Source organism: Protopterus annectens, chromosome 12.part0, assembly GCF_019279795.1.
Source record: "Protopterus annectens isolate FY-2018-M chromosome 12.part0, PAN1.0, whole genome shotgun sequence".
In the NCBI taxonomy this organism is placed as follows: domain Eukaryota; kingdom Metazoa; phylum Chordata; order Ceratodontiformes; family Protopteridae; genus Protopterus; species Protopterus annectens.
In genome coordinates this window covers 700,330,318-700,474,496 of record NC_056746.1, presented here as the reverse complement: position 1 = coordinate 700,474,496, position 144,179 = coordinate 700,330,318, and positions in this window count along the sequence as shown.

Below are 144,179 nucleotides of genomic sequence, written 5' to 3'. Positions count from 1 at the left end.
CTGGAGCTCAGACGTGGCTGGCACAGCTCAACTATTTGCTGTATGATGTCCCTGTCCACCATGTAATGCTCTACTATCTCCAGATCATGTAGCCCCTGGTAGGTTACCCTTGGTCTGAACACTCTTCTCCTCTTCTGGGGCCTGAGGTGGTTGTCAGTGTCATCCTCCACAACAACTTCAGTCTCCAACACATGCTGATGATGCACAGCTATGGCAGCTCCCAACAAGTACATTGTAAAAGTTCACTGTCTGTTTACACCAATGGTGCAGTGTTTGGGAATACACAAGTGTGTGTGAGGTGCCTTCACACTTTATACTATTGTGCTTTGAACACTGATGATGTCATACGGTGTGTATGTACATTCGGAGCTGCAGGGTATCTTGTGTTTTACCACAGATACTGTTATTGTGCTGCCTTTGGCATTGAATTACATTTAGCTGCCGTGGATTACCTCTTGCCCTTGCCTCACCTTTTCTTAATGATTCCCCTCCCATTGTCTGGCATGCATCCAACAGCCTGCTTTCTTGTTTTGTACTTTCCCGAAACAGGAGTGTTTTGCGAAATGTGTTCTATTGCCGATCTACTGCAGGTTTGCTTTGCTCAGCGGTTACAGTTCTCTTTTCTATGCAATCCGACACCTCCCCTATTCTGTTCTGCAGGTTGCTGCTAGCAGCCTTGTTTGCTGGCGTCAATTGCCCACTGTGAGTTAATAGGTGTTAATTGCTCAGTTGTACTCCAATGACCCTACTGCGGCATTTCCTTATTGTCTTCCCCTAAACTTCCTTTTTGGGCTGTGGTGCACGGTACGTGAGTCCGCTTACCGGGTTTCGGGCACATTTTCATCCACGTACAAATGTGCTTTCAGGCACCATGTTTGCTCTCAGCTGAGCAATGCCATACCTACATCCACGCCCCTGTCCTCCAGCTGTGATTAGCATAGGGCAGCCCGGATTTGCATTGCTCCAATGTGCTTACAGCTGCAGTGACACACCCCACTGCTGATGTCATGTATTCCTCCAGACCACTCCTCAGTGTTGTAGCGCTGCACCGTATTGTACATCCTTAGGCTGCTGGGACGTTTGAGATTCACTATTACTTGCCTCATTTGCATGGCATTGACTACTAATTCATAGTTAACATGCCGAACACTGTCACAGGCCCTTAGCAATGCTTACAGCTTGGTTGTGGTGTAGCATGCATACCATTGACTATTATGGTGAAATCATGATTTGTGTTACATTGCTATTTTATGACATTTGTATATATTTTCCTTGTGTTCCCGTTTGCACACACATGCCCTACGGTTGTACTTTGCGTTACTGTGGCCATGACATTAAATGTTATTTTTTATATGTTGTGCATCTTTTCTTATGCCATTGGCTGTATATTTAGCCATTGGCATATGTTAACTTTGTAATACATGAGTCTGGTCCACTTCCAAGGCTCTGATGTTCTGTTTGTCAACATGTAAACCGTTTTTTTTTGGTTTACATTTCTGTAGGCTTACGCTACGCCTACGCCACTTCATGAATCGCTATGTACCTTCATTTACATGCTGCAGTACTGCACATGGGGTGATTTGCATACCTACGCCGGGAGCTGTGCAGATCTGGCATACGCTGGTAGTGCACATGGAATTGGATCGTACCTGAATCGGTCGGCGGCCATATTTGGCATAATATTGCCTACGCTACGCCTGCGCCTGGCACAAGCTTCATGAATCCCGGGGTTAGAATGTAATAACACACAAAAACAAATACTCTCTAGCGCCTTGGCAAACACAGCCATCTTGGAGTTAATACAAAATGAAGAAAGAACACTGCCATTAAATATAAAACTATTTTAAGCCATTTAAATAATTAACAAATCAAAACTTTTCAATTACAAAAGGGCTTTCCAATTACACTCCTTGTTTAAATCCTTAGGAGCCAATGTATCAAATTTATGAATAAAAGTTGTTTCTTTATAAAGTAATTTATTCTTTAATACGACAGCATCCCTTGCAAAAACCTTTTCTAAAATACATGCTTTCAAATCTGTAAACACCCCCTCATGAGCCAAATTAAAGTGCATAGCCACTGGATTATCCTAATTTTTATTTGTTATATCTGTAATATGCTCCTGCAGTCTCACCTTAAAGTTTTTTTTAGTTTCCCCTATATAAAAGAGATTGCAGGGGCAAGAGACCACATATATTATCCCTTTTGTTATGCAAGTATAAGATGCTAAAGGGCAATATTTCATCCCATTAATTTTTTCAAAAGATCTTACCATATATTTACATACTGAGCATTTTCCACAGGGACTTGTCCCCAACTAGCCCGTAACCTACCCAGACTGTCACTATGGGTGACAAATAAATTATGTACTACCATATCACTAACATTTCTACCTCTTTTATATGATATTAGGGGAAATTTATACAAGTTTTTAATGCCATGTTTGCTTTTAAATAGAAAAACCCAATAATATTTAATAATATTAACTATGTCTTGGCTAAAAACATTAAAAGCAGTGACAAAATACATTTTTCTGTCTCCCCCACATATTAACTTATTTTACTCAAAATCTCCTTTACCTAAAAAATTATTTCTACTAACAATATTACATTTACCCGTCTGTGGTTGGAATAACTTCTTTAAGGGTTGTATAATTAACTTTTCACTATAGCCTCTTTGTTTAAAGACAATGCACATTTGTATTATCCCACCCTGTAGCACTTTAGGGCTACTACATAACCTACCAACCATTATATGGTAAAACATTCAATATATGAGAGCGGTGACAGCTTTTGCTATCCAAAAAGTGCACTCCATCATCCAGCTTCCTATGTATTTTAGTATTAATGCTATGACCAACAACGTCCAACTCTAAATCCAGGAAAGTTACAACTTTCCCTGTTTGTAAACCATCAAACTGCAAGCCAGAGCAATTACTTTGAAGGTCCTCCACAAAGGACTCAACTAAATTTTCTCCCCCCTCACATAAAAAAAATGTAATTATCAATAAATCTATAATATAAAACTACAAATTTTCTAAAAAAAACTCAACTTATACAAAAAAACTCAACTTTGAATAAATCTATAACTAAATTAGCATATGTAGGTGCAAAGGATGCACCCATGGCCATCTCCTGCACCTGTTGATAAATTATTTATTTATTTATTTATTTATTTATTTATTTATATTTGTTGACCGGGAGTGTCCGACTGGACGTAGGTCCATTTTCAGCGGAGGCCCGGGGAGAAAAGCTCCACAGTTAAAATAAACAGACAGTAGTTACATTGGATTACATAGCGATTAACAGTTTACATAGCAATTACTTACAGCATATTTACAGATGAAGAACATAGTACATCAGCAGACAACTAGAATCTTTATCTGTGAAGTACATAACAGACATTAACAAATGTTAAAATAACAAGTCCCTGCTGTATAATAAGTACTAGGCTTATGAGCATCTGAGCTTGCTATAATCAAGGTAGTTAGTGGAGTGGAAAGAAAGGTAGTGGTTGGATGGGGTGGGTGATATTAGAGTGGAAGTTGCAAGGGCATAGCCAGCATGTTTTTAGGTGCGCTTTTAGTAAAGTTTTGAAGTGGGTGCATGATGGTACAGAGGTAATTGCGGGTGGGAGGGAGTTCCATAATTTGGCTATGGTGCAAGAGAATAGTGCTTCACCAGCAGAGTTATTGGCTTTAGTGATCTGCAAGTGATTTTTGTTGCTGGATCTTAGTGCTCTGGTGTTGCGATAGGGTTGGAGTAGATTCTGGAGGGATGGGACATTTAGTGGATGGTTTACTAGTTTGTGGGTGAGTGAGAGTTGATACCATTGAAAGAGGTGAGGGAGTTCAAGCCAGCCGAGCTCAGCAAGTGAGAGACAGTGGTGACTATGGTAAGATGCCCCTGTGGTGAATTTGGCAATTTTGTTGTAGCAGGTCTCTAGCTTGTTTAGATCGCATTGCCTTAGGTTGGTATATTTTGGAGAGGCATAAAGTAAGGTGGAGATAAGGTGGGAATTTTCTATTGAAATCTTTGCTGCTTTGGTGAGAAGATGCTTATTTCTGTATAACGATCCTAGTTTTTTGTGGACTTTTTTTATGGTCATGGATATGTGAATGTCAAATTTTAGTTTATTGTCTATTTCCACTCCTAGCAATTTGGTGTGTTTAGTTGAGTATATAGTGGTGTTGTCTTTTGCTGTGATGTTAAAGTGAGAGTTGTTTTGAGTATGTTTGGTGGGTTGGAAGATGAGTAGTTTAGTTTTGTTTGGGTTGAGTATTAATTGGGCATCAGATAACCAAGTTTCAACAGAGGAAAAGGCTTCCTGTGTGACTTTTTGCAGTTTGGGTAGGGACTGGGCTGAGCAGATGATGATCGAGTCATCTGCGTATTGTATGAGTGTGCCATGTGTGGTGGCAGAGGCTAGACTATTTGTGAAAACAGAGAAGAGTAGGGGTCCAAGGATGGGTCCTTGGGGAACCCCTATGGAGACAGGTAGTTGGGGAGATATGTCATTTTGCCATACAATGGATTGTTGGTGGTCAGACAGGTAACTCTGAAACCAGTTGGTGACTGATTGTGAGAAGGATAGGTTATTGAGGACAGAGATACGTTGTTTGTGTGGGACCATGTCAAATGCTTTAGATAGGTCTAGGAAAGTAGCAGAGGAGAGATAGCCATTGTTTTTATGCTGAAGGATAGTGTTAGTAAAGGAGAGTAAGGCAGTGGTGGTGCTGTAGTTTGGTCGGAAACCATGCTGGGTATTGGAAAGGATTTTGTTAGTAAGGAGGTAGTCTGAGACCTGAGAGTGTATGCATCTCTCTAGTATTTTGGAGAGTGGAGAGAGAATAGCTATGGGACGGTAATCGGTTAGTTCTGTGGAGGGTCCGCCTTTGTAGAGGGGAATTATATGTGATACTTTCCACAGAGTGGGAACGTAACTTTTTGACAGATCGGTTAATCAAGATGGGTACTGGGTAGGCCAGAGCATCAGCTGCAATTTGTAGGTATTCACTTGGGAGGTTGTCTGCTGCTAATTTTGTGGGTTTAAGTTTAGTTAAGAGTTTTTTTTATGTTGGAGGTAGGTACAGGAGCAAAAGATAAGGCAGTGGGGAGATTAGTAGTTGAAGGTGTGGGTTGGAGGAGAGGGGGGTTGTGTTGTTTAGCTAGTGATAGTATGGTTTGTGTGAAGTGTGTGTTGAATGAGGTAGCAATATTTTCTGAGGAGTGAGGGATGTTAGGAGGAGGGGTACTGACTTTATCTGGGTGGAGGATGAAGTTTATGGAGGACCATAAATACACTGATTAAACTCAAAAAAAGTGTTAGTTAAATTAAAATGTAATAACTCAATAATATAATCACTCACTGGACTTAAACCAAGAAAAAAATCTTAAAGCTTCTAAACCTATAGTATGTGCAATGCTGGTATAAAGGCTTTTTTTCATACAAATCATTCTATCCTGGAAAAAAAAAACAAGGTACCCCCTCAGCAGGCACTTACATGCCATCCTAGCAAAGAAGGAGCTAGAGTGTCATGTACTCCTAGAAGCATGTGGTGGCCAAGGCCGTAACAGCTCAGTTTCCATCAAAAGTGTACTTAAACTTGGCTCTACCAGGAGCTGCACTTGTACCTCTTTGCCCAAAGTCAGATGCAGGGCTACTACCTGCAGGTGAGTGATGTCTGCTAGATGTGCTCTCTTCATGGGAACACCCAGGACTATGACTCCATGGCCTGCCATATTTGGGTGTAGACACCACATTCCCTGATGGAGCAGTGGAAGTACTGCCACTATGGGAGCATGATTGGACATGGCCACGTTAGCTCACAGAGATGTAGTTGCTGACCTATGCCCACAAGGCCGATGTTCCCCTCTCAGCAGATGTTCCATCACAGACAATGTGCTTCCATGACAGATACTCCACACTCCATCACAGACACACCTCACTCCAGTGTGTTATTTATCCAATTCATTGAATCAACAACACAGTGAAGGCAGTCATGAATGTCAGACTGTACCACATCTAGAACCCTGAGCATTTGTTAGGAGTGCCTTTTTGAATGTGCCTGCTCTTCCATGATGGCCTTAAACATACATTACATTACACATGAAGAGACACCTGCACCAGGTGTAGGAAGGACAGCAGACCTCCTCTGAGCACCCGTATTGAGCCTCCTGTCTGGCACCTTGCCAACAGTTTGGCTGTAGCCTAACTCAACAAGCTCTGAAGCAGTAGCAGCTACACTTCCCTGGTCAATGTCTTCACCCTCCACCTGTCCAATATCTGTGGCTTCAGTTGACTGGGGATGCATAGGCATACTGGCTGCGTACGGGTAAAATGAGGTGAGTTGCTGAGTGTCAACCTCTGTGTCAGATTCAGCCTCTGCAACTCCCAGCTGTACCTCACTTTGGCCAGCATCATTATCAGAGTCTGATGAGACACTGACATCAGGAGGCACAGAGGACACAGAACTACTTCCATGATCACCTGTGATAAAAGGAAGAAGCACAGGAATACATTAATACCTGCATTACTGTTACAATGAATTCTAAACAATTTATACTGTTGTCACTATTGTAGACCATCATGCCTCTCAACCTCTTAAAGCAAGAAATCTGGACAAAGCCATGAATAATGGGTGCACAAAGGCCTAAGAATAAGGAGAATTCACAGCACATATTCTTTAAAGGAAAGAAATGGGGGAGACAGGACAGTGGTGAAATAGGGAACAAGCAGGGAGAAAAGCAATGTGAAAGGAAGGCAGGAATGTGCAGGAAGGGTGTAAGAAAGAATCATAGCTATCCATTTCTTCAGCAGTAACAAGTGATCACATGTACAGAATCTTAGCTGAATTTGGACTGTTACCTCTATAGAGAGGGATTACAACAACATAATTGTGTTGTGAAGCCAATTGTACCAAATTTAGTGTGTCAAGTAGATGTGTGTGAAATGGAGAGTTATGTACGAGACAAAATTTTTATTTTTTTTGACAGGTGTTTTTTTTTTTAGAGGGGAATATTGCGGCAGGGACCCAGGTATGTCTGGGACAGGCAAGCTGAGAAGGTAAGGAAGCATTACAGACCAGACATGCGAGACAATAGACAGGGTTGGAGAAGGGCACAAGAGGGGGTGAACACAATGGTTGGGGTGAGGGTGGGGAGATCGAGGTCCCACTGACATCAGGCATGGTAACAGTGTGACTCCAGTGACTATCATAGGTTCATAGGTTCATAGGTTCATACTAGGCTATCTGCCCGAGGGCATTTACAAGCCTAGCCCATCGTTTTGTGGCTTACGCCACCCCTTTAGTATGGGGAACTATACCCATTATTTTGCTGTGCCTCTGTCGAGCAGTGACACTGAGGTAATCCCTGGGGTATATCTGCGATCTCCCATCCATTGGTCAAGATTTCTCTTGAACAAGGCCAGCGAGGTGCTCTGCCTCACATGTACCGGGATTTTGTTCCACAGCATAGGGAGTCTTTGGGTGATGAATCTATCCCTCCAGCACGTCCTATTAATAGCCGTGTCGAGGTTTAAGTCTCCGCCCTTGTGGCTCTGATGGATCTAGATTTTTGAGGTGAAGCATATTCATCAAATCTGGGTTTGACATGGCCTTGTATGTTAGGCAAAGGTTACCTCTGAGCAAGCGGTGGCGACTGAATAGAGCTGGAGTTCTTTCAGTCGGGCAGCATAGGACAGATTTTGAGACCCTTTATCCTTTTGGTGAGGAACTTTTGTGGCCTCTCCAGCTGCTGCAAGTGTCGGGTCAGATACATTCGAATGGGGCATTGTACTCAATCATTGGTCTGATGAGTGATGAGTAAAGGGAGACTATGACCTCCCTTGATCTAGATGAGAATCCCTTCATGATAAGGTGGGCAATGTAGAAGGTCTTCCTAACTACTTTAGCTACATGGGTGTCGAATGACAGACTACTATCAACCTGGGTCCCCAGGTCCCTGATAACTTCTTCTGTGCTCAGTGGATTGCCACCTATTTGGTAGCTAGGGGTAACCTTGTTTTTCCCGAAGGGTATGACTATGCATTTTTTGGCATTTAACTTTAGGCCGTGGCTCTGGCACCAGTTATCCATTTCTGTGAGACCCTTCTGAAGGATATCTGTGTTAGATGTGTTTTCTACTATGGCGCCCAGTTTGCAGTCATCTGCAAACTTTGTCAGCCATAACCCTCCTGTGTTTGCTTGTACTTCGGAAAAGTAGATGCCAAACAAGAGTGGGCCCAGGACTGAGCCCTGTGAGACACCACTTGTGACAGGCTTTGAGTCTGACATGGCACTAGCAACTCTGACCCTGTGGGTTCTGTCACTCAGCCAGTTTGCAACCCATCTTGTGATGTATGGGTTAACATTTAAGCTGATGAGTTTTTCAATGATACCCGAGTGAGGTATTGTATCGAAGGCCTTAGCCAGATCGAGGTAGGCTGTATGGACTGCCTTTCCCTCATCAATGGCTTTGGTGACTGTTTCAAAAGTCAACCAAGTTTAAAAGGCATGATCTGCCTTTGACAAAGCCAAACTGGGTTGGATCCAAAGTCTGCAAATTCCCTATGTCTTTATTTATGAGGTCCATTATGATCCTCTCCATGGCTTTGCAGATAAGGCTTGTCAAGCTAATGGGCGATAATTTCCAGGGTCGGTGGAGGCACCGCCTTTGTGAAGTGGGACCACAGTTGCAGTGCGCCACTCCCTGGGTACGTATCCAGAGGTAAGACTTTGATTAAACAGCTGTCCTAGCTGTGGGTTTAATTCCTCGTTGAGTTCGTGGAGCACACAGCCGGGGACTCCATCAGGTCCCATGGATACTGTGTTTTTTGCTTTGGAGAGAGCAGTTCTCACTTGGGCGCTGGAGATGTTTGGGGGCTGCAATCGTTTGGTATAGATATCTCTCCTTTTGGGGGGGAGAAGTTTGCACTGAACCTGTCAGCCAGTATGTTGGCAATGTCTGTAGGATCAGTAATCTTCACATCATTTTGAACTAGTTCTGAGCATATCTGGGAGTTTCCTCCTAGGTTTCTAACATAGCTAAAGAAGGCCTTATGATTGTCTTTTGAGTCTTTAGCTATTTTTCTCTCGAAATTTGCTTTGGATGATTTTATGAGAGCTCTTAGTTTTTTACTTATAGTGATCAAGGGTGTCTTACCTTTTAAGGATTTTGCTCTATCTTGTAGTAGCTTCCTCCTTTTGTTGTAGAGTTTGTTTATGGCTGGGGTCCACCAGACTGGACGCTTGCCTTTGGTACAAAGAGTCTTTGTTTTGCTTGGGATTGCCTTATCCATGCAGTCCTGCAGGTGCTGGTAGAAGGCATTTGTAAGTGATTCAGCGGCTTGAGTACTGTTTTCCGCCGGCTCGGGGGTCTTAAAGGAGACCACACTAGTCTTTAGAAGTGTGAAGTCGGCTTTTGAGAAGTTCTTTACTGTGGTCATCACTGTTCCATCACTGCACCACTGGCTGCCGTGGCTGACATCTTCGTCTATGATGAGTATTCTGTACCAGGATGGAAAGATGGAAAGCAGCCTCTCCATCTGGCATAGGCATGTGACCACCATCTGGTGCAGAAGCCTATGTATCATACCAACTTTGAACCTGATCCAACAACATAAAAAAGAGAAGGACCTGAAGAAGAGCAAACCAGTCCACACTTTAATGGTAAAAACAATGAGTCCAACTGAATTGTTAACCTAGGTTTCGTCCACACTATCAGGACTTCATCAGAACAATAAAATATTCACAAAAACTAATTTTTAAATACCCACCCAGTTCAACAATTAATTCAACAATACACTATTTAAAGGGGCATGACCAAATTATACCCATACATAGTAAAACACAATCTAAACATACTATTTATCTTTACAAAATTTTATAAAAGTTTTGGAAGTTTATATCATCTATTTAATTCATAAATATACACATAAAATAAAAATAAAATAAAACACAATTAATATATTAAACTAAACTAATTCAATATTAACTTAAACTACCTACCTTCCCAGAACTTTAATATAGGGGCAATACTGATACTGTCATTTATACCAGGGTAGTTCTGGGTATCCAACCTAAGTTGCCATTTTAATTTGCATATATCTAGATGGACATCTAACACCTTGCCCTGAATGTCATTCTTGATTTGTTGAATGACACAAAATTTAAAGCTATGCTCTAAATGTCCAGCAATATGCCTAGCAAGGGCATTGGTGGACTTAAGATGCCTAATGTCCAAAGCATGTTCATTTACTCTTTCCCTAAAGTGCCTGGAAGTTTTTCCCACATAAAATGCAGGACATGCTTCACATTTAGCTAAATACACCACATTAGGCATCTTAAGTCCACCAATGCCCTTGCTATGCATATTGCTGGACATTTAGAGCATAGCTTTAAATTTTGTGTCAAGAATGACATTCAGGGCAAGGTGTTAGATGTCCATCTACATATATGTGAATTAAAATGGCAACTTAGGTTGGATGCCCAGAACTACCCTGGTATAAATGACAGTATCAGTATTGCCCCTATATTAAAGTTAAAAAAAACATTCTGGGAAGGTAGGTAGTTTAAGTTAATATTGAATCAGTTTAGTTTAATATATTAATTGTGTTTTATTTTATTTTTATTTTTATTTTATGTTAATGTATAGCCTTGAACTACTATAGTTTTTAAGCCCTGATAGGTGTACTGAATGCTCCCTGCCAGTTAAGCCAGCAGCCTAAACCCCTCTTATCTTTATATCTCAGCTATTCTCCCTCATCTAGCCCCCTGATTTACTCTTGCTCGCCACTCCCTTCAGTCCAACCCAGTACAGAAATTGCCCTGGTGGGCCAAGGTGCACTTCAGCATCTGTCCACTAGATGGCATCTTCTCCCCTCTTATAGTGACTTATTTTCACTTCTTCTTATATTTTCTTATTTCTCTAACTTTTCTTTTCTCTCTCTCTCCCTTAAAACCATTACAGCCCACTGTAACCTACTATTTCCAGGTCCCCTCTACTTACCCTTCTGATATTCTACACTCCACTGATAGGTTCTCGATCCTCTGCTGCCCTCCTTGCTTCTGGTTTCTACCCGCTCCATTCACCCTGCGGGCTCATTCCGCTCCCCTACCCTGCCCCCAAATACCACCCGCCCCCAGCACCTCCACCTTTATTACCCCATAACCACACCCACTAACATTTCCAGTCCAATCAGTCTGCAGAATTGCAGACACACCCATCCCCTACTCCACCCTAATTAACCTCATTCACCTCTCCTAGTATTCCTCACCTAGCCAATTAGACTACATTACTATCCCAACACCCACTCCAATACTAAATCCCCAGCAAATCCTTACACAACTATCTATTCCTCAACACTATTTAAGTACTTACCAGATCCCCTACATATAAACCTCTCTCATTTCTACACTTTCTTCAACATCAGCTTAGCACCTCTAATTACCCATAACTCAAAATGCTCTCAAAACCCTCATTCATCTCCTTTTTACTATTTCTACTTCTTAACTTAACATACTTTCATTACCTCACCCAGCCCAGTAATTCCTACCACTCACAATCCTTCCATGTAACTAACTACCTTACCTCCTCTCTCATACTCTAACGCCCCAATATCTCCCCATCTATTTCCTATAAAAAACCTTCTACTTTATCCATATAAACTAGTCACCACTCACAAACAATCTACCCCCATAGTAACTGGCAAATCCTTCATAATCACAATAAAACCTAATCTTTGCTCTAAACTGTCCAATTACCTCTCTAACCCAATCCTACACCTGATTACCAGTCTAATATCAGGTGATATCCATCCTAACCCAGGCCCCCTCACCTCAACCATTACAGACAAGAGCATATTACTAACTTCTATAAACTCCCAAAGTATAGTTAACAAAATCCCAAACCTCCATGCCTGGCTCATACATAATAAACCTGACATCTTATCCATCTCAGAAACATGGTTAAAACCCCATATAAAAGACTCTGAAATAACTCCACCAAACTATTCTATCATTAGAAAAGACAGGTCCCACAAAAAAGGGGGAGGAGTAGCTCTCCTCTACTCATCCTCCCTGTCAGTTACCCCCTATAACAAACCTACTCCTCAATTTAATAATGCTGAACTTCTCTTAACACTACTTCAAGTTAACAAACACAAACACATATGTATAGCTTCCCTATAAATCCCCCCAGGGGATAATATTTCCACACTCAAAGACATCCTTTCCTGCCTCTCCAATAACATTACAAATGAAACTATAATCTTAGGAGACATGAATATTAACTGGGCCTCCATTCAGTCTCCTACTAACCCACTTAACATTAACCTCTATAATTTCTCACAGCTAATCAACTCTATTACACGCCCCTCAAAAAAACCCTCTAGCAGCAGTATTCTGAATTGGATTTTAGTCTCTCATCCCCATTATTTCTCCAACAGTGGTACTCTTCCCGACTCTCTTAGTGACCACATACCCACCTTCACTCATCGTCTCCCCTTACTCCTACACCGCACTCATAATTATATTACTGTCCGTAGCCAAAATAACTTTAACCCAACAACCTTTTCTAACTCTCTAAAAGCAATAAACTGGAATTGCCTAAAAACATTACCTCTAGATAACGCAGTTGCCCACTTCAACTCAGCATTCTTAAAAATGCTAGACTTCCATGCTCCCTTAAGGACAAAGAGAATAAAAATCAATACTGCCCCTTGGCTTACCAAACACACACTAGCAACCATGCATCACAGAGATAAAGTCTGGGCACACTACCTGAAAAATAAGACACCTATCTTACACAATGAATACAAAACACTTAGAAATAAAGTAAAAAAGCTCATCATCTCTGATCGACAAAACTACTTCTCCATCCTCCAAAACAGTAACAAAACAAATCCTCAAAAATTCTGGAAAGGTATCTCTACTCTACTTAACCCCAGCAAACCAGGCACCCCCACCCCAGACCCTAATGCCCCTGATACTGACTTAGCTACCCAATTTAACTCATTCTTTATTGAATCTATTTCCAGATTAACCTCTTCATTCTCTAACAATGCCACATTCTCCAATCTACCCCCATCCTCCCATACCAACACTCCACCCTGCGCTGCTACCACTCCCTCACTCTCATCCACTAACTTTCCACCCTCCACCTCTCCTCCTACTCTCACTTCCTCACCATCTTCTCTCCCCCCCAACACCCCCACTCCTCACTCCCCACTATTCTCATTAAAACCCATACCCACTTCTACTATAAAAAAACTCCTTCAGAAACTAAAGCCATGCACTAATGCTCCTGATAACATCCCTTCTTACTTTCTTAGCATAGCTGCTGATGCAACTGCCTACCCCATTATCATTCTAATCAACCGCTCTATCCAGGAAAGTACAGTTCCACAAATCTGGAAAAAGGCCTTTATCATACCTTTACATAAAGGTGGCAACAATAACAGTGTGACTAATTTCCGCCCCATCGCTATTCTGTCTCCAATCTCTAAACTCCTAGAAAAGTGTATCCAAATTCAACTCCTACCACATCTCTTAGATAATCACTTACTAACCCCCACACAACATGGTTTCAGACCTGGTCACAGCACTATGACAGCCCTCCTCTTTTTCCTTGAAACTGTAAACAAAGCCCGGGGCTCTGGACTTATTGTCTCTACCCTACTACTTGACCTCTCTAAGGCCTTTGACACTATATCACACAGCCTGCTTTTAACAAAACTCTCAAAACTTAACCTATCTCCTTCATCCTTGAACTGGTTCTCCAGGTACCTATCAAATAGATATCAAGCAGTAAAATGGAAAAAGGCAACCTCCTCATTTCTAAATACCCCAACCGGAGTTCCCCACGGCTCCATATTAGGTCCCCTCCTCTTTAACATATTCATAAATAATTTCCGTAACTCTATCCCATTCTCAAACATTATCCAATATGCAGATGACTCAACTATTATCTGCTCGGCCTCATCTATCCCTACACTCCTCAAGCTTACTCAAGATGCTTTTTTAACCACAGAGCAATGGAGAAAAGAAACTACCTAGCACTAAATGCCTCTAAAACCAAATTAATGGTGTTCACCCCCTCTAAAGTCACCTATTTCGATAGTAACACATTCTCTATTACTAGTCAAAACAACACACCTCTGGAACTGGTCTCAGAGACCAAATTACTTGGTGTCCAAATTGATAACCAGCTCAAATTCAACTCCCATATACAACTGAATATCAAAAAAATCCATCAAAAACTTGGTATGCTCTATCGGCAAAAGCACTACCTTACACCTGCTACTAAAATCACTCTTTCTACTTCCTTTCTTATCCTCTCACTTCTCTATGGAGCACCACTTCTAACTAACATACAGTCCTCTCTGAAAACACAACTCTCCTCCTGCTACAACAAAATTGCCAAGTTCGCTACCAGCCACAAGTCCTCCACCCACCACTGTTCCTCTCTCCAACAACTACATTGGCTAGAACTACCCAAGCATCTCACCTATACTCAACTAACTCTTGCACACAAGCTAATTTTCAACCCCTCCCTCTGTCCCTCCCTGTCTTCTACCTTTAAAATGCATCTACCAAATAGAGTATTAAGGTCTAACAACCAAAATCTATTAGAAGTCTACAAACCAACTCATCCCCCAGGCAAAAATCTTCTATCACATGGTTAGCACGCCTCTGGAACTCCCTACCTCCATCAATTCGTATCACCTCCAACCATTTTACATTCAAAAAATCTCTTCATTCATATCTAGTATCCCAGTGGGAATGCTCTTGCTTTCACCCCACATAACTAACACTGGTAATTTCCATCTTCCTTTCCTTCCCCTATTTACACCTGCAATATTCCCTTAGAATTCCTCCTATCTCATACACTCTTAGTGTTACTGTATCCACTAGAATACACCACACTGTACCCCTTACATGTAGGATTGCTGATATGTAACCGTACTTCTCATTAATTACTTTGAAACATTCCTTCTTTGTTTGTACCACCTGTAAGCTACATCACTAGTTTGTATTATTTGTAAAAGTTTCATCTCTAGTTTGTATTAGCTGTAATGTTTCCTCTACTACTTTGTAATTGTTTGTTTGAATCTTTTACTCTTGTATAATTATCATGTTTAACCTATTGTAACTTTGATTGTTTGGAGCTTTTCTCCCCAGGACTCCACTGAAAACGGGTTCTTCTTGGCCCAATGGACTATCCTGGTAAACCAACTGCAAATAAATAAAAAAATAAATAAAAATGATATAAACTTTCAAAACTTTTATAAAATTTTGTAAAGATAAATAGTATGTTTAGATTGTGTTTTACTATTTGTGGGTGTAATTTAGTCATGTCCCTTTAAATAGTGTATTGTTGAATTAATTGTTGAACTGGGTGGGTATTTAAACAGGAGTTTTTGTGAAGATTTTATTGTTCTGATCAAGTCCAGCCTATGTACCATACCGGGCAACTCAGCTCAGGTGATGAATGCACCCCCTCTACCTCTGCTTCCAGGGGGGACCACAGGCATAGCCTCTGGTGCAGAACTACCTGGTGATCCAGGTACAGCAGGGTCAGCGGGGGGGGGGGGGGGGGTGCCGTGATGGGCCTTGGCGTTGTAGCCGGTGGAGCAAATGTTGGCAGATCATGGGGGATCTGGCCTACCCTGCTGTGCTGTAGTAATAACATAAAAAATTTAAATAAAATAATGAAATAAAACATAACCCAAATCAAATTGAAATAATAAAATTAAAAAAGAAAAAATAATATTATAAAATATTATAAAAAGAATAAATAATATAATCACATACAGAGTGATAAATAATAAATGAAAAAATATGTAACAACAAAGCAACAAAAATTATGCATAATAAAAAATAAGAAAATTAACTATAAAAAAATGAAAAGAAGGGTGGGGTAAGATAAAAAAGGAGAACACTAGTAACTACACAGCTAATATACAAAACTTCTACAATTAATTTTAGACTATTCTCTTACATTTTACTTTTAACACTACCGACTGCTAAGAAATTCCTTAATTACTTTGAATACTACCCTGTTCCTAACACATAAGCACTATAGTACAGATCAGATTGCATCCGGCAATCATTCATGGGTACATATATTGCACATATGCATGTTCCATGTACAGTGATTACACCAGACAGCAGGCCATTCAAGCCACAGGTGCAGAGGTCTGAACTTCAAATGCTATAATGATGAAAAAGTAACAGCATTGTATATTTAATGATGAAAACCTAAAACAGCATTGTAAACAAGTAAGTTTTGTATTTGGAAAGTGTGGTATTTAAACCTACAACCAGTGAATACTGTAATACTGTACTTTATTTTGGACTACAGCATAATGCATGCACATTTTCCCTTTACACTGTATAGATTCATGCTCACTGTTATCTGAGACTGTGCAACTGTTGCTTTGTGCTACAGATCATACCTGTCAACCTCTTAGAGCAAGATATCAGGACAAATCAGAAAATAATGGGTGTACAATGACCGCAAAAATATGGACAGATTTTAAATATTGCTCTTACAAACATGGAAAGTTGCATATGATTTGTGTTAACATACATTTCAACACTTATTATTTGCCAGAAAACCATAAATGTTATGAGGAACAGACCAAAACAGTGAGTCAGAACTCTGCATATTCAGCAAAAATATGGGCATTTTTGAGCTATGCTACAGATTAATGCATGCATACTTACTTTTACAATTGAGATACGCATGCTCAATTTTATACAAGTGTATGATATAGCAACTAATCTGTCTTTAACTGTTAAGGCTACAATATCAGTACTTTATTAATTCTGCTTACATACCACATGCTTCTCTCATCCTTGTCAGTCACAATGCATTGGACAGAACATTCAAGACCCTCTCTTCTCTAGCTGTGGAAAAAGAAAAAAAGAAAAGAATGCCATTATGAATACCAGTCTTGGCTATATTCAGCTTTAATATTTACAATTAGTCAGTGCAGTTTATACATACACAACTGTGAGCTGTTCCCTGCCTGCCATTCCCTGATCCAGTGATCAGGGGTGTCCCGTTTCCTCCTTCAGATATTGTCATAGTGATAATGGCATTGTTCTCCAGTGCATGGGATACCTGTCGCACTGGACAAAGCCCTAGCCACAGTAGTCCAAGCTTTGGACTTGCACTGAGAGCCTGTATAGTTACCCTGCAATGCTCCTTAACTATGAGCCAATGAACACCTTGGACTCCTGAACACCCCAGCATTGTGCTCAAAAGTGGACACCCTCTCCAACGACATCAGCTATGACCAATCGGCACAAGGGAAATACTGCCAGCCCAGCTAGCTGGAATTTTGTAAATAATTATATGTCATTTCAGAATATTAATACGATTTATATAGAAATGTAACAAAAAGAGACACTGCTAGCCCAACTATCTAAAATTTTGTAAATAGTTATATATGTCATTTGTGAATACCAGCATGATGCTGATGATCTCAAGATGCAGGCTCTCAAAGCACTCCTCAGTATGGAGAGCATCGATGTCTGTGAAGTAACTGAAACCTGGTTCAAGGCTCCTGAGAGCACCCCAGCCCTACCAGGTTATACCTCGTATCATACATTTCGGCCCCAGCACCTGGGCTGAACCACAAAAGGAGGGGGAGTGTCCATATTCATTAAAGACACCCACACCTCCAGGTTAGTGGCAACGCACGAAGCATCGGAGACCATCCATGTGCAACTAACCATAGGCAAAACTGCTATACAACTTGTAGCATGCTACAGACCACCCTTGCAATCTCAGGAACTCCATTCAGCCTTCCTGAAGACACTGGAGGATATGAATGTCTCACCAAATACCATCATATTGGGAGACTTCAACTACCCAAACATAGACTGGGTGCATTACTCAAGCCCCAACACCCTAGCCCAAAGGTTCCTGGAATTCATCAACTCAAATGCGATGGAACAACTAGTCACCTCCCCCACAAGGGAAATAATATACTTGACCTGATCATCACAAACATGGGGACAAAATGCTCAACACCGGAAGTATACCCCTCACTAGTGAGATCAGACCATAAACTAATAACCCTAGATATTCATATCCCACCTCCACCCCCAGCACAAAAGACCACAGTGAGAAACTTCTCAAAAGCCAACTTTAAACTCCTTAGGACTAAAATGGTATCCTTCAAGCCCCCTGGGCCAGTGGAAACCACATCCCACACTGCTGAATCCTTCACAAATGCTTTCTATGGGCATCTCCAAGAATGCATGGATCATGCAATCCCAAATAAAACCAAGACCCTTTCCACCAAAGGCAGGCATCCTATCTGGTGGACCCCAGCCATAAACAAACTCTATAACAAGAGAAGGAAGCTACTGCAAGACAGAGCAAAATCCCATAAAGGGAAGGCATCCCTGATCAGCAGTAGCAAAAAACTACGTTCGCTAATAAAATCATCAAAGGCCAACTTCGAGAGAAAAATCGCTAAGGACACTAAAGATAATCACAAGGCCTTCTTCAGTTATGTTAGAAACCTGGGCAGAAACCCTCAGATATGCGCAGAGTTAGTTCATAACGGCAAAAAATACACTGAACCCACAGATATTGCCAACATACTGGCAGACAGGTTCAGTGCAAATTTCTCCCCTCCCTCTCCCCCAAAAGATGAAATAAATATCTCAGCTGAATGCAACCTCCCTGAAATCTCAGATGTCCAGGTGAGAGCTGCACTCAGCAAAGCTAAAAATACAGCATCCATGGGACCTGACGGTGTCCCGGGTTGCGTGTTACGTGAACTCCTAGAGGAGCTAAACCCGCACATAAGAACGCTGTTTAATCTTAGCCTTGCTACAGGATACGTCCCTGAACACTGGCATACAGCTACAGTGGTCCCACTCCACAAAGGTGGCACCTCTACAGACCCTGGAAACTACCGCCCTATAAGCTTGACCAGCCTGGTCTGCAAAGCTATGGAAAGGATCATCATGGAACTCATAAACAAAGACATCAGGGTCCTACAGACAATTGACCCTACCCAGTTTGGCTTTGTAAAAGGCAGATCCTGTCTTTTAAACCTGGTGGACTTTTTTGAAACAGTCACTAGAGCCATCGATGAAGGCAAAGCAGTTCATACAGCCTACCTGCATCTGGCAAAAGCCTTCGACACAATACCCCACTCAGGCATCATAGACAAGCTCAACAGCTTAAATGTAAACCCGTTTGTCACAAGATAGGTTGCAAACCGGCTAAAGGACAGAACCCACCAAGTCAGAATAGCTGGAGCTATGTCAGACTCTAAGCCAGTCACAAGTGGAGTCCCACAGGGCTCTGTCTTGGGACCCCTCTTGTTCGGCATTTATTTCTCAGATGTGCAGGCAAACATAGGGGGGTTGTGGCTGACAAAGTTTGCAGACGACTGCAAACTAGGCACCATAGTCGACACACCAGCTGACACATGCATCCTCCAGAAGGGCCTCACAGAAACAGACGACTGATGCCAGAGTCATGGCCTTAAACTAAATGCCAAAAAATGTATAGTCATCCCCTTTGGAAAAAAACAAAGTACCCACAAATTACCACATAGGTGGTAATCCATTAAGTACGGAAAAAGTAATCAGAGACCTGGGGACCCAAGTTGACAGTGACCTCTCATTTAACACCCACATCGCCAAAATGGTTAGAAAGACCTTCTACCTTGCCCACCTTATCATGAAGGGATTCACATCCAGATCAAAGGATGTCATTGTACCCTTATATTCCTCCATTATCAGGCCTATGATTGAGTACAATACCCCATTTGGTATGTACCTCACCCGGCACCTGCAGCAGCTGGAGAGACCCCAAAAGTACCTTACCAAGAGGATCAAGGGTCTCCAGCATATGTCATATGCAGCCAGACTGAAAAAACTCCAGCTCTATTCAGTAGCATACCACCTGCTCAGAGGTGATCTGTGCCTTATGTACAAGGCCATGTCCAATTCAGAATTAATGGACATGCTCCACCTCAAAAAATCCAAATCCATCAGAGCCACGAGAGCTAAAGATCTAAACGTCAGCACAAATATGAATAGGACATGCTGGAGGGACAGATTCATAACTCAGAGGCTTCCCGCACTCTGGAACAGGATACCTGTCCATGTTAGGCAGAGCTCCTCACTGACTCTCTTCAAGAGAAATCTGGACGAATGGATGGGTGATCGTAGATTTACCCCGGGTATCATCTCTGTGTCATTGCTAAATAGAGGCATAGTAAACTAATTTTAATTTAAATTGTACACTTTTGTATCATTACATGGGGTGGTGAAAGCCACATACACTTTGGCTAGGCTTATAAATGCCCTAGGGCAGATAGCCTAGTACTATACTATGAAACTATGAAACTATGATGCAATTGCTTGTGTTACCAATTGTATATGAACTATATGTTATGTGTATATTAAACTACTGGTACAGAAGTGTGTGTTGAACAGGGTTTGTACAGTACTGAGCTTCAAGGATGTGTCCACAGTGTACTCTACTGGAAAAGAACATACATGTTTATAAACTATATACCTGTGCAAATGTATATGCTTTAATAGTAGAAACTGGAACATACCGAGTTAACTTGCAGAACTTCAAGTAAATAAGTTGAAATTAAACTGTTTTACGGTTGTGCTATAAAATTTAGTTTCAATGCAGCAAGGAGACATGATGTCTAGAACTATGGTGCCTTCTGCATTGTTTTATGAGTGTTTTATTGTTGTATGTCTTCTAGCAACTGCAAACATCTGAAGGCTACGTATTTTTCACAAGGGGATGTCAAATGCTACAATGGAGGGTTTAGCTTGGGATCTTAAATCAGGTGACAAAAAGTGATGTCATCCAAGCTAACCCAGCAGTAATATTTAATATGTTACTTTACACAATACTTTGAAAATGAAGACAAATAGTTCTTTCTCTCTTTCAGTGGTTTTTATTATCTACAGTACACATGTGCAGAAGCCTCATGGAAAGTACCAGGGAGACTCCCAGAACAAAGGAATAAGCAAGCTTATATACTGGTGATATTGCTAACAGTACAAAATATAAAAATGAACCAATTAGGTCATTATACAGGGCAATTAATCAGTCAAAGGTTTACCCGTAAACATAAGACAATTCACATCATCATATCTCTGGGCAAAGAAAGAAAATCGGATGCACTTCCATAAAAGGCACATTTCCTGCTTTCAGGCAGACTCTTGTTTTTCAGTATTTTCTCGTTGCTCAGAATTCATTCAAAGTTCACAGTACACAGTACATTTTAATACTTACAAACTGTCACATACTCAATTCCCCCAAACATATGCTTTGGCTGTTCATATTCTACAATCCCCCATTTGATGCTGTTTAAGCATCACCATTTAACCTATCATACATTTGTCCCAATTCTAGCATAACCATGCTACTGGTCTTTTCATTATTAGAAGACATTGCCATTTTATCATCTATATTCATAGCTGCAAGCATATAAAACTTAGGCACTTTCTTCACAGTTTTTAAAGACATTAATTTCAAGATCAGTGCTTTGGGGCAGCCACGGTGGTGCAGCAGTTAGCATTGCCACCTCACAGCAAGAGGTTCTCCGGTTCAATTCTCGGCTGGGGTGCCTTCTGTGTAGAGTCTGCATGTCCTCCCTGTGGTCGAGTGGGTTTCCTCCGGGTGCTCCAGTTTCCTCCCACATCCCAAAGACATGCAGTAGGTGGATTGGACACTCTAACCTGGCCCTAGGTGTGAGTGTGTGCGTGTATGTGCCTTCTGTGGAAGATTGGGCGCCAGGCTGGCAACTCAACACTGTAAAACTCCACTGCCAATCATGAGTGGACAGATGATCCGCTGTAGTGACATCTAACTGGGAAAAGCCAAAAGAAGAAGAAGAAGAATTTCAAGATCAGTGCTTTGATTAGGAATAAGACAAGAAAAGCAACAATTGCTAATACTGCAATTAATAAGATCAACTTCAACAGTCCACCTCCCCAGCCTGAGAACAGGTTGATTAACCATGCCCATGTTGAACTATCGGCCTCTTTGGCCTTCGAGAGTTCGGAAATTCTTTGAATCAGTTCAAGATGACTTTCAATTTCATGCTGATTATAAGGAATAAATGTACAGCACTCCTCCTGGATTAAAGCACAAGTTCCTCCTTTTGCCGCTAGGGTGAAATCGAGGGCCAAACGGTTTTGGAGTACTACAGCTCTCATAGCAATCAATCTATCAGTCACTAGTTCTAAGGCAGAAAATGTAGCATTGCTTAATATTTCAAGCAATTTAGATAGCTTTCTCAGTTCCCAAATTGATTTCACTGCTCAGTATGACAGAACTATACCAGCCCATGATATGACGTCATCACCCAAGTCCATGTGAGACAGTCCTTTGGTGCTAGCGGGAGCTAAATCATGGTGATAGATCCATGATGCATCAACTTGATTTACAGGATTGGTAGGCTTCTTGGCCTCTCGAACGTTCCGAATTTTCCCTTTAGGTAATGCAGATACATGTCGAATAGCTGGAACTAGGTAGCCCAGGAAGCAGCTGCCAGACCAGTTTCCTGGTAGCCATTTATATGCTTTTCTTCTGGACACAAAATAACAATTTTCTACTTTAATGGTGATGTTGATAAGCTTGAAATGATCCCCGGCATCCTGCAGTCCTTGGAATATTTTTGAATAAACAGTTTCTATTTTCTGGGAAAAGTTAGTTATAGAGTTTTTAACAAGTCTTTTTACAGGTGAGAAATCTGTTACACAACCCAAATTGTCTGCAGTGAAGTTATGTACCACTGTTTTGTTACAATGGCTCCACCCGACTCTAGTTTTACCAAGTTTTTGAAAACACACAGTTCCGTTTTGGTGGAGGGAGAACTGCAATGCTATCTTGTCCTTTGAAATAACATCTGATGTATGGTAGATCAAATTCATCCAGGTTTCATTAACCCCTAAAGGGGCTATATTTAGCATCAATCCCCCATGAACAGTAGGAATAGCACTGCAAATCCAGCAGTCCGAGATATTGAGGGATGACGCATAAGCGTATTTAATGGCTTGGTAGGTGTTGAAAGGTGGATGCCATGCAGCACATTTGGCATGAGGTATAGTTGAAGTAGGAAATAGAAATGGCCACTGTAAAGATATCAAAACGACAAGAATAACCACCAAAATAGTTGTGTAGTACCTTTGTGGAAATGGTGGTTGCACCTGTATTGTGTCGGGAGGATGAGGTTGTCCAAATGGATAAACGTCAGGCATTGTCAGGTGCTGGTACAGTATGACTTCAAGTACAAGTAGCAATAGGTGGAGAATCAGGAGTAGCAAAAGGTAGAGGTTGTTGACCTTCCGATGGGACGACCTTCTTAACATGCGATATGTGAATCCAGGTGGGTGAGCCTTGTAACCGAACTGCTGACGATATCATCAGTAGAACCTGGAAGGGCCCCTTCCAGCGTGGTTGAAGTGCTGTTTTTCAAGAGAATGACTTGACGTACACCCGATCTCCTGGTTGTAGCACCAAGGACAGGAAAGGATCAGGGATATGTTGAGCCACTGCTACCTGGCGATGATGAAACTGTAAAAAAGAAACAAGTGAAGTGCAATACCTAAGAATATCATGATCAAATGCATCATACTCAGAAAAGGGTGGTGGTGGAGTCATGGGCATACGCATAGGGTGACCCATGAGGATTTCATGAGGAGAAAGACCTTTAGTAGGATGTACTTGCACTCTCATAGAGAGTAGGGCTAACGGTAGGGTCTTTGCCCAAGTGAAGCCCATTTCAGTAGTAATTTTAGCTAGTCTGATTTTCAAAGTCTGATTCATGCGTTCAATAATACCTGATGCCTGTGGTCTATATGGACAATGAAATTTTAGAGTGATGCCTAACATTTTACACAGTGAATCAATTAACTGAGCAGTAAAATGTGTTCTACGATCTGAATATATTTGACAGGGAACACCAAAATGAGGTATCAATTCATAACAAAGTTTCTTAGCAACTGAAATAGCATCATTCTTAGTGCATGGGTAGGCTTCTAACCACCCAGAAAAAACATCAACAACAGTTAAAACATATTTGAAATGAGCACAAGGCGGAAGTTCAGTAAAATCCCATTGCAAAGTGCAAAATGGTCCCAATGGTTTTGGCAGTGGTTGTGTGGGAGCCATAGTGCCTTTTGAAATGTTATACTGTAAACAAGTGGAGCACATGCTCAAAAAATGCTGTACAGAAGCAGAAAGTCCTGGGGTAAACCAATCCTTTTGTATTTGTTTTATTAGCGCTTGTACCCCAACATGAGCTGGCAAGTGATATGCTTTAATAAGAGAATTTAACATGGACATTGGGCAGACCAGTCTGCCATCTGGATGTTGCCAAATGAGAGCAGGGCTTTTAAAACAACCTTGAGCCAGCCATGGTCTCCTTTCTGATTCTGGAGCTTCATCCTGTAAAGCTTTCAACACTGTGGTATCAAAAGTGACTATTGGTTGCAAAGGCTGCAAAAATTGTCCCTGAACAGTTTGTGAGAGAGCAGCCTGTTAAGCAGCCCAGTCAGCTAAATTACTGCCTTTAGTTTCAAAAGAGTCATTAGACTGATGGGCTGCACATTTAACAACAGCAAGTTCAGATGGTAACAATAAGTCCTGTAACAAGTTATTAATATAAAAATGTTTTTTTAACAGGTGACCCGGAAGAAGTTAAAAACCCTCGTTCCTTCCATAGTATACCAAAATCATGAACAACACCATGGGCATAATGGGAGTCAGTATATATAGTAACAGACTTGTCCTTAGCTATTTTGCATGCATTCGATAATGCCACGAGTTCCGCAGCCTGCACGGAAATGCCTGGGGGTAATCGTGCTGACCTTAAAACTTCAGTCATAATACAGACTGACCAAGATGCTTGGAATTCTCTGGAGTTTGTAAGCAGGATCCATCAACAAAGAGAACCAAATCAGGATTTTGCAAAGGAGTGTCATACAAGTGTTATCTAGGAGAAAGAACAGAGTTAACTACAAGCACACAATCATGTGGTTCGCCCTCATCCGATGTTGGTATTAAAGATACAGGGTTCAGTGGTGGGCAGCATATGACTTGCAGGGTGGGGTTATTTATTAAACTTAATTCATATTTAGTAAGAATTGCATTTGAAAGATACTGTGTTTTTGTTTTCAAAAGTAACGCTTGAACTGCATGTGGGACGGCTAGTATAGTATCATGTCCCAGGGTTAGTGGAGCCGCCATGTCAACCAAGACAGCAGCGGCTGCCACAGCCTGCAAGCAAGCTGGGTAACCAGAGGCAACCGGATCTAGTTGAGTGCTGTAGTAAGCAATAGGCCAGTAGCCTCCAGTGCGTTGCTGGGCTAAGAGACATAAGGCAGTTTTGTTTCGCTTACAGCAAAAGAAAACAAATGGTTTGGAATAACCTGGTAACCCTAAGGCAGGAGGATTTACCAAGGCTGTCTTGGTAGGCTGAAAAGCCTCATCGTGTTGTGATGTCCAGGGTAAAGGTTCCATGATATCCTTTTTTAGGAGTTGTAACAGGGTGGCCAAAATTTCAAAAAAATTAGGTACCCACTGTCTGCAGTATCCTGCTAGGCCAAGGAATCCTCAAAGCTGCCTCTGAGTTACAGGGCGTGGGGCCTTTTGAATAGAAGTTATACGATTTGGGAGTATTTGACGAGAACCCATTGTAATAATATGTCCCAAATACTGCACCTTTTCCTGACAGAATTGTAATTTTGATCTATTTACTTTAAACCCTCATGTAGCCAAAAAGTTTAACACTAGAAGGGAATCTTCCCTACATGAGTTACTGTCTGGCGAAGCTATAAGAATATCATCCACATATTGGACTAGAACTGATCATGATGGTAGTTGCAGATCCTGTAGCTGTCTATGCATCTCTCTAGAAAATAAGGTTGGGGATTCTAAATATCCTTGGGTCAATCGAGTCCAAGTATACTGCTGTCCTTTGTAGGTAAATGCAAACAAATACTGACTATCAGGATGTACTGCAATGGAGAAAAAGGCTTATGAAATATCTATTACTGTAAAACATTTTGCAGTAGGTGGAATACAGCTCAAAATAGTAGCTGGTTTTGGTACAATCAGGAAAACAGGCAAAACAGCTTTATTAACTTCCTGCAAGTCTTGCACAAATCTGTAAGCTTGTTTGCCAGGTTTTTTCACCGGTAATATTGGGGTGTTACATGGGCTGGTGGTGGGTACTATGATCCCTTGCTGTTCTAATGCAGAAATAACAGGGGCAATACCAGATATAGCCTCAGCTGTCAAAGAGTACTGTGGTTCTCGTGGTAACTTTGCATCTGGTTTTAGGGTTATTTTTACAGGAGTAGCTGAGGTCAGAAACCCTACATCATTGTCATGAGTATTCCACAGGTGAGAGGGTAAGGAATGTAAATATTCGTTTCTGTCAGAATTTGGCTGGATACACATCGTCTGTAAAATGACGGAGTCATCTAAAGCTGCCAGGGTACTATCCTGTTGGTCTGAAGGTACTTGGTGATAAACTCTATCAGCTGTGCAAAAAATGGTGGCCCCCATTTTGCATAGCAAGTCTCTTCCTAATAGATTTAAAGGTGCTGATGGTCCTACTAAGAATGCATGGTTATCCTGCAGAGGTCCCAAAGTTACTGGGACTGGAATAGTTTTGGAATACTCAATAGGTATACCAGAGACACCCACCTCTCTAGTTATTTTGTCGGAGAGGGGAACATTCATGGCTGCTTTGCCAGCTGGCATGGATTTAGTTGCTCCGGTATCAATTAAAAATGGATAGGGTTTATTCTTAACCAGTAACATAACATGTGGTCCATCCTGATCCACAGGAATAAAAGGACACAATTGCTGTTGTTTCTGTTCAGGGAACCTTCATTGTGGTTGCTGTCGATTTGACGGTGTCCAGCTAGAATTCCACTGTTGTGACATATCGGTGTATGGTGCAGGTTGCTCAGCCAAATATGGACACTCATTCTTCCAATGGCCTGGTTGGCCACAATTGAAATACTCTGTCTGATTAGTAGAATTCTGGGGTGGAGCCAACTGTGTTCCATGCCAGTTTTGTCTATTTTGATTTACTGCTCCTTGGCGTCCACCCCTCCCTCTCCCTCGCCCTCATCCTCTACCCCACTGACCAAAAGCGCTACACATTTGGATTTGTACTTTGACTAATTTTTCCTGTAAATCCTTCTTTTCTTTAGCTAGATGGTCAGATAGGTATTGTACCTGCTGGACTAACTCATGTAGGCCCAAACTAGGCCAGTTTAAACACACTTCCTTTAACTTGTCCCTCACCTGAGGGTGTAACCCATCTACAAAGGCAGCTGACAGCCCGCTTTGTGCTGGTCCCTCGGTGGGCTCTGGGTATCTGGAATATGCCTCAAAGGTGTCAGTGAGTCGATTTAAGTATTCGTCTATAGGTTCATCCTCTTTCTGTATGACTGATTTAATTTTCGACCAAATGGGGGTAGGTGGCACTATTACAGTGATAGCATCAACTATACATTGCCTAACCACTCCAAATCCATTCTCCCCTTGTGTGTTGTGCTTCTGTATTGGGGTAGGAACATTAGCATGATCCAAGATATGTTTCATGAGATCAGCTAGGACAGTGTATTGGAGGACAGCTCTAACCTCTTCTATGGTAGGATTTGGCAAACAGATATGTCCTGCCAATACGCGTTGAAACTTCGCTGGGTTATTACGAATAGGTGGAAGTGATTTAGTGATTGCTTGAAAATTAACTGCTGACCACGCCCTAGGTACCACTACAGTAGCCGGTTGTCTCGCATCTCTAGCATGTGCTGGGTTTGGGACTTCTCTCAATGGGAATACTCCCTCTTCATCTGATGGGCTAATGCCCGATTCAGAGTCAGAATCTGGATTAGATTTGTCTGGACCACTGTAGTCATCTTTGTCTTCAATTACAATTGGACATTGTTTGTAATATTTACCCTTGTGTAAATATACGGCTTTTTTATTATAATATTTTTTCGACTGGCTGGACCTAGGGTCAAAAAAGCATTTGTGCTTTTCTTTTCTGCTGTTTTTTTGTCTTTGAATGGGTTAGTCTAGGTGATGGTTTACCTGTATCTGTTTGGTCAGGTGGTCAGGTTACTCTATAAGCAGTCTGCTAGGCTGACCTCCCATTGCCTGAGTTCCGCTTCCAGAGTCGAGTGTGGTCTGGTCTTCTCCCTGCCGGCCTTTGCCCTCTGTTGTGGAGCTCACTGCTCTGTCTTGAACCTGTGAAGGCTGATACTGTGGTGGAGGGGCGGTAGGGGGTTGGGTGAACCAGGAGTTATCATCTTCAGATGATTCAGTTATTTGTAATTTACTTAATTCTTGTACAGGATATAATCCCTTAAAGGGTGGTTCCTTTAAGCGTTTACATTTGCTACATCTAGATTACTCACAGTATGTCGCAGTTCCTTTATCTGCTCTTTTAGTTTCTTTTGATTGTCCTTAAGACTACTAATGACCGGGTCCTTTTCCTTTTCTTTAGCTTCACACATCCAATCATTAAAAGCTGCCCAGCACAACCCTGGTATTCTTCCTTTCTTTTTTAATTTCTTTTGCAAATTAGTCAATATGTCTTTATTAAAACTACAATTTTTGGGAAAAGCAAGATCACCATCATTTTAGTAAGGGCGATCCACTGATTTAAAAACATGCAACTGTCCCAGGACACACAATAAAACATATAACCAGCTGGTATACCTCTTTCTGGCTCAGTTATTTTTCCCACACTCACTCCCATTTTCACTCAATAAGCTATACTTGTTTAACACAGGTTTAGCTAAGGCGTTATATAAACATCTTGTTACCCCACTATCATTCCTCCTTTCATACGTATGTCACCAGTATTTCCGTATTAACCCACACTCATACTGCACATTTAATAGCAGACGAGAAATGCATGCCACTTACCTCAAAACAACTGAATGAGAGAAATCATATCTTTTTCTGCATAAAAAAAAAATTGCAAATCTTTAAGGCAGGCAAATACAGAGTGATGAAAGAAACACTGGAGAAACCGAAAAGTCTGTTATGGGCCCTTTCATTAGCAGTATTTCATCCACTTCCTGACTGCTGCAGCTTGTTCTCAATTCAGATCCAAGTAAATGGCACCAATTGTTATGTTACGCAATACTTTGAAAATGAAGGCAAATAGTTCTTTCTCTCTTTCAGTGGTTTTTATTATCTACAGTACACACGTGCAGGACCCTCATGGAAAGTACCAGGGAGACTTCCAGAACAAAGGAATAAACAAGCTTATATACAGGTGATATTGCTGACAGTACAAAAATATAAAAATGAACCAATTAGGTCATTATACAGGGCAATTAACCAATCAAAGGTTTACCCGTAAACATAAAACAATTCACATCATCATATCTCTGAGCAAAGAAAGAAAATTGGATGCACTTCCATAAAAGGCACATTTCCTGCTTTCAGGCAGACTCTTGTTTTTCAGTATTTTCTCGTTGCTCAGAGCTCATTCAAAGTTCACAGTACACAGTACATTTTAATACATACAAACTGTCACATACTCAATTCCCCCAAATGCATGCTTTGGCTGTTCATATTCTACAAATATTAATTTAAGAACTCTGTCAGAGGGAGACTGGGCATTTTGTATTTTGTCTTTGACCTAACAAGAACATCCATTCATCATCACATCTGCACTTGCCTTGCTGTAAGTAAGCCTAGGGTACAGTAATTTCTCTTAGATACAGTTAGGAATATAGTGAAGTATAGCTTAGATGTTTTCTTTATTTATTTGAAACTGTCCTGCAATGTTGTTTTATAAATTTCCTGTGATTTTGAACTCTGAAATAACTATGTTTGTTTTCTGAGTATTGTCTTGTTCCTTTATTATTTATTATTAAATATATCTAAACCTATCTTTGTGGCTGATATTTATGAGACATATTTAAGCTCTGAGATTACTTGCATATGTATTTGGTGACACTGTATAGGTCATTCCTAAATAGCCTTGCTCTTGGTCAGAGTACCGCTTGGATTAATAGTAACATTACACAGTAGAATTGGACACCTTTTGTTAAGGGCCTTAAGTAGGCAATACATAGTGACTGCTGGCAGCTGGAACCATCTTATAGGCTGGTCAGAAGGGGGCATAGCTAGTAAACCTGTGCCAGCCTTTCTCAGGTGTGTATTGGTATATAAATCAGATCTCAAAGTGTGTGTGTCAGCTACTTGGGCAGGGACAGGAAGCAGTGGATGGACAGAGAGGGTGCTGGAGGTCCTAGCTTGGCCACTCAGCTGAGATCTCAACTCTATAGCTGTGCCAGTGGGGCGTCTTATTGGGCATCTGGAGAAAGAAGGAGAAACCAGCCTCAGACTGACTGTGATCTCTGTGTGCTCTTAAGGGAAATTGCACTTTACTGTGTCTGTACTTGTCATCCTTCCAGTGTGTACATTCCCCACTGATGCCAGTGATTGAGGCTCCTTGATTTCTGGGCCAGTGCTGGGGCATCACAGACTACAAAAGATCAAGCTTATTGTCTAATGTGCATTACCCATCAGTTCCACTTTAAATATCATGTTTTCCTATCAATTACATGTATTGTGCTTACTGAGAGTGTGCACTGTCTGCATTTTGATACATTTGAAAAAGCTGCACTTCGCTTACCATCATGCAAATACAGTAAGCCAAGTGCGTTTGTTTGCACGATGGTAAGCAGAGTGCAGCTTTTTTCCAATGTATCATAAACTAGACAGTGCACACTTTTAAGCAATGCAATTCCAAGGTAATTTCATATACAGTGCAACTCTGTTATTCAGTTGGGAGAGCTGAGCTATACTTTCATGAACATTGTCATATCAGCAAAACTATGTCAGGTATTATAAGTGTGATTAAATATAATGTGAAGTGGAATAAAGTAAAGTAAATAAAATGAAGGAAAGTGTGTATGGAATACACGGTATTGAAATGCAGGACCATGTGTACAGTAATCCTAAACTTAAAGCTCTTGTCACAAGAAGGTTGAGACAACAATTGTCTTTGTAACACTTTATTTGTATAATCTGCAATGTCACAACAGTATAAGAAAAGTTTGCATACCCTGTACCAGAAGCCATGACCATCTGCACTCCAGTCCTAGGCTTAACACCTGTCACCATAGGATTAGTTACTTGAAGTCCCCTATATTAGTATTCATTGTTAACCTCATGGTATTAGCGCAGCATAGCCTCACTTACCAGGTTTGCACGATGCCCAACATTATTAACTGAATGCATCCAGTTTCTTTGAATGTCTGGCCCATGTCTGACACATGGGTGCACCAGCTGTACAAACCAGGTAAGCATAGCTGAAGGAGTTTGTGGCAAGTGGCACATCGAGCAAACTTCAGAAGAAAAAAATAAAAAGAATAAAAAGAGAGAGAAGATTAAACAATTGCACAAAGCCATAAATAATGGGGGCATAAAGACCCAAAAATAGGGACAATTTTGCAATATTGCCCTTATAGACTTAGAAAGTTGATAGAATAACAGGTTTTGCATTAGCATGAATTTCCTGAAGCGTATGAAGTCTAAATCTCAAATGTCTGTTATTATTTTCTGATTTCAGTCCTTAAAGATTTTTTGCCAGTAAACTACAATTTTATGAGTAACCGGCCAAAAATATGATGTGAACATCTGTACATTTTGTGAAAATCTGTACAGTTGAGAGGTATGCAGAAGTGCTATCCACATTCACAAAGAGGTTTGTGGCCAGATGCACTGGTGCATGTTGCAAAACCTTGTTTAAGTGCACAGAACTTCATTAATATTGATTGAGAGCCATCAACACAGGCACTACTTCCTGTACACAGTAACACTCAATGTAGGCCCTACACTAACCCTACATTAGGGTTGCCAGGTGTCCGGTTTTTGACCGGACTGTCCGGTTATCTGACAAATTGTCCGGTTAGAAATTTCAATCAAAACCGGACTTTTGGTTTTAAATTTTGCGGCGCTGACGTCATCACATGCGTGGCTATCAGCCTATCGGAATTGAGCTCACTTCCGGTAGTGCGAGCGGGAAGCAGAAGGAAGCCAGCACAAAGGTAGTGTATGTTTCAATCTTTATTTCAGCGCGTGGCTGTCGGTGTTTGGGACAGGGCACCTGCACTTTTGGGGACAGGATGGCATTTGTCAGAAGGATGTTCAGGCTCTCCAATTTTGAGAAGAGATGCTCTAAAGAATACGAGTATGTGTATGTACGCCAGGATCAGAATCCCAGTGAGATATGGCAATTGGCAGATCATCGGGAACTGGGTGATGGTGCTTTCGGTAAAGTGTACAAGGTAAGGCACCCCCCTCTCAGGCTTGGGCACCGGATCATGCTGTGAATTATGTCTGGAAAATCGTGTTAAAGTAAGGGTTTCCTAAAGTCCAGACGTGAAGGACAGTATTGACTGGGGAGCTGAACATTTGGGTTGTGGATGTGGGGATTTAAACAGCGTGGTCAGTGCTTGTGTTTGATGCCTAGTGTTTTTTATGCTGTGGGTGGGGTACATTGCTGTTTGTAAAATACCGGTAGTTTCTTGGGTAGGGTGTCTCTGTCCAGTGTTTGAACTTAGAGAATGCACTTGATGCTGTATCTGGTGGATTTGTAGTTGGGGAACGAACATTGGAGGATGATAGTATTTAAATGAGATGGATGGTTAGTTGAGGATAAATTACACTAGTCGTGAGTATGTTGCAGCAGATTCATGCGGAGAGAAGGCTTATTTATTATCAGTATACATGCTGTTACCAGTCAAGAACATGTCTGGCACTTGTTACAGCATTACAGTCTTCTCTTACACAGAGTGTGTGTGATTACTGTTCTGGAAAAAAATATATATTTGTGATGGAATTAATAATCCAAAGTATTTTCATGATCTTTAAGCCAGGTTATTGTTTGATGACGTTAAACATTTCAGAACCAAAACAGAAACATGCCTGTTATTTACAACTTGCAATTTTTGCAAACTCTGAAAATAGTCAAATAAAAAGGCATTTGAGTTTCAGTTTCTGACAGAATGACACATTCTGATATTTGTATTTACTTGGTTTTGAATTTAAGTACTTATAGAATTTAAAAATAATGCTACACATAAGCAGTGCTCGTAGGATCTCTGGGCCAGGTTATATCACGATCTTCAAGTGAGACAGCCAACAAACCTTACCAATAAGATGGGTCATATCTCAGTCTCAGATGGTGTATTTTGAAGTTTAACAGCCTGTAAGTTCTGCTATAGTTTTGGCCCATTAGGAATTGTAAAGGAGGTAGATAACTTCCTGTGCAAGACAGTTCATTTTTCAGACTTTTAAAAGTAAAAGTTTTAGCTGTTCTTCTGCCTGTAATGTGATGTGAATACTATGAAAAGAGAACCAGAATTGTGTATTTGTATGTGCACGTGCTTGTGCGTGTGTGCAATGATAGAGTGAATGTCACAGCTGAGATTTCTTGATGAAATTATTGTATACAAGTGTGAAGCCATTTATAATTTAGCTTAGGTTTTACTGTAATTTTTGTCATAAGGACTTTGATTTGATGTAGCCTGTAGTTGAAGAGGTCAGAAAAAATAGAACAGCATAGGTAAGGTGATAAAGTTTTGAGGCCTGCAGTGAGTTATGGTGTGGTAAATGTGGGTTATTAGCGGTAATACTGAGTCAAGCACATAATGTCTTAAGTGTTGTCACAAGGAGTTGATGGCTGACCATGTTAGAAGCATCAGCCAGATCAACAGTTAGTTACTATTCTTGTCTGGTGTCATTTGTCAGTGTTTGGAGTTCATCATTTGTTAATGGCCATACATATGTCATTGTATTTCTGCCTACATGAGACACATGCTGGTGCCTAGATAGTGTTTTGTATTTTTGGAGATATTCACATGTCTGAAAGTAGACTAATTTTTTCAAAATATTGACATGAATTGGAAGCAGGTCTGTAGTCTGTGTAGGCTGCTGTTGTGCTTGGATAGATCCTTTTTTGGGAAGGGATGGATTATTTTTATTTTATTTTAATTTGTATTTTACATTTGTTTACCGGGAAAGTCTGACTGACCCAAAAATATCTCATTTTCAGTGGCGGCCCTGGGAGAAAAGCTCTGTTGACAAAAATAATTTTTTATCAAGAGTAATACATTATATACACTAAGTAACATGTATTACTGTCTTGCAATTCTGCCTTGCATGTCGCCAACCCCTAACTAATATAATCTTTTTCTGGGTTTTCATCTTTTATGGGAAGGGGATCCATGTTAGGCATGCCATAATCATGATGCTTCAAACAATGTGACTAGTAAATATGTTACTTGCACAGTATCTCGTTGTTCACGTTGCTTTGTTTAGCAAATGTGTATCGGTGGTTTGTGGTATAAAATTTGAATTAAATGTTTTAAATTAAATCCAAATATCTGTAATCACTGTAGAAATAAAGCAGAAGACCGTATGCACACTGGGAGTTTTGAACAGTGTTTATGGCAACTGGGGAGAAATCGGCTGAAAGCAGGCATCTGGAACAAAAAAAGAGGGTGTTCCCATCAGCTGATGTCACAAAATGGGTGGAGCATGTATGAGAGGGGGTGGGAATGGGTGGAGTTATTGGCGATGCGAGGGGCGTGGCCTTAGTCCGGTTTTAGCTACAAAGAAAGCTGGCAACCCTACCCTACATGGAGTTTACTGAATCCTGGGATTGTTTAACCCTATCATCTATCTGTATTCTTAAGTTATTTTCTGTGTATTTTTACACACTAACATTGTCAAGATACAGAATGATTCATTAAACATGTCTAAATAATAAAACTGAAAAAAAGATATATTGTGAGGTTCAGAAATGTGTTATGAGACTATAAAGGCTAATTGGTGTGACACAAATATCTCAGTATGGCAAAGCTCATGAACAATGCAATTAGGGTCAATTAGCATGAAGGAAATTAACTTATTAAGGAAAAACACACAGACCATGCAAAAAGGATCCACTCCACAATGTCAAATGACCTAAGGAATGTAGAAGTCCACATATGGCATGCCAATATACATTCAATTTGAAAGGTGGTATCTCTATGAGAATCACTGATATCTATAATAAGGGATTCTAAGCAATGACCCTATGAATTTTGTTTACATTAATGGGAATGAAATTTCCTCTAGGGATACAGACACACAGTTAATACTCCCCTGTTGCAGTAGGAGTCAGTAACCTCCCTACACATGTGTAATGCTTTTTGCAGCTTCAGGTCCAAGCCTCACAGAGTCATCTTTATCCAGTGTGCAGTGCATAAATTGTGTGATTCAGAAACAGTTAACTTTAACTTATTCATTAGCATAATTGCCATTTTAGGAACCTTGAAATTGCAATATAAATACTGCAGTGGCCATAGCAGTGCTCTTGGCACTACAAAACTTTGCTATGTCGAAAACAGCAAACTTGAAGAGCAGAAATTAAACACAGAGAATGCAAAAATCTAGTGCTGCTGTAGTAGTTGTCCAGGGGACATTGATGGCACATGTAGGGGGACAGAGGGGGACACAGGTGGGTAAACGCACTGCTGGTATACTCTTTTAGTTTTTGTGAAGATGTGCTACTCAACATCTGACTGATAAGTGGAAACATAGGTTCATAGATTAGTACCAAGCTAACTGCCCTTGTGAGCCATTTTAAGCCTAGCCAATTATCCCTTGCGAGACTCAAACCCTGCACCTTGTGTTTGTAAGGCAAACATCTTAACCATGGTACATGGGCCACAGGAGTTTGCTACACTGAGTTGTAGTGTACTGATATAATGCTTTACTGATAACTACATGATACATGCATGGTGGAAGTAGTGGATACAGGTTATAAAAGGAAGGGAGCAAGAGTACAGCTTACAATATGCCTCCTTGGATTTGAGCTGGAGAATTCATTTCTAACATTTGTTTCTCTTTTATTGGCTAGTGAGGAGAAGTTCTTCTCAACATGCTTCTGTTGTTGATTCAGATAAAGAATTAGTTTGAAATTGGGGGAAGGTATGTATTCATATTGTTCTTTGCTGTTGTCGAGGGGGTGAAGTAATTGCTTTTCAATTATGCTCTCTGGGGTTTGTGGGCTCCAATGGCAACTACTTGGATTGATGTGCATAAAATGTGCAGAAGCTGGTGCAGGGCTGGCAGGTATTTTTACTTACATGCACATTTCTAACCGAGTGTCAGTACCTAGACGGCAAGTGGCATACACAGTCAAAGCTTGCAATAAGCCTCATGTTCACACTGAGCTGAACACTTACAAATACCAGGGAGCATACAACAGTGGGCAGTTGTCATGCTGCTACCATTATTGCTGTTTGTTTGAACCAATTAGAATTGGAGAAGATGGGAGATCATGGCCAGTTGGTACAGATAGGGTACAGTCGGATATAGCTGTAGCCATGTATGGATGTCAAGGGGGCTATACATGTGATTATGGGGTACAACGTTACATCGGCCCATATGTACAGATACAGTCACACTGTCATTGCATGTTTCATAGGTACATACTACACAATGTATAAGAGATCAAAACAAAAAAAGCCAGCACCGGTGTTGTTGCAGAATCCATTTATTTACAAAGTAGCATCATACCGGTTTCGGCACACTAGCCTTCCTCAGTGAATAGTAATGCTAACAAAACCATGTGTTTATATATTAATACAGCCAAAAACAGAAAAAATCCACGTCCAACCTGGAAAACGAACTTTATTTGAAACGCTTTTCGGCGCACAATAGTTAGCCTTCTTCAGAATACAATAAGGGAATGGATTTTACATATTTTTAAACACAAAAAGGCACCAAGTTTAATCAGTACTGCTTAATTAAGCAATTAAAAAATTTAACTTTTTTAAAGACACAGATTTTAGGTACTAAAGAATGATGCACTGTGGAAACTATTTAAAAAGGTATACAAATACAAAGAGGTAAACTCTAAGGCATTTACGTAATCAACTTCATAATTTACAAGAAAGTTGACTATATACTCCAGTCAATTATTGTGATTATATAAAAATACAACTAAAAACACAATTCAAAAAGGAACAAAAAGAAAATAAAAAAAGTATGAAAAATATTACTAAAATTGAAAACTGTGAAATACTTATGTAATACTAAGGTTGTCTCACACAAAAAGTAGAGATAACTTCTATCCACTTTTAAAGGCACATTGAACATTAAACAGCATCTTGTTTATAGACTTCTATTTATTATATTACTATAGTTGTCAAAAAATAAAAGCAAATTTATTAATTTCAGTTGATTATTTACCTCGCCAAACTTCTCAATTTCAACAAACCCCCTATTGACAGAGCTTCATTCAGACCTGGGAAATTACTAGCATTTAATTTTATTTGCCACTTCAATTCTAGTTCCAAAAGTTTCAGGGAGTAGGGACCACCTCTAGAATTATTTCCTAATTTATCAATAATCAAAAACTTAAACGTGTGGTCAGGAAAAGTTATAATGTGCTTGGCCAATGCATTGTCTGCTTTCCTGTGGGTAATGGCATAGATATGTTCATAAATTCTATCCCTAAGCCTATGCTCAGTCTTACCCACATAGAAAGCAGGACAATGAGAGCATTTGGCAACATATATAACTCCTTTTGAGTTACAATTATATTTTCTCGTAATTTGTATGTTACATTCTCCACCATGAAAGAGTTATTAACAAGTACATGTTTATACATGTTGCAAGATTCACATTTAAACATCCCTGTCGACTTTCTCAACAAGTCAGGTTTGAATCTTAAAGAATCCTTCAAATTTAGACTACGTCTAAAAGTCACTTTAGGTCTATGTCCTATTTTATTCATTAAAGATTAATTATTTTTAAACAAATTCCAATTTTTGTTCAGTATGTTGATACATGCTGAACTTAATTTGACATAAGTAGTAGAAAAAGAAGTAGTTCTACTTAAGTCACCATTATGAATATTAGGTGTTTCCTTAGAATTAAGATTAGTGTTACAAATAAATCCAGATTCACTTCCTTCTATAACTTCACTACTCAAGTTGTTATTAGGGGAATTCAAACTAGAAGTTTGTATAGCCAATAAAGGACTAAAGTGGTTGTTATCTCTCTTTAGCTTAACCTCGGCTATCATTTCATCAATGAGCTCAACCGGGTACTCTCTTTTAAGAAACGCTGTTTTTAAGAATAAACATTCTTCATTAAACTCATCATTGAGAGTAACAATCTGGGCCACTCTAACTAGTTGCCCTTTAATAACAGCCTTCTTTTGATAAGAAGGATGACAGCTTGAGTAGTGAAGAAATGCATTATAGTATGTAATTTTACGGTAAACCCTCGATGTAAAACTATCCAATTCTAAATATATTATTATCTTTATATATTAATACAGCCATACTTCCTATTGTGTCATTTTCTGCAATTCAATTAACAAATTCATGAACATATAACAATATATAAAATAAAACTACATTATAAGTGGTCATTTAAACCTGGTAAAAATAAACCTACTAGTTTGACAATCCAATATTTCTCCTTATTATTCAAGAAAGAATGCCAGCCTAGTTTATTAGACTGATCTCACTGTATCCTGTCAATCACTGTAAAGTAAAAATGGGCAGTGGAATGGATAATTTGGTGTTTGTATAAGGCATTGGTCAACCATTTGTTACAGATGTCACTGTAATGTTCTAACATGGGAATCTGTAGAGGATGTGATATTTGTCCAATGTTTATTTATTTATTTCCAGTTTGATGACCGGGGAGGTCCACTGGGCTCAAAGAGCCCATTTTCAGTGGAAGCCCGGGGAAAAAAGCTCCAGTAATACATAGTATAATCTCTATAATATAATGTACAGTGCATAGTGGAAACAGAAAGAAGTTCAGCAAATTTAATATACAAAATAGCAAAAAAAAAAAAACGAAACAAATGTTAAACAGTAGCTTAGAGAAGGATGTGAGCATATTTACATATTTAGTGGTTGAGAACAGTGGTGCAAGGTTAAATTAATACAGTGATATAGAAGTAACATTAGCATGGATGAGTTCTTTATGCATGAATAATAGCATAAGTTAGATTAATACAAAGGTTTAATCCACTGAAGTGGTATAGAGGAAACATTTACATGAAGGCAGTACAGAGGGTTAAACAATAGTGCGTAAGGAAGAACAAACTTTGTGTGTAATAAAGTATTTATGTGTTGAGCAGCTTAGTTAGATGGAGTGCAATTGCATTTCCATTTTTGGGAGAGGTAAGAATGCAGCAGGGTTTTGAAGGGTTCAGAGTTCTCAGAAGTTCTTAAGGATGGAGGGAGAGAATTCCATTTTTTGGCGATGGATAAGGATAGCAGGAGCTGACCAGTGGGATGGTTTGGTTTATAAACAGAGATTAGATTTTGGTGGGTAGATCTTAGAGTTCTGTTAGGGGTGTATAATGTTAGGATGTTTGATAGTGCGGGACATATAGTTGGTTTGAAAATGAGCTTGTGAGTGGTGATGAGTTGGAGGTAGTTAAGGTAGTTTGGGAGTTCTAGCCATTGCCGCTGGTGGAGAGGTTTACAGTAATGAGTGGAGTAACTGGAGGTAGTGGTGAACTTTGAGATTTTATTGTAACAGGATTCTAGTTTAGAACAGATGGAGGAAGATAGGCTGGTTAGTAGGAGAGCGCCATACATTAGTGAAGGTAGTAAGAAGGTAATGCTGAGGGTCTGTCTTGTTGATGGGGAGAAGAAGTGGGAGTTTCTATACAGCATGCCAAGTTTCTGATGGGTTTTCTTTATATTTAGCTGAATATGGGTATCGAATTGTAGGTGTTCATCAATAGTAACTCCGAGATGTTTAGCAAAAGGAACAACCTCTATAGTGGAGTTGGCAAGGCTTGTAATCTTGAAAGAGGTTTTGTCTAGGTGGATAGATTTTGAGGGAGAGAACAGAAGGATCTTTGATTTGGTGGCATTCAAAGAGAGGTGATTTTGGAGCATCCAGTTCTCTCTAGTTGAGAAGGCAGTCTGAGTTTTTGTTTGTAGCTCTGGGAGGTTTGATGCAGAGCAAACTAATGCTGAGTCGTCTGCATATTGTACTATCTTGGTGTTAGGAATGGCTGCATAGAAATCATTAATGAAGATATTGAAGAGCATAGGGCCAAGAATGGATCCCTGGGATACTCCGGTTGGGTTGGGAAGGAAGGCTGAGGTGCCAGTCTTCCATTTTATTGCCTGAGATCTGTTAGAGAGATAGCTGTTGAACCAGGTAATGGTGTTTTGTAAGAGGTAAGATTGGAAAGGTGGTGAAGAAGGTGGGTATGGGAGACTGTGTCGAAGGTGTTGGAGAGGTCAAGGAGGACTGTGGATATGAGTTCTCTGGAGTCTCAGGCATGGTTAATGATGTCTAGAAAGGAGAGAAGAGCTGTTATTGTGCTATGGCCAGGATGGAACCCATGTTGTGTTGGGGTGAGGAAATGGTTATGTGTAATGAATGGCAAGAGCTGGAGGTGGATGCATTTCTCAAGAATTTTTGAAATAGGGGAGATGATTGCTATGGGTAGGAAATTGGAGATGTTATTATTTTTGCCTCCTTTATGGAGTGGAAGGATAAAGGCTGCACCCCACAGTTTGGGGACATAAGATTCTTGAATGGATCTGTTGATGAGTATGCTAATAGGGATGGTGAGGCTGTCTGTTGCTATTTTTAAAAAGAGTGAGGGGATATTGCCAGAAGCATTGGAGCAGGGTTTAAGCTTAAAGAGAAGTTTTTTTTTTATATAAGAGGTGGGGATAGGTTTGAGCTGGAATATGGGAGGCGTATTTGGGGTGGAAGGTTGAGCAGAGGGTCTGATTTGGGGGGAGCTCCTGTTGTTTGGGAATATTTTAGTGTGTTCAGCTAATAGAGTTAGTAAAGAAGGAGTTGAACAGAGTGGCTATTTCTTGGTCAGATTTACTAATGTCAGGTCCGGGGTTGTTTTTGGTGCCAGAGTTGAGAAGTGAGCTGATGGATTTCCAGAATTGTTTGGGGTTAGATGAGTGGTTAGACTGGAGTTTGATATAGTATGCTTTTTTGTCTTGTATGATACGTGTTTTGCTAAGTTACAGAGTTGTTTGTATTTAAGAAGGGTGTTAGGGTGCCTATCACAATGATAGAGTTTCCAGGTCTTGTCCCTTTGTTGCTTGAGTGTTTTGGTATCTTTACTAAGCCAAGGGGTGGAATTGGTTTTTATACATTTTATTCTTGGTGGGGCTTGGGAGGTAAGAGTATCTACGAAGGTAGAGTTGAACAATTCGATAGCACTATCCAGAGGTAAAGTTTTTAGGGTGTCCAAGTTTATTAGTCTAAGAGAATTGGAAAAAGTTGTGGCACTAAAGTTGTGGCGATTCTGAGTATGGATATATTGGTGAGGATGTGAAGGGGAGGGTGTTGATCTATGGATAAAGGCTGGTAAGTGATCACTGATGGAGTCTGGTAATGTGCCAGAGAGGAAGATTTTGTTAGGGTGGGAGACAAGGATCCAATCCAGTATGGATCCTGTTTTTTTTTTTATTAGGTTTGGTTATAGCATTTGTGAGTTGAGTAAAATTACATAGATTGATTGAAATGGTGGAGTTACTGGCAGTAATTTTATTCCAGTCGATGTTCACATCTCCTAGGATATATGTCTCAAGCTTGATATTGTATGTGGCCCATAGAAGGATTTCCTCAAGTGTATTAATGTTGTTTCCAGGGGGGGGGATATAGAGCGCTACAAAGCAAATGCTTTTCTGGTCATTTAGTTTGAGATTTCTTATGACTAATTCAGCATTGTTAAACTGTGGAATAGGGTTTTGGTAGGGAGTGATAGTGAGTAGGCTAGAGTACATTAAGGCTACTCCTACACCCTTCTTTTTTAGGTGGTCCTGTCTAAGTACTTGGAACCCTGGGGGTAATATCTCAGAGTCTGAAATATGGGGTTTTAGCCATGCCTCAGAGACTGCTGCTATGTCAGGTTTGGTTTTGGATAGCCAAGCATGGAACTGGGATCATTTGTTTCTTAAGCTCTGGGTATTAATGGTCAAGATCTTCAGGTATTTGGGGTTGTAGTATGGGTGGTAATGGGGGGGAGATGGATTACTCCTGGTACTAGGTCCTGGGTTGAGGTGTATGTCTCCTACTAGGCATAGGAAATTAAATGGAAAAGAGAGCAGGGGTTTGGATTTGCTCCTTGTGTTTGGTGGGAGGTACGATAGTACTTTGGGAAGAAGATGCTTCATTGAGCTAGGTAGGAGTTTAAGTTTAAAGCAGAAAAGTGGGTTTGGAAGCATTAGGGAGGAGGATATAGGGTGGAAATGAGATGTGTCAGTGTGGTGATTTGTGTCAGGGGTGATGGTGAGGTGAGGAGGGGATAAGAAAAAAGGAGGTAGTTTGTAAGAGGAATAGGAAGTGGCATGGTAAAAAGGTATTAGGAGTAGTAGGCTAAGGGAAGGGATGAGAATGGTTTGAAGAGACATGGTGTGGTGTAGGTATGATGACATAGCTGTGTGTTAGGTGTTGAGGATGTAAAGGATACTTGTTGAAAGTGTAGGAGGGTGCATTATGGAAGTGTTTCTAGAGCTTTAAGGATCAGAGATGGGTGGAGTGAGAGAATATTGGAGGATGGGAGGGGAGGGGTTAGTGATGAGATGAGAGTGGATTGGGCGATACAGGGGGTGGGGACTAATGGGTAGGATAAGGGTAGGAGCACTGGGGGTGGGTGGAATATGGGTGTAAGGTAGGGGAGCGGAGTGAGCCCGCAGGGCAAATGGAGTGAGTAGACCCAAGAAGACGGAAGAAGGCAAGACTGTGAATAACAATCACTGGTTATGTAGGTGAGCTCAGAGGTAAGGAAAGTATGGAGGATTTAACACTTGTTTACTGTAGTTGTTAGTTAGGTAAGAACAGAGAGGGTCACAAAGATTGTAGGCTAGAGGCAGGGAATTAATGGATCCTTTGGAGAGGATTCAGTATATATGTAACCTGGGGGATAAAGTGAATACTTATGCAATAGGTATGTGTTGCCACCTAGTGGACAAGCAGTAGATGACAAGAGCACTTAGAGCAGAGTAGGGAAAGTTAAAAAGTAATGTAAGGACCAAATAGTGGGGTAAAAGAAGTCTGCGGTAGGCTGCTAGCAATGGAGTGCAGGGCTAAATACAACAGTGACTGGTTACAATGACATGCCCTTTAGGATACATACACTTTAGGCCGATGTCATAGGACAAGCAAAGGAAGTTGAGAGAACAGTGGAGGATCCCTGCCTGGAGGTTCTTTTTCTGTCTGGAAGACAGGAATATCTGGAATGGTGGGAGGCTTTAAGTTAGGTTATGCACTGTAGACAAACTGTAAGAAAAAGGGGATATATAAAGTATTAGCAGGATAATAGTATGGGGGTAGCAAGTTAAATGATTCAGTATAGCACACTGAACAGGTAGTGGACTAGCCTAGAGGATAGTATGAGTTGAGGGTATGTGGGAATTACTAGGATATGGAAGATGAGATGAGGGTGAGTGAGAGTACTAACATAAGGAATGCAAGGGAGGCTTAGGATACTAGATTATTCATGCAACAGAACACAGGATTGGAGCAATCAACAACTAAATTCACAGAGCAGTAAAATTAGTCAGCAGCAGACACTTTCACAGAGCAGTTAAAATCATCCTAACCATTATACTGTAAGAGCTGTAGGCAGAATGAACATTAAAAAAGTATTACATGGACAGTATATGAATTATACACACTAGTATAAAAACATAGGCAGTAATCCGCACCAGTACAATTAATACAGCTCTTGGTAGTTGGGCTCAGACTAGACAGTATTTAGTTTTAGCAGGAGATACTGTGCATATGTGTAATATTAAAAGAACAATTGCAGGTAGCCAAATATATAACCTAATCTGAGCCACAATTTCTAAAACAATTTATATCAAATACTCTGCCTGAGTTTTTACTTGTGAATTGTTTAGATTTGAGTTTATATTTACAGAAAGAGCAGTGTCCACATGAAAATGACCCCAAAAGTTTGTCCCCTGTAATAGTCAATTGATAACGCATAGACAAACCACTATTACACTTCTTATAATGTGCAAAATAAGAACCCAATGTTTTGCCCCTGCGGTATGAAATTAAGCATTGATCCCCTAAAATGTTATTTAAGTCTTCATTTGCCATAAGAATGGTCCAATGTTTTGTTACAATATCCCTGATTAGATGGATGTTCCTACCATAGGTGGCTATAAATCTGACCGGCTGTGATTCCACTGTGTGAGTCCTATCCTTATATACAAGTAGCTGTGATCTATCCTGAGCAGATGCAAACTGACTAGCAGCTTGCATATCCCATTGTCGGTAATCCTGGGTCTGGAACCTGTATGTCATATCCTGTTGGAAAGTGGCAAAATCTTCCTTTTTGGAACAAATCCTCCTAATACACAAAAACTGTGATTTGGGTATATTCCGTATGGTATGGTGTGGGTGCAGACTAGTGGCATATAGCAAGTTGTTATATTGGGGGTATTTCCTATACACACTGGTGGCAAGAGACCTATCTTGTTGTTTAGACACTGTAACATCCAAAAAGTTAATACAGTGCATATCAAAGTTCATTGTGAATTCAATACCCCATTTATTTTTATTTAAATATTGGACAAACTCACCCAAATATTGTTGGTCAGCAGACCACACCATCCAAAAGTCATCAAGGTACCTCCTCCAGATGTTTATGTCCTTGATGAATAAATTATGAGAGATGTTTTAAATAAGGTGTTCCTCAAGATACCCCATGAATATATCAGCGTAAACAGGGGCAAATGAAGCCCCCATGGCAGTACCTCTGGTTTGCCAGTAGCATTTCCCATTGAAATAAAAAATGTTCATCAAGATGTGTTCAGCCATACAAACTAATAGAGTGTTAAATCCAGCTGAATAAAGATCCGCCCTCTCTAACCAATGTTGGAGTGCTGCTAGTCCTGCCCAATGGGGAATGTTAGTACAGAGTGTTTTTACATCTAGTGTACACAGTAGCCATGTTGGTTCTAATTGTGTCTCTGATATAATCCTGAGAAACTCAGTGGTATCTTGGATACGTGCTTGTACATGTTTGAGCATTGGTTTGAGGTAATATGTTAAGAAATCATTAAGCGGTTCCATCAGGGATCCGATACCTGATACAACTGGTCTTCCCAGGAGTTTATCCAGACTCTTATGTATCTTTGGTAAAAGATATAAAATTTGTTTTTGTGGATCCTGTACCATAAGTTGGTGCAACATATGCTCCTGTATGATACCTTCCTCTACTGCTAATGAGTCTATCTCCTTCTCAAAGTTAGGTGTAGGGTCTAAAGGCATATGCATATAGTGCTGAGGGTTGGACAGTTGGCCATTTCCCTTTGCCAGATAATAATCTGTGTCCAATATATCCACCGCCCCACCCTTATCCGCAGTAGACCTAGCTCTATTCGGAAGAAAATGGCCTCACAGCCTACTTCGGGGGATTCATTTTTTTTAGGGATAAGCATGAATTATGAGCTACAAAGCCATGTTTCAGTGGCTGTTAATGCTTTCCAAGTAATTATTTGAGGTGTGCCATGTTGTCAAATGCATGTGCAGTCATCTACATACTGTATTAGTGAAGCCTGTTGTGTGGATGTATGGAGGATGTTGGTGAAATGTTAAAAAGGAAGGATGAAGGATAGAGCTGTGTGGTACACTGGTGATATATTGACATATACTCATAGAAAGATAGATGTAAATATAGGTATATATAGGTTCATAGGGTCATAGGCAGGTACTAGGCTATTGGCCCTGGGGCCTATATAAGCCTAGCCAAAAAGGTTCCCTGGCTTGCGCCTCCCAAGAAAATCATTTTCCTGTGCCCCTGTCAAGCAGTGCCGCAGAAGTGATCCCTGGGGTGAATTTTCTATGTCCTATCCAGTCGTCAAGGTTTTTCTTAAAGAGGGCCAATGAGGAGCTTTGCTTGACATGAATGGGTAGTTTGTTCCAGAGTATGGGAAGTCTCTGGGACATGAATCTATCCCTCCAGCATTTTCTGTTTATTGTGGTGACAAGGTTTAGGTTCCTGGAGCATGTGGTTTGGAGATATTGGGATTTCTTTAAGTGCAGCATGTCCAGCAGCTCTGGGTTTGCCATAGATTTGTATGTTAGGCAGAGATTGCCTCTGAGTAGGTGATATGCAATGGAGTAGAGCTGGAGATTTTTGATACAGTCTGCGTATGGCATCTGTTTGAGGCCGGTAATCCTCTTAGTGAGGTAGTTCTGTGGCCTTTCCAATTGTTGTAGGTGTCTTGTGAGATGCATGATAAACGGGGCATTGTACTCTATAATGGGTCTGCTGAGGGATGAGTAGAGAGGAACAATGACCTCTTTTTTTCTAGAGGAGAACCCTTTTGTGATGATATATATATATATATATATATATATATATATATATATATATATATAATATGTATATATATATATATATATATATATATATATATATATATATATACGAATAGATGCCCTTATGTATAATATACCATGTACTATAACATGCCAAAGTCTGAAACAGTCACATACTGACTATGCTTATATCTGTCCTTACAGATATATTATGGATTCATCTGCCATATGAGTCACCACAAGATTTGTGGGTTTATTTATTTAGTTAGTTGTGTAGAACAGAGTGCATATGCTGTATCTTTAAGAAGCATATTAAGAACTGAACATGCATAAATAGAGGGCACGTGCTATTCCCAGTACTATTTTGAGAGTGCAGTCAGAGAGTGAGCATGTATGATTACAATAGTTAGTTTGTATGCAAGTTACCAAAGTTGAAATCAGTAAACTTCTTTCGTGATGTGTTTGTATATAATAAAGCTACTTGAACAGAACCCACGAAGACTCTTCTATTGTATCCAGAGTAGGAGAGCGACATGGTCTCAGAACTGGTATTCCAGAGATTGATATTTGGAGCCATGAGGTGCAGAGATGACAGTGAAGGTAAAGTAAGAGAAACAAGTCTGAAAAAGAGCCAGAAAAGAACCAAATGTAATGAAAATTTGCATGAACAGCTTATTTTATAAAAAAAGATAAAACGGAGCATTACAAGGGCACAAACTGCATTATTAGACAAGCAGAAGGCACAAAAGCTTTATTAACTAAGGAAGATGTTTAAAATTAAGAGATTTGATGAAACAATTATCAGAAAAGCAAAACGAGTATATTTAAAGCAGAGTGTGTTTGAGGCAAAATGAGCATGTTTAGATTAAAATGAGCACAAGAAATGTATAATGGGCATGAAAAGAAATTAAATGAGCAAAACTAATATAATGAGGGCAAAAAGGGCAGACTACATGTAAATAAAGCAAGGTGACTGCATGTTCTTTTGGTAAAGTGCTGTGTTTTGGCATAACTACAACTTAATATTGTATCAAGGGCACAACTAGAGTTATTCAAAGTATCTGAAAGTGTGCAAAAATGCTTACAGTGTGTACTTATTACTGTGCATGTATTCTGAAGAGTTTATATGTGTGAAAAGTGCAACTATTTTGTGAAGTACAGTCAAGGTATAGCCATTTCGAAAAGTTTCTTGTACTGGGTGTGTGTATTCACAAAGTGCTACCATTACAGAGTGTTTCTGTAGTGTAAAGAATTATCTAGCAAGCTACCACCATTTTGGGGAGATTTCAGTGTGCTGTGTACTGTTTATTCGCAAAATGCAATAACTGTGAAATGTATCAGACCCTCAGTTTCTATTGCCCAGTTCATTCACATTGTGCAATCATTTGAAATGTTTCTTATACTGATAAGAGGTGATTTCTTGCAGTGCAGCAATTTCAAGAGTAACAGTGCCTAAGAAACTATTTCATAAAGTTCAGTTATTCAGAGGCTTGTTGTGCTATTGGGCAAAGTTACAAATACTGGCATAAATGTCTGGCATATGTGTATGTGTGTGCATTCATGCCTATTTGCAAAATCCTTCACTGGTCTGTGTTAATATGGCAGATGGATTTTGAAATCCCTCACCACTTGTATTTGATCAGAATATTGCAGAGAATTGGAGAATATTTGAGTAAGAGTACAATATTTTATACAAGCAGCTTATTCAGACAAAGATGCATGCACCAGGGCATTCATTTTTCTAAACCTAGCTGGAGTCAGAGGCCATTGAACGAGACCATTCATTTGTGTATGCACAAGCTGTATATGAGGGAGAAGGTGAAAATCGTCATATTGTTGTACAGGCTGAATCAAGGGAAGACCCCAATTGTTTGAAGTGCAAATTCAGGGAGATGTGTAACCTCCAGACAAATATTATATTAGAGAGGCATTTGTTTTACACAAGAGATCAGAAACTAGGGGAAACTTTTGCAGCTTATATTACTGACCTGAGAAACAAAGCTAAAGTGTGTCAGTTTGGTGACTTAAAAGATGAGTTAATAAAAGACAGGGTCATGTGTGGCATTAATAGTTCTGCTGTGAGAAAGATTTTGCTTTGTGATAGGGATTTAACGCTGAGTAAAGCCATAGAGATTTGTCAAATCCATTAATTTACAGAAAAACACACAAGTATGCTTGCAAGTGACAAGAGCATGGTTTCAGCAGGCTCCAGAGCAAATGCGGCAAACAGAAGTAGGCCTAAGTACATGGCAGCCACAGTCCCTACTGGGTGACCAAGGAAACTACAGAGTTTTCCAGTAAGTTCTAAGAAGGGAGCATGCTCGGTGCAGTACAAAAGTGAATCAGCAAAACCCAAGTCCAGCTTTATTGTTAACTGTCACAATTGTGGTGCCAGTTTTGAGTCTACAAGAGAGAAATGCTTAACATTTGGTCAGTAATGTCACAAGTATAAAAAATTTAACCATTTTCAAAAGTTTTGCAAATCAAGTAAACCCCATACAGTTGTAAAGAAGGGTCACTCAAAAAAGCAAATTAATCAAGTAGGGGTGCAGCAGTCTATTTTCTGTGTAGATGGTGTATCAGTAATTGTTGAAAGAGATGATGCAGTGAATTTGTTGGCAAAGAGTGAAGTGTTTTGTACTGTCCAGATCAATGGTAAATCTACAGAATTTAAAGCAGACACTGGTTCAAAGTGTAATGTTATATCAGACGACACATTTGTTAAAGTGAGAACTAATGAGCAACTCAATGTGGCTGATAGTGTGAAACATGTTGCTTATGGAGGTGAAGAAATTCAAAACAAAGGCTCAGTAATGCTTTCATGTTATTTGGCTAGGAACTGTTACAACATGTTATTTTATCTAGTTCGAAGACCTGTGCAGTCATTATTGGGTCTCAGAGACAGCTTGAGAATAAATCTGCTTTCCTTTACCAAAGAAGTTCATCATATAAGCACATATCCTAGTTCCAAGTTTTCTGAAGCTATTTTCTAAGAGTATGCTGATGTTTTTGATGACAAGTTGAGCAAACTTACAGTTGTGCATTTCATGAAGTTAGACCCAGAGGTCACTCCAATAGTCAGACCAACAAGAAAAGTTCCAATAGCTATGCAGGATAAAGTCAAACCTCAGCTGGATAAAATGGACAGCAAGGTGTAATTTGTTCAGTTATAAAACTAACTGAATGGGTGGGTAGCAGTCCACAAAAAAGGCTCTGACAATATGTATTGACCAAGAGATTTGAACAAAGCATTAAAGAGACCGCATCATCCAATTCGTACAGTCGAAGAGGTCACTGCTCTGATACCGAATGCTACTGTTTTTTTCTGTCTTGGATGCAAAAAGTTAATTTTGGCAAGTGATGCTTGATCAAAAATCCTCATTGCTATCTACTTTCAGTACCCCATTTGGCAGATACAGATTCCTAAGGATGCCTTTTGAAATAAATCCTGGAAGTGAAGTCTTCCAGCATGCAATGGAGCAAATTGTTTCAGGTTACCCTTGTGCCATAATACTAGAAGATTTATTGGTTGGAGGCAAAGGTGAAACAGAGCATGACAGAAACTTAAAGAGAGTTCTAGATAGAGCATGTGAAGTAAATGTAAAGCTCAATCTTCTGAAGTGTAACTTCAGACTACCAGAAGTTACATATGTAGGTCATTTATTTACCAGCAATGGCTTGAGACCAGACCTGACCAAGCAAGCAGCTAGTCTTGAGATGCCATCACCAGATAATATTCACGCTCTACAGCATTCCCTAGCCATGGTCAACTATTTAAGCAAGTTTCTACCAGATTTCAGTGAATTGACAACACCTTTAAGAGACTGACATGCAATAATGTTACATGGTCTTGGTTAGAACAACACCAGAAGGCATTTGAAGTCCTTAAACAGAAAACCGCCACCCCATCTACATTAAGATACTATGATGTCAATAAACCAGTCACTCTTTCCTGTGATGGTAAACAATGCAGTCATTCTTCAAGAAGGCAGACCAGTAGCCTATGCATCTAGATCACTTACCCAAACTGAAATGCAATAGGATAAACTTGAGAAAGAACTTTTGGCAATAGTATTTGCATGTTCAAAGTTTCATGATTATATATATGGTCGAGCTATTCAGATTGAAACTGATCACCAACCTTTAGTTACCTTTTAAAAAAAGACTATGCATTCAGCTCCAGCAAGATTACAAAGAATGATGCTCAAATTGCAAATGTGCATCTTCAAAATGGTTTATACAAAAGGAAAACTACTTTATCTGGCTGATACCTTATCCAGATCCCCCAGAAATACAAGGGAACAGCTTGACACAGATAATTTTGACTTTGACGTAATGGAAGTGCATAATTTTTCTACCACTAGACTTGATGAGCTGAGAAATCACAGAAAGACTGATCCAATTTTGCAAAAGCTCAACCACTACAGTAAGACTTGATGGCTATCAAAGCAATCAAGTGTACCACCTGAAGTGCAAACCTATTTTCCTTACAGAGATGAGATGTTGATGAAAGATGGCATTATTTTCAAAGGCCCTAAAATTGTTGTTCCTACTTCTTTACAACATGAATATATTCAGATTTTGCATCGTGATCACCCAGGCTCCGCATCTGCTAAGAAACGGGTGAGAGAACTAGTATTCTGGCCTTCATTACTGAAAGACATTGATAAAGTACTTTCTTCTTGTTCAGTATGCAATAGTACTAAACCGCATCTGCAAAAAGAACCACTTCAGCTAAGTCAAGTTCCTGAACAACCTTGGTCAACAGTAGCCACTGATATCTTCGAGTGGGACAATCAGCATTACTTGGTTTTGGTAGACTCTTATTTGAAATGGTTTCAGATTGATTTATTACCAAATCTCACATCCACTACTGTTATTACTAAGATGGAACATCATTTCTCAGTCCATGGTATTCCACACAGTTATTTCTGACAATGGTGCTCAATTTACTAGTCAGTTATTTTAGAAATTTGCAAGAGAATAGGACTTTGTACATATTACTAGCAGTCCTGAATATCCACAGTCAAATGGACTATCTTAATGTGCAGTGCAGCGTTCAAAGGAATTACTTGAAAGGTCAAAGTGTGACAACACTGATGCAGTTTTGAATTTACTTAATCTCCAAAACATACCACATGATATACTTGGCTAGCCTGCTCAGAAACTTCTATACAGGCAAACCAGAACAATGCTACCTATTAGTTCTAGTTTATTGAGACCTAAAGTTAAGAACAGCAGAACCATCAAAGCCCAATTTTTTCAAGAATCGTTCTATCCAGAAGTCCAGTTATGATAAATTGAGCAGATTTATTTGTCCATTGAATGAGAGACAGTGAGGATACAATCAGTGAAAGGTTTTGACCAGATTGATCAAGTTACAGGTATGTGTACCGAGCTGAGATCCTACTTTGTAGAATCTGAGGGTGTGGAGTACAGGGAAATTGCAGATATCTTCTTCCTGTATCAGAATTGTTATCACAGCATCATTCCTGTAATACAGACTCTAGATCTCAGAGCAAGTCAGACATTGTTCCCATCCCAGAACATGTTTCAGCCTCTACTTCCATTCCTGAGGATGTTCCAGATATTCCCAAGGTTGCACATTCAGCAGAGACAGTTCCAGTTGCTAAATCTAATTCTCAATTTTATGTCACATGAGTTGGTCGCATTTCCAATCCCAGTGTATAATACACAGCAACATGAACATAACTGTGTATATGTACCTAGTTCTGTACTAGATGGCAGCATTACTTCTAAATCAATCACCAGCTGCTTTTAGGTCTCACTGAGCATTTTTAAAATAAATCAAACACACAGGTTGTGACTGTTACTCCTTATTGGAAGCAACTTAAAAAGTTTATTTGAGTGGGGAAACCAAGTGGAGCAAAATCTACACATTTGCTAATAACATCCAAACCCAGGGACACAAAAGTTATTTGCAAATAGTAAATGTGCTGCAAACTACCATACCTGAAGTAACCTGGCTGATTGGTTTTCCTGGGATAGTTCGATCTGGTTTTGTGTGGCCCGCTCCGTTCGCCCTCGCTATTGCTCAGGCGCACGTTTCTCCCCTACCCTGCCCCTATTCCCACCCACCCCTGATTCAATTTCCTTTATAGTTAGCTGCACCTCCTCCACCCACTTCACTAGCCAATCATACAACACACCCACACCTCTTTTAAACCCCACCCCCTTAGTACTCACATTTTTACACCATTCCTATAGTCTTTCATCACCCTCTTAACTAACAATCTCATCTATCTCACACTACTCTAATTACTAACATGCCTACTATTCTTAATATACTATTTCTCCTTCTCCTTTCAACTACATTGCTCTTACTCTCAGTTCTCACATGCTATCAAAGCACTACTGTTAGACACACCAAATCACCCACACTCAGTTTGTCTCCAAACCACAACACATCTACCTTTACTCACATTTCTCCCTCCCTATCTAACTTCACCATTATTGCCACACATAGATTCAAATACTTCCTTACACTTAAACAGCATGCTGACCACAAAAACAAATATCCGCACATGCACCCAATCTCTCCAATAATCAATTTCATATTATCCAACCTGTTACTATCAGGAGACGTCCACCCCAACCCAGGTCCTAGCAATTCTCCTTAAAATAATTTCAATACCACTACCACCTCTGTGCTGTCTTTTACCTCTCCATCATCCATTACTAATACTATTCCCCAAAAAAGACTCACCCTCTCATCTATAAATATTCAAAGTATAGTTAAAAAAACAACACACTTCATGCTTGGATCACTCAACATAACCCAAACATACTTGCCTTGCGTGAAACCTGGTTAAAACCAAGTATTTCTAATTCTGAAATTCTTCCCCCTAGCTACAATATCCTCAGGCATGACAGACTTTCAAAAAGAGGAGGGGGGAATCACAATCATGTATTCTAACTGCCTGTCTCCCCTATCTCTTTTCCCATATCTGACTTTCTCCCAGCTGAGATAATTTTAGCTAACTTTAAACTTAGCCACCATAAAAAAAAAACTTGCCATTGCATCAGTTTATATCCCTCCTGGAAATAATGTCCATATTTTAGAATACTTTCTATCCTGGGTATCTAAAACTATCCCTTATGAAACCATCATACTAGGAGATGTCAATATTGACTGGCTGCAGATCAATGAAGAATCACCTTCTACCTCTCACAACCTGTATGGATTCACACAGCTCATCTCTTCCCCTACCCACCTTCATAAATTTTCCTCTACTGGTTCACTTATTGACTGGATACTAATATCTAACCCCCAACATTACCATAATCCAACCACTCTACCAGACACATTAGGTGACCACCTACCTTTACTAGTTCACAGAAACTCTGAAAACCTTCATAAAGCACAAGAATATAAGGTGACCCGTGATCTATCTAGCTATTCTCCTGACTCACTAAATCACCTCCTCTCTACTATAAACTGGTCCTTTCTGTCTAATCTCACTCTCAATGAAGCAGTCCTGTACTTCAACAACATCTTTCTATCCATCCTCAACTCCCTTGCCTCCACTAGGAAAACTCGCATCAAATTCAGATATGCCCCATGGCTAAATAAAACTACCCTTACACTCATGAAGACCAGAGATAAAGCTTGGAAAACTTGGAAAGGCAATAATACCTCTTCCAACCATATCTCTTACAGAACTTAGGAACAAAGCTAAGAAACATATCAATCTTGATTAAAAGACCTATTACCAATCCTCACTTAACAATCCCAACTGTAATCCTAAACAATTCTGGAACTCTATCAATTAACTTCTCTCACCTGGTACTCCTACCCCACCCACACCTTATTATGACAAGACTGGAAATAGCAACCCTCCTTAATAAGTTCTTCATTGAAACCATTGAAAACTTAACTGTAACTAACTTCTCCACCCGCACCTCTTTCAATCCGTCTACATCTTCATCCACCTCTAATTCACCTCTCTCACCCTCACTCTCATTCTCACTATCACCTGTTCCCACCTCTTATATCAAGTTGCTCTTAACTAAACTAAAACCTGGTTCACCCTCAGCTGATAACCTTCCTTCATTATTCTTTAAACATGCAGCTACATCTCTAGCCTACCCCATATCTATCCTGATTACTAGATCCATAAAAGAAGGCAAAGTCCCTGAAATTTGGAAGACATTTTTTGTAGTACCTCTTCATAAAGGAGGAAACTCCATTGAGCCAACCAATTTCAGACCAATTGCCATACTGTATCCATAATCAAGTACTTAATCATCTGCTACAAGAAAACCTACTCACACCAACTCAACATGGCTTCCGCCCCACACATAGCACAGCTACCACTCTTGTATCCTTTACTAATAACATTGATCAAGTCAGGAACAATAGCAAAATAGCATCAGCCCTCTTTCTGGACCTGTCGAAAGCATTCAACACCGTATCTCATACCATACTTCACCATAAACTCTCCAACCTAGGCTTCTCAAACTCCACCACCTCCTGGTTCTGTGATTACCTCACTAATAGACACCAGGCTGTTAGATGGAACTTTTTTCTACTCCCTCTTTCTAACAGTTAAGACAGGGGTCCCACAAGGATCAATATTGGGCCCTCTTCTCTTCATTGTATTTACCAATGACCTTTTCTCATCCTGCCCCCAATCCAATCTTATTCAGTATGCTGATGACTTGACCATCATCAACTCTGCTGACAACATAGTAAACCTTCAATCCCTTTCAAAGCTCACTCCACTCAGTTGAAAACTGACTACAATCCAACCAACTCCTGCTAAATGCGAGCAAAACTAAGCTACTACTTTTCCTACCTAAAAATCTGGAACGTGCAAAACAGAACTTTTCCATAACATCCCTTAATGGAACTAAAATTTCTGTTGACACTCAAATAAAACTCCTTGGAGCAATAATTGATGATGAACTTAAATTCAACCATCACATTCATAGCTAAAAAAAAAAAAAAAAAAAAACGCCAAAAACTAGGTCTGCTTTACCATCACAAAAACTTTCTTCCCTGTGCATCCAGGCCATCCCTTGCTCAATTCCTGCTTCTAAGATCCCTACTCTATGCTTCATCTATTGTTACCCATCTACAGAGTAACCTAATATCCAAACTAGAAACCACATATAAAAAAGTAGCCAGATTTGCTGCAAATCAGCCTTGCAAATCTCATCACTGCCTCTCATTAAATGCTTTACACTGGCCTGAATTATCCAACTTACTGCCTCAATCCCAACTCCTTATAGCCCACAATATACTAAACAATCCTAAATCGTGCTCATCCCTTGCAAATTCTCTGACACTTTATACTCCTCAATGCCCACTAAGTACTAATCAATACTTTCTTGAAGTTCATAAGCCAAACAAAACCTTTGGGAAAATATTCTATTGTCACTCAGTTGCAAAAAATTGGAACACACTTCCTTTAGCCCTTAGACTACTTAAAGACAAAAATGCCTTCAAGAAACAGCTTAAATCTTTTTTCCTATCAAATTGGATATGTTCATGCTCTAAAATAATACCCAAGAAACATTCAGGGATAACCTAACATAACTGTATCACTTCTAGCTCTCTCTCTTACTACTACCTACACATTTCTTTTCCTTCATATTCCATGCTAGTTAGCTCATGTTACACTCAATTCCCATAATCCCTTATTACTTTTCTTTTATTTATTAACTTAGAAAAAGTTCACACTCTATCTTATATTTACTTACTTCATGCCTAGTACCTTGGTTCAGTAATGTATTGATCTTAGTCTTACCATATTTCTGCTAAGTTTCTTACCATACTACGTAACAATTTCCATATATGTATTGTATTGTATTTCTATCCATTCTATATATTCCTTTATTGCATGTTATGTAATTACTTCAGAAGTATGTATACTTAAAATGTGATCTGTCTTTATCTTTGTTGTTACTATTTGTTTACTTAAACTTTTTTTTGGGGAGCTTTTCTCCTCGGGTCTCTGCTGAAAAAGGGCTTCTAAGAACCCAGACAGACTAACCTGGTTAACAAATGTAAAATAAATAAATAATAAATAATAAAATAAGTGCATGACAAAGAACTATTTGTATTATCTACATGCCAAGTGAGATTCACAGCATTGCATGATCTGTTTCTCAAAGAGGGCGGATGTAGAACAGAGTGTATGTGCTGTATCTTTAAGAAGCATATTAAGGATTGAACATGCACATATAAATAGTGTGCACGTGCTATTCCCAGTGCCATTTTGAGAATGCAGCCAGAGAGTGAGCATGCATGATTGCAATAGCTAGTTTGTATATAAGTTACCTAAGCTGAAGTCGGTAAACTTCTATTGTGATGTGTTTGTATATAATAAAGCTGCTTGAACAGAACCCACAAAGACTCATCCATTGTATCTAGAGTTGGAGAGCTACAGTTAGTGCATGCCATAGTCATAGGTGCCAGAACCATAGAGCGAGGGGGAGGGAGCACCCCACCCCCCACATTTACAGCTGTAAGACCTATAATCAGACCAATATGTGCAACTGTAAATGGCTGAGCTGATGAGTTACTGGAAGTAAGCCCCATTAATGGCTGAGGTAAGGAGAGAGATTTTACAGGCTGAGCTGAGGTCCATTATTATTTCTTAATTACAGGCTGAGCTGAGGTCCATTGTTATTATTTCTTATTTACAGGCTGAGCTGAGGTCCGTTGTTATTATTTCTTATTTATAGGCTGAGCTGTTCCGTTTATGCTAATGGCAGGAGAGATATGTTTATAGGGTTGTTTTTAAGGAGAGAGAGATTGTGGGTTGCTGTTCATGGCAGGAGAGAGATGTTTACAGGATTGTTAGTATTTCTTGAGGTGTGTGTGTGTCTGTGTGTAATGCCCCAGTTAGTCATTGTGTGTGTGTTTAAAATGCCCCAGTTAGTTATGGCTGATGGTTAGAATTAATTGGGCTCAAACCCTGTACCTTATGCATACAAGGCTGCATTCTCTACCCACAGCACCATGTGTGATCCAGGGACTTTAGTGTGTTCCTCTTAAAATGTGTGGTTTTCTGGCAAATCAGTGAGAATGGAATTCACTAAATAATGATAGCCCTGACTTTTTTGGAAACACATGGTAAAACAAAACACTATTTTAGCAACGTTCTAAGATTATACAAGCACTATTTAAAATGTGTCCCTGGTTTTGGGCCCCCCCCCCCCCCAAATAAATATTGCCTTTTTCCAGATTTCTTCTGCTGTGAAATTGAGAGATTTTGTTCTGTCAAGTGGATGGTGCAGTGGTAGTGTTGTTGCCTCCCTGCGTGAGGTTTTTGGTTTGATTCTTGGCTGGGGTGCCTTCTGAGTGGAGTCTGCATGTCCTCCCTGTGTTTGTGTGGGTTTTCTCTGGGTGCTCTGGTTTCCTCCCATGTTACAAAGACATGCGTCTGGAGCATTTCTCTCTGGGCCTCTGCTGAAAATTGGCTTTGTTCCATGTTGGACTTTTCTGGTAAATAAATGTTAAATTTTACTGAGAGCTTCAGGGGAAGAGAAGTTTAGTGCTGCTTATTCAGAGTCTGTTTGCCTTGTTAGTAGTACAATGGATAATAGCCTCACTTTTGATGCAGAAGGCTGTGGATTCTACTCCTACATTATGCAGATGGATCATTGATACTGTACTGTGTTGTACTTTAAAGAGACTGGATGCTGCAGTCCTGTGAATGTCCTCCTTTGGAAGAATTACCTAGTAACTATGAACCTGTTATCAGTTTGTCATCCATTCCCTATTGCAGTATTACTAGCTTCAAGGGCAACAGCCACTTTATTTGCAGATGAAACAATGAAATATAAAGTAGTTAGTTAAACATCCCTTTAATGTGGAATTACTTAGATTACTTACTTCTACGCAGATTTTGCATATTTACTGATATTGGTGGATTGTAATGACAGAAGTTTGAGTGGCCTTTTATGGTTGAAATTTTCTGAAATTGGTAGTTTTGTCATTTGGTCATACATTTTGTTTCATTGCATACTAGAAGACTGTTCAAAACTACAAATTTAAAACACAATCTAACAACTGGTGCTGTATTATACAAGGAATATAATTTAATACGATCAGGAAGGTGAATCAAAGAATGCATACATGCATGCATGACCCTAAAAATGTGTTTGAAAACAGCCCAGAGGAAAGTGTGAAAGGCTCAAAATCATGGGCAAATTTTAAGCTTTACTCTTCTTACCAAAGCAATGGATGAAGGTACAACAGTTTACACCGCATTACCTTGACCTGGCCAAGCCTTTTGACACAATCCCCTACTCAGGTGTAGTACAAAAGATGAATAATGTAGGAAGAGCAAAGACTTGCTTCACTAGCTGGATTGCCAACACTTGCTCACAGGATGCAGGAGATCAAAATAGGGGAAGAGACCAGAACCAATGGAGTCCCCCAGGGTTCGGTGCTGCTCAAAAGTAAAAGGAAATACCGAAGGGCTTTGGCCGGCAAAGTTTGAGATGACTGCAAGCTAGGAGCAGTTATTGAATCCCCCATTGACTTAATCATCATGCAGGAAGGTTTGTCCCAAACAATAACTGGTGTCAAAATCATGGCAATGCCCTCTGAAAACTGACCCAATTGTTTGGGATTTGGGAACTTGTGTGTACAGTGACCTACCTTGCGCCCAGAGTCATAAGAAAGCCTTTCTATGTTGCACAGCTTATAAACAAATTGAATCTGAGTAGATCTAGAGATGTTGTTGTCCCCCTTTACAAAGCTCTCATTAGGTCAATCATTTTGTATAATGCCTACTTTGGCATGTATCTGTCCAGCCCCATGGAACAATTTGAATACCTTCAGAGATACCTCACTTAAAAGGATACAACTCCTAAACAATAGGTCTTGCATGGACCACACCAAAGATTTATTACTATACTCAGTATCCTACAGAGTGCTTAGAGGTGACATGTCTGGCATACAAGGCATTCTCCAACCTAATACAGATGGACCTATTAAACATCAGGAAGTCAAATGGCATCAGAAATACTCAGTCCAGGTATCTAAACTGAATGTTGTGGAAAGGTGGATATATACCACAGAGGCTACCACTGTTCCAGAACAGACTATCCATAAAAATAAAACAAAGCTCATCCGTCCATATTCAAATGCAACTTGGATCTAAGGATGGGTAATAGAAAATGTACTCCAGGATTGCCCCTCATGCCACTAATGGATAGAGGCAGTTCCTAAATGCTGCATCCCTTATATGGGTCCTCTCAAATTATTTATGGAATGATCACAGTTATTCTCACTAGGGCTAATATACAATTATCTGCCATGGGATAGGTAAGACCAATCAGAAAATGTTAATTCAAGAATCAAGCACCAAAAGGGAATTGGCTAAGCTTAAAAAGTCCTCCAAGTGAATCTATGTTGTGGTAGTAAATAGTTATAAAAAATTGCCCTTTTTAGATCACTAAGTGCCCCTCTCACTCTCTGCCCTCCCCCCAGTCTTCAACAGCTTCCGGCGCCTATGGCCATAATGTCTTACAGCTGTAGTATTATAGGAATCTGTTATTTTCACTGAGTAGCACTGATATACTAGGGTATTTATTTCTGTTCTTCCAGGTGCTTCAGTGCATGGGTCCTCCACCATGGATGTCGGCATGCATGATGCTAGAGAAACATCTGAGCCTTACCATAATGACAGCAACAGCATGGCATAGTTTGCATCCAGAATACAAAGGTTAGATACAGGTATTGTGGCAGGCATAATGGCCTCCCATTCCAAAGACACAGCTCTGGGGCCTGTGCAGCCCACCCCCTCGTCCACAGTTAAGCAATGCAGGACAAGAGCTGGTCAACATTGCAGCCCAGGTTGCATCCTCATCCCCTGCACACCAGGCAATATTGGGTGATGCTGGCTGTCACAAGCATGTTGACAGAATTAGGGTCAGAATGCTGGTCACAGACAATGCCTTGGGTCCTTACCCACACCTGATCTGAGTATCTCCATGACAATTGCAAAGTACATTTGCAGGTCATTCATCCCTGTATAAGAGGATGTCACCACAACCATTGCAGAGTTGATCAATTTGGTACATGGGCTGTGTCCATGAGGCCTTTACCTACTTAGGTAATATTCTTGGCAGGTGATATGGGAGTCCATATTCTCCAGATGTCTGTGTGCAGTCACACACCATGGGCATCATCATTCTCATGGCCAATCCACATCTACATCTGGTGGGGAAGCCCACCATTGGATGGTCAAGATATGGTCTAGGTCTTGTGCCATATCTTCCATGCCTATTACCAGTATCAGGGGTACTGAGGCCCAACATGAATGCACACATGGATGGAGTGTACACAGCCTGCTGTTCCAACTCATGGAGTATACTTTCATCTGTGCTAGCTTTGGATCATGCCAGTGACAATGTAAGGCTGTGATGCACCAACAGCTGAGCTGTGCATGGTCAGCACCTATACCTCTTGAAGGTTTAAAGAGAACCGTGTACAGTGTAGCAACTTTTGCAAGCGGTGTGCCCACACACAGGCCATCTGACCAAATTATACCCACCTTATGCACAATTATACCCAAATGAAAACATCAATCCTAGTCTGTCAAGCTTATAACACTCATCAGGCAATACATGCAGACCCACATCATTAGCTACCCCTCCTGCCCATTGTCATCTTTTGTCATTGTGGTATTCTCCAATTGTACGTATGACTCCAACTGTGCCCTGCCCTTATTGCTGTCTTACTTGCATGAGTATGGGGCAGAGAGTGGTCAGTCTCTGCACAGTATAACATGATCTGGTTGTAGTAGATCATGCATAGTGGTGAACCAGATGTTGCCTCATTCCCTGCAATTGATTCCTATACAAACTCCTCAGCATCCACCTTCTAAGTTGTTTTTTTTCTAGCACATCCCTTTCACAGTGTCTATACACTGCTGTTCTTGTTTGCATAACAATATTATGTGTAGCATTCCATACTGCAGGGCAACATCAGATGAGTCTTAACAGTGGAAACAGTCTTTCTTCAGTCTGAATACACATTCTACTGTGCTTCAGGTCTGTATGTTGTGTGTTGAATGCATTCTCTGCCATGGTTTGTGGGTTTCATATGGGTTTCATTAGCTATTGCTTCAGGATGTATACAACGTTATCAGTATGATGTCTTTGAATGAAATCACCCCAACATAAATTGCTGATATAACTCAAACATGTATCAAGTATGTGACTCATGGTCATTGCCACAGTGACGCACAAGCACATTGTGTATTATACCTTGCTCATTACAGAATTCCTGACAGCTGATGGAGCGGATTCACTTACACCTGATAGACATGTGTCCCTATGCCTACACATTATGGCACCATGTACCTCAGGGAAATGGGCTATTTCATAAAACACCTGTTACAAACCTTTGTGGTATTTGAAAACTGCATATGCTGTTTCACATGATGTGGCATGACATTGATGACCTGGTATGATATTTGTGATGCAAAGGCCTGGAACACACCCACAGTTTTCCTAGCTGGTCACTAGAAGTTGCTTGTAGCAAAAATTGTCAGTGCTACTTATACCTTGATGTCAACAAGAATGGCTATTCCACACATTTCATGAGCCTGCATGTGAAGGTGAAACATGTTTACCAGCTACCATATGGTGTCTTTGTCCACGTGGCAGTAGTCCAATATATCTGACCACAGACAATATTAAATGATTGGCAGGGTTCGATCCTTCTGTGACACAAAGAGTGATAGCATAAGTCTTTACTTCTAGTGGCTGAGATGATGAACTCAAAACATACATTTTTGCTAATGCAACCTGCTTTTCCTAACAGATTAACATGGCCTTTGTCTGTGGTCACTCCCATTATATGGAATATAGCTATGCTGGTAGATTGGCTCATCAAGCAATTTTTATACAACTTTGATTGGCAGCACCATTTTGCAATAATTATGGCTCTGAATCTCCTCAAACTGTGCACCACCACTCATTGTGCAATTTTGCCTTATTGTGGTATGTTTCTGAATGGAGCAGCCACGGTGGTGCAGTGGTTAGCATTGCCGCCTCACAGCAAGAGGTTCTGCAGCTTGATTCTCAGCTGGGGTGCCTTCTGTGCGGAGTCTGCATGCTCTCCCTGTGGTCACGTGGCTTTCCTCCGGGTGCTCTGGTTTCCTCCCACATCCCAAAGACATGCTGTAGGTGGATTGGACACTCTAAATTGGCCATAAGTGTGTGCGTGCCTTCTGTGGAAGGTTGGGCGCTGGGCTGGCAACTCAACACCGTAAAACTCCACTGCCAATCAGGAGCAGACAGGTGATCCACTGTGGTGACCCCTAACTGGGAAAAAGCCAGAAGAAGAAGAAGTGGTATGTTTCTGAATCCTAGCCATGAAAACATTCAATATTTTAGTTATTTTATTTATTTTGCTTTGTTTTCCGGGTTTGACCAACTGGGTTTAGTCAAAAACACCTTTCCAGCTGAGGCCCAGGGAGTAAACATTGTGCAAACATTTTTAAACAGACATTCAGTAATATACATAAACATACATTAACAAGGGACCTTTATAGCTGCTCAAGCCCCAGATGGTAGAAACTCAGGATCACAAAGCCATGGGCTCAAGTGGCTATTTTCCTGTCCAGACATCTGGCTAAGCAGCTGCTTAAACTGAAACGTGACTTCAGGGACACAGCTGCTGCAGCAGCCAGATGCCATCAAAGTTTCATCACAGAACTAGTAACTGGGGAAAAGAAATGGGGAGGGGACTATAGGTTTATGGAGGGAGGGAGATTTTAGATTTAGAGAGCAATCGGGAACTGGCTCAATATTAGGGTTAGGGAGCAATTGGGAGTTGTCTCAGACATAGGTTTAGGGAGTGAAGTAGAGATGGCTAGATTTAGTGTTAGGGAGTGAAGAATAATTGTGTTTAGGCCTAGGGTCAGAGTTCTGGGAGGGATAGTTAGCTTAGTAGTACTGCACAGGAATTGGTGTAGTGGGAGTTAAGTCACTTCCCAGCACAAGCAAGTGGCAGTAAGGAAGTGTGTCATGAGATAATGGTGTGCAAGTATTTGTAGTAGACCCCATTAACAATTACAGACACATTTGCTATACAGATTACATTCCTATGAAAACAGAGGCAACTATTACAGTATAAAATATACTTATGCATTACTAGATAGATTCATTGATGAATAAGTAACTACTAGGCTAGCTGCTTTTGAAAGCTATTTCAAGCCAGTTTCCCTTTTTGTTCTCAAATTAACCTATCTCATTTGGTTAAAGATTGGCTTTACCCATTCCATGGCTGATAGTTACATATTACACTTAATGAAAATAGCTGGGATCATACCACAGGTAATCTGATGAGAACCATGCATGGGATAAAGCATTTAGGGGCTGTCTGTGTCCATTAGTAGCACAGAGGGGAGTCCTGGGTTAAATTTTCTGATTCCATCCATAGATCCTAGTTGCGCTTGAATATGGACAGGGATGAACTTTGTTTTATGTGGATGAGGAGTCTGTTCCATGGCAACAGTATCCTCTGTGAAATACATCTGTCCCTCCAAACCATTCTGTTGATGCTGCAGAAGGGGTTTAGATCCCTAGGGTAAGTATTTCCGATGCCATTTGACTAGCTGATTTGAGTAAATCCATCAGTATTGGGTCTGTGGATCCCTTGTATGCCAGTCCCAGGTCACCTATTAGTAGTCTGTAGGATACCGAGTATAGTGGCAGGGCTTTGAGTTGGCCCATATTAGGGCATGCTGTTTAAGCCTTGTATCTTTTTTATTAAGGTATTTCTGTGGGCCTGTAAATAATCTTCAGTAATACAGTCTCTATCATATTAATTTTCACATTCCCAAATTCTTTGTAAATATTATCATATATTTTACTTAAATCATGTAACACTTTATTTTTATCTTTTATTGTGATATGATTTTTATCAGATATGGTTTGTGGTAATGATTCAGTTTTTTGCATTTGCAGGATGACAGTTTGTCTGGATTCTACGAAATTTAAGCTACATACTTTTACCATAAAATGAACAAGGCCTAACAATAAGATTCTAATAGCTATATGCATAAAAAACTTTAAAATTCCTCTTTCACAACTGGAGAGAAGGTTGGGAACTATCAGCTTCATTGGCAAGTGACTTTTGAATTTTATTCTTGGTGGCTATGGGTAGCACCAGTACAATCAGGAATAAAATAGCAGCACTCCATTTGGATGTGTGTGGATGTATCCCATTTAGACGCAACAGTGAAGCAAATTGCCATACAGTTTTGTAGCATTACACTGGGCATGGCTGAGTTCTTGGGTAATCAAATTAATGGATTCAAAGGTAGAATTACTCAAAATCTCCAAGAGTTTAGACAGCTTCCTAAGCTCCCAGATGCATTTCACTGTCCCATGAGCAGGTACAATACTTGTTCCAGAAATGACCTCATCACCAAGATCCACATGAGTAAGGCATTTAAAAGCAGTTTTTTTTGTACAGCATGATAATAAATCCAAGGGACATCTATATTTTCAACTGGGTTTGGAATGTCCTTTGTGTATTTCTTGTAATGAGCATTACAGATTTTTCCTTTAGGTAAAATGGCTGTATGGCATGTGGCTGAAATAACACAACCAGGCCAGTCTGCCGGTAACCAGAGATGAGATTGATTTCCACAAATATAGTGATATTCATGTAATTCTGCCATGTCCTGCCCTTCTGACCCACCATATATTTTCCAGGTGAAATTGCATGCACTAATTCCAACATAGAGTGTTCTGGGTTTGCAATAGCAAATGTGCTCTTTAACAGTCATTGATAGTTAAAGCAGAATTACTGTAAATAGAGTGGAAACAAATTTATTATCTTAAATTTTTAACAAGAAAAATAAGACAAAATGCATTGTGAAGCCCTGAATCAGTCATTGGAATAAGGATCAACAGAATACCCCCATTATGTGCAGTATGAATAGGTGAACAAACTCAGCAGTTACTAACGCTGAGGGTCTGTGGAGCATAATGCAAGGGAACAGAAAAAAATCTTAAACCTAGGATATGATTCAGGTGCTCTCAGTTTGATTTTAACCAAATGCCTGTCTCTATTTTTGCAAAGTATGTATGTCTATTAAGAAATCATTCATTACTTACAGTGTCCATAGTCGCATATGATGATGATGATGATGAGTACGCACTTATGGTTCCTGATGGTAAAAGTAAGTGAAATTAAATGAAGATGAAAATTGCTGTCACTGTCTCAGTGATAGGTCCATGGGAAAAACAAGTATGCCGGGGCTTGAGAGGGTTTTGAAAATATTATAAACAGAGATGTTAAGTTGGTCGTCAGTAGTCCATGTAAACTTGATCTTCAAATAATCTCCAATCAAGGGCTTTAGTTGCAGATGAATTTGAAAAGGAATGTCATCTAAATAAATGTCTATATCTGTGCTCAAAAAGTATGATGAATCTGTGATGTTGGATTCACAAGCTAGAAAAATGGTGCTAATGTTGAAGAAGAATCACTGGAGTTTGTCAGACCTGGATGAGGTCGCAGAATCACATGATGTAACTTTGTGATCTGGTAAAAGGGCAACCAAACTGCTTTTAGTTAGAGATGCAATAGGGATGGCAGATATGAAATCAAGATGGATGCCAATAAATATACAGTTCATTCATGGTTTGTTTTTGATGGTAAAACATCACTATCTGTCACTTCCAGATGTAAAAGATCCCATGGCACCTATGGAAAGAGTAGGGGTATTTCCTAGATGGCCTGGTCAAATTTCCCCTAGTAGTATAAATACCATATCATGTCTCACCTAGAAAGAGGCTACTAGTCTACTGGGACTAACCTGGTCAACAAAGGCTGAATTAAATAAAAATAAAACACTTATCTGCATGGCATTTATTTGGTTTGCTAAAAGAGATACAAGTCCCTGTTCTTTCATTAGTAAGTTGCAATGAATGAAAGTAATGGCTTAGTTACCAATGGCAGTATGTTGTTGATGGTACCAACCTAAACAGCTTCTTTCCACGCTAAGCTGTACAAACCCTCATCATAATCTTAAATTTCTGCTTTAGGTAATGTATGGTTGAGACTCCCAATTTCAAGTTATATGAGTACTCAATGTTTTTATATCAATGGGTTATTCCTTGGCAAGTTCAACCAATTAAAAAATGGTCATTTGAAAAGCATCATAAAATACACATAGACACTGTGCCAGGTTCATGAATGTCTACATGTCGCATTAAGCACTTTTGTGTATTACGCAGTGGTGCGCATGTTGCTTGGTATTCATTAAACAGCTTTACACACTGCACACAGCCACAAAATAAGGATAAGCATCATAATATGATAATGATGGCATAAGTAATCAGAGATTTAATTTGGACTGTCATCCGATGTGCAATTAAGAATAGTGTTTGCGTGCTTCTGTTTGCTCTCTGGATAGTACTGAGGAAAAATGCACCTGGCAGCTACCTATTTCTATGGCCCAAGGTCTTATTGCAGTGAGATTGTAGAAAGAGCAGGGTTAACTGGGGGTTTGAATCCAGACCTCAGATACTTTTTTTACTGATGGTTTCAGAATAAGTAGTGTCACAGAATTTGTGTTATGAATTGAACCCCAACTCTGTCTAATGAATTCCTAATACATTATTTATAGCCTTTGTGAATTCTTGTTAAGCATAACACTAATCGTATTTAATTGAAATAACACTCTCATATTTATACTGCTAAAAATACTTAGTAGTCATTCTCAAATAGCCATTATGTAATTTTCTCTTTGACTCAAAGCGCTAATGCAGCAGCATATGTGTGACAGCAGCAGTAATGCAGTGTTTGATGCTAGTTTTTGATAAATTCAAGGTACTATTGAGAGTGATACAAATGCTATATTGTTGGAAACTGAACTATTCTTAGTAGTAATACCAAATTTTGATATCCATGATGTACCAAATGACATTTGCTAAAGTATGAGAAAGTAAAATCAGTAATTTGATGAATGTGGAAATATCTGTAATATATTCTCACAAGTACTAATCATGACAGTAGTACATTTCCTTTAAAAATATATCATTAATATTTATATTTGGTGTGCTGGAAATGAGACTTATGTAATCTTCTTGTGACACCCGTGCACTGGTCCATCAACCAAGGAGTCTCAATCCTCACCACTAACACCAGCGAGGGACATCCATATAGGGAAGGAATAATAAATACACACACAGTAAAGTACAATTTCCCTTAAGAGCACACAGCAATCACAGTCAGTCTGGGGCTGGTTTCTCACCTTCTCTCCAGGTCCCCAATAAGACTCCCCACTGGCACAGCTATAGGGTCCAGATCTCAGCCTAGTGGGCAAGTTAAAACCTCCAGCACCTTCTCTGTCCAACCAGTGCTTCGTGTCCCTGCCCAAGCAGCTGACACGCACCCACTTTGAGATAAGAGTTATATACAACCCAACAGATACTCCTGGGGAAGGCTAGCACAGGTTCTCCAGCTGTGCCCCTTTTCTGCCTAGTCTAAAAGGTAGTACCAGCTGCAATCACCCACTAATATCAGCTACTCAAAGACCATTCTGAAAGGGTGTCCAATTATTACTCTGCAATATTATTATCCAAATGGTAAGTGTGACTGCACAGTCAAAGCTTATTAGAGTGACTTGGTACAGTATCACTGTATACATGCAATGTACTCTAGAGCTTAAATTAACTTTACATAAAACAGCCACAGTTGAAAGGTTTAAAAATATTTAATAATAAATAATAAAAACACAAGACAATACTTCTTACTACACAGTGCTAGTCAAGAGTTTAGAGATCCCAGGGAAATACTTAAAATAATACCTTAGAAAAGTTCTGACATCACAGAAAAACAAACTAGTCTAATCTTCCTATAGCTATATCTAAGAGAAAACACAGTTCTAAATATCTTTGGAACAAAACAGTGTGGGAGATGTTGGATGTTCTCAAGACAAAATGTCCTGAGTTCTCTGATTCCCTCTCTTTAAATTGATAACACAGAGCTGCTACACATTACATCATTCTTCACACTTCTCTGGTGTCCCCAGGCTAACAGAAACTACATATACATTCTTTACACCTGGTCAGAAACCAGAGCAATAAAGGACATTTAAACATGCAAATTCTAGCCATTAACTCTGATCTTAAAACAATAGGCAGGATGCCTCCCCCTACACATAATGTTCTGAATTTTGACATAAAAGAATTGACTTATCAGCTTTGTTACAGCAGAGTTCAGTGTTGTTACATTTTTGCAGTTCAATTCCCAATGCAGTCTTTTCACATTTAAGAGAACAAGCCTGCGGCTTACATTAATATTTGCAAATGACAGAATTAGCTACAAAAATTCTATCTGGCTAGGTTGGCAGCCTTCACCTGTCTTGACACTCGTGTGTGACCCCCTTCTCAAAACGTGTCTTTACCTAAAAGCCTGATGTTGTATAATAGAAATCCACCTTATTATTTGGCTAACACAGTGAACAGGATGAATCCTTCATGTTAACGCCGTAAGTGCTGAGTTCATTGTTAGATATACCTTTACCTAGATTATTTTGTTCCTGGATTGTATTTCATTTTGATTTTGCTTTTTTTCTTTTTGGCTTTTACATTTGTGCACCTCTTGGTGGTGCACAACAATGGTTCACATATGAAGGACATAACTCAGAATTTAAATCTGGTATGCCATCAGTAATGCAACTGTAATTGGTGACTAGTGCTTCCATCAGCACTCTGGGTAGTACTGAGTGAAGAATACACACCTACAGGTTACATTTCTGTATGGGTCAAGCTATTAATGCATTGAGTTAAAACAATATAGGTAATGCAGAGTCTGAATCCAGATTACCAGTAGTTTTACTGAGGGGGATGAGGGTCAGAATAAGTAGTGTTACAGAATTTGTATTAGGAATTGAACATGAAGCAAAAATGTCTATTGAAAATGTTAAGTTTGCAAGAAAAATATGTGTAATGATTGCTACATAAGTCATTACAGTGAATATAGTTAATTTAAACTACACCTACATACATATAATGATATTCTTGTAATTAGAGATTCAATTATTAGAGGAGCTGAAACTTAACATTTACAGAGCAGATAATGAACATTGAATATTGTTATGCTTGCCAGGAGCAAAAATAAAAGATGTGAGATAAGCCTTGGAATGCCTTAATGGAAGGAAGTACAGGTCTGTTTTTATTCATGTCGATACAAATGATCTCATCTGTAAGAGCTCCCTGAGCGTTAGTAGGGAACTTACTCTTAGAATGTATAGCTTGTACTGGTGTTAGGACATATTTTTCACAAATCACATATAGAAAGGAGAGTCAAGTCACTGTGAATGACCTGAGACGTACCTCCCTCGACTACATGAAAAGAGACATAGAGGAGCTCTCTGATCATGTAGTCCAGGCCGGTATGACCCTGACCTTGAGCAGCATCTTACCCTCACCTAGAATGATGCCACAGTATAAAGACAAAATGATTGATTTTAACAATTGGCTAAAATTTTGGTGTCATTCAAAGGGGATCCAGTGTCTGTCAGCCTGGGATGACATGCTCGACAAGCCACGTTGCTTCGCTAGGGATGGCTTGCACCTGTCACCCCTGGGCTTTCGGATATTGGCAAAAGCTCTTGCCACCCCCATAGTGCCTTTTTTAGGCAAGGCTCAAAAGTCAAACCCACCTCCATAGACAGCACAAGGAGCAAGAAACTAAGGGTAATGCTGCTAAACGCCAGAAGTCTTAACCTCAAGATGCATGCACTCGAAGCTCTCCTCAGTATGGAGAACATTGATATCTGTGCAGTGACAGAAACCTGGTTCAAGTCTCCAGAGAGCACCTCAGCACTACCAGGTTATACCTCATATCATGCTTTTCGGCCCCAAAACCCGGACCAAACCACAAAAGGAGGGGGAGTTTCCATATTTATCAAGGATATCCACACCTCCAGGTTAGTGGCATTGCACGAAGTATCGGAGACCATCCATGTGCAACTGACAGTGGGCAAGACTGCTTTTCAGTTTATAGCATCCTACAGACCACCCTCTCAAAGTCAGGAATCCCACTCGGCTTTCCTGAAAACATTGGAGAACATGAAGATCTCTCCGAACACCATTATATTGGGCAACTTCAACTGCCCAAACATAGACTGGGAGCATTACTCAAGCCTCAGCACCTTAGCCCAAAGGTTCCTGGAATTTATAAACTCAAATGCTATGGAACAACTAGTCACCACTCCCACAAGAGGGGAAAACATACTAGACCTGATCATTACCAACATGGGGACTCTATGCTCCATACCAGAAGTATATTCCTCATTGGTAAGATCAGACCATAAATTAATTTCACTGGATATCCACATCCCGACCCCACCCCCATCCCAGAAAACCACCATGAAAAACTTCTCAAAAGCGAACTTCACACTTCTCAAAACCAAAGTGGAATCCTTCAAGGCCCCAGGGCCAGTGGAAACTACGGCCCAAACTGCCAGAATCCTATATAAACGCATTCTACGGACATCTCCAGGAATGCATGGATCATGCTATCCCAAACAAAATCAAGACCCAATCATCCAAAGGCAGGCGTCCAGTCTGGTGGACCCCAGCCATAAATAAACTGTACAACAGAAGGAGGAAGCTACTACATAATAGAGCAAAATCCCTAAAAGGGAAAGCATCTCTGATCAGTACTAGCAAAAAATTACGATCCCTCATAAAATTCTCCAAGGCCAGCTTTGAGAGAAAAATTGCACAGGACACTAAAGACAATCATAAGGCTTTTTTCAGTTATGTTAGGAACCTGGGATGCAACTCCCAGACTTGTTCTGAGTTGTTTCTAAATGACAAAAAATACACTGAACCCACAGACATCGCCAATATCCTGGCAGACAGGTGCAGTGCAAACTTCTCCACCCCCTCCACCCCAAAAGAGCTAGTATCTATCCCGGCAAACTGCAGCCTCCCAAACATCTCTGATGCTCTAGTGAAGGCCGCCCTCTCCAAAGCAAAAAACACTGCTTCCATGGGACCAGATGGCATCCCAGGTTGCGTCCTACATGGACTCCAAGAAGAACTAATCCCTCAAGTAAAACTGCTGTACAATCTCAGCCTCACTACAGGATATGTGCCCAAAGAATGGCATACAGCAACAGTGGTCCCACTCCACAAAGGTGGCGCCTCTGCAGACCCTAGAAACTATCGCCCCATAAGCCTGACTAGCCTAGTCTGCAAGGCTATGGAGAGGATCATCATGGAACTCATAAACAAAGACATTGGGGACCTACAGACACTAGATCCTACCCAATTTGGCTTCATCAAGGGCAGATCCTGCCTTTTGAACCTGGTCGACTTCTTCAAAACAGTCACCAAGGCCATAGATGAAGGGAAGGTAGTCCACACAGCCTATCTGGACCTCACAAAGGCATTTGACACAATACCCCACTCAGGCATCATAGATAAGCTATCCAGCCTAAATATACACCCCTATATCACAAGATGGGTCGCAAACTGGCTCAAAGACAGAACCCAAAGAGTCAGAGTTGCTGGAGCCATGTCAGACTTGAAACCGGTCACAAGTGGCATCCCACAAGGTTCTGTCCTGGGACCTCTCTTGTTCAGTATTTACTTTTCTGAGGTACAGGCCAACGTGGGATGACTAAGGCTCACCAAGTTCGCAGATGACTGCAAACTGGGCGCCATAATCGGCTCTCCAGCTGACACAAACATCCTTCAAAAAGGTCTTGCAGAGATGGATAACTGGTGCCAGAGCCATGGTCTAAAGCTAAATGCCAAAAAGTGTATAGTCATACCCTTTGGCAAAAACAATGTGCCCACAAATTACCACATAGGTGGTAACCCATTAAGTACAGAGAAAGTAATTAGGGATCTGGGGACCCAAGTTGATAGCAATCTCTCCTTTGACAACCACATTGCCAAAGTGGTTAGAAAGACCTTCTACATAGCCCACCTCATCATGAAAGGATTCACATCTAGATCAAGAGAGGTAATCGTGCCCCTTTATTCATCCCTCATCAGGCCCATCATAGAATACAATGCCCCCTTTGGGATGTACCTTACCCGACACCTGCAGCAATCAGAAAGACCCCAAAAGTACCTTACCAGGAGGATCAAGGGACTCAAACAGATGCAATATGCTGCTCATTTAAAAAAACTCCAGCTCTACTGAGTTGCATATCGCCTACTTCGAGGCGATCTATGCCTGACATGTAAAGCTATGTCCAACCCAGAATTAATGGACATGATCCACCTCAGTAAATCTAAATCCCTTAGAGCCACACACTCGAGGGACTTGAACCTCAGCATAGCAATAAATAGAACATGCTGGAGGGACAGATTCATAACCCAGAGGCTCCCTTCGCTCTGGAATAGAATTCCAATTCATGTTAGGCAGAGCACCTCACTGACTCTCTTCAAGAAGAATATTGATGAGTGGATGGGGGATTGTAGGTTTGTCCTGGGGATTACTTCCATGTCACTATTAGACAGAGGCACAGTAAACTAAACTTTAAAAAGGGCACAGTATACTCAAATCAAGGGGTGGTGTAAGCCAAACACAATTGGGCTAGGCTTATAAATGCCCCAGGGCAGATATCCTAGTATGAACCTATGAACCTATGAACCTATGAACCTATGAACCTATGAACCTATGAATGAAGATTTTTTTCGGTTAATACTTAAATGGAAAAAGTGTCCCATCTTAAAATTGGAAATGTGTAGAGTATCAAAGCCTGGTTTTGGGCACACACATGCAGATATTTTGCAATATTTGACATACAATAGGTAGGATTTTTGCCAGGTCAAAAATTTAACACTTCACAGATAACAACATTTGATGCATCTCTAATGGTTGTTAATGCTAGGAGCATTAATAATAGCATTTTTTTATTGCAAAATTTGATATGTTCCCACAGGATTGATGATGTTGTTTGTGAAACATGGTTAAAAAACAATGGCTAGAAGCAAGTTCTCTCAGGGTATAAATATTTTTACTGTAACAAACATTCTAACAAAAATCAGGTAGAGATGTTATGATAGGGATTAAAGATAGTTATAAGACCAGTGATTATTACATGTTCAATGATAACACCATTGTGCAAGAAGGACAACCATGAAACATGTAACAATTGTTGGATTGTATAGACCACCCGCCAAGTGCTGATAACCTAGAGGAATTCATACATTTCTTGCATGAAACACAGGAGGGAAAAGTAATATTAGCTGGGGGCTTAAATTTACCAGAAACAGACTGTAATAATATTGATTCAACAACATTAGTAAGGAAATTATTTACAACATATGCTCAGGAGCAACATTTGCTGCAAAAAAAAAAAAAAAAACTATCAGAGAACAGAACATACTAGACATTGTTTGTGTTCCTAAAAAAATTACTGTTACTTCAAGTTAAGTTTTACCACTGTTGATGTGCAGTGATCATGGGGTTGGTTATAAAGGTTAGTTTATTCTTCCAAGCTAAAATCTAAACCAATGCACAGTAGATTTGTTACATAGTATATACTATATGGAAGCAAAACAGTCACTATGTAAAACTGACTGGTATGATGTGTTCAGTGGAAAGACTGCAGATGGAATGTTGAAAGTTTTTAAAGAGAAATTGTTTGAATGCAAAAAATCAAAAACATGTTTAACACCAGGATCTAGGCATACAACATCATGGGGATATATTTCCATAAGAACAAGATTAAGCTGAGAGACAGAACATATAAGAAATGGAAGAGGTCAAACTACAAATTTGAAAATTTAAATAAACAAGCTGGACAAATTAAGCATTTGTGTAAGACAAGATCAAGAAAATGTTGAAGAAAATTTATATAAAGATATTGAGCATAATAGGAAACCATTTTTATAGATACAAAAGATGTGGAAGGAGTAAAGACATACAAATTGATAAACTGTGTGTAGATTCTACAATTTATTCTCAGACACAATAGATTATAGATGTATTTACAAAATCTTATTCAAAACAGTTTGGCTCTACAAAGGGGTTGATAAGTTACCCCAGTGATATCCAGGTAATCTCAGATACTGAAATCAAATTATATTGAAAAATAACTGTGCAAACTGGATCCAAACAAAGCACAGGGAGGAGATGGAATTAGTAATAATGACCTGAGAACACTTCATCAAGAACTTACAATACCATTATATCTATTATTTACTAGGTCATATAAATATGGAGACATGCAATTATTAAACATGTCTTTAAGTGAATGGGGAGTAGGACAATTATAGACCCTTAAGTCTACTTTCTTGTTTAGGAAAAATAATGAAGAAGGAAATATTGGATAAATTATTGACAAAACTGGATAGTTTGGGACTTGAAGCCACATATCAGGATGCATATGTTGAAAATAGATCTACTAGCATCTGTAACATGATGTTCTATATCAATATAATTACGGCTATGAATGAGAAATTTTGCTGTGATGTAATTTTTATAGATTTAACTTCAGCATTTGACAAGGTCATACACAAAACACTGATCAATAAACTAGAACAACTAGGTATTGATGTACTCTTGATAAGATGGCTGCATGGCTTATAAATAGGACATGGCAAGTATCATATAGCAATTGGACAGGTGAAATTCTTGGTTGCAGTTAGGGTGTAACACCGGACTTTGTTCCAGGCCCTTACTTGTTTAGATTGTATATTTCAGACCTAATTGTTTCATCTGAGGTGTTCAGTCTTGTTAGAAAAGTATGTATTCACATATATAGTATTCATATATGTATTAGTGTTATGCTTGCTGCATGTGAGAGAAATATGTATTCACATATATAGTAAAACATGTATTCATATATGTATTAGCATTATACTTGCTGCATTAGAAGCCTAAAAGGGTTAACACATTTATTCTGCTACAGGCTTGAAAATAATTGCATGTACTTTCTGACTTTGCTTCTTGTCAGCTCAGTGAATGACGTTGTTCATACACTGAGAAACAGATGATTTTGCTAACGTTAGGAAAAGGAACAATACAGTATTCTGAAATGTTACTAGACTTAAACAAATAACCTTGTTCATACTGCAGCTGTAGATAAGATTATAGGCTGAAATCAGAATATGCTTTATGCTCAAAGCAGGAAAGAATCATTAATTGCAACACTGAAATATGAGTGAATTGTTACAGACCGGCAGTTAGCGAGGCCACGTTGATATCTTAGGAAATTTTCACATGGGAAGTTTATACTTGCTATATCAGCAGAAAAACTTAGTAAATACCTGTCTTAGAACAATGCTAAGAGTTGTATTTTATTATGTCAGCTTAGAGGGCAATGGCTTACAAAACAGTATAATAATGAAGTATTTCCTGTACAATGTCAGACAAACTTCTGAACTGCATTTTTGTTTCCTTGTACAAGAATAAAGGAACCTTAACTGAACCTTGGCTGCATTCATCTTTGATTTTTCCCTTGACAAGTTGGTCCTTCGGACCGGAAGCCTCTTGGTTGACCTGGATTAGACAGGCCTGGTGGCTGAAATCCGTATGGAAGAAGTTACCGAAATGGTTCTTCTTATTTGAAAAGACCTCAAACTGAATTGTCGTATAAAAAGAGGCCGGCCACTTTCTGATCTGTGGTTGATGAGCAGGTTTTAATCGGACCAGGGTGATCAATTGCTGAGGCTCAGGTAAGGGGATTCTACTTTTTTCTGTTTTAGATCAGGGACTTGATTGTATTTGTTCAGTCAGGATTTTTTATGTAAATCCAGAGACAGAAAAATTGCTATCTTGTCATAGATCAGGGAAGCAGAATAAGTAGGCAGGTAGTCTGAAGGGACTATAAAATCTTTGTGGTACCACATTAAAAAACAGGAAGGGTTACGTAACATTCATAAGGTTAGGTCAAAATGGGTAATAAATGTACAAAACAACCCCAAAATCCGCTGTTAACCGAAGACGCAGAATACATGCGGTCACAACGTGCCAATAACGTTAAATACTACACGAAATGGGTTAATAAATATGAATTTGATGGTAAACTAGAAAAATCCTCAGAAAAAGTTGTCAGACAAATAGTAGATCCAAATTGGCACATGATCAGTGGCAACTGGAATCCCCGTGACGCTGCGCTTAAGCCCCTCCCACATAACAGCGCAGAGTTAGACAACAGAGTGAAGGGTCTAACAGACAGAATTTCTGAAAAATGGAAACCTAGGGCAGACTGGACTTGCATTAATCAATGCATCCAACAAGAAGGTGAAACTGTTGATAGGTATTATGCCAGATTAATAGAATGTTTTAATAGCCATTGTGGAATGCAAGCACCTGAGGACCAGACACAAGATTCCCCATATGAGCAGCAGTCAAAGAATTCATTTTTAAAAGGCAGTATTGCACCCATAAGTAGTTTTATTACGAAGCATATGGTAGACCATCGTACAAGCAGATTACAGTCACTGCTTGAATATGCTAGGCATGCCAAAAGGCATTTTAATAACAAAAAGAAAAAGAAAGCCCAAGTATTCGCTGTAGATGACAGAGAAGTTTATTTAGTACAGTCCGTAAAGAAGGGCAAGAAGAATGCCCAGGGAAACAAACAATCTGATCAGCGATCAGAGGACTTTGAAGGGAGAAAGAAAAGGGGTGAATGTTTTAAATGCAGTAAAAAGGGACATATGGCAAAGGATTGCAAGAAAAATAAGAAGGCAGCAATGAAGGATAAGAATGAAGAAGGTGAGGACTGACTATATGGTAGTCAAGAATCACTAGATGGGAATAACGGAGAAAGGACAAATGAGAATGTGATAGAGAGAGCAGAGAATGTCATAGGAGGAATAGAGGAAGTGCGGGAAGCTACCGATAGTAAAGAAAATGAAATATTAGACTTAGCCTTGTTGAGCTTGGAGCTCTATTTGGCAGACATGAAACCAGAAGTTACACTCCTGGTAGAGGGGAGGGAAATCAAGTTTCTGTGCAATTCAGGGGCATCATGAACCCTGGTACACCCCTCCAAACTACCAGAGAAGTCAGAGTCACATAATTACATTTTGGTGAAAGCAGCTAATGGACAGCTGTATCGGGAGCCTCTCTCCCATAATATTGCAATAACAGATCCTTTTTCAGGATTAACCCAGAAAAGCAAAATTGTTGTTTCTGCAAAATGTCCAGTGAACCTTTTGGGCAGAGATCTTATGCAACTATTTGGCATAGCAGTAGTTCCAACCATGCAGGGTATGGAAGCACAACAACAAATGAACACTTTTGCAGTGCAATCGGAGGGTAAAACATTTTATTGGTATAGCCAGGACTTGGTTACGACCATTCCTGGGGCAATAACTGAAGAGTTAGTGAATGTGGCTATCAGTAAGTTCCCCTCCCTTTGCATTGATGTTCGACACCTGTTGCACTGTAATACACCAGGACCTGACAAAGAATATGAGCAAAAATTGTTTAGAAACCGTGCAAACAGATTAGTATTGCGTAATCTGTACTGTGACATGAAAGGGAACAGTGTAGTTAGCTGTTCATTGCCCCAGGAGTTCTTTGCACTTTATAAATCAAATCAATTACCACATGTTAGTTTAACTAAAGACAAAGATGTGAAATGGGCAGACCTAGGAGAAAAAGTCACAAAATGGGAAAAGCAGACAGAATTAGAACTGTCAGAACAAGGAGAACATAGACAGAAATTAAATTGGAGCACACAGACACACCCAGCTGTACACTTGCAGTCAAGTGAGGGCAGCTGAGAAACACTCTTACTAGAAGAGGAAGAAAAAGCTTTATTAGACATACCAGAGACCCTCTGGTCAATAGGGAAATCAGATGTAGGACTTATTCGTACAGCAGGACCAGTTACCATCATGCCAAAATCAGCCTTTAGACCACAGAAAAGGCAGCACCCCTTAAGAAAAGATGCAGAAGCAGGTATTAAACATATCATAGCAGCTTTACTTAAGGAAGGATTACTGGTGGAATCTCCCGATTCCCCATGTAACACACCCTTATTTCCAGTTAAGAAAGCAAATGGAGAATAGCGTATGGTCCAGGATTTGCAAGCTGTAAATGATGCAGTAATATCAAGGGCACCTACAGTGCCAGATCCACATACCCTATTAAATGATTTGAAGCCTCAACACAAATATTTTCCTGTGGTACATATTAGCAATGCATTCTTTGCAATACCAATACATCCTGACAGCCAGTATTGGTTTGCATTTACATTTCAGGGGAAGCGGTATACATATACGCGACTACCACAGGGATATTGTGAAAGTCCAATGATATTCTCACAAGAGATGGCAAGTAACTTGGCGGGGTTTACCCCACCGAAAGGTGGTCAGATTTTACTTTATGTTGATGATATCCTGCTGGCAGCCCCTACCCAGCAAGATTGTAAGGAAGACACTATAACATTATTGAAATTCTTAGCCGTTGAAGGACACAAAGTAAGCAAAAACAAATTGCAGCTTTGGAGAAAACAAGTTAAATACCTTGGATATGTAATATCCAAAAACGGTAGGATATTAGATGAAGACAGGAAAATAGCAATCTTACAAGCACCAAAACCCACAACCAAGAAGGAAATGATGTCCTTTCTTGGTACGACTAATTTTTGTCAGAGCTGGATCCCAAGTTATGCTTTGGAATCTGCACTGTTGAACAACCTGATCTTTCAGAAGCCTATGGCAGCACAAGATTTGATATAATGGACACCAGAAGCAGAATTAGTTTTCTGTAAACTGAAACAATTGATCATTAGTCTTAGGATTACCAAACTATCATAAACGTTTTTTTCCAAACTGTAGATTGTAAGCAAGGTTATATGACGTCAGTGTTGACATAACAGCATGGGGACAAGCAATGCCCCATTGCTTACTAATCATAGCAACTGGACCCAGTGGCGCGGTCTTTGCCCCACTGTGTACAAGCAGTAATTGCTGCCGCAATGGCAGTGCAGGCTTTGGCCTCAGTAGTATTATCTACTGGTAAACTGATTAATCATGCACAGTTTATTTTAGATTTGTTAAAATCAATTCAGTTACCTCAAAAAGTAGCTATTTGTAAAAGCATAGCTCATACCAAGCAACAAGATAGGATTTCAAAAGGTAATGCTAGAGCTGACACAGCTGCAAAGCAAGCAGCCTCAGAAGCATTTCTTTTGAATGAGGAATTACAACCTTCTGAGATTTTAGACTTAGAAATGTTAAAAACAATGCAGACACTTACTACAAGAGCTGAGAAACAAAAATGGGAAAGGCAAGGAGCACTCCTCAAGGAAGGACTGTACATCTCCAAAGAGGGAAAACCAATATTGCCATCTAATTTATTTAAATATGCAGCTTTGTTGAGCCATGGGCAATGCCATGTCTCAACAGGGGGGATGGTACAGTTAGTCAACCAGGTATTCACTATATACGGATTTAAAAATTATACTAAAACATCTTTTTGCAGTTTTCTGTTTCAGGTAAAGAGTCGAATCAACCGTTGGAAGCGACAGTAGTCCCAGAAAACTGAATCTGGGTAAAGACTACAAAACGTAAACATTGGAGTTCGCCAAAGTGGGAGGGACCATACCAGGTCCTCTTGTCGACACCCACAGCAGTCAAGATTAATGAAAAATCTTCTTGGATCCATTTGATACACTGTAAACTTTGCAAAAACTTTGAGCTAGATAAAAATCTTGCTGTTCCACAAAAAGACTAAACATGACAAAATTTAGAGCAAACAGGAATGCAGAACAACCCCAGAAGTATTGCATGGTTATCCTGTTGATTGTACTGATGACAATAATCTTTTTGATGTGGCCTATCCTTTTTTCGGCCACATCAGCTGAACTGAATAAACGTGATGAGTCACCCATAGACTGGCACCCGACTTTATCAGGCGATTATACATGTGTATGCTGAGACTTTTAATGTTTCAAATTGCTGGATTCGTACAGCCATACCAACAGCATACAGGGAGTTATTAATGACTGCAGTCCCCCTAGGGGTCAATGAGACCTGGAAAAATTTGGTTTATGAGACTGTAGCTATCAAAGCACATGATAAGGTAGCACTGTATTTGCCTGTGACACAAAAGGGAATTGTATGTTTTTATAAGAATGACACAATTCAAGTGGGTTGGAGCAGGTGCAATGTGACTGAACATTACAAATGTTATACCAAAGCAAACAGAATGGATACAGTTTGTAATTCGAATTATGACTCATTTCTTGAGTCCATGCACAAGACTATTGATGAAGTGCAATGTAATCCTATTCTTTTTAAGCAATTGTCTGTAATAGATAGGAAAATGTTTCATGCAGGGCAGCCATTTCGTAGTAAAGTAACTACTAAGGTAGAGGATTGTTATTTTGTGTGTGGTAAGAAAGCATATAAATGGTTACCTGAGAATTGGTCCGGTAGTTGTTTTTTGGGGTACCTGGTTCCGGCCATACGACACACTGCAGTTTTGCCTCAGGGAAATATTCAAAATATCCAAGATGTAGCCAAGAAAACTGTCAGAAAGCCTGAGAATCCAGTGGGACGGATCGAGGCAGGCAGGAAAGACCATCATACCGTGGATACCAAGCTGACACACATGGACTTGAATGATGCTGTCATATCGTGGGCAGGCATATTACCAGCATATGGAGCGGCAAAATCGATTTGGGAACTGCGAAAACTGTCTAAACTTCTCGAAGTAATGAGTAATGCAACTTTTTCTGCTCTTGAATTGATAACTGATGAACTGAATGCTATGAGAACTGTAGTGCTCCAGAACCGTATGGCTCTCGACTTCACCCTAGGGTGAGAGGTGGTACGTGCGCCTTAATCAAAGAAGAGTGTTGTGCGTATATACCTGATTATCAACATGAGATAAACGACCACCTTGAGGTGATACAGCAAGCGTCGGCCATGACCAAACCAGGCCCCAACCCACTGACGGACTTTTTCCAGAATCTGTTTGGGGGGTGGGGTACCTTCATAATGAACACATGAAACTGATTAAAGAATTGATAGACATGTCAGTATCTGAAACCTTGTATCAAAACACTGAAGTTGATAAATTGCTGGAAAATGAAATGCTTTCAGAAGTTTAAACTAAATGACTCATTTGAACAGAATGAAAAGTGTTAATAGGGGGGAAATGTTAGAAAAATATGTATTCAGATATATAGTATTCATATATGTATTAGTGTTATGCTTGCTGCATTAGAAGTCTAAAAGGGTTAACACAATTATTCTGTTACAGGCTTGAAAATAATTGCATGTACTTTCTGACTTTGCTTCTGGTCAGCTCAGTGAATGACCTTGTTCATACACTGAGAAACAGATGATTTTGCTAGCATTAGGAGAATAGAACAATACAGCATTCTGAAATGTTATTAGACTTAGGCAAATAACCTTGTTCGTGTTGAGTGAACACTGCAGCTGTAGAGGAACTAGATAAGACTCTAGGCTGTAATCAGTATATGCTTTGTGCTCAAAGTAGGAAAGAATTACGAATTGTAACACCAAATCGTTACAGACCGGTGGTCAGCAAGGCCACATTGTTTTTGAGAAAACTTTCTCATGGGAACATTTATAATTGTTATATCAGCAGAAAAACTTAGTAAACATCTGTTTTAGAACAATGCTTAGAGTTATATTTGACTACATCAGCTTAGAGGGCAATGGCTTACAGAACAGTATAATAATGAAGTATTTCCTGTATAATGTCAGACAAATTTCTGAACTGCATTTTTGTCTCCTTGTAGAAGAATAAAGGAACCTTAACTGAACCTTGGCTGCATTGATCTTTGATTTTTCTTTTGACAAGTCTATACGCAGATAACCTGAAATTGGGTAAACTGATTATATGTGTTACAGATAAGACATGTCTGCAAATGAACTTGACTAAATTGACCATTTGAGAATAGGAAAATAATATTATAAATATATCAAAAACTAAGCATGGGAGATTTGGGAGACATAAATTGAAAGGTAAATATTTAATGGTGATTGAAACTGTAGATTCATTTAAGGACCTGGGTATATGGGTTGATGCAGCTTTGAGTTTTTATAATCATATCAACCAATTGGTTAATGATAGTTATAGAAATTTAGGTTTTATAAAGATTTATAAAGTCTAGGAAATCAGAAATTATGAAGTCATTGTTTGTTAGTTATATTAGACCAACACTTGAATATGGAATAACAATATCGATCAAAACCTTATAAAAAACAAGCATGAGTAAACTGGAAAGAGTACTGCAGAAATATACCAAGGGCATCTGTGGATATGAGAATTTAAGTTATTATGAAGGACTAAAATATCTGAACTTATACAGTGTCTCTTGTAGAGATTTAAGATGAGATCTTAGTCAGGTATATAGGGCATTTAGAGACAATTGCCTCTAGGAATGTTTGGGGTTATCAAAAAGTACTAGAGAATAATCAGACAGCCTATGTAGAAGATGTTATATGTATGAGAAGTGTACTAATTGGTAGTCTGAGGGAGCAGATGTTGCATGGAACACACTACCAAATTACATTAAAACAAGTACTAGTTTAAATATTATTTAGAACAGCCTGGACACTTATTATGGGAACAAGCGTTTTGGTATATTGGCAGGCTAAAAAGGCATTAATACCCATGCTTGAAATATTTGTATGCATGCATGTATGTATGTACGCATAATATGCACAGCATTTAATTTAAAAAAGTAGGGGTCATCATATATAAATATGTGTGTAAGACAGTACGTCATGTAAAGTATGTATGGCACCTGTCCCAAGATGTTTTACTCAGGTATGCAACTTAATGCATATGAAATTTATTTAGATGGAAAAATACTGAATTTTACATATAACTCCAATAACATGGCAAGTGAAAAGTCCCCCACATACAGACATGCCTTAATTACATGTCTACTCATGCTGAACTTGTGGCATTGACAATTAATGAGCAAGGTTTAGCATTTTAGCCTTCTGTTTAGTCAATGGGTTCGGTTGCCAAGTGGTATCACACAAAGTTTGTATTTTGTATGCTACACTAGCCTTATATACCAATTCATAACATTTTAAATCAAAACAACAATGATTATCAACAATAACATCATAAAGCATTTGATGATTTTAAAGTGAAGCATGTATAAGTAGGTAAAAATCACACATGGCTCAGTCTCACTGCCATATTTGACACCTCCACTGTATTTTGAAGGAATCATTAACAATTCCACTGGCAGGCCATTTTTGTGTTTTCAATTTTGCAAATGCAGCTGGCAAAGGTTAACATTGTTATGTGTTATATTTGCTTACATATTGAAATATGAATCTGACATGGCATTTATTTTAGTATCTATATCTTCTGTCCTTTCTTTTTTCTTTCACGTGTTTAATCTAGTAAAAAAATAGAATCACACAATTCACATGTACAGAACACTAATCATGAGTGATGGTAAATAGTGTTTCACATCTTATGGCAACAACGGTGAGGATTTGCCATTGACCATACTAATACAAATATCTTTGGACAGATGTAGTTATCAACACTGCACTGTAGAAATACATACTGATGGCACTATTGTGAGACAGTAACTCTTCCATATTTATTAGGCTGCTGGATATAGTGCACACCTTATGGGATGTTACACTTGTCATTACTGTGACGAAGCCAGATGCCTACATTCTCTCTCTTGTTTCATTCTGTTGTTACTGTCCTTTCAAATGTACAAAGTCCAGCACAACAGGACCCGGAAAGCAACAATCAGGTAAAATGCTGTAAATCCTTTTGGGTGGCCAATACCAACACAAACGAAGCTTAATAAAAAGCTTTTAATAGATCTCCTTTACAAAACTGATTACAAAATAAAACCAAGCACTTTCTCCCGGTCGCTACCGGGCTTTATCAAGGTAAAACAGGTTGATAACTCATTTAATTTATACTCTAGACAAAATCACATGATTCAATTAATTAATGCATATTAATGTTTTAAAGTGAAATACAAAAATATAAAGTTTTAATTAAAAACATTCTTGTATCTAAAAATTACAACAACACCGTTGTGTTAGTTTACCATGTTTCCAAAACAAGTAAACATACATCAAATAAAACCCCAGAATTTCTTGTATTTTTCTTTTTAAATCTGTCATGCTCTTAATTTTAAAGGCATACCATCAAACTCACACTGCTGCGAAACCAAAAGGAACATCATTAAATGAAATTATTTCAACTTTTACAATCTAGCTTGTCTCATTTTTAAAGCACTGTTAATATTGATGTTCTCATTCATACCGGGAAACCTACTTGCATCCAGCTTAAGTTGCCAGAATAATTCCCGGTATTCCAGTTTGGTTTCCCAGCTACCACCTCTAACTTCAGGGGTAACTTGTTCAAGGACAATAAATCTTAAACGCATGTTTTCACATGTCAACAAGTGTTTATAAAAAGCATTGCTTTCCTTGTGATTGCTGATGTCGTTCAGGTGTTCATACACCCTTCTTCTTAAAACCCGCTCTTTTTTTCCAACATAAAACCCTTTACATTCTTCACAAAACCCTAGATAGACCACACCTTTCACCCCACAATTGTAATATTTCTGGGGTCTATAGTTAAATTTCCTAGAAGGCAAATATAAGGTCCCCCCATTTAACATGGTGTAACATTGTCTACAGTTCCCACAAGGAAAAGTTCCCAGTTTCTTCTTTGTCTTGTCATATTTAATGTCTTGCTTAGCCTCAAGTAATTCCTTAAGGTTCTTATTCCTTTTTCTAATAAAATGAGGGCAAGGTGTGATGTAAGGTTTTGTGTCCTCATGTAAAGTGAGTACCGGCCAGTACCTTTGAATAACCTCTTCAAGTTCATGTGAATTAGCTGCATAGGTATAAATAAAACTATTTCTAAGGCTGGAACTATTTTTTATTGTTTTTGAATGAACCATGTTCGAAGCAGTTCCTAACAAGGGGGGGTATAATCTATCCCTCTCCATACTAACTTCATGAATCATTTTATTTATAAGGTCATTTGGATAGCCCTTTTCAAGAAAAAAGCCTTTTAAAATTTCAATCTCTTCACAAAAGGCCTCCAAATTGCTAGACATCCTTGATCCCTGTATTAACTGCCCTTTTACTATGCCTTTCTTTTGGCTGTAGGGATGGTTACTTTGAAAATGCAGAAATGAATTTGAATAAGTGGTTTTAACAGGAATCAAGGATGTCTAGTACTTTGGAGGCCTTTTGTGAAGAGATTGAAATTTTAAAAGGCTTTTTTCTTGAAAAGGGCTATCCAAATGACCTTATAAATAAAATGATTCATGAAGTTAGTATGGAGAGGGATAGATTATAACCCCCCTTGTTAGGAACTGCTTCGAACATGGTTCATTCAAAAACAATAAAAGATAGTTCCAACCTTAGAAATAGTTTTATTTATACCTATGCAGCTAATTCACATGAACTTGAAGAGGTTATTCAAAGGTATTGGCCGGTACTCACTTTACATGAGGACACAAAACCTTACATCATACCTTGCCCTCATTTTATTAGAAAAAGGAATAAGAACCTTAAGGAATTACTTGAGGCTAAGCAAGACATTAAATATGACAAGACAAAGAAGAAACTGGGAACTTTTCCTTGTGGGAACTGTAGACAATGTTACACCATGTTAAATGGGGGGACCTTATATTTGCCTTCTAGGAAATTTAACTATAGACCCCAGAAATATTACAATTGTGGGGTGAAAGGTGTGGTCTATCTAGGGTTTTGTGAAGAATGTAAAGGGTTTTATGTTGGAAAAAACGAGCGGGTTTTAAGAAGAAGGGTGTATGAACACCTGAACAACATCAGCAATCACAAGGAAAGCAATGCTTTTTATAAACACTTGTTGACATGTGAAAACATGCGTTTAAGATTTATTGTCCTTGAACAAGTTACCCCTGAAGTTAGAGGTGGTAGCTGGGAAACCAAACTGGAATACTGGTAATTATTCTGGCAACTTAAGCTGGATGCAAGTAGGTTTCCCGGTATGAATGAGAACATCAATATTAACAGTGTTTTAAAAATGAGACAAGCTAGATTGTAAAAGTTGAAATAATTTCATTTAACGATGTTCCTTTTGGTTTCGCAGCAGTGTGAGTTTGATGGTATGCCTTTAAAATTAAGAGCATGACAGATTTAAAAAGAAAAATACAAGAAATTCTGGGGTTTTATTTGGTGTATGTTTACTTGTTTTGGAAACATGGTAAACTAACACAACGATGTTGTTGTAATTTTTAGATACAAGAATGTTTTTAATTAAAACTTTATATTTTTGTATTTCACTTTAAAACATTAATATGCATTAATTAATTGAATCATGTGATTTTGTCTAGAGTATAAATTAAATTAAATGAGTTATCAACCTGTTTTACCTTGATAAAGCCCGGTAGCGACCAGGAGAAAGCGTTTGGTTTTATTTTGTAATCAGTTTTGTAAAGGAGATCTAATAAAAGCTTTTTATTAAGCTTCGTTTGTGTCGGTATTTGCCACTCAAAAGGATTTACAGCATTTTACCTGATTGTTGCTTTCCGGGTCCTGTTGTGCTGGACTTTGTTCTTTTGGCTTGGGCTACGTTTATTCTGGGATTTTATTGTCCTTTCAAATGTGTGATTTTAACTTTGTGAAGTATGAGGTCCTATTTGGCATGCTGCTTAAGTCTGTAGACTGAGTTTTGCATATTGAGAAGGGTTCAAATTCATAGATATTCCAACGTATTATTTAATGTATTTTATATTATTGTGTGTCTAGCTGTTGGTTTCATATTTTATTAACCCACCATTATACAGCTTTTGCCTTAATCATTTTTTCTACTTTCTTGGCACTGCTTCTTCCCTGTTAGAAATACTTTATCTTATACAGCAGTTCAGATGAATTATGATTACAAGCCTAGGAGTAACACCACACAAAGATGGGCAGAAATGGACCATAAACAAAATGTTTTCTATGTTTCTATCCTTATCCATCAATCTCTTTCTTTTCTCCTCCTTCTGTCTCATCACTCTTTTTCCTGAGTATTTAGCAATGCCTGGCACCAAGTAGCGATAGAAAGTGGCAGTTCATGTCTTATGGCACAAACAGGTGAGTTTTTGCCTTCAACTGCATTAGTGTGCTGTCACTTGCACTACTGTACTTAGCCTTGGTGTGCTATGGAAAGACAGGCTGATGGTACTATGAGAAGAAGTTATTATCATAGCTGGACAGGCTGCAGAGTTGAATGTGTACCATATGGTTTGTTGTCGTTATAAATACTAATAAGCATAGTACATTCCGCATATCTGAAAATATTGCAGCTATGCAGACATATTGCATAACAAGTAATACAACACTAACATAGCACACAACCTTTCTGAATTGGATTATGGATTATAATCAAAAGTGTTTGTGTGTCTATTCTTCATATTTGTGTAAAAGTTGATATTTTGCACCATAGGCTACTGTTAATTCATGTTGTAAGTTCAAAACCTCAAAACATAATTATGCATGCACTAAGACTTTACTAACAATCACACAAATGATCTTCTCAGTGGTGCACTTCAGGGAACAGTCATGAAAAAAGAAAGTAATGCAAGTGGTTTCTATTACTTTTGTATATTGTAATGAATGTTGTACTCAGGATATGTGGAGTTAACTGTGCTACTGGCTAAACACTTCATTATGCAAAGTTATGCCTGCACTCCAACATATTTAGTGTTGCAGATGATGTACAGTGGTGTGGGGCCTTTTCATACATACTTCCTCAGAGGTATTAAGCAGAACAAGGTCATACTCTTAACCTATTTGTATTTACATTGCACATTGTCCACGTATGAGGAAATATTGAAATGACACAACAAAATGATTACTAGTTGGATACAATCATACTTAACTGAACACTTAGGAATGCTTGGTTGTCAGTCCATTGTTTCACAAGTGTGACTGTCATTAAAACACCTTACTGTGAGACAGCTAGATGTCACTCACGCTACTACAATGTACATCAATGGAGATAAGTTATCTGAGCAGCATGTAATCACTTGTGATCAACACATTGCTGTTACTTCTGCTTGTCAAGGCATTTTCCTTTTCACCAAAACCTGCAATGCACACTGCACAATGCACTCTGTACTGCTCCGAACCCACAAAGCTAATAACTCTGCTGGTGAATCCCTGTTTTGCAACTTCGTTAGCAAAACCTGGAATTTGTTGCCAAACTATATAACCCTACAATCCTCCAAAAGTCTCTTCAAAAAAAGCCTTAAACAGTATCTCAAAGTGAATTGGCTATGCCCATGTACCAACCCTGATTAAGTTATAAACTGAAAGCATATTCTGTAATTATCATAACTTGTAACTACGTCACCAAGCTCTGCTTCCAATCTGATGTCTCTTACTTTTAATTGTGTCTGTCCATGAGAATTGTGAGTCCCTACTAGGGAGCACTACTAACCCACTGTATATAATCACTTTGTTTTTTATAATTGTTTGCTAACTTCTGTGTAATCTATGTAAGTTTGTCTATGTGGAGCTTTTCTCCCTGAGCCTCTGTTGAAAATGGACATGTATCCAGTCGGACTATCTCAGTAAACAAATGTAAAATAAATAAATACATAATAAAATAATACGCTGATACTACAATACTTACAAATGTGCATTATCCCACATTTAAGGTCAGACTTCTGCAGTGGCACATGTGGTTGGTACAGTGTACTCTATACTGGGTAATTAGATAGGTAGGTGTTTGAATAAAGCAGTGACTGACTATCATAAGTGTGTATTCATCTGTAGTAATAGGTAAGACTGGTTTCATGCACACATTTAATGTATACAGTTAACACTCAGGAGAAACATTTGAAGTGGGATAGAGCTCCTCAATCAATTTCTTCCACTTTTACCACAAGCATCTTCTCTGCACCATATTGATGACTTCATCCTTTCAGAAGTGCATACTCTCACTGTTGTTGTCATACTTCCTGTAACACTAGTGGTTAATATTGTGTACTCTATATTGTGTAACTTGATAGGTAGGCAGTTTGAATACAATATTGTCTAAGTACTATGAGTGTGTGTGCCTATACTGTCAGTTAGAATTGGTTCCATCAAAAGATTTGTTGTGTACACTTACACTTGTAAGTCATATTTACACTGGAAGATGACTTCTTCATCAGTCTGTTACATTTGTAGCCAAAATACATTCTGTGCAACACACTGATGATGTCATCCTTTCAAATGTGCACTATCTCAATGTTATGAACAGACTTCTGCTGTAGCACTTTCAGCTGATACTGTGTTCTGTAGACTGTGTAACTGGATAGGTAGGTGGTTTGAATACATCTGTGAGTGACTACTATGAGTGTGTGCATCTCAATGTCTTGTGCTAGGTTGAAATGACTTTGGCGACAGATTTTTTTGCACCTTTACAGTGATAGTGGGCAGTCCCTTCACTTTTGGACCCTTTTAGCATACACATCACCCTAAAAAAACATGTCATCCTTTCAAATGTGCACTTCTAAACTTGTAAATCAATGTCTCATGCAGTGCTTGCAATGCCCTCCACCTTGTGATCTTAGGTAGTCAGTTCGATCCCAGACATTGCTCCAAAAACTCAGTTGGGTCAGTGTGTGTGTGTGTGTGTGTGTGTGTGTGTGTGTGTGTGTGTGTGTGTGTGTGTGTGTGTGTGTGTGTGTGTGTGTGTATGCACATGTAGGTAAGAAGGGTGTCACCCACATATCTAATGTGTACGTGTGTAGCTAGAGATGGCTCCTTCACTACCTTCCATTCATTTTAACACAGACAACTCCTTTGTTAAACACTAATGAGGCCATTTATTGAAATGTGCTTTATGTCAACATAGTAATAAGCCTTCTCCTAAGGCATGCAGAAATGATACAATTTTTTGTAGCTTGTTGCCTTAGTAAGACATGAGTTTGAATGCGGAATTGTCTGCATTTAGTGTGGTTGTGCTTAAGCAGTTACAGAAAGGACTGGATTATGCAGCACATCTGGTTGGGTACATCTACTGTCATGCAATATTTTCTGACACAGAAACAGATCATACCACTCTTTCAATCAATTTAAGGGTCACATATGTCTTGCAGCAATGTTGTTGTTGGTCTTTCGGCTTTTTCCCGGTAAGGGGTCACCACAGCGGAACTCTGGTCTGCTAATGATTGGCAGTAGATTTTTTTTTTTTACAAAACCACGTGGTGCCAGCTCGACACCCAACCTTCAACGAAGGCATGCCCATTTACACATGCATGTCTTTCGAATGCTATCCAACCATGGGGAGGACATGCAGACTACACACAGAAGGCACTCCCAAGCCAAGCTAAGAATCAAATGGGAGAACCTCTTGCTGTGAGGTAACAACGCTACCGCAGTACCACTGCAGCTTGTATATATGTCTTGCAGCAATAATATGATATAATGCCTCCTCATGTTTGTAGTAAGACTTCTCCTGTGGTGCATGTAATTGAGACAATATGCTGAACATTGTGTGGCTCAATATATAGGTGTTCAAAACCAGCAGTGACTGAATAGTTTGAGTCAGTATACTGCTATGCATGAATTACATCAGCTGCAGTTTTAATGTCTCTAATTACATTGAGAGTGGGCTCCTCCTTTACTTTTAGATCAAACAACTACTTTGCACCACAGTGATGATGTCATGCCTTAATTATATTCTGTCTCCCAGACTTCACCTGAGGCATATGCACTTAATACACAATTCTCTGTCTTTTGTGGACTTACATAGCCAGCTGTTCAACTCCAGCAAAGAACAGCATAATGTAAGTGTACAGATGTGACACATACAAAGTTGCATCAATTTATTTCTAACAAAGCCCTTTCAACACACTGGAAATGTCAAGTCAGTCAAATATGTAATAAAAGTCTAAACTGGGAGTAAACAAACATGGCTCTCTTGATAAAAGATGAAACTTTTATTCAGATACAAACTAGTGAGCGCTTTAATGCCTCCTGGCACTTCTTCAGACTGAAGAAGTGCCAGGAGGCATGAAAGCACTCACTAGTTTGTATCTGAATAAAAGTTTTATCTTTAATTGTCTGAAGAAGTGTCAGGAGGCACGAAAGCACTTTTAAGTTTGGACTTTTATTATAGCATTTTGCTTTTTCTGGGAGTGCTTCATCCCCAGCTGCTTTTGGATTTGTGTTTTGTACTTTCAGTCAAATATGTGTTCTGTGTTGCTTACTGTGAGTGTTCTCCTGTGGTGCATGCCCTTAATAACAACATTCATAGACACACAACCCATTTGTCAGGGAACTGACTACACGAGTTTTACCTTGATTTATGGGCATGCTTGCATTTGTCACATGACCATAATCATTGCTTTGTATATATGTATATCACATCTGCCATACTTATGCATCTGTTAGTATATATATCAGATCATTATTCAGTTTATATCCTGGACAACGTGACAAATCCTGTATTTTGCTACATGCATACAGATACACAGCATTGATGAAGAGTCACAAACTTTCTACCATTCTTAAAATGCAGGTTGTTGTTGCAAATGCTTTTTTCATTAATTAATACTGTTATTGGAAGGAATGCACAGGTGTATGTGACTCTTTTTAGGATTTCCACATTGTCACAGGTGTGTAATTGCCATTACAACTTCATTATTGTTTTCTTCATAAACCTAAGGCAGTGAAATCAGTTGTGTGGCTGCAGTTTATTACTTTAGATCTGCCCCACAGTATACATTACAATGGCAGACAACTGCATTCACCTGCAACATGGGTGGAGCTAGGCTTTCTCAATATAATCATGTGACTAAACACAATTTACTGAGTATGCTTCAAAGTATTGTATAAAATTATACAGTATAAAAAGTATAGTGGAAAATGTGCAGTTAGGGTTCAAAATCTATAAACTATTCTATAATTTACATTAATATAGAACACATGCTTTGCTAACACATTTTACTTTACAATAGCCTTTCTATGGTTACAAGAGTCAACAAATGACAATAAAAGTCCCCTTTTGAAGTCCACATTAAAACAACTTCAGAGTTCATTTAAATTGTTAGATAGGTGGGGAATACAGCATAATGTTGGTTACAACATTCAACTTTTATGGATATACATCTGATGTGCAATAACTGGATTATGTTCAGTATCCCCTAATGTATTTATTGTCCTAGGTAACATTTATCACAATTCTGCCCTTTAAATCAGTTTTACATGTATCGGATTTACTCCCTTCTGTTACACTGAAGTTGTGTCCCTCTCACATCCATTGTCAATATTTGTTTGTATTACGAACATGAGTCTCTAAGTAGACAGGATTAACTGTACAGATATGCATGAATTTACTCACTGTTGTGTTGAAAAGCTAATCTACTTATATCTCACTACACTTTCCTCTTTAAGCTTCCCCTGCCTCTTAATTATGTAATTTAAGGCCCTTGCCTTTTATTATGCTGTCTGCATCTGCATGTATATACAAGATTTTGTTTATATGTTGTGTACTCGAGCATCCGTGTACCTGTTAGTGGCCACTAGCTTGTGTTCTGGCCAGAAACAGATGCCGCTGAAGATGTAGGTTTGTTTATCACCTTGCATATTCAATGATCGCAGTTGCTCATCACATTAATACAAATAAAGAGTCTAGGCTTAGCGTGATGTGCAAGTTGGGGAAAATTAAATTTCCAAATGAACAAACAGTGAAAGATATTTTATCTCACATGAGACAGAAAACATATTTAATAACAAGGGTGCAATTAATTCATTTTTAATGGCTTCTTTTTTGTATTTATGTTTTGTTGCATTTTGTTTCTTCAGTAACTTTTGTTTTGTTCATTGGGTCATAATTTTACAAATTATAATAAAACATTTTAGTTGCCATGCATTTATTTTTCATATCTGTCTTTCTGCCTCATTTTTCCTATTCATATTTCAAATCAACTTTTCAACTTCTTGTTTCCTGAGACAATTGATAATGCAATAAGCTGAAAATTGCACATTAAGAATAGCTTAGACCACAAAAGAAAAGGGCTATCTGCAGTCCATGATATGCTCACCTGTCAATTAATACTTACTGGCCTATTTCTTGAAACATTACCTGAACCCCTGTGAAATAAATGCCTGTTATTTCACTATGTTCTACAGAACAGGATATAAAATGCAAAACAACATTTAAAATGTTCAAATATTTAAAATAACTGAAAAAACACAAAGAAGAAGCCAAGACAACCCCATCCATTTACAAATCCCTGTCACATTGGGCTGTACCTGGCTAGGTTACGTCTCTCACAATCAGTTCAAAGGCCACTATAGCACCACATAATGTCATACAACAGCAAAATACAGGTGTCATCGAGCTGTGCTGAAACAGAAGATAAGAATCAAGACAGGTATACGAGTCATAGTGTACTCTGACACAGAGAAAGTTATACCAACATGTATCCTGAAGAAGAGAAATGTAGCATTTTTATACAATGTTTCATGCATATTAACTTGCTATTAATGAGGCTAACTGTCATAGAGAAAGCAACAACAATAGAGCTGCATCAGAACTCTACAGACAGCTTTGAAAGCTGTTATATACTTTGTGCTACCACAAAAGGCACAAACCTGTGCAGAACAAAGTGTCATGCAACTTTTAATCTGTTGGTTGATATAAGATGGGCTTGTCTTCTGGCTACCATTTGTGTGCCAGCACAAAGTTTCGGACAGCTTTTAAAACTGTTAGATACTTTACACTTCTACCTTTTTAGACTTGCAGTGTATCGGAGCAGTCAAACCCCCCACATATTGCAAAGAATTATGAATGAATATGCAAATATCACAATTTGTTAACAAAATTCTCAAAACTGATTCAAGACTGAAGCCAGAGAGGAAAATTTCTTGAAACCATTTCTTGAACACACTAGCAACTTGCTTATGATTGGCTATGCAGATGTAATTTTCTTATAATACATATTTGGGGAATAAATGTCAAGAAATTAATCTCAGGAGCATTCTTGCAACATTAGACTGATTAATGAAACATATTCAGGTTGTATAAGGAACACTTAAAGTGTTTCCATTCAGGAAGGAATGAAAACAGAGATCATATTAATAGAAAACAGCACTGTGAAATAACAGATTGCAGTAAATCATGTATGTTACTCAACACTGGCAAGCAACTTAATTTTTAAACAAAAATGCTGTGGTGCATTGAGCACAGTGATTAAGCTCTGTTATCCAAAAAAGACAAATCAGTTAAAAGATTCTATAGTGTGAGACCCCATCTTAACAAATGTTTGCTAAGATCAGGTCTTATGCTCGACAGTCAAATCTGCCAGTACTGATGAGCGAAGACAGCAGCAGAATAAAAATCACATTTCTTTCTGCGTGCTGTCTGCACCGGTAATGTGTCCCTGACTTCCTGTTATTCTAGCCACTTTCTAAGGGGTGAATTCAATAAAGCCTACACATGTATTTTTCATGTGTACATCGCACCGTGATATGTATACGAGTGCAAACATTTTTAGATTCAGTAAAAGTTGCTTAGTGGCTCACAAACAGGGAAACGTCTATGCAATGCAAATTTCTGCTTAAGCAGGTGAATCTTATGCAAATGAGATAGGTGGACAGATCCAACAAGGTGAAAGACATCCTTGTAGAATCCATGTCCGTGTTCACAATGGATGCAGAAGTTTTTCATGTACAAGAGTCTACACGGACAGAAGGGGATGTAAAAAAAATTGTAAAATCACATTTATAATGTATATTACACAAATGTACTGTAGAACCTTGTATTGGGTCCATACAACAGTGCATTCATGCTGTTACCCAGCTTACATGGCTATGAACCATGTAGTTTCCAGGATGTCAGAATGAATGCATGTGCAAATGAGGAACATTTGCTGAATCGCTAAAAGAAGCAACCATGTCTGCATATCCACTTTGTATAGGCTCCTACATGGTGTTGATATTCCCACTGAATGTGGAGGACATCAGGGGGAGGCGTCCTGTCACTTTTAGGATTCTTTAGCTCTCAATGCATGTGTTTGTGTGGCACGCCATATAGCTTAGCAAGATTGTGTGAACAGACCACCCAAGTCACAGTGATGATATATGCAGCTATCAATCAAAACCAGATATATTCAATTATTAATATATACTTTTGTATAAGCAATGTGTCACACACTAAAGTAGGGCCTATAAATCATGTCAATTATACCCTAGGCAGGTGAACCGTATCATAATTAGCCAATGCCTCAATCATGGTACACCTACAGCAGAACTGTGTAAAGTATGCATACACCCTACATTCTGAATTTCCCTCAGTACTCTGAACCTCTGGAGTAGAGACTTGGAAATTTTAACTGAGATAATGCAAAGGGCTGCTGCAGCTATTCCACATCTGCATATGCTAGATGCTGAAGTCACTGCTGCTGCTGACAATAGGCCTAGAAGGAGAAGGAGAAGAGTGTTCAGACCCAGAGTAACCTTCCATGAGCTACATGAGCTGGAGATTGTAGAGTGCTACAGGGTGGACAGGGACATACTACAAGAACTCGAGCTCTGCCACTCTCAACTCAGAGACAGAGCTAACAGAGTGGAACCCATCCCAGTGCAAAGCAAGGTATGTGTAACCCTTAGGATTCTAGCTGCAGGTACTTTTCAAACAACTACTGGAGACATGATGGAGGTCTCAAAGGCATCTGCATCCAGGATACTCCACCAATTTCTGGAAACTATGCTCCCACATGCCAGTGAGCACATATCTTTCCTCCTTGACCCAGAGGTGAGAGCCAGCAATATGCAACACTTCTACCATGTAGCACACCTCCCTGAAGTACTGGGTGCCATAGATTGTACATGTGTACACATCAAGGCACCACCTGGTGAGCAGGATAGAATCTATGTTAACCACAAGGGTTACCACTCCATCACTTGCCAAGTCATGTGCAATGCCGATGGGATTATTGTGAATGTGTGCGCTGGTAACCCTGGCAGTTTTCACAACTCCTATATATCTGGCATACTTCACAGCTGTTCCAAATGTTTGCTGGGGGGGGCATTCTACAGAGACATTTACTGGGGGATGCTGGCTATGCCCTGGAATCATGGATGATGACACCTATCAGAAATGCACACAGACCCAAGGAAGAACACTATAATGAGGCACACACATAAACTAGGAACATAGAGCATGTGTTTGGGCTTCTGAAGTTATGGTTCCAGTGCCTCAATATGCCTGGTGGAGCCCTGCAATATACTCCAGCCGCATGTGCACAGATATTCACAGTATGGGCTATACTACACAATCTGATTTTGTGGAAACAGCTGCAATAGGATTAGCAAAGGGCAGTGATACACAGCCCCCCTCCAGTGCCTAGGTCACCACAACCAGTCACAGGAGGACTCAGAGGAGGAACTCCCTGCTGATGTCCCTGTAGGCAGATGTAGGCATGCTCAGTATGTCCTGGCATTGGCTAAGATACAATGCATAGCACAGTCACTGACATCCTAGGAACTTAGAGACTAACAGCTTACTCCTTCTCACATTCAGATATGAAAATTGATGCCAGCCAGATCACACATCCTGTACCTATCCATGTATTGGCTGTGTACTGCTTGGATCAGAAAGAGTGAGCCCTCAACTACAGTTATGACAACTGCTGCACTTGCAAGGTAAGTCTATAACCTACACAGTAGTATAGTGGATTGTTATTTTATGTCATTGTAGTTATGGACTAGGTACATTATGCACACAATTATATTGGGCTATTTGGACAGAAATTACATCCGCATGGCACTACAGACACTCATTCGACTAACAAGTCACCGGTTGTATTTGGTCAGCTTCATGCATGAAATATTCATGCAGTCCTACTGCAAAAGATTACTGATACATCATTCAAGGAACATGTTAGAAATTGAGGTTAAGTGATAGTCAGACTACTGTGTGTCATAGCAGAACATGGGCTTTTGTTCCCCCACCCCTCAAAACTGTAGTGTCCCCTTATAACTGCCATAACACTAAATCATGTATGCTGCATGAACATTTCACACAGTGAGTATTCCACACAGCATCAGGGCAGTAATGTACAGTTTGAATGTTCATTTTATGTTTAGTTAACTGAGAATAGCAAAGTACACATTTATGCAGGTGATGGTATGAAGTATGAGCCCCTGCCTGTCAAGCAGCTTCTGTGGCTCGAAGGACTAAAGGAGGTAACATGATAGAATCCAGGGTTGTAATCCTGAGATATCAAGATATGTTGCATGTGAAGTAGTAATAAGTATTGTTTTACAGATTGTGACTCTGTGTGTGCTATACTAGTAATACCCTATTTCACATATTAATTACACATTTGCATCTACTTCACATATCAAAGACATATTTAGAAAGTCCTAGGTAATATTGTATAAGTTATTATCAGAATTGTAAAGGTTGGGACTTGAAAACATACATAAGCATGCATATGTTTAAAATAATTCTAGTATCATTTTAACATTATGTACTCTAACAATATAATAACAGTTAGGACTGAAAAACTGTGCTGTGATGTAACTTAGATTTAAGAGGGCCATACACAAAACAATGAGCAATAAATAAGAACAACTAGGTATCAAGGCACTCTTGATAAGACAGATAGCTGCATGGCTTACATATAGACCATGGCAAGTATCATACAGCAATTGGACAAGTAAAATAGTTTGTACTCAAGATGTCCCACAGGGCTCTGTTCCAGGCCCAAACTTGTTTAGATTTGTCTTTAGGCCTACCATTTTTCATCTGAGTTGTTCTAAAGTCTGTGTGCAGATGACTTGAAGATGGGGCTTGTCTGCAAAATAACTTGACTAAATTGACCGGTTGGGCACAGGAGCATAATACGCTGAGGAATACATGAAATATTAAGCATATGGGATTTGGAAGACATAAATAGAAAGGTGAATACTAAATACATCACACAGTCTGAGTTCCATTATGGACCTGAGTATATAGGCAGATCCAGCTTTGAGTTTTACTAATCATATCATAATCCCAGCCTGGAGTACATCTAGGTATAGACTGGAGTCAGTTTATGGAACATTAAGTCACTTATGTAAGCAATGCGCCTCCCATTTGCACGCTGCTTAGCAATCTGCAAACAATCAAAAAAATGCCACTGCACATGCCTATACATTTAGTTAAACAGAGCACGCATCTGTTGCTCCTCATACAAGTTTGCTTAAAATTTATATATATATATATATATATGTGTGTGTGTGTGTGTGTGTGTATATTATACATATATATATATATATATGTGTGTGTGTGTGTGTGTGTGTGTGTAGGTCTGTATTGCTCTACATACCCAGATCATGGGGAGTAAAGCTGCACAACAACACTTATAATGTTAGACAAAAGACCATAAGGAAGAGAGGAAGAGCTCAACATTAGATAATGCACTTACCAAAATGTGGACGTGCTTAGAATAACACGTGTTGCAATTGCAGGAATATTGGGACATCTGAAGTTCAGAGTTATGGCAGTCTTCTTTTACACATGTCTAAATGATACCACATTTGACAGCAAACCACAATTTAGTGTGAAACAGGCATAAACATGAGTCAACCTGTGTACTTGCTGCAAACATCAGGACAGTGTTGATTCATGTCACATCTCTCTGAGAGATCATGTTGAAATCCTGAAAATGTATGGCATACTATATGAATATATATATATATATATATATATATATATATCACCACACATACATCGACAAGCAAACAAGTTGTTCAGTATATTATGTTTTGTGCACACTCATTGACAGGACTAATTTAGTTTTGCCACAGGTTTGCCCATCCAAATGCAAACAGACACATATGGCCAATGCGGGTACTGTTGTCACATAGGTAGGCTACAAAACAGTTTTCTGACTGTTAGGCTACTAGCTGCAGATGACAGTTGGAAGCAATGTGACTCTGCAGGCCTCACAAGCTGTTCAACACAGGGATTGTTTATGTTCTCTAGGATGACTTCTCCTGCAGTCAATTACAATGCAGACTTTAGCTGTGATGCATGTGATAATTACTATGATCTGTAGTGTCTAAGACTAGATAGGTAGTGGTTCTAATCTTATCCCAACCAACTTGCTCTATGTGTGTGTGTGTGTGTGTGTGTGTGTGTGTGTGTGTGTGTGTGTGTGTGTGTCTCCCCAAAAAGTAGTTGTGAATTCCACACTGACAATAAAGCTAGCATTGTTTTGAACTTTTGGACTCTTGTAGTTGATGCAGGCCTCCAAACTCTCAACCTCCACAAGGCCTGCTGATGTCATCTGCCATAATAATGTCATATGTAAGCCATGGCACATGCAATAAGTACTGTGATTTTTAGGGTATAAGCCTACCACAGGTATGAGTTCTAATCTCACTACAGCTCGCTTGGGTTTGTTTGAGTGAGTATGTGCAACTTCCTAAAACCAAATATGAATCCCACACTGACTTACAAATGGACAGGATTTTGCACTGTTTTGGGCTAAGCAGGTGATGCAGGCCTTAAAACGTTTGTCCTCCATAAGGCCTGCTGATGTCATCTACCATAAGAGTACCTAAAGTGATGTTAATGTCAGACTTAAGCCATAGTATTTGTGTTAAGTACTCTGATCCATAGTATGTAACACTAGATAGATAGATAGGAGTTCTACGTACTGTGATCTGTAATGCATAAGACTAGATAGGTAGGGCTAACACCATGGTTTGGGGTGACTTTTACTACCACAGACTGGGTAGATTACTCATGCTCAAACTTACATGCCCAAAGGTTACTCAACTTCATTAACTCCAATGCCCTGCACCAGCTGGTTGACACCCCCACAAGGGGCGCAAACATACTAGATTCAGTGCTTACCAATATGGGTGACCACAGTAGCACCCCCACTGTGAGGTCCTCCCTGGGAGATCTGACCACAAATTGGTCTCATTCAAAGTAGGTATCACACCTGACAGACCCCCCTTGCAGAAAATACACTAAATAAATTCACCAAATCAGATTATAACCTTTATCCCCTTTCTCACATTTTGGGGTGGAAATTACTAGGGTAGAGATTATGTCAGCACAGAGAGAATGTTTGTAGCAGCTACTTGTTATATACAGATGTGTGTGCTACAGGCTGAAGCTGCAGCTGCAGCTGCTGCTGCAGGCAATAGCCATAGTCAGAGATGCTGCAGAATGTACAAAACAACAACGCTTAAGAGTAACTGTGTGACCTGTGGCGGCCTTGGTGTAAAGCCTGAGCCAGATTGAGGGGACACATCCCACTAGAAATTTGTTAGACAAATGTATCATTAACAGAGTAAAAGGAAATATGCTTGGTGTATCCTACAACAAGGTAGGGGGTACATTAACTATTATGTCAACCAGTTGAATAACTGCCAAGTCATGTGCTATGTCATGGTGGTCATCTGGAATGTGTGTGCTGGCAACCCTTGCTTCTAGCATGACCTCCATATATGTATGTTATCTGTGCAGCTGTGGTTGTCTGTAATATCACTAGCAAATCATTGTGGGCTGCAGTCTGATATGACTGTTCCTCATTTGAATTACATACTTCCAAATCCTCTTGGAAGTCATACATTCTATGCACTTTCTAGTGTTGTAATAGGAATAGTTTAAATGCGGTCCTATCTGTAGGTCTTTGACTGACATTATTTAGAAGCAAGCAGGCATTCAAACTGTTCTGATTTGGGTAGATAAATAGGTGATGACACAGTCATACATATCAGAATTTATACTGGTGATGTACAAATACATGTATTTTAAATGTTAGACACAGCTGTATTTGAACCAAGGACCTTATGGACCAAAAATTAATGGTTTCAAAGCATTTAACAGATTGATCTACTGAGTCACTGTTATAGCAGATGTATTTTTACAAGTTGTAGATATAACTGAATAGTTACCTGCTATTGGATAACTCACTTACATCTATTATTATGTGTATGGCTTTATACTGATGTTTTTCTCTACCAGAGTACTAGTTACACTCCTATTTTTTCCATTAAACTTTTAGCAGATTTGCATGATGTGGCCCAATGCGCAACATGGCTTAAACACACTTGATGGGAAAATGACAAGTATTATGTTTTGCTTAAAGCATCTGTGTTAATTGGCTGTGTAGCTTGGTGGGTTGATGCACTGACCTTTAGATGCAATGGTCCTGGACCCAAAATCAGGCATAGGTTGAATTTTTCAATGTGATTACTATGTTTTCAAATACATATATCAATATACCACCATTTACCATAGCTTAGCACAAAAATTCTTTAAAGAAAAGAAAAATGTGGAGATAGGGCAGTGGTGAAATGGGGTGCAAGCAGGGCAAAAACATAGTGAAAGGCAGGAAGGTGTGTGCAAGAAGGGTGTAGGAAAGATCCATAGTTATCCATTTCTTCAACGGCAACAACTGTGCACTTTAACAGTTTTTTAGTTGAATTTGAACTGTCACCCCCAGAGAGAGAGGTGATGACAACATAAGTGTGTTGTTAAGCCAATTGAAGCAAATTATGTATGTCCAGTGGACTTGTGTGCCAAATAGAGAGCTATGTATGGGACAATATTTTTTTTTTGCGGATAGATACCCATTTCTTTTTAAGGTGAGAGTGTAATGTCGGGGAAGGGACATAGGTATGTGTGGGGGAGGTAAGTTGGGAAGGTGAGGAAGCTTTTGCAAACAGACAAGACAGACAAGACAGCAGACAGGGTTGGTGTGTAACACAAGATGGGGGGTGAACACCTTGGCTGGGGAGGGTGTTGTGGAATCCCAGTCCCATGGTCATCAGACATGGTAGCAGTGTGACTCAAGTCCTCACCCATGGACCTGTCAGCTCTGTACCTTCACTGCTTCTGTAGAAACAGTGGTCAAAGCTGGGGCCTGCGGCCAGACTGCCCCACCAGGATGGACAGCATGCTCTCCATCTGGGATAGGCATGCATCAGTAGTTTGGCATAGCAGCCTATGCACCATGCCTGGCAGTTCATTGCGGGTGACAAAAGCACCCCGTCCACCTCCACTTCCAGAGGGGGGACCACTCCAGCCTGTGGGGCAGAGCTAAACAATGGAGTAGGTAGAGGAGGGGCAGCAGAAGGGGTGCCACCAGGCTGCAGCTCAGATGTGCCTAGCTCTGGTGCCTTGGCTGGGGAGCCAAAGTAGCTGGATCACTGGGTAAAACTTGACACACTCACCCAAAAGAGCGACCACTAATAACTTGTAATGAAAAAATAATAAAACACCATCAAGGTGGATGCAGCCACACTGATAAACAGAAGAACTTTATTGTATAAACACTGTCACTAAGCAGTTTAATCTTATTACACCAGGGCTTCTTCAGAGTGACAAAGTACTACAACAATCCTATTAAATACAGGAAGTAACATCACCTGATCACATAATTAACAAATCATGCACTAAAATACATTGTAAGCCCACCTCCTACTACTTTCCATGTATATTATCTATAAAATTCAAATAATTGTTGACAAATTCCTTCAAAATGTAATGTTAAAACTCATAAATTATGTATTAATGTAAGAATAAAGTAACGTATAAAATACTAAAAATATATGCAGTAACCATTAAATCTGCCTAGCTCTTATTTTTAAAACCGAACTTAAAAATATATTGTCATTAATACCTGGGTGAACTGTGGCATTCGTCCTGTATTGCCATTCCATTTCAAGCTTTTCCAAGTACAGTTTCAAATCTCCCCCGCTATCAAAATCAGTCACCCTATCAATGATAAAAAAGAAGAACTTATTGAAGCTAACACATTTCTCAGAATGAATAAATAATGCACTTTCTTTCTTCTTGTTTTTGATGTCCCTTTCATGTTCTAATATCCTATCCTTCAGTTTTCTAGTGGTTTTAACAACATAAAAAGCTGAACAGGGCATGCAAGTGGCCATGTAAATGACCATATCGGTGTTACAATTACAGTTTCCACCGGGAACTGTTCTACTTTGTCGAGCTGTGGTAAATGAAATATAAAAATAAGGAAAAATAAATATAACCAGAACAAATGTAATTAATAACACACAAGAAAACAATAATGAGTAATGGAAACAAATTGAAAATAATATAATGAGAAACACAACAATAAATAATGGAAATGAAAGTTTTTTAACAGCAAAGCAATTTTAAATTATACATAAGGCCAACATAAGAGGTAATAACAAATAATATGATAATATAAAATGATAATAGTAAATATAATTAATAAATAAAAGAAGAGAAGGGGTGGGGTGAGAGAGAAAATAAGAATGTTAGTAACTTCACAGATAATATAACTACACAAACTACAACTACATACTTCTAGATATGTTAGATTTCACTTGTGAGAACACTGAGTGTTTATATTGTATATATGATGTTCCACATACATATCTCTCAACATAATGGGCCAAGCCATACATAATGGTGGTACAAAGACACAATGGCAGGGTACATTCTTACATAGTGTGTTCATACATTAGTAGCAAGGTGTTCTGATAATAGATTTGTCATTAGATCGCATTTCAAGTAATGTCATATATCTGCAAATCAAAGGTCCGGACACATTGGGCAGTAGTCATTACATTCTGCAAAAATTATGACAGTTGAAAGGTGTGTTCATGTACACTGGTTACACTAGACAGCTGGACACTTCTCAGTTGGCTGGTGTGGGATTAGTACCCACAAGCAGTGACTGCAGGAAGACCGAATGTTTTATTTTAAAAAATAAATTCTCAGAACACCATTTCCTTTAAAAGTTTTATTGAGTCATGTAGTGTCAAATTGTGCATTTACACACATGCATATCTGTGTAGGAGTTCCATTAACATTAGTCATCTACTTTATTCAGTTATTGACTGCAACCTACAGCATATATCAGACAACATGAGCAGAATACAACCTTAACCCTTAATCTGGGTATTGCACAGAATTTATCTATGTCATGTGTTGAAACATTATTGACCACTTTATATTTCTCATGTGGGTGGTGTCAGATTAAAACCCACAAGCAGTGACTACAGGAATACTGAACATGTTATTTGAAAAAGTTAATTATCAAAACACCATCTCCTTTTACAATTTTGTTGATTATTTTGCTTCAAATGTGGCATTTACACATGTGGATAGCTGTCTAGTTCTTCTGTTAACTTACCCTGACACTCTATTCATTTATTGGGTGCAATGTGCATCATATTTCAGGCAATTAGATGATCACAACAGTGACTCTATCTGGGTAGACCACAACATTAACTGATGGTTGGAAGTTATGCTACACAGTACTACATGCTTACTTGCTTTATCCTGCTTTACTATTTCAGATAAGCACTGACACATTAATAAAAATGTATGATGTCCCAGGTATTTAATACATGACTGTTAAGACTGCAATATCTGTACTTACTTTATTGTATTATTAAGTTATGCATTAATTTATTAATTTGTTGATGTTCTTACATACCAAGCACCTGCCTCATCCTGGCCAAATACCTTGCATGGGACTGTACATTGTGAACACTCACCTCTGCAGCCATGGTAAGAGAAGGAAACCATTATGTATACCAGTTTTGCACAGATTCAGCTTGTATATTAATGCATGTATACATGTGCTTACATATCTGTGGCGTATGCCCATCTCTAGCCTTTTAGATTCAGGTGTCCAAGGTTCGTCTCTTGCTATGGTACAGGCCATCACAGTGGTGACAACACTGCTTCTAGTGCGGGAGATACCAGTTGCACTGGTTAGGTCCCTGGCCAATCTATCCCAGGTTTCAGACTTACACTTTGAGCCTTGGTAGTCATCCTGCAACAGCCAGGGTGTGTGGTGTTATACTAGGAGTCCAGTAAAAACTCTGGACTCCTGCACACCCCACTTTTGTGCCCTAAAATACACTCCCTCTTCAACACCAGCAGCCATACCTACAGTCAAGGTCAGGTTCCAAGGAACGATGTGAAATTCTCACCTATTGTCCTTTAAATAGGCTGCATTCCCACCCTTGCATGTCATACTGTAACTTTCAAAAATGTGCTGTGTCAATTAGCATCACACAAACTCGCACAGCCCATGTTTAAGCAAAGCTTAGTAATGTGCAAACTGGAAAAATGACCTTTGCCAGTGTTTAAGCACTGCTTAGCATTGCACAGCTTTTCTAACTGTAGCAATTATTTAATTTAAAGTTAACCAATGTTGCATTCACCTGACACAAATTCACAGAACTATATGTAAAAAGTATTACTACCCAGGACTCAAACGCGGGACCAACTAGACTGTAGATCATGATTCAACTTGTCTAGCCACTGGAATTACAAAGGGAAGCCCTATATTTTCAGATATACTGGAAAGGTGCCTGTGAGCATAGCACAGCTTCACTGCACAGGTTTGTGCAGTGCTAAGCACTGCAGACCTACAACAATTGAATACAGCTGGTTTCTATAGTTAGCTGTCTAGTGGATATCTAATACTAAAGTACACCACGCTATGCCTAGCTAAGCAATGCACCACATCGCACAAACACATGAAAAAAATAAATATTAAAATTTAATGCAACCAGTTTCTATTTTTAGATGTCTAGCAGATGTCTGATGTTTATCTGTGCAAAGCTAAGCATAGCTAAGCAATGTGCTGCACCATGCAAACAAGCATATACACATTAAAAGAAACATAAACATGCAATTTAATGAAATAAAGTGTCTTGTACAGCTTTTGGTCAGGGTTAACAGGCTGAAAGGTATGCAGGTGCACTGTCACTCTTACATGGATTCAACATCTGTGTTGCTGTGACCTCCTTTATGCATGCACTATAATTAATATGGGAAGGAACTGTATACATTCCTTCTAGGTTCTACACATAGCCTAAACAGACTTTATTGAATCCTGGGGTAAGTTTATAAGACGATGTATGTTTGCCTGCATTTTCTGAAGGATGCAAAGTCTGAAACTCAAATGAATTTTCTTATTTTTGTGAATTCAGTCATCATTAATTTGTCCAAAAGGATTTTGTCGGAATAGAACATGAGGAGAAATATTTGGAAATTCTGTGAAAAAAAGGACTATTGAGAGGCATGGAGGGTGAGTGCAAACATACAAGATTGTGTTAGATTATCTTTCTCACAGTGCTCACTAAGTGCTTTATGAAAAATTGCTTAACATTTTTTTTTCTGTAACCATGATTGGGTGTCTGATCATAACCCTTAATTATGTGTTCTTGATATGGAGGTCAAGAAATTCATCTCTTGAGCTTCGCTGTCAAGATGAATTTCTTGGAATCTATGTCTGAAATACATAATAAGCAGATTATAATCTGAGACGTGAACATAACCCCCAATATTAGAGTAAATGGAAGCTTTTAGCTCACTATATTTATGACTCTGAACAAATGTTAATATTTAATCCAGTCATATGCACATTTTTCCCTTTCTATAATAGTCACTTAAAATGTTCATGTTTTGATAAGTGTGCAAAATGGCAATAATTTTGTTTCTAAAACATCCATACTTAATAGCATTGACTGTGCTGATCCAGACATCATAAAAGGTGCCAATATACTTAAAGATTAGATCTTCTTTTCTGATTTATGGAATATATGTGTGTATACACTAAGCATGTTATACATGCAAAAACATGCACGTGGGCACGCACAGAAAACATTGCTTAAATCTTACTGGAAAATGTTTCTTATTTTCCAGAAATTTACTTGAATTTGCACAAAATAGACTGCACTGTGGGAAAATCCATGTTTCTTGATTTTTATTCTTCATATTGGTATCTTTGTTCATGGAGTAGGCATTTTATTGTATTTTATTATTTCATTTGTCTTCCCATTGTGTAACATAAACTCAGAATACTGACTACCCACAAGTAACTGTGGGCATTACTAGTAATCCTCAGACAAAATCTCAGTGAAAATGTTGACCCCCTTACTTTTGTGGCTATGCCTGATTTTTACATTGGCTGTCCTCAAGTATTATGGTTTTGAACTGATCAATATATACTGTCTTTAAATTCTGTTAGCTGTTATCCATGTTATTAGTTGATCTCAGAAAATTCTACTTCTTGACATAGAGTGCTAGCCTGCTTTAATCTCATCCTTAATCAGCATGTTAAAATTGTTTTCTGTATAGCAACTGCCTTATGTTTAGTGACAACTCATTTCTTCAAACACACACTGATTCGACCTGTGATAGATGCAATTATTTATCTATACTGAAGACTAGTCTCTCCTTCTCACCCATGGTCAGTAAACAGCACTACAATACCCCTCTTAGATGTACTGTAGTATTGAACAATTCCTTACTTAAGATTCCTAGGATACCTAGATGTGGTCCTAGCTTGCTTCATTGCATCCATTGTAAGATATACTGACACACCACTCACTAGACCATCAAAGGACGGATTGACTGCTAGCTATTACACTGGTGCTAGAATTAAGGTGGCACTAGGGCCCATAGGTCCCTGCACTTATGATTACATCCTTGCAGTTGCCTACTGGTGGGGGTGAACAATTTTCGGCATTCCATGCTGGCGAATTGCAGACAGACATTTCAGACCTCATGCTCATACCTTCAAAGAAAGCAAGTTGCTGCCATTGAGGCATTCTGCCTCTGAAAAGAATGATGCCTAATTAAAAGGATAAAATAATTGGATTAAATACTTAGCTAGTAAATTGGTATCATTCTTGGAGATCTGATCTGTGCCTACAAGAGATAAAGTGACTCTGTCTTTATCCCAGGGATGGTCTCTACATCCCCCAAAAGTTTTTGCATAATCTTGTTATTTTCATAGTTAGGCTGAATTTGCCTCATGGACATTTCAACATGACAAATTCCAATCCAGATAATATTAAAGTAACACTGCTGAATGCATGAAACCTAAACAACAAAATGTCCATATTTGAGGTTGTCTTTTCCCTTGAAGACATTAGCATTTGTGCATTTACCAAACCCTGGTTCTAGTGTAATGATAACCCTTAATTCCATTGTACAGCGCCTAGCATCCTGCATCATGGTCAAGACTGCCTGGAAGGATTTGTATTCATTCATAACCTCAAAGTCCAAGTGATATAAAGCTAGAACTGGATGAAATGATAGAAATGCTCAATGAAATTAGTTATCATGTTATAACCAACTATAGAACCCTCAGCAATATCTCCTCCAGAACATGTGAATACTATATCTATTTAGAAAGGTTAACCATGAAAACAAATAATCTGTTGGATGACTTTAACTGTCTACATATAATTTGGCAAATGTACATTATCAATGACAAATATACCCTAAGATTATTGGGCTTCACAGATACTGATAAGCTTGACTAAATTTTCCACTTCTCCACCAGATGTGTCAGTCTTCTAGATCTTGGGCTGTCTAAAATATTCTCATATTTGTTTCACCCTGTCTATTTTTCCCCACCCTAGTTAAATCCGACCATCTCACTGTGACCTTCACCTTGAACATCTGCTTCACATCTGCCATTAATTTCTCTAGTTTCAGGGATTACTCCAAAAAAGAATCACTTATTTTTTACCAATTTAACTGATCATCACAAATAGTATTAGCTCCCCAGCATGCATTGCACCTGAAGGTATTGCCTCATCATCTAAATGATTTTCCCTCTTTGAGAGACAGATAGATGTATTAAGGCAGCAATACTCACTCAATGCAAGCAAAATAATGGGAAGGTTAAAATTAAGCCCATATAGTAGAACTCCCACATCAACAAACTCAATAAAAGAAGAAAAAAAAAAGAAAAAAAACCCTCCTGGCTATGTACAAAAGACATCCACTTCATAACTATAACAGGAATTTAAAACTGGTGAGACTCTCAAGCTTGACATTAGGAAATTCAAGGCTGAGTAAAAACTTTGGGTTGCAACTGTTTCAGGAGACAACAATGACAAGACTTTCTTCAGTTATATGTGGAAGCTTAGAAATAATCAACAGTTCTGTCCTGAACTTGCCTCTAATGGTAGTTCTTTCTCTGAATCCAAGGGTATTGCTAATATTCTTGCAGACAAAATCTCTTCCAACTTCACCCCGCCCCCTGTTCCTTAAACTCCCTATTCATACTCCGACCCCCTTTTCTGAAATCACTCATGACCAAGTCCTTTCAACATTTTACAAGAGTGAAGCTACCATTTTATTGGGTTTTAACAATATCACTGGATGTTTGCTAAGAAGTGTAAGTCCATCCTTGCAAACACACTCCAGTAACTCTTCAGCTTGAGGTTTTCTACTGTTTGCATTGCTAAGATGTAGAGAACAGATGCTGTGGTGTCATTAAATGAAAGGGGCCCCTCAACTCACCATGGGAGTTAAACAGGATTATTAGTCTCACTCGTATTAATAGAGAGGTTATGCAATGTCCCATAGCTAAACTAACAAATAGCCCTATAGGTGACCTTACATCTATGGACTCATACTATTTCGGTTTTGTAAAACACCAATTGTGTCTGCCCAGTCTGGCTGGTTCTTCAACAAGATTACAAAAGCCATAAATAAAGCACATGCAGTCCACTTTGAAAAGATCTTTGACAAAATCCCCCACATTGGAATTTATTGAAAAACTCTGCCAGCTCAATATTAATATATAATTTGCCGGCTATGTAAATTGCTGTCTGAAAGAAGTAATACAGTTAGGATCAGGGGGATTTTTCCAGACAGAAAAATTGTCATCAGCATGCTGAACACGGTTCTAATGTAAGCCGCTCCTCTTTGCCACATTTTTCTGTGACACGAAAGTTGATCTCAAGTGACTGTCAACCACGTTTGTCGTTGACTGCATGCTGAGGACAGAAATCAAATTTTGTTCTGATACTAAAATTCTCCATCAAGGACTTTTACCAAACATATACCTGGCTTATTAATCCTAATGTACTCCAATCTATGAAAAGTAGTATAGTTTCCTTTGGTAAGTCCAGCAGCACACCATGCACTCTGACTGATTGAAATCCGTATCTCTCTGCTGAGACCCTTAAAGACTCATAAGTAGTGGTCTCATCTGAGTCTTCTGTTCCATAAACAACCCCACATTCCTTAAACTCTTTCAGTTATTTAGAACTGGTAGTAAAACAAATACACACTCTAAGCATATATTGTCACATTAGCAATATTAGCTGCTGTGACAGATACAAAACTCCACATATTCCTCATTTCTGGAATAACTTATCAAGGGGAATACTTCTCTAGCAACCTTTAAAAACATATATGATGAGTGAAAGAATGAATGCAAATTTTATCCTAGAATATGTTAGAATAATATTCTTAATGGAATGCATTTTTAATCTCCCACCAATACTAAGTAATATGGCTAAGCATCTCAATGGTCTACTTGGCTGAAAGCAGCATTAGAATCTATAAATCTGATGAACATCTATGAATAGCCCTTCAGTACATTTGATACTTAAATCTGTTGATCACTTTCCACTCATTTATTTATTATTTATTTGTTTTATTTTACATTTGTTGATCAGGGTGGTCTGACTGGGTACATGTCCATTTTCAGCGGAGGCCCAGGGAGAAAAACTCCACAAACAACAAACACAGAAAGGTGATATAGACAATACATTAAACACAGTGTTTATACAATCATTAAATCAGAAATGAGCACTATGCTAGCATGGGGCAATAAGATAGTATGTTAAATTATAAAATCAGAAATTAGCACAATTAGAATACATAATACAATTGTGGTAAGGCTCTGGAGTTGTAGAGATGATCCTAGTCAGGATTAGAGCAAGGACATAACCACTGTGATTTAAAATATTTTTTGAGACTTTCTTTGAATAGTGTAAGTGAGGATACTAGATTAAGGTCAGCAGGGAGTAAGTTCCAGATTTTGCCAACTGAGTTTGCAAACAAGGCATCCCCAGCTGAGTTGTTGGATATGAATGTTTGGACCATTAGTCTATTGGATAAACGAAGTGGCCTAAGGTTACTATATGGGCTGATGATATTTTTGAGTGCGGGTGTATTATCAGGTTGGCTGAGTACTTTATGTTTTTCTATGAGATGGTTAAACTGTAGTAGGGAAGGTAGTTCAAGCCACCCTAGAAAATTTAGGTTGTGACAGTGGTGTGTCCTATATGCTGAGCCAGTGGCAAATCTGGCAATGTGGTTGTAACAGCAAGATAGTTTGTTAAGATCTGCTTTATGCAAGTCTGTGAGTAGTGAGGAGGCATAGAGAAGGGTGGAAAGTAGACAAGAATGGGCAATGGCAGCTCTAGCAAGAGGAATAAGGAAAGGTTTGAGCTTGTAAAGGGACCCAAGTTTTTTGTTTATGGTTTTGATAGTTTGATTGACGTGAGCATTGGATTTGAGGTTATTGCCTACTATAACTGCCAGAAGTTTGGTTTGAGCTTTAGGGGAGATAATGATGCCATTATTAGATTTTATGGTAAAGGGTTGGAGGGTTGGACCTATGGGTGGGGGAGAAAAGAAGCAACTTAGTTTTTTTAGGGTTTAAGATCAGATGGTGATTGCTGAGCCAGTTTCCAACTATGTTGAAAGTACTCTGGGTTAGTGTCAGTAAATTTGTTGGAGAGGTGGCTTAGCAGATTAACATGGAGTCATCTGCATATTAAATGCATTTTGCTTTTGGGATAACGGTGTGGAGGTCATTAATAAAGATGGAGAAAAAGAAGGGGTTCTAGTACAGAGCTCTATGGGACTCCTAAAGTGATGGGTAGATGGGATGAAAGCCTATCCTGCCATAGGCCAGCCTGTTGTTATCCAGACAGGTAAGATTGAAACCACTGGAGAGAATGGTAGTCAAGGAGATGGGTTTCAGTATATGGATGAGTAGCTGGTGGTTAACCATATCAAAAGCCTTGGAGAGATCGAGAAAGAGTGCTGAGGAAAGTAGTTTGTTATTACGGTTGTGGTTAATGACATTAGAGAAAGAGACAAGAGCTGAGGTGGTACTGTGGTATGGCCTAAAGCTGTGTTGAGAGTCAGCCAACAGCTTATTCTGGATAAGGTAGTGCATAAGTTGTTTATGGACACATTTCTCCATAATTTTAGCTATAGGTGATAGAATAGATATGGGTCTGAAATTTGACAATTCTATGGAGCTACCTCCTTTATGTAGAGGTATAACATGGGACATTTTCCAGATTGAGGGGATGGAAGCCTCAGATAGGGTTCTATTGAGATAGGGTAGGCTATGACATCTGTGGCTTTTTGCAAATACACTGCAGGGGAGGGGGTCAGCAGCTAGAGTGGTAGGCTTTAATTTCCTAATTAGGCCTCAGATTAATAGGGTAGGTACAGGTTGAAAGCTAAAGGAGAGTGGGGTACTGGGTATATCATTATCTGAGTTAGAGCAGGTGGGAGTGAGTTGGCTAGACAGGGACTGGATAGTTTCTGTGAAGAAACTATTGAAGATATTGGCAATGTCCTTGGGCGATTTGTGGGTAGAAGCTAATGGAGCAGGAATAGAGGTATGGCCTGGGTGAAGTAGTTTGTTTATACCAGGCCAGGACTTTTGAGGTTTGTTATGGTGCTTCTGTTGCAGATGCCAATAGAAGTTTTTTTTTTTTTGTCTAGAATAATAGATTTTTTAGTGTTGTCCTTAGCTGTCGATATCTAAGTTGGTCTTATAGATCTTTTGTAGCTCACCATGTGGCCCATGGTTTGTTTCTAAGTATGATTTTAGATTTGGTGTCTTTTGAGAGCCATGGTGCAGTTTTTGTTTTGGTTCTGATAGGGACGTGAGAATTAAGGATGGCAAGAAATTTGGTATTGAAGTATTCCACTGCTTCATCAAATGGAAGTAGTTTTAGAACTAGCCAGTTGGAAATTAGAAAGGCTGAAGTTCTTATTGTTTCTTACTGTTTTGTAGGTGGGCAGTTGTGGGTTATCAGCCTTGATCTTAATTATGTAGGTGAGACAGTGGTCACTTAGGGGGTCAGGCAAAGTCCCTGACTTGTACATCTGGGGATGGCCATTGATAAGTATCCAATCTAGGGTACTTTCTTTGCTATTGGGTTTACTGATCCTTTTGAGTGAGGTGATAATCTGTGAAAACCCATATAGATTAATGTGGGTAGTAGGAGATTCAGAGGAGCAGGTGCTCCAGTCAATGTTGAAGTCTCCAAGAACAATGGCTTCTTGGGGATAGTTACTTGATAACCATTGTAGGATGTATTTTAGTGTGTTAACATTCTTACCTGGGGGAATGTAGACACAGACACTGTATCTACATTTATTGTTGTTAATTTGTAGTTTGGTAATGACAATTTCTGCATCATTAACTTGAGGTTGTTGTTGGGTGTCTGTAGCAACAGTTAGGGTAGATTTGTAGAATACAGCAACCCCACCACCCTTCCAGGAGGTACAGTCTAATCTAAGTATTTTATACCTTGGGTGTAGTACCTCATTGTCCTTAGTTGCAGGTTTTAGCCAGGTTTCAGTAAGACATAATATGTCCGGGGAGTGAACTGCTAAGAGGGCGTGCAGGTTATGGACCTTATTATTTAAGCTTCTGATGTTTAGATGGCAGGCTAGGAATGAGTTAGGGGGCCTATTTGACAGAGTTATGTTGGTAGGACTATTATTATGGGAACTAGGCACTGCAGGTGAGGCTGGGCTGGGGTTTGGGTGGATGTCTCCATGCATTGTGAGGTTGTAGTGTAAGCTGACTATGAGTTTCAGTATTTTATTTATGAGTTTCTGATAGTGTCTGGTTTTTGGATTGACATAATTGGATCTATTGGGTTGGTAGTATTTGGGGGGAAAGAAGTTGGGGAGAGGGGAATTATGAAGTGGTCATTTTTGCTTGATACTGGTGGGGTAGAGGAATGGAATTTATGGTAGTGGAATCCTAGGTAGTACTGATTTTCATAGGTAGTGAGGCTATGCGGAAGAAGTAGCAGGGTAATAAAGGAAATAATAGAAGTATTTTGAGTACTAGCATAGCGAATGGTTTGGGTATTATATTGATGTTTTTATTGCAAAAAAGTTGGGATGACTTAAAAAATTGGCTGTAGGTGGTAGGCAGAGCTATTAGAAAGCAGTTTTTTTGATGACTGGTTAGTAAGGAGGTGGAGTAGTTTGAGAATTATAAATTTAGCAGCACCAGGAGCAGGTTGAATTTGGGATCAGGGCAGTGCGGGGCTGAACCAAGTTACAAGATACCTGTATTCAGTGCTTGCAAGGTAGGTATATCACTGAATGTAAATAGATTTTTTAACTTAGAGTTATACAGGCAGGTTAAAATACACTCTTGGTATAAGTAAACAAACTGTATTTTACCCTTAGATGGTAATTTACTAGCGACGGTTTGTTAAGCAAGGTTTAGCACAGTTTTAATAATTTATGGGAGCACAGGGGATTATTGCCAGTGCTTTGGACCTAGTTCAGCATTAAGTTACACAGAGAATATACATAGAAATTGTGGATAGTAACCTTATGCAGTCTTTTAAGATAGAGGGTCAGGGTGGTAATGCCTTCTGTTATTAGTCGCTAGTAGCTGGATGTCCTTTTAATGTTGTAAGCCTTTCAGAGGGATCAGTAGGGGGATAGTACCTTAAAGGGACATAGTTGTTAGAATTTCTCTTCCTTAACTGCAGTTAGTGACCTTAAGAGCACCACTTATAGTCATTAAACAAGCTTCTAGTACACATAAGCTTTGCAGCGTTTATGTTAAGCATATGGTTTAACACATTTGGCAAACACATAAACAAGCACTCTAATAAAGTTAAGTAATTTAGCACTTAATTCAAGGAAGTCATAAGTATTGCACACTGGAAGTTTTAATACAACTTAAGTTAGTTAAGACCAAGTAAGCATGGCTACATGAGGAGACCATATGCAGTACCATTTGCAAATATCCTTCATTTTATCAAAACACTACGAAGCAGCAAGCTCAATTATTATGTACTTCCATCAGTTAGCAGACATAGCCAAACAGCAATTTTTTGGTCTATCAGCAGTTAGATTACATACTGTGTTTGATGAAAAGTCAACTGACTGGGCCCTGGAGCACTGGAATTTTAAAAATGGCGGTTTGTGTGGGGGTGTAACTAACCTCAGTTCTGTGGATGGAGGAGGGTGGGAATCCAACAGCTGATAGCCTAATTGCCCTCACTGGGCTGAACCATGTGACAAGATACCAGTATCCAGTGCTTGCAAGGTAGGTATATCAATGAATGTAAATAGATTTTTTAATTTAGAGTTATACAGGGAGGTTAAAATACACTCTTGGTATAAGTAAATAACCTGTATTTTACCCTTAGATGATAATTTACTAGATACTGTTTGTTAAACAAGCTTTAGCACAGTTTTAATAATTTATGGGAGTGCAGGGGATTATTGCCAGTGCTATGGACCCAGTTCAGTGTTAAGTTACACAGAGAATATACATAAAAATTTTGGATAGTAAGCTTATGCAGTCTTTTAAGATAGAGGGTCAGAATGGTAATGTCTTCCGTTATTAGTCGCTATTAGCTGGATGTCCTTTTTTAACATTGTAAGCCTTTCAGAGGGATCAGTAGGGGGATAGCACCTTATGCAGTCTTTTAACATAGAGGGTCAGAATGCTAATGCCTTCCGTTGTTAGTCGCTAGTAGCTGGATATACTTTTAATGTTGTAAGCCTTATAGGTTGTAAGACCTATAGGTTTCATGGAATCCTATTCTATTCATTGTTTCAGCCTGTTATCCTGTTCCAGATATTACACATATTAGATTTAGCACATACAGCTGCTGGCTTTTCTGTAACAGTGCAGTTTTAAGAAGAACAAGCAAGATTTTGAGCTAATGAGATTTCAGTTTTGATTGGTTAATGATGACTGATTCACAGAATAACTCTTTTAGGGATCACGGTGTCTGTATCAAATAAACATCAATTGTCTCTGAACTCCATGCATGAGACAATAAGCACACCAATAGAGGGTGTGACCAGATTTTTTTGTTCACAGGAAATAGAACAGATATTTATTCACAAAGTAATCATGAGCTCAATTCAGTCATTAAGATAGGCTAAAGCAAGTACTCTCCACAAAACAATAAGAACCAACATATACAAGGCAAGCAATAGCAACATAAAGCAGCATGGAATATCTCTAACTTCCCGAATATTACCAGCTAGCAGATGCACACCATTGCTCACTGCATACCAAAGCAATCCACCATAGGACAGCACAGCTCTTTGCTCATTCTGCTTGACAGATGAAGAGGAAAAATGGCAAAAATATTTCTGTCCTTAACGAAGGATGAAGGATCCTTCTTATACAACTGCCTATAACTATTAGACGAGGGAGGGTTAGTTCTGGAACTCACTGCCAAGAAGGCTAAACAGCTGCCATCCAACTAATATATAGTCCCCACCCCACACATCCCACCTCATTTTCTGCCTCTCTCAACTGCCATTCAGCTACTTATACCACTCAAATTCCACTCCCCCCACAACACCTACCACCTACCTAACATAGGTTCATAGATTCAAAGGTAGATACTAGGCTATCTGCCCGAAGGCATTTATAAGCCTAGCCAGAATATGTTGGCTTTTGCCACCCCCTTAGATTAGTTCCCTGTGCCTCTGTCCAGCAGAGCCATTGAAGTGATCCCAGGGGTAAACTTTCTGTTTTCCATCCACTCATCAAGGTTTCTCTTGAAGACTGTTAGTGAGGAGCTCTGCCTAATGTAGACTGGAATCTTGTTCCAGAGCATGGGAAGTCTAGAACAAGACAAATCTCTAGTCTTAACTGACACAACTTCCTTAACAGCATGGGGTCTGGCGCAAAACAGTCTGCATGCAGACTCCATTTCTGTACTTCTTAAGCAAAAAAAATCACAATAGCAGTTACAGGAAATTATATGCCTTAGCATTCCAAAGTATACTCTAGCACTAGGGCTTATAAATGGTTATAAGCTGGTTAAACACAATTGAAATTAAGTATATGCTGCTAATAACATTAGTTAACAGCAAAAACATACATAATAAGTTGGCAAAGGTATTAATTCTGTACTTAGAATAAAGTAAAGCATAATTGTGTAAAATGCACCATTATCTATATCTGCAGTTTAGTTTCTGAACTGATAGTTTTCTCTAATGTTTTTTGGACAGAATTTAATTGCTTAAGACGTCACACTTAGGAGAAATTTTGACCTCCATAAAATGGCCATTTGCATTTTGTAGATTATAACTGATGGCTCATGTAGTTTACAGTCTTCATGGGTAAATATAAAGCGGTCTGGTTCATTTTACAATTGTTGCCTGAAGTCTTTCAACAACTCTTATAGAAGTATAGATAATTATGCGGATCATGTAAATAATTGAAAGCCGTATGACTGATTTAAAGATTCAGGGGGGATTCAGTAATCCTCCGTGTAAGACTAACTAAGTCTTACTCGGAAACGGCAGCCTAAGAGTATGACGTCAGCGCACCATGCATATTCATGAGGGCATGCTGACTCAACTCCAAGGCTAACAAGGAGCGTGTACGAGTGCAGGGGGCATGTCAGACTGCCGAGCAGTCCAAATATCCATGCCCCTGCAAGTGCCTAAATCTGCAAATGTCACCAGAGATGAGCGAGTCCGCTCAAATGTGTATACCCCAACACTACACTCCCCCTCATTCAAAACCCCTGTACAAATAAAATAAAATGTAAAACAATTTTTTTTATTATACCCGATATAGCTGCCCGTATTTGCGCGTGTGTGCGTGGGTGTGCCCATTGCTTAGCTACAGTCAGCAGTTAAGACATCAAAGAGGATAATAAACCACTTATATGCAAATTAAGCCAAGTAGCAATAGTGTAGTGGTAGAGCCTTCTCACAAAGGAGAGGCATTCCCGGTTTGAGTCCCACCACTCCCCTTTCCATTTTCTGTAGGAAATCTGTGCATAAAAATAATTCCTGACATTTACCTTTTAAATTTTATTAAAATGCATTGAAATGGCCTATGTAATAGTGAACAATATTTTAAATATATATAAGAAGGTGAAACGGTCATGCATACTAATGAATGCATAAGTAACCTATCTTAAGCAATGTGAAGCACTGCTAAGCAACGTTTACCAGTATTAAGCATATTTAAGAATAATTGCCCATAGCTAAGCACTGCTTTAACTAGTGCAATGGCTTTGCGCAGAGCTGCGCATCATGCCAACGAGCGCAAACAAAACATGTTTGTGCAGAGCTGCGCACTGCACCAACTAGAGCAACGTCGGGCAACATCGGGCAACGTAGAGCAATGTAGAGCAATGTTGGGCAAAGTTGAGCAAAATCGGCTAAACACAGCCACACCTCCTAGCCGGCCAGGCCAGTAGTAAAATAAAAACAATGACAAGCCTCGAACCCGGGACACTGTGCACCATAATCATAGTACTGAACCACTAAGTCATGACAGCTTTTGCTGTTCATGCACTGTCAACATACATATACATATTAATCATAGTTTACTCAGTGCTAAGCAGGTGTGCACACAGCTGATATATTTCAAAACCGGCAAATCACAAATAAGTGTGGGAAATGAGGCATATTTAAGCTCCATAGGTGGGAATAATTGCCATAACTGGTTGTAGCTCCCATCTGCAGTCAGAATGGCCGGTGCTGGAGAGGGCTCTCATTTTCAAGCACAACGGTGGGGCATTGAGGAGTCAAAAGTGATGGTTTGACTCCTCGTTCATCATCATGATGCAAGACTCCTGCAGGGCCAGTTCCAAGGCACTGAGTACAAAGCGGAAGCCTGGAACCATCTAGCACATGATCTCACCAGTGCCACAGGTGTCCCTCAGACTGGTGAGTAGGTCAGACACCACTACGCAGACCTGAAGAGACGGAAGCAGGACCAACTGAACCAATGGATACAGGAGGCCTGTGGGAATGACAATGCCCCACTACTGAGTAGGTAGCCATGGAATGGAGTATGTAAGAATTGCTATTGTAGTCTATATAATGGACAGGTATGTCTCAATATCCCCTCATTTACTTCACAGCTGCAGGCATCTGTGCTGCGAATCAGCAAGCCTATGCAGATAGGCTGCTAAGGCTGCACCACCAGGCAGGTTAATAATTATTCTGCATGTATTGTTATATAAAATAAGTGAGAGAGCCTGAAAAAAAGTGTTGTAGCCCAATAATAAAGGCATAATAAGTCCTGAATAATTTCTTTGCATGTACTGTTATATAAAATAAGTGAGAGAGCCTGAAAAAGAGTGTTGTAACCCATTAATAAAGGTATAATACGTCTTGAATACGTCTTCTGCATGCACTGTAATATCAAATAAATGAGAGAGCCTCTAGGAAAGTGTGTAATATAATTAATAAAGGTATAATTCCTGGAGTGTGTCTGTGTCACTTACTTCAAAATGTTGTTGTACTCTTGCATTATATAAATAGTACTGTTGTATTAAGCGCTGTCAACCCACACTTGGCCAGGCCCATATAAAGTGGATGAAGGGAGTGCCAGTAGCTGTGAAACAGATATACAGTCCTCAACTGTTGGTTAATGGCTGGCATGCATAGGTAAATCTGACACACAGGTAGCTTGATAATGTGTTCCCCAGAAATGTCAGTGTGCTGCTAGAAATGTAGGGGGCTGTAGAAATATAACTGATCATGTCACCTGAACACATCCAGATATGTAGATATATAAATATAAATAAAATATATAAATACGTAGCAGTAACATCTGCATTCTGGACAGTTTGTATGTCAGATACAGGTCATGTATATAAGGAACTAGCCAAATCCATTTCACAGCTTAATGCATGTTGCCTAGTGTAATAATACATGTAGGGGATATACACCTGTAGTCAATAGGAATGTACTGTAAACTATAAGTATGTATAAGATGTTAATGGAGGTATCATTTTACACCCTACTGTATGTGCATAAACAATGCAATTCCACACCTCAATGGGTATGTCTAATCTCAAAACATTTGTTGGGACATATGTCCTATTGTTTTATAAATATCTGTATTTACTTTGATGCATGTGCCCTGTTCAAACACCACAATCTTGGTGGCTTGTTGCCACCAATCAATCCTGCATGCTGTTGGAATGTCCACTGCTGTTCTATATATGCATGTGTTATGCTTGCTGTTCAACTGTTGGAACTCTGGTGTGTTGGGTTAATGGGAATATTACTGCATGTTGTTACAACTAATTTGGAATGTTGTCGGCTGTTACAAACCCATATTGTCATTAAATCCTGCTAAACATAGAACGTATGGGAAGGCCTGTCCCAGCGGACCCACCTGTCCCACCTCAGCTGGCGATGGCACCTGGCCCCAGCAGGTCCGGTGCCCAGCCCGGGACCTCCTCCTCCATTGGCTCTGTGCCACCTACGGATGGAAGTGCTGCAGGGGATGGGGCTCGTCCCCCCAGTGCAAGCGTGGCCGGAGGAGGGCCACCTATCACCCTCCGAATGGTCCGGGCTGTGGTGCGTAGGGAGATCCAGCATTCAGTCGCTGATCCTCTATGCCAGCTCGAGGCAAGAGTGGCACAACTCACGGGTGAGCCTGCCCCTCCTATGCAGCCTCCACCACAGCCACCATCTGAGCTGTGAAGGTGCAGTGGTGACTGCCCATGGGTGGGGATCTCAGTTCCACTGTTGCCATCTGTGGGCTCATGGGCTTGCGATTTCCAAACATCCTTCCCTGTCAATGTCATATTCCGCCCCTGTATGCATCTTGTTTGTCTTGTCTGTGTACCTCCCCAACCTACCTCCCCAAATATGCCTACTTCCCCTACCCCACATTCCACTCTCACCTGAAAAAAAAAAATGGGCAATCTGCTCCCACAAAATAATTATGCCTCATACATAGCTGCCCATTTTGCACACATGTCTGCTGGACACATAAACTGAAATTTAATTGGCAGTACAAATACTTTGTTGTCCTCACCCCTCTCCCAGGGGTTGAAGGTTTCAAAATTCCCTCCAAATTCCTAGTATATGCACAGCTGTTGCTGTTAAAGAAATGGGCAACTATGGACATTCCCTACACCTGTCCTGCACATCCCTAGCTGTTTTCCTACTGTCTTACCCTCTTTGTGCTCCTTTTTCACCACTTTCCTATCTCCCCATTTTCTTTTCTTTCAAAGAAATTAGCGCAGGGGTTAGCGGGAGTAAGCACTTTTAAGCAGTCATTAGTGGGTTTGCGCAAGTGTGCTCATATGTGCGCTTAGCTAAGTATTGCTAAGCGTCTCGCAAACCCGAGCAAACCCACTTAGAACTGCTTAAAAGTGCATTAGTCAACCTGCATGTGAGGGCCGTTGTTCTGCTCAGCAGCAAAATAAAACACCTGTGTCAGTTTCAAACCCCGAACCTTGGACACACTAAACTGCATGAAGTACCACTAAGCCACAGCAGATACATAGCAGGTTGTTGCTGAAATATATATATCATGCATCAGAATGAGTGAATGTAAAGGAAAGATAGGAATGCCATAACACAAAACCTGTTCTGTGGAACTTTACCAGCAGTTGTTGTGGAATTGTATTACATGACTGTGATAACAGAACCAGCCATTCTAGCAGTAAATAATGTTACAGTAGCACTTTACAGCCCCCACACAGTATCATAGCAGGACAATCCCCACCCAAACGTACAAAATACCTGTGTGTTCAGGGTCCAGCAAGGATGTAGGTAGGCATACTCAGCACTGGAATTGTCCAGTTTTCATGAGCATCCTGTGATAATGTCAACAAAAAAAAAGCACAGACTGTGCAGAAGTGAGTACATTAATATCCACAGTATAGCAGTTCCCAAACAGTTCATGTGCCAAATGAAAACATCTCAATAACTACGTATGTATGGCAGCTAATTGTATAAGTAGAAAAGAAACTACATACTCCCATGTATCTTGTGTTAGCATTTGTAGGGGTGAGTACAATTCTACACTGTCAACTGTGTACTGAAGTGGCAACATTCAGGTCTGAGTACAACATTCAAATCACTGGCTACACTCCTAGCATCAGTTAGAAGAAGTATACCAACCTTCTGACTTACACAACGGTGTCCACAGCAAACAAGCATGGTCCCCACTTTGGAAATCTGAAAGGGCTACGCCTACCTGACTTAGCAATTTATAGCACTGGGTTGCTACGACAGTGAGTACTGCAAGTACCACACAGCAGGCTGCATGCAATTGTCAAATGGTGGCCACCAACTGGTACAGAGGCCATCACATGCACATGTGTAGATACCTATAAAAGCAGTCTGTACTTGCTATCCACACATGCAATCATTTCATTGCAGGTATGGAGGGAGAGAGAGAGAGAGAGAGAGAGAGACACGCAGAGGCAGACAACAGCTGCAGCAGAAATAAAGAAGAAAGATCCAAAGAAAATGTATTGAAAGAAAAAGTAATATATTGAAAAAAAAGATAACAAAAAGAATACATTGAAAAGAAAATAATATATTGAAAAAAAAATTATATTGAAAAAAAATATTGAAAATAAAATATATTGAAAAATATATATATATTGAAAAAAATATATATTAAAAAATAAATATATTGAAAAATAAAAATATATATTGAAATTAAAAATATATTGAAAAAATATTGAAAAATAAATAATATATTGAAAAAAAGTATATTGAAAAACAAATATATCTTGTAAAATAAATTCAAGATATACAACAACAAATACGAACACATACAAAGGAAAGGTATGTAACAGCTATGTATTTACTGGCATGTAGTAGATGTTTATGAAGAGAACTCTACATAGTTTGAATCATCCATATGTGGCAGCAGTACGTATCAATAGATGCCCTGCATAACTACTGGCATGGGGAAATGAGTGTGTAGCTGTGCGCAGTGGGATGTGACTGTGACATATGTAGTTCAGCATTAAATGTCAAACATCTGATCCATGTTATCTATGTTCTGTACAGTAGTGTGTACAATGTCTGTTTGGGGGAGTAGCCCATACGGTTATATAAACATGGATGTGACAGTGTAACAAATGCAGGATAGCCACATTAACATGTAGCTTAGCATTGGCAACAGCTGTACCAGGCTAGTATGCTAACCTAGCATTTGCAGCTATATATACACACTCTAATATTACTGTGTGCTCACATGTGACACCTGTTCATGTTGCAGCAAGGGCCAACAGGTCATCCGTGAGGTACATGAACTTACAACAGTGTGTACCTTGTGTGTGTATGGCACACACATACGGAGAGATTTGTCTGTGTCAGATATATTAGCATCTGTACATGTGCATAGAGCAAGGGAAATACTGCAACTGTTTGTGAAGGGTGGACATATATATGTTGTTGAAGGTTGTTATGTGCATATTTCTATGTAGGTTGTAGTGTGTGGCAAACAAGACAGCATACAGTGCTGGTATATGACATGTGATGGTTAAACGTTGTGGGTATGATTCATCAGGTCTGCAGTGTTGCAGCCATTGAGGCCTGCTAAAGCTACATGGTCTGAGAACACCTTCAATGCATTCCGGACAACACTGTGCAATATTATGACATAACTGTATACCTACAAGGCAAGAAACTAAATAAATCCAAAAACAGGTTCGAAAAAACAGCAACACAGTCCAAGAAGAGTCAAATAACACTATTTATTCCACTGTTTTAAGCGCTTTTCATCAGCCTGATAGCAAACCTCTTCAGAAACAGTTACAGCAATAAAAAACCTTCCTTATAAGTAAGACAGGTGATCAGCATTCACCAATTGCATCACTTTGTTCTACTTAAGCAAACACACTTTAAAATTAAAGTGACAACTGCTGATAACCAGTAATAAAACAACATTAAAGTATATAAACACATTAAAGTATGTAAACATGTCTACGACAGTGACCACAATACACAAAGGTAAAAACATTAAAAGTTATTTTGTATAACCCAACCCTTGACAGAAATAATATATGTTTTTAACAAAATGTGACTTATCTCTGCAAGCTCTTTAGTTTGAGAATGCTACTAATTGAGCATGAGTCATTCAACCCAGGAAAATTGTAGGCATTCAGCCTCACTTGCCAAGCTAATTCAAGTTCTTCAAGTTTGAGTGGTCTAGGGCCACCCCGACTGTCATACTTGGCTTGATAAATGATAATAAATTTAAAAGCATGTTCTTTATTAGAAATAGTGTGCTTAGTTAGCGCATTCTCCAGTTTACATTTATTCATAGCATATTGGTGTTCATAAATTCTGTCATGGAGCCTCTGCTCCATCTTTCCTATATAGAAAGCAGGACAGAATGTACACCTAGCCAAGTAAACTACAAAAGATGAATTACAGTTGAATCTGCCTTTCAATTTATACGTTGTACCGTTAACCTTAAACGAATTAGTGACTTCTACAAGATTACAATAGTTGCAATTTTGACATTTATTCATCCCAGTATTCCATACTACTGGGGTGTATTGCTGTTCTAAGAGGGTTTTAAGGTTCTTCCTTCTTCTAAATGTCACTCTAGGGGTCTCACCTACTTTAACGTAAATGTTAGGGTACATCTTAAACAGGTCCCAATTTTTCTGTAATATGTCCAAACATGAGTAACTGTGTGAACTGAATGTAGTGATAAAGGACATTCTTGTCCTCACTAACCAATGCTCTACTAGTGGTGTCTGAATATTCTTCCACTACATTGTGCGTACTAGATGGTGTCAGTAGGGGTTTAGCACTAAGTAAAGGAATGTATACCCTATCCACTCTCTTAGTTGTAACCTCTTGGATAAGGGCATCCAAGAGGGGCTCTGGGTATCCACGGTGCAAAAACATGCATTTTAAAACAGCACATTCATCAGAAAAGTCTTCGTCCAAACTGGTCATTCTAGAGGCCCTCACTAACTGGCCCTTAATGACTGACCTCTTTTGATGAAAGGGATGGCTACTGGTGAAATGGAAGAACGTATTGGAATACGTGTTTTTTCTAAATATCCTTGCTACATAACTATTAATAGTGTAATTTTTCACTAGGCAAATATCTAGGAGGGATAGATTCCTATCTCAGAGACATCCCATACTCTGGAACAAACCACCTATCCATAGCAAACAAAGCTCCTAAGTAGCATTCGTCATAAATAATCCTGAAGATTGTATGGGAGATAGTGAATACACCCAGGCAATCACCTCTGTGGCTCTGCTTGACAGGGCCATGTGAAATGTAATTACCTGTGTGTCAAAGGCCAGTGTAGCATATGTCTAGATTTCTATAGGCCCTAGGGCCAATAGCCTACTACCTACCTATGAAGCGATACATACCCACATGTACTTGTTGCAATAATTGCTATGTGAGGTTGACTGAGTGTGATGGTGAATGTGTCAGAGTTCTGTATATGTGTGACAGCTTAGTGGTAAAATTTTTCTGTCATGGTATTATGTGTCCCAGCTGTGATCCCAGCAAAAGCTGTGCATGCAATTGCTAGGCAGAAAAAGCAGTATGCCATACGGTCTGATGTAGTCCCTTGTTGTCGACTGGGGTGTCCCATTGTAGGCTAAAGCAGTACATGTATGCTTATTGAGTGTTACTGCTGGTGAATCCAACTCCTGTATGAACTGTAGTACTACCTGAAGCTGTATGCCTAAACAGCACAGTATGGTGTATGTCCACATTTCTTGGAACCACTGTTTTGTGTGTTCCCTGTAGTCCTCACAGATTACATACCTCAGGCATAAGGTCTTGTAACTATTGACACACAGTACTGTAAGGTACACAGGTAAAGGTCACCTGGGTTGCCATACCTTTGTGTCTGGTATGTATGTCTGATGTGTGTGTGGTTATGCCTGTACCATGGTCTCGGTCATATGTGTGTTACAGGATATAAGTGCGTATCTAGCAACATGTATAGTCTAGTACAGCAGTATGCCACCTATATTAACAAATGTGCACATATGTTAGGCAGGGGTCTGCCATCAACGACTAGTGTGGTATACTTGTAATACTGTAACTGGACTTTACAATCATTGCAATGGATTACATATTTCTTGATGCATTAGCTTGATATATACCTCCTGTGGCTAGGTGGTGCATTGTGTCGCATACAGTGTGCCTTGTACTGTTGTATAGTCTTACATACTGGTTTAACTTTGTTGCTGTGCAAAACATGGTTTGATATATAGAGTGTGCCAGGCACTGTCAGGCAGTTGTGGGTTGAGAACTGATATGTGGTATTGAAAATGTGTATCTTCTGACAGCCAATAGGTTGCTATATATGGCAGTTAATTGATATCTGTACTTTAGAATGTTACGTCTGCCACATGACTTGCTCACACATATTGTTTCATTGTCTTCCAGGGTCATGTCCCACCATCATAATCCCGCCTATAGCACGGCAGAGTAGGAACAGATCACAGCGAGCTTGGTGCAGCACTATGCCCTGCTGTTCTCCAGAACCAGCCAGGGCCATCATGAGCGGACTGCGCTGTGGCAAGATCTTGTCCGTAGGGTAAATGACATAGGCATGCATAACCGGACATATGAGCAGGTACACCATCACTGCAGTGATTTAATTAGACATGTCCGGCTGCGTGCATCTGATATCTGTGTCTGATATCCGCAGACAACAGCTTGCCACAGGTGGAGGGTAGCCATCCATCCCCCCCCCCTCACCAGAGTGGAGGAGTTGCCCCTGAGCCAGGTGGCTCCTGGCCAACAACAACAACAAGTAACATGTATCATCATGGAGGCTGGAGCCACCCAGCAAGGTGACACGGAGCGTGCAGGTAACATGGCATAGCTGTAGACTACTGTTACCTCTGTTGGTAGAGCATGCTTATGTGAGATGTGTACTGTGTAGTTAGATAATGTGGTGCCTAGTGTTGTGCAATACTAATAATTAGGAATATAATCTGTAGGCTTGTGGTGACTGTCAACCATTGTACTACTGTAAGATTGCAAACACACAGTAGCAATGCTACAGTTGTTGCCACTGACAAAGTGTCTCATATCCTTGTAGTTCCCTCTGGTGTGACAGCAAGGCAGCAGACCCATGCTGGTGAGTGTGTTCTACATTTAATATTGCTAATTAAATGTGCATGTCATAGGTGAGGTGTAGGCCATGTACACGTAACACACCTATGCATAATGCATGCTGTGCATGTTTGCTGTGAAACTATGCACATCCCAGTAATGTGGGTAGCTGCCTAAAACACATACAATACACAGAGCATCCCACACAATTGTGGCAACACTGTAGTGGACATTGGATAGGCAGAGTCGATACACATGCACACAACATACACAACTTCGTCATACGCAGTGCACATTAACATGCTACACATGGCGTATTCAGACACCCGCTGTAAGGTCACACTACAGTATCACAAATGTCATCCACACAGCACACATAATATACCTGAGGGGTAGATGCCTCACATGTGGCTGTGCGACAGTCTTCAACACATAACACATTCATGTTAAGCAATGCCCCCTTTTGGGCACCTTACAAACCCATGTAACAACTGGCTGTAAAATGGTGAATCTAGTCATGGCACTGCAGTTCCGGTACAGCATGGTATGTGTCGGTCTGGCACACATTAGTAGCCTTGAGTGACCACATGATGCTGCATGATGATGGCTCATGGTAGTACACCCCATCCAGTTACAGTGACCACAGTACTACACATAGCATTAACTGCTATGCACCTCAATGTTGTGTGTGTGCAAACATATGCACCTATACACAATATGCATAGCAATCACCATTTGTACAAAGTGACACATATATGTCTTGTAATGCTATTGAGTGTATAGGTCACATGACACACACTGTGTCTGTGTGATGTTTAATGTTGCAGTCATGTCATGTCTGGCACTGGTATGTACACAATATGTCCTACACTCACCATATCCACTGTACAATGGCTATGTTGAGCAATGGTATTCCATCAGGTATACATGCACCACTCATCCTGTGTGTATACATAGCATGCATGTGCTAAACCTGTGTCCACAATTATCTGCTAAAGACACAGATGCTGTAATCAGAAATGGATATATATGTGACACACAGATACACATCCAGCCATGGTATGTATACCTGTGAGTGATGGTGCACAGGACATTGCAGAGCTTTTAATACTTGCACAGCAATGTCGTGTCCATGGACACAGTGCATTCCAGGGTGAGGCCAATCACTGAACAACAACACGCATGCATCAAAGCCATGTATACTGTTATTAGCAAGGGCTGTCTACACCCGCACTGCATGCTGTTGAGAAACACACGTTCTGCATGCTGACACGTGTGATATAACTGTTTGCCTTGTGATACTGTACCCCACCATCACCCGCTATTGAGTATGTTCTGGATTGCTGGTGGTGTGTTTGTGTGTGTGTGTGTGTGTGTGTGTGTGTGTGTGTGTGTGTGTGTGTGTGTGTGTGTGTGTGTCTCTGTTTTAGTGAGGAGTGCATTTGTGTGCATGTGTGCATGTGTGCATGTGTTCAAGTGTGCATATGTTCACGTGTTCATGTGTGCATGTGTGCATCTGTTCATGTGTGCATGTGTTCACATGTTCACATGTTCATGTGTGCATGTGTTCATGTGTGCATGTGTGCATGTGTTCATGTGTGCATGTGTGCATGTGTGCCGACATCATGTACAGGTGGTAAAGTGTGTTTCCTGTCTTCCTCTCACAGGTACTGACTTTGGGCTGGTTCACTGCAGCAGGGAAACTGATGTCACTGAGCAAAATAGTAATACTGATGATAGGTGTGTTGAGGCACAGGCATGTTTGCCAGGGTCTGTCGTTGGGCCACCAATCAACAGTACACAAGTGTCCACCCCATCCATGCACACAGTCATACTGCCAATACATCCATCACCAATGCCCTTAGCTGAGGGACAGTGTACAGTCGGCACTGGCCATAGGCAGATGTCCAGGCGTTCTCATTGGAGCACTGCTGCTTATCATGCCACTGGCAGATGTGCCACAGGTCTTACAACCTCATGCATGTTCTAGGCTGTCATGGAGGGACAGGCACATATGGAACGGTACACCAGACAGGGACTAAGGGCAGAGAGGGCACATAGCACCACCATCATTGACAGTATCCGTGACCTAGCAAGTGCCATCTGTAATTACACCGAGGTCACTGATACATGTTGGGGAGAGACATTAGATGTCCTCCGCAATGTCATGTCCATGTGTCAGGACAGTGCGGGATGGTTGAGTCGTCAACGTGGATGTATGCCAGCAACATCAGCAGCTGGCAGTCGCTGTGGATGTCCATCAAGTCACAGCCGCTCCCGTAGTGCCAGTACCAGCCCCAGCAATGTTGGGGGTGGGCTGTCAAAAGAACGTCCTAGAGGACCACGTGCAAGTGGCTCTGGACAGTCCCAGCAGGGACCTGGGTCCAGCGTACATCCATCTACCTCTGGCGATAGTATCCAGTCTGACTTAGTACCTGATAGTGTCAGTAGCACCCCTGCCGGGCACAGGTACCATATCCATGGCCAGAAACAGTGATCTGTAAAGCCTGGCAGGTACAGTCTGTGGCTGTCCCCCAAATACCCATATATGGTGGCCACATGGTGGAACTGTGTGCATGCAGACACACACACACATAAACCAGACACCTAGGGCTAATACATACCCGCACACATTACATCAACATTGGCACATAGCAGTGCTCTTGCCCCCCCCCACACACACACACACACATACACATACATGTCAATTGGATGGCTCACTGTAGGCCTCTGGCAAACCAACTACACACCCTGTGCATATGATGAAACCTGTGCCACCTCCGGTCATCTGTAACATCAATCCAGGAACAGGCTACCATGGTGCTGATGCACAGGGTGACTTTATAGCAGTATAGCAATGTTAGCATGTTGTCAGCAGTAGAGTGTAATGATATGCTTGAAGGTGTAGCTGAGCAGGCATGATGCATGAAAGCTATGATTGTCAATGTAGTATTGTTTACACCAGGGTTAGTTCCAATAGTGTATTGTCCACCCATGTGCCACTTGGCTGATGTGTGTAGTATTGGCAGCATGTGTTAGAGAGTGGACAGTATGTGTGGGATGTGTGTAGCAAAGATTTGCAGGTGTACATTTGTGAACATGGTGGAGGTGCACTGTCTGCATGTACGTGCATAGTGGACACATGGGCAGTGTGACATGCCCTGTATTACACAGTGTTAACACTCCATAGTTTCTACTGGTGGCCAGTATGCATTGTACTACACACATTTCGGAACCTGACTACACATGTGTGTATGACATGGTTTGACACTGTGCTGTGGGTGATACTGTTACTATCTGTCATTGTTTTGCATTCTGGTAGTATACATAACTTCAACAGCCTGACCATAACCAATCGTTAGATGATGTCTTCACAACTGACACACAGCAACATTTGGATCCTTCAGGTACTATACTATGCCAGTAACCAGTGGTATTCACCTGCACCCATTACTGAGACCACTCCTGTTAGGCATATAGCTCTCTTAGGTACAAGCAATCACACTAGGGATATGTCTGTCCATGTCTGGTAATGCATACTGTGGCCTATAATGCATTCTCCAGATGACACACACATCCTCCACAAGGGTATCATACCTGTTGTCATACTCATGCTATAAAGCTATAAGCCAAACTAAGCATAGTCATCCACCTTTACGGAACATATTATCCCCATACTACCACATAGGTAGTAGCCACCAACATGATGAACAGGTACCGATATGTACATGCAACCAAGTGTTACGTCATCTCTCCTTTGATAATCACATTTCCAAAGGTATTTTGAAATCCCTCGGTGGATCACATAAGCAATAAGGGGTCTGCATGCATATCCACAAAGCTTGTTGTACACCTATAATGAATAGTCATCATTGATAGACTTTGCTGCGTTTGAACAGGTCTGACATATACCTCGGCCATAAACCCTCACTCACACATTTCAATAGAAACCGTAATGAGTGTGTGTGACATGGATGACCTAGGCCAGGGATCACTGCAGTGGCTGGCCTTATCAGAAGCATACAGATGTGACCTAAGGTCTGGGAAGCAGCAGCACAGTCTGGCAAAGATGACAGCTGTGTTCTTGGAGAAAGCAGGGTTCCCACACATGCAATAACTGAGGTAACATGTACGTATATGTATATGACACACAGCTAGCTCACATGTGCAATGCATACTGATATGTCATACAGTAGTAAAAGCAAAACCCACAACACACTGACCAACAGTGTCATACAGAACACACACTCACCAAGTGCAGGATACAAACCCCTACCTAACTACTTCATGATATTAGAGGAGTATGCATTAACACAACACGCTATACACATTACTGGGAGGCATCTTTTCCTCAGGTTTATTTGTAGGATGGTGGCATCATCAAACTTGATAAAGATAAGTATACCACTTGTAAGGTGTTCTACTACTCTACAAAAAGGTTGCTCCTCTACAAGGTGATTACATACAAACATTTGTCAAGTGCAGGATTCAAGCCCCTACCTAACTACTTTATGATACTAAAGAAGTACGCATTAACACGACGTGCTATACACATTACGGGGAGCTCTCTTTTTCACAGGTATATTTGTAGGATGGTGACATCATCAGACTTGACAAAGATTAGTTTACCACTTTTAAGGTGTTTTACTACTCTCCAAAATGGTTGCTCCTTCCCAAGGAGACCACACACACACACTTGTCATGTGCAGGACTCAAATCCCTACCTAACTACTTTATGATACTACAGGAATACACATTTACACAACACGCTATACACATTACTGTGAGTTATCCTTTCCACAGGTATATTTGTAGGATGGTGACATCATCAGACTATACAAAGTGGGCTGCATTAGGTGACATTAGGTGGACTACATTGAAGGAATGTCTAAACACTTTGGCCATGTGATCATCAAAGGGGAGTTTACTATCTACCTGTGTCCCCAGGGCCATAATGACTTTCTCCGTACATACTGGATTGCCACCTATGTGGTAATTTGTGTGCACTTTGTTTTACCCAAAGGGGGTGACTATGCATTCTTTGGCATTCAGCTTGAGGGCATTGTTTTGACACCAGGTATCTGTCTCTGTAAGACACTTCTGGAGGATGTCTTTGTCAGCTGTACAGTTGATTATGGACCACAGATACCAGTCATCTGCAAACCTGTTCAGCCATACACCTCCCCTGCTTGCCTGTACCTCTGAGCAGTATCTACTGAACAGGTGGGGTCCCAGTACCAAGACCTGTGGGATGCCATTTGTGACTGGCTTAGAGTTGGACATGGCACCCGCAACTCTGAACGTGTGTGTTTGATCTTTGAGCCACTTGGCCACCCATCCTGTGACATAGCTGTTAATGTTCAAGCTTGTACGCTTGTCCATGATGACAGAGTGGGGAATGGTGTAGAAAGTCCTTAGCGAGGTCAAGGTGGGCTGTGTGGACTACTTTCACCTCCATCTATGTCCTTGGTAACTGTTTGAAATAAGTCAACTAGGTTTAGGAGCCAGGATCTGCCTTTAACAAGGCGAAGTTGTGTAGAATCCAGTGTCTGGAGGTCTCCAATGTCTCAGTTTATGGGTTCCATGACAATTTGCTCAATAGCTCTGTAGACCAGGCTGAGTAGACATATTGGGCAATGGTTTCCAGGTGCTGTTGTGGCACCCCCTTTGTGGAGCTGGATGATTGTTAGTGTATGCCATTCTTTGGGTACATAGCCTGTGGTACACTTGAGTCTGGACAGTGAATGTAGGTGAGGGTGTAGTTCCTTTTGGGCCTAGTGTAAGATGCAGCCTGGGATACCATCCAGTCCCACTGATGCTGTGTTCTTAGCTTTGGTGAGGGCTTTTACCTGCATGTCCATGACGTCTGGGGCTCTGTATCCTTCTGTGATGGACACAGGCCCTTTTGGAGGTGTTGGGGGGAGGTTACACTGAACTTGAAGTTGGTTCGGTGTATTTCTTTCCATTTTTCAGTAGCTGACAGCATATTTGGAAGTTGACACCTACATGTCTGGTATAGCTACTGAAGGCTTTGTGGTTGCTGTTCTTACATTCCTTGGCTATTTGTCTTTAGAAACTGTCCTTGGATTATTTTATGAGCGATCATTGTTTCTTCCTAATAATGATCAGTGATGCCTTTCCTTTAGTGAAGTTGGCTCTATCATGTGTTTGTTTCCTCCTTCTGTTGTCTAGCTTATTTATGGCCACTAACCACATGATTGTTGTCCTATTTTTGGAGGTGTGCATCTTGGTTTTATTTGTGATGTCTCATTCCATGCATACCTGTAGATGCTCATAGGATGCACTTGTAAATGATTCTGCAGATTGCATACCATTATCCTATAGCAAGAGGTCTTTGGAACATTCCACTTTGGTCTTGGGAAGTGTGCAGTTTGCTTTTGCAAATGTCTTCAAACTGGTTTCCTTGACTGGGTGGGGGGGGGGGCGGGATGTGGATGTCCAGTGTGATTACTTAATGATCTGGTATTACCAGCGAGGGGTTTATCTCTGTTGTGGAACACTGGTACCCCATGTTGGTGATGATCATGCCCTGTATGTTGTCACCTCTAGTGGGCATGGTGACCAGCTGTTCCAGGGTGTTAGAGTTTCTAAACTCTAGGAAACATTGGGCAAAGGACGTTGTACATGAGTAATTCTCCCACTCAATGTTTGGGTAGTTGTAATCTCCTCATATAATGGTGTTTGATAGGACCTTTATATTTCCCACTGTTCTCCGGAATACTGAGTGAGGTTCCTGAGACAAGGTACATGATCTGTAGCAGGCTACAATCTGATGAGCAGCTTTGCCCAATGTTAGTTGCACTTGCATGGTCTCCAAGGCCTCATGCTGTGCCACTAACCTGAAGGTGTGGGTATCCATAAGGTAAATGGGTACACCCCTTCCTTTTGTATTTCACTTGTGGTTTTGGGTCCAAAAGCCAGAGGGATTGTGAGTGTTTTATGTGCAGCATGTCCAACAGCTCTGTGTTTGACATAGCTTTGTATGTTAGGCAGTGAACACCTCTGAGTAGGCGATATGCAAGGGAGTACGGATGGAGCATTTTGAGATGGTCTGTGTATGGCATGTATTTCAGGCCACTAATGCTCTTTGTGAGGTATTGCTGCTGGATTTCCAGTTGTTGTAGTTGTCTTGTGAGGTACATAACAAAAGTGGCGTTGTACTCTATTATAGTTTTAGTGAGTGATGAGTAGAGGGGAACAATGTCCTCTTCTATTCTGCATGAGACACATTTTGTGATGAGGTGTGACACATAGGAGGGTTTCCTGACTACTGTGGGAATGGGATTATCACAGTTGTGTCCACTGTCCACCTGTGACCCAAGGTCTCTTGTCACACTTTCAGTGTGAAGTATATTACCACCTATGTTGTAGTTCTTGGCAACGGAGTTGTTAACAAAGGGGATGACTGCACCTTTTGGCATTGAGCTAGAGCTCATGGCTTTGACAACAGCCATCTGTCTCAGTGAGGCCCTTTTGTAGGATGTCCACATCTTTAGTGTTTACAATTATGGCTCCTAGTTTGCAGTCCTCTGGAAACTTCAGTAGCCACAGACCTTCCATGTTAATGTTTACTTCAGGGAAGTAGATACTACACAGCCTGGGAAGTTATCTGGTCCCATGGCTTCTGTGATACTGGCTTTGGAGAGTGTTTTTTACCTGTGCAGCCGTGATGACAGCAACTTTGGAGTCTTCCATTAAAGAGATGTGCTCTTTCATGGGTGAGAGGGGGGTAAAGTTAACACTGATCCTATCTGCCAGGATGTTGCCAATATCAGTTGGCTCTGTACATTTAGTGCCATTGAGCTGTAACTCAGAACAGATCTGAGTATAACCATGACATGGACCTGTCTGTTGGGCAGAGATCTCCTGAGTAGACAGTATGCAACAGAGTACAGATTGGGTTACATTCAGTCTTGTTGCATGGGGCAACTATTTGAGGCCAGTAATCCTCTTGTTAAGGTACTTCATTGGTCTTTCTAGCTGCTGAACGTGCCTAGTCACATTCATCACAAGTGTGATGTGGTACTCTCTGACAGGTCTGATGACTGCTGAGTAGGGGGAACCTCGTTTGACCTACATGCACAGACCTTGGCAGTTTGTGTGAACACATAGCATGATTTTCTGACCACATTGTGAATGTGTTTCTGGAAGTAGAGATGACTATCCACATTTGTCCATAGATCCCTTATTATCACATCCGTATTTAGCCTAAGTGTGTGAGCATGCCCAGTATGACCTTCAGTATGTTGCTGCCTGACATTTGCTTCGTTTCTTTAAGTGTGTGAGCATGCCCATTATGACCTTTCAGTGTGATGCTGAATGAAATCCACTACATTTGTTGGAGTGTGTGAGCACGCCCGGTATAGACATTTATACTATATGTGTATGGAAAATCAAGTTGTATTTTTACAGCAGGGCTCACCTTTGTGTCATGGATCAACAGGGATCATGCTGTGCCTGCAGGGCTTCCATGAGACACTTTGCATAGACTTATCAACATTTCTACATACAGGGGGGGACAGTTATTCTTTATACATTTCTACCCGGGCACACACCTGATTGTTACTGTGGGTGTACATAGGATGAGGGTTTCACCTGACACTTATACACATTTGCTATGCCTGCATTGCTATGTATGGGACATCATTTCAGTCTGTACTGTTGCCTATCGTACTGGCTTGAGGCATACTACTGTACTACAGATCTTAGCGTCCAATGTCACGTATATTAGATTGCGACTTCATAGCCTACACAACCCACATCACACCGCCTGGCCTGATGTTCTCTATCTGCAAAGACATGTGGGGGAGGTTACCCATTTGCCTCTTTATGGGCATGATACAGCATTTCTTTGTGTTTGCATTAGTGTACAATTGTCCTGCTGTGTCTGTGCCACTGAAATGCTATCATGGCTTAGTGGTTCAGTACTGTTACTATAGTGCACAGTATCCTGGGTTTGAGCCCTGTCACTGCTTTTTATTTTCATGCTGGGCAGACCAGACTGCTTAAGGAACAGTAAAGCAAATATAAGCATGTTTAACTGACTTTGCTCAACTTTGCCCAACCTTGCCCAACATTGCTCAACGTTGCCCGATGTTGCGCTAGTTAGCACGAGCAATTTTGTTTACATATACTAAATATTGGTAAAAGCTGCTTAGCACTGCTTTATATTGCTTAAAACATGGCAATCATGCCTCAGGTGGTGCTGCAGTGCTGCCTATGTCGGATGCACATACTACACTCCCTATACATGTTTGGAAACAGGTAGTGTCAAGTTAGGCATCCCTTTTATTTTATGTGCGAGTCAGAGAGAGGTATCATTTCCAGGGTTCCTACTGAGCCAGTGTATGTGCTATGCATTGCCTCTTTGCCAAGGTCAAGGCATACTGGGCACGCCTCCTTCTGTCTACTGGGGCAGGCTCAGGTTGTTCCTCCTCCGAGTCACGCTGTGCCTGTGCAGGTCTTGCCAATGGTGGGGGGCTGTTTGGCCCTGTCCCATGCTGTTCCTGCTGCAGTTGTTTTTGCAGGATCATATTGTGTAGCATGGCACATACCATGACAATTTGGGTACATGTAGTTGGTGAGTACTGCAAGGCGCCACCAGATGTGTCCAGGCACAGGAACCGTGACTTGAGCATCCCAAATACATGCTCGATTACATTTTGTGTTTGTGCGTGTGCCTCATTATGGTGTTCTTGTTCAGGTGTGTGTGCCTTTCTGATGGGTATCATCAGCCATGGCTCCAGTGCGTATCCAGCATCCCCCACTAGGTGACCATCAGGGATGTCCCCATTGGCAAATGTCTGGTACAGCTGCGACAGATGCCAGATATGGGAATCGTGGTAGCTTCCAGGGCAGCCAGCACACACATTCTGTATTATGCCCTGGGCATCACACATGACCTGGCAGTTGATGGAGTGGAAGCCCTTGTGGTTGATGTAGGCCCTACCCCGCTCACCAGCTGGTGCTTTGATGTGTATGTGCATGCAGTCAATTGCACCCACTACCTCAGGGTGTTCCACTATTTGATGGAAGAGACGCATATTGTTGGCCAATACCTCACGGGAATTGGGGAAATATACATGATCACCGACATGTGCTGACATGGCATTCAGGAACTGGTGCAGTACCCTGGATGCTGATGCCTGTGAAATCCCCATCATATCACCAGTTGGTCTCTGGAAGGTACCTGTTGCTAGTATTCTTAGGCCAACACATACCTTGGTTTCCACTGGGATTGGTTCCCCTCTGTTGGTTCTGTGTGTGAGGCATGGCCTGCACAGCTCAACAATTTGCTGCAATTGCACCCACTACCTCAGGGTATTCCACTATTTGATGGAAGAGACGCATATTGTTGGCCAATACCTCACGGGAATTGGGGAAATATACATGATCACCGACATGTGCTGACATGGCATTCAGGAACTGGTGCAGTACCCTGGATGCTGATGCCTGTGAAATCCCCATCATATCACCAGTTGGTCTCTGGAAGGTACCTGTTGCTAGTATTCTTAGGCCAACACATACCTTGGTTTCCACTGGGATTGGTTCCCCTCTGTTGGTTCTGTGTGTGAGGCATGGCCTGCACAGCTCAACAATTTGCTGCAGGAGCTCTCTGTCCACTCTATAGAGCTCCACTATCTCCAGCTCATGTAGCCCCTGGTAGGTTACCCTGGGTCTGTACACTCTTCTCCGTCTCCTCACTGTGGGTTGCTCAGCAGCATTCGCAATGGCACCACCCTCAGTATCTTGCACATGTCACCTTATAATAGCAATGGCAGCCCCTAACATTATTTTGTCTCAGTTAAGCTTTTTAAGTTTTCACTTCTCTTTGTAGACTGCAGTGTTGCAGTGTTTCTGAGAAAAACATGGAGGAATGTTGTTTGCAGAGTTTTAAGTGCTGGGCTGGGCTGGGCTAGGGTACTGCCTGTGTAATTGGCTGATTCTGATTGATTTCACCTGGCAACTCTGCTAGTTCTCCTTGGTTAACTTCCTACTACTTTTTTTTCCTTTTCCCCTTTCTGTTTCCACAGGGGGCAGAGCCATGCAAACAAGTGCAAACACATGCACACGAGCGCACACACGCACGCACACAGGCTTACACAAGCTTACACAGCCTTAGGCTGGTGCACATTCGTGCATACAGGCTTAAACAGCCTTACACAAGCTTACACGGGTGCACACATGCACACACAGGCTTAGATGGGTTTACAGGCATGCACATGTGTGCACACAGTGTAAGCATCTTTGCAAGAAACTTCAGTGATAGCCATGGTGTACACCTTCAGTTTCTGGGTTTCAGTTTAGACAACTGTAGACATGCCTCTTCCAATCCTGAGTAACTCACAGCAAACACATGCCACTCTGCTCCAATAAACTTACAGTCTTTTGGATACACACCCCCTCATAATGTCACCTATCTTCTACTCTGTTACTCCCTAATCCTACTCTTAAACTCTAGGGACATGGTTCACATGGCAGGGAAAATTGGGATTCACCATCCTTATACTCATTTGCATAGGATTGCCTACTAATGCTTGGTTACATCTCTCAGACTGAGCTTCCCCCTTTAGCAACCACAACTCAGTAGCCATGTTGTCTTCAGCCTGCCATTCACCTGCATGGCAGATGAACATTTTGAATAAAATGCCTATTTTTGGCTTTTATTTATTTATTTTTCTGGTTTTTAGAGCGCCACACATTTGCATGGCGCTGTGCTATGCTTAAACATCAGAGATCGAGGAAAAAAAATGTTTTTTATTATTTTGCAACAGATAAAAATGCCAGTGACCATATATTTGGCCATTTGCATGCTTCCTCAACTGGATGCATACTTTATTTGGAGCTGTCATAGCTCCATTTTGCTATTTGCAGAACGGTACTCAGTTGCCAACCGAGTACATTTCTGCAAATAACACTACTCTTACTCGGACAAGTTAGTGTTTCCTGGATCACAAATTTACCTCATTTGCATAGCTTTTAGCAGCAAATGAGGTAATTTGCATAACCTAACACTGTCCATGCAAGAGTCGTTTTAGGAGCTCTCATGCACGCCCCTGCCGGCTGTTCCTGGATCGCTCGGCAGACATGTTGGCTGGCTGGAGTCTTACTCTACTCTTAGACTCCATGCAAGCCTTCATGAATCCGGCCCTCAGTCTTTACCAGTTAACACTTTTTTATATTATATATGCCATATTATCACATAATGCTATTAAACATGTATTATGCATTTACCTTACGTACCATTGTTTTTTTACACATCTGCATATTTTTCATTTGCTCAGAAAGAGGAGAATGGATTGATTTTTTCAACACAAAATCATCCCCTGTAAAGCATACAATGCCAAATGCAAATGAATAATTACAACTTAAAACAAAGAATATACAGAGATGATCCAAAATAAACTGAAGACTTACCAGAACTTAAAACCATTTCTGTATGTAGTTATTCAAACTCACAAAAGCAGCAACAATAGCTAAGATTAAAAATTACGACTTAAGGGTTATTTCAAGATTATTGTTTGTCATGTACTGTTCTCAATAAATTCCTTATGAGTTAACAGGAAACATACAAAACACTATCACATTCACTATAATAATGGCACACGTCACGTGACAGAATGTATACCAACAAAAACAGAATCTCTAGTAGTTTTTTTGAGGAACATTTAGCATTATACTGTTGCACATAGCTTATTCACAAATACTGTCATAACAAAAAACACAACTATGTGTTTAATCTATTGCTGATTTGTCACTTTAGAAGTTCACTACAATGATAGAACAGCAACTGCTCTGTTGTTGGATAATAAACCTAAAGTGCTTCCAGTCAATGAAAAGTTGCTGAAGATATAATTTAACGAGGACACCAGAACTGTGGTATGTATTTTTCCCTCCTTTCTAAATACAGGACTGCCATTCACAAATTCTATGTATGTATGCATGTATGTATGTATGTATGTATGTATGTATGTATGTATGTATGTATGTATTTATTTATTTATTTATTTATCTATCTATCTGTTTATTTATCCTTTGTTGATTGGGTAAGTCCCACTAGGCTAGTAGCATCTTGTCAGGGGGCACCTGAGATGGAATGTATACTACTAGGGGAAATTTGGCATAGGCATCAGAGAAATTTCCCTACTCTTTTAGATAGGTACTGTGGGATCTTTTACATCCACCTGAGCTACTACCAACTCTAGAAGATGGGGCCTCGGTTTAACGTCATCCAAAGGACTATTACTAATTGCTTGCATCTTACTTGGAAATGCATTAGGCCTTCATCTATTTTCCCTTTTGCTATTTGCTCAACATATTTTGAAATTTGATAAAAAAAGGGCTATATTTATATTTTTTCTGTACTATATCTGCAGTGTTGGTTCTACAGGTGCTGTACTCTAAACAAAACAAAAGACATTTAAGTGGGTTGTTGTGGGCACTGAGTGCAGACACAGCATGTACCTTTGTGTAATCAAGTGTTTAGGCTGCAATTTATTACAAATGTTGCTATAACTCATTTTCCAACTGCGTCTATAAATTGCCCGCTGTGAGGGTGTTTGTAAGCCTTAGAAAATGTATTTTAAAAAAGCATCTTCATTTTGCTCTGAGAAGCACAAGTGCACATATTTTTATTGAACTGGTGCAAGGCAGGGCAGAAAGCTGAAGCAGAACGAAACTTTCAGGAGTAATAACATAAGTAGTGAAGCCATAAAGCTGCATACTAAAACAGAATTTCTTCTAAGGACAACGTCAACATAGTACAAATAGCAGCAATGATGACTTTAGTGGAAAATGGTATGTACTCACTGAAACTATTTGGGATGCCTAGGTTAAAACAAACAATTTATCCAACTACATTTAAATGTCTGGAAAAAAAAACAAATGTCTCTTTATCATGTATATGTAAAGCAGTCTCAGCCTGAAGACTGAGCATTTGATGTCTCATTTTGTGTGGCTTGGCTGCATAGAGGAACAGTGAACATCTGCTGAGCTTGTCAGCACTACTGTGCTTTCAGGGGGTTATGTCCCGCATTACTTTTGAGGCTATACTTTCAGAGGTTATGTCTCGCATTACTTTTGAGGCTATACTTTCAGGGGTTATGTCTCACATTACTTTTAAGGTGTGTCTGCATTAAGAATTTCTCTTGTCTGACACTTGTAACCCCATTCTACAAATGGGAATTTTCCCAGAGCTTGATGCAATGCTTGGAACATTTTGTTTCAATCTGTAGTGTGACAGTTGTAACATTTATGTTTCTTGAGATAACATTTATGTTTTATATGATGTATAGGACACCAGGACTACTGTGTATTGTACTGAGGATCAGACTGAGAATCTTTCCCATCTATTTCACTTATGCTGTCTGAGGCTTTGGGTTAAAAAAGGGAATATTTACAAACTGTCACTGTTTTAATTATCTGAAATCAGTCATATAAGTTAAGCTAATGATCCACATTGGTTGTATTTGTCAACATATACTTCTGACACAATAATAAAGTGTGTGTGTGTGTGTGTGTGTGTGTGTGTGTGTGTGTGTGTGTGTGTGTGTGTGTGTGTCTGTGTGTGTGTTATACTATATATCTGCAACAGTATGAGACTCAAAAAGCAACTCTAACATCCCTTGTGAAACTATTGCCGCTAGCTTTGTGGACCGTATTAAAAAATGTACCTCTGTGGAATATGTTGAATACTTCTGCATTTCCAAATTAAGAGTTATAGGTGTCCGCAATGAATAGTAGTATCTTGTTTCACTGACATGCAATTATTTGATAAAAAAACACTAAACCTGTAGATTCAATAAAGCCTACATGAGCCGCTAAAACTGTGTGCACATTGCAGAGCAATGTGCACATGGTAGCACACTGTTTTATATTCAGTAAGTGGCTCTACACAATGTGTAGAACCATAGAAACAGGGTAAATACCATGGTATGCTAATTATAGCATAAGCAGCTGAATTGTATGCTAATCAACCAATCCAAATGGAAAAGCTATTCAACAAGCTGTAAAGCAACCATGCAGACTCAGTGCTGGTTTTCACTGTGAATTCCAAAACCTTTTGGAATACAGCCATGGAAAGGAGTCTACACAGAAAGAATGTTAGGGGCTGCTTTTGCTTTAATTCATGTGTATGTGCAACAGGCTGAAGTCTATGCTGCTGCTAATAGACCAAGGCCAAAAAGGAGAAGAGTTTTCCGATCCCATTTAACTTATCACAAACTGCTTGAGGTGGAAATTGTAGAGCACTACAGTGTGGATAAAGATACACCACAGAAACTCTGCAACCTCTGTCTTCCTCAACTCAGACCAAGGGCAAACAGAGGGGAGTCTATGCCAGTGGAGACAAAGGCATGTGTAGCACTTAGAATTTTAGCTACAGGATCCTTTCAGAGACCAACAGGGGACATGCTGGGGGTGTCACACATATCAGCATCGAGGAACCTCCATCAATTCCTGAATGCTATGCTCCAACATTCCATTGACCACATATATTTTTACCATACACCTGAGGACAGGGTCACAAATATGCAGGAAATCTACCCTCTAGTACACTACCTTAACATACCAGGTGCCATAAATTGTACACATATAGAATTCAAAGCACCACCCTGGGAACAGGGAATGGTTTACTTAAATAGAAAGGGCTTCAACTCCATTAACTGGCAAGTCATGTGTAATGCTAAAGGAATCATCTTGAATGTGTGTGCTGGCAACCCAGGCAGTTACTACAACTCACATACCTGGCACAAGTCCCAACTGTATCAGATGTTTACTAGGGGTGATATCCTACATAGGTCACTTACTGGGGGATGCAGGTTATGCACTGGAACCATGGTTGATAATGTCCATCAGAAATACAAACACATCCACTGAAGAATGCCATAATGAGGCACACACTCAAACCTGAAATATCACAGAGCATGTATTTGGGCTGCTGAAGTCTTGGTTCTGGTGCCTAGATACATCTGGGGGACCCCTGCAGTACAATTCACATACATGTACTAAAGTCTTCACCATCTGTGCCATACTTCATAATATCATCATGAGAAAATGGTTTCTGCAAGATCAACAAGGGGCACACATCCCGCCACCAAGGTCACCGCAGCCACACACAGGTAAGGAGTCAGAGGGGAAACCAGCAGCTGCTGTGAACATAGGCACATGTAGGTATGCTCAAAATGCCCTCACATTGACTAAGAGGCAATGCATAGCACATTCACACACCACTTAATAGGTCAAAACCTTCATTCTACACAGGGTCTATATTATATAGTCAAAGTTTAAAAACTTTGAACCTCACATGAATAAACTCATATGAGCAAAGTTCGAAACATCGACTATATAATGAAATAAAAAAATACCTTACCACTCTGAGCCGAGGGGCAAGCCACCCTGTACCCCCCATGTGGGGGGCTGCACCCCCCACACACCCCCACTTAAATATACCATTGACTTTCACCTTCGACCTTTCCGACGTTCAGTCATATGATGTCGACCATCTATGATTTGAACATCGGAACGGTCACTCATCTAATATAGACCCTTCTACACACACACATATAGTAACACTGATGCCAGACAGTGCTCACATCCTTTGCCTACCCATGTAATGGCTGTGTACTGATAACATCACACAGAGTCAACCCTGAACTAAAACTGTAGCAGCTATCAGATTTACAAGGTAAGTGTTAAACATGGAATAGAATAAAAAATGTGTAATAATACAAATGAATGAGATATCCCTGCATACTGTTACTTGCTAATGTAAGCAGGTATAAGGTGGGTGATTTTTACAGCAATGACTTCAAGATGTGCCAGCAGTGACTTATGTGAATACCTGTGTCCTCTATCAAGTAATAGACCTCAGGCATCAAAGATTCACACATTCATACCTCTCAAAAGTATTCATGGT